General features: G+C 41.4%; 5 protein-coding genes across 7 annotated transcripts in view; 1 reads left to right on the top strand and 4 right to left on the bottom strand.

The window, feature by feature from the left end:
• Positions 1-31,090: 31,090 nt before the first annotated feature.
• tpk1 (thiamin pyrophosphokinase 1) lies at positions 31,091-113,168 on the top strand. 2 transcript variants are annotated; one of them, XM_034224933.1, is made up of 9 exons: positions 31,091-31,138; positions 33,598-33,688; positions 38,268-38,342; positions 48,228-48,297; positions 63,833-63,905; positions 67,648-67,743; positions 76,762-76,908; positions 84,493-84,601; positions 112,074-113,168. In XM_034224933.1, exons 2-9 carry the CDS (start codon positions 33,646-33,648, stop codon positions 112,217-112,219), a joined length of 759 nt encoding a protein of 252 aa, XP_034080824.1. In that variant the 5' UTR covers positions 31,091-31,138; positions 33,598-33,645; the 3' UTR covers positions 112,220-113,168. The 2 variants fall into 2 exon arrangements, with proteins under 2 accessions (XP_034080824.1, XP_034080825.1); XM_034224934.1 differs by lacking the exons at positions 31,091-31,138; positions 33,598-33,688; positions 38,268-38,342 and adding an exon at positions 43,329-43,375.
• On the bottom strand, positions 112,649-115,704 carry sec61g (SEC61 translocon subunit gamma). The gene is made up of 4 exons (XM_034224935.1): positions 115,561-115,704; positions 115,061-115,164; positions 114,022-114,124; positions 112,649-112,820 (listed from the first exon to the last, which is right to left on the bottom strand). The coding sequence occupies exons 2-4, from the start codon at positions 115,152-115,154 to the stop codon at positions 112,811-112,813; spliced, it is 207 nt and encodes a 68-aa protein (XP_034080826.1). The 5' UTR covers positions 115,155-115,164; positions 115,561-115,704; the 3' UTR covers positions 112,649-112,810.
• A 1,141-nt stretch (positions 115,705-116,845) lies between these two features.
• Positions 116,846-124,304, bottom strand: zgc:112332 (uncharacterized protein LOC553712 homolog). Of its 2 annotated transcripts, XM_034224954.1 has the most exons (7): positions 124,168-124,304; positions 123,428-123,543; positions 121,054-121,209; positions 120,776-120,880; positions 118,678-118,887; positions 117,753-117,945; positions 116,846-117,611 (listed from the first exon to the last, which is right to left on the bottom strand). In XM_034224954.1, exons 1-7 carry the CDS (start codon positions 124,176-124,178, stop codon positions 117,509-117,511), a joined length of 894 nt encoding a protein of 297 aa, XP_034080845.1. In that variant the 5' UTR covers positions 124,179-124,304; the 3' UTR covers positions 116,846-117,508. The 2 variants fall into 2 exon arrangements, with proteins under 2 accessions (XP_034080845.1, XP_034080846.1); XM_034224955.1 differs by lacking the exons at positions 123,428-123,543; positions 124,168-124,304 and adding an exon at positions 121,889-122,980.
• Positions 124,305-128,329: 4,025 nt separating this feature from the next.
• si:dkey-73n8.3 (uncharacterized protein LOC100150965 homolog) lies at positions 128,330-132,622 on the bottom strand. Its single transcript, XM_034224953.1, has 7 exons — positions 132,491-132,622; positions 132,003-132,118; positions 131,645-131,800; positions 131,460-131,564; positions 130,938-131,147; positions 130,217-130,409; positions 128,330-128,641 (listed from the first exon to the last, which is right to left on the bottom strand). The coding sequence occupies exons 1-7, from the start codon at positions 132,502-132,504 to the stop codon at positions 128,539-128,541; spliced, it is 897 nt and encodes a 298-aa protein (XP_034080844.1). The 5' UTR covers positions 132,505-132,622; the 3' UTR covers positions 128,330-128,538.
• Positions 132,623-134,493: 1,871 nt separating this feature from the next.
• The window catches only part of tnfrsf11a (tumor necrosis factor receptor superfamily, member 11a, NFKB activator), a 14,160-nt gene continuing 4,474 nt past the window's right edge, over positions 134,494-144,179 (bottom strand). Inside the window, exons 2-10 of the mRNA XM_034224951.1 lie at positions 143,510-143,597; positions 142,590-142,715; positions 142,058-142,204; positions 141,881-141,971; positions 141,202-141,278; positions 140,593-140,694; positions 140,444-140,493; positions 139,359-140,214; positions 134,494-136,070 (exon numbers count right to left, since the gene is read on the bottom strand). Coding sequence (XP_034080842.1) covers positions 135,793-136,070; positions 139,359-140,214; positions 140,444-140,493; positions 140,593-140,694; positions 141,202-141,278; positions 141,881-141,971; positions 142,058-142,204; positions 142,590-142,715; positions 143,510-143,597 — 1,815 coding nt within the window. The 3' untranslated portion in view covers positions 134,494-135,792. The remainder of the gene's footprint in view (positions 136,071-139,358; positions 140,215-140,443; positions 140,494-140,592; positions 140,695-141,201; positions 141,279-141,880; positions 141,972-142,057; positions 142,205-142,589; positions 142,716-143,509; positions 143,598-144,179) is intronic.

Raw genomic sequence — 144,179 nt, 5'->3', positions numbered from 1 at the left:
CTGGGCAAAAGTTTGTTGTTGTTTTGTGTCATTTTTACGTCGTTCACATTTTTCATCATCGTTCCACAATGTTTATCATCATGAAATTAATATCTATATATTTTATACTATACTTGCACTGCTTACCGTTTTCATACTTTATATATCTTAGCATATTCATACACACTGTTCATACTGCTCACTGCTCTAGTGTATTCATACCCCTCACTGTTTATTCATCATTCAATTCATTCTATATTTTATTCTGTAGATTGTCTACATTACTTTTCACTTTACTGCTTGTTGCACCTGATTAGAAGCTAAACTGCATTTCGTTGTCTCACCTGTAATATGCGCAATAACAATAACGTTGAATCTAATCTTGAGCAGGAACAAATGTATTTACTTAGTACATATCTGACATTAACGATTAAACACATGTGTGCATTCTTTATAAATGCAAACCGAGTCAAGCCGACTCCGGAGGTGGCGGTATGCACCTTAAAGTTGTTTGCAATCCGCCAAAAAACCGAGAGAAGAAGAAGATAAAGAAGCCGACTCCGAGCTGTCCGACTTCAGGCGAGCTTTTTGAGACCTCCCCCGGCTGTGATCGGCTATTCTCGTCTACTTTCGAGGCGAGCCGCAACGCGTCTCAAACAAGCCTGTTGTGTGTGTGTGAGGGGCTGCGCCGTCCGAGAGACATACGATTGTCCGCCACTGCTGTTTTGTTTTACCATTCTGTTTCCCTTATGTTGGTTTGTTATAGTTGTTCGTTTTGATGCTTTTGTTTACATTGTTGCTCCAATTCCTAATCTCCCAAGAGTATTAGTGTTTTTACTATCTCAATAAATTGTTGTTATTTTTACTGGTTAAAATATTGTTTGTAAATGTGTCTATTTGATAATAAATGTCAAACTCTGGGGGGAAATCCTTGTCTTAGGCCTTTTTGTTGACTGCCAACTGTATCGTGTTTCTTTCAAATTGAATCTGTGGAGTTTTTGTTGTTTGTTCAAGTTGAGTCAGAGGGAGAACAGCTAAAATTTAGTGGTTACATATACATATGCTATATTTACTTTTGCTTGACCAAAGATTATATTCAAAATGTGGGTCTTGTATTTCAAGACAGCATCTGATTGGTAACTAATTTCGAACATACTTAACGATTACCTTATATGATATAGGATAATGTAAAACATAACATACAGCCTTATGCATGTCATGATAATGAATGGATACATGTGCATATCTGTAGATGATTTATATATATATATTACACAAGATCAAGAGTATAATGTGTGAGATAATAAATCCGAGACTGTCTGTTTTTGCAGTACCAGTGACTTGAGGTGCCGTTGTTTTAATTTATTTCACTTTAATTCTGTTTTTTATTCAATCGATGTCAGTAATTCTGCACAAACTTCAATTCAGTCCTGTTTCACCAAGCTTAAAAGACAGAAACGCTCGGTTGAACTTCATGTCATGTGCGCTTGCTTAAATGAGCTAAATGGCAGACATGGCTAACAACCCCTCGCCCCTTTGCCCAAAAAGCGAGCAAGGTCAAGCTAATGAGTGCTCTTATTGGCCTGGGGTGATGGGTGGAGAGGGTTGGGGGGTGGATGGCTGCTGATTATTCAGCCTCTGTGATGAAAACAGCCTCTGGAAAGCGAGCTGAGCGAATCAGCAACGGGTGGGGTTCAAATGAAGATGGAAAAAAGCAGGGAATGGCTGTCAATGATATAGAAGGCCTCTTCTGGTCCACTGATGAAAGACTAATCATGATAAATGCTTCTTAAGTCTTGCTCATTTTGAACTGTAGACACACACATGCACACACACACTCACACAGACCCACAACACCATTTTACTAACCAGTACTTCAACTATTTTAGAGTAAAACCAAGTCATGCATAAAACATAAAAAAAGATGTGCATAAGAGGGATGAGAACAAGTTTTGAAAAATGCCCCCTCTGGGTGTTTTCATTCCACCCTGTATAGATATCAATTGTTGGTAATTCTGAAACTATCGGATAGATAAATGTGAAGGTGATGAAATACATGCATCAAAACAGAGGTTATGATGAACACAGGGACATAGATCTCGGTGTTCTGCAAGATGTTGTTTATGCAGCTGTTTTTCCTCCTTTAACTGCGAATCATGGAAAACAGATTTGAATATGAAAGCAAATGTTTTGGCATATATTGACATTTGCAGAGACGTTACCATCCCTATTTTTGTTTTTGAAAGACGTGGTAAAGCACTGTCGGTGTGCAGAAGGGTAGATGTTTTTCATGTGTATCCAACAGTAGGTGGTGCCATGCATATGTTGCCTTTGCAGAACAGATGAAATGAAACATCTGACATCACTCATCACTGACAGCATCTCAGTGCATCACCGCATAAACAAAATATAGCTCATGGCGTTTCAGGTTGGTGTCATGGATACAAATGAATGGCGCAAGAAGTCATCTCCTGCATCTTTTAAACGCACAGATTACATGCATTCTGTACACAGGGTTGTTTACACTACCTCACATAGAAACACACACCACCTCTTGCACCAGTACAGTTTTATTTCCTGCGTTGAGCTCAGTACAGTAAGTGAGTTGCATTCTCCTCCCATCTCTCCTTGTCTCTGCAGTTAACGATGTCTGCCTAATGTCTCCATAATGTCTGTTGAGAGCAATGAATGGCAGGTAGGACTGCAGGCCACATCACATTCCTACACGCTCTGCCCACAGTAATGATCAAAACACAGTGTAGAAATCCAGCACCAGTGTGTATGGGGCATTAGCTCTGGGGCTTTTATGTATGAGCGATTATTCAAATTCCTCTCTGCACTTTCCCGCGTGTGTGTACAGTATTTGTGGATTTGATTGAGCTCCTCTAGATTCAGGGGCAATATAAAAAGAACGAAAAACAATCGCCAGGAGGTTAGAATTAAAATCCGACACATTCTGCGAGTGTGTTTCGGGGAAGAGATCATTAATATGTGCTGTCAAATGAATTGATTTGAGAATTTTGACACATTATGTTGCTATTAAGCAAGTATATACCAGCTTTCCTGTTCATCATGAAAAGCACATAAAGAAAAATGTCTGAATAGCAACGCCTTATGTCTGTCGTGAATTTTATTGTCTTTTATATTTTCCCTATTTTCCTCTCAATTATTTATGGATTTTCAGGACTTCGGGAATTGTGATAAATGGCCCAATTCTGAACAAATACGGAAATCAAACGATTTTAAACTATAGGCTGTCAATTTGACTGATGGCACGGCAGACAAGGTATTATCAGCTCAGGGCTGTTGTCCTGGTTCTGCTGTTGTTAAGCTGAACTCACACTCGCCGTTTTACGGGAGGTTATGTGCCGGATCGGAGCAGGAGTGAGCCCTGCTGTTTGCCAGACCACTGCTCCTGTGCTGAAGCTTCATATGTTTGAGTATGGGCATGACAGTGGCATCAATCTTCTCATATAACTCTCAGAAAATAAGCGATTGAGCACATTTTCCTTTGTGCAGCAGTCAGCTGGCTATCAGTCGTATACTTCCTGCAATGTGTTGAAGAACCACTTTCAACACAATGCAAGGCAACATTTGAGAGCCTTTGGTGAAGCCAGAGAAGCACAAATCAATCTATAGGAGATGGCTGTTGAAAGATTGTTTGTGTGTGTCTTTATGATGTGAGTTCTGTATCAAATCACATTTAACCTCTGCATTCATGCAACCATCCACCCCCACTGATCCCGATAAACAGAGAGAGAAAGCACAAGTGAGTCAGCGTGGGTTATTCCCACATGATTTACCACACATATTAAAACTGGAATATTTTATATCCCAAATTCAATTTGAGTGGAGGATGGTGTCAGCATTCTGCCTGTCATCTCCAGCGATGGGATGGATGTGAATACTTTTTTAACTAATTCTCGTGTGGCATGAGTAGCAAGACACACACTCAGAAAAAAATACACACTTTGTGACTTGCAATGACAAGGGTGTTCTTAACCTAATCCTGGTTAACATTTGGGAAATAAGCTGTCCTTCAGCCTTTACTGCAAAGGGAAACAATTGCTTGAAGCGCTGAAGAGAATTTCTTTCCCATCTGACGATCCAGGACTTAACATTTCCGATTTTTTGAAAGAGCATTTCTGTCAAAACCTCCCTTTCAGTAACTCATGGTGTCTGCGTATTTGACTTAATATGATGTACATAAATATACACATACATCCTGCTTCATATGGATGACATGTACCGTGCATAAAATAAAGACCTTAATATATTCTGTGCATTTGGAGCACTCAAATAAGAATAAAAAAGGCTCGGGCTGATAAGAGATCAGATTCTGTCTGACACATCATGTGAGTCTTCAGTGTGAATGTAAATACGCCTGCCAGTCTGTCTGCCACTTACAAATTCACAAACGTTATGCAAAGAGAGCAACCACCAGCAGTGTGTGTGTGTGTGTGTTAGAGCAGGGGAGGGGCAGCCACATGAGGTCATGCTGTACTTATTGATACAACAAGGGCAGTACTGACAGAGTCTAGAAATACTAAAAGTAGTCAATAGAAAGAGGTCAAAGGAACACAACACCTGGTTCAAGACCAGGGTAAAGAACAGGATAATATTGGGATGGTATATTTTAGTTCATTTTTAGCTGAAAGAAAAAAAGAATGGGACGTCTGGGGTGAGGTTCAGCCTGGAGCTTATTATACAACAGATAAGGAGTGATTCTGCTGTCTCGCAGCTGACAGGAGGATCATTTCACCGCTGAGGACCCAGGAGGGGAACAGTCCAGACACAGCGCAGCGAGAGACCCTCGCCACAGGGAACAGCACCTATTAACTACAAAGTGCAGAGCTGGAATATAGGCTTGAACCATTGCCAGGAGGCAGGGGGTACAGTTCCTGTCGGATCCTTTATATTGTTGTCAGCACTGAGGTGACTTGGATGAATTTGGGAAGGCGGTCTGCGGTGTAATGGGTGAATTGCAGCGAACAGACAGAAGTCCACAGGGGGCTGAGACAACAGGGGTTCTACACAAGAAATGACTGGGTATTGGACACGGACTAGAGCTGAATCCCTGGTGAGATAAGGCTGGATTTGACAGATGTTGTAAATCTTCTGAATCGTGTCCTGGTAAAGTCAGGTTTAAAAGGTTTCTGGCAGTCTCACTGAGACGCTCAGCAGCGATGGGACTGGGGTCAGGGTTGGTGTTATTACTGAGGGTGTGGAGGTCTTGCAGATGATTGCAAAAAAACGACTCTTGAGCACGCTGAATCATCATTGTTCCAGACCCCTCGGCACCTAGCCAACTTAGTTTAGTGTTCAGGCTTCTTTAAAGGTCTTTAATAAATCAGTGTATATAAGGATTAGTTATACATTATAATGAAGAGCATTGAAGATTGAAATGTAAGCATTGAAAGTTACAAAATACCTTGACTCGACTACTGAAAGAGGCATGGAATCATCTTCATGTCTAAAGTGTTAACAGCTTAAAGGAGATAAATTAAACTCTGTAGCGTTGTTATATCAAAGAGTAAAAAGTCATAGAGTGTAGAAAGGCTGTTTGTATCCATAGATCGTTGGAGATTCACTTTGAGTACGTGTCTACTTGTGAACATTTCAATGGGACGTCCTTGGGTGCTGAAAGAGTGAGTTAAAGTCTGGATTTAGCCATGTCGGTAATTGCTTTTCACTGATGAGCATCTGTTTGCTGCACAAAGATGATGTCGCATCTGTCTCTGCCAGATTTCTGTCTGAATGGAGAAGTTTGAAGAGACTGAACTTTTTGGAACTGCTGAATGTTTTCGAGTTTCAGCCTCGCTTTAGTCCACGGGATCAATGCAATGCTTATGAGTAGGTGTGTGTATATGTGTGTGTGTCTGTCTGTCTGTATTTCGCAACAAATCGAAACAGATAGATAGAAGAACACTGAAACTATAGTGCCCTCTCGTTCAAAATCAAAACCTTTGTGAATTATAAGTCCCTGTTACTTACATTGTGAGATTAATGTGTGCTGTACTTTCGTCCCATGGTTCAAAATAGCCTCAAAGAAAGAAGGAGTATATGTGTCAGATTTAAAGTGGACCTATCATGCTATATTTGAATAATATATTGTAGGGCCATACCTATATAAAACATGTCTGTGAAGTTTTTTTTTTCAAAATACCAAACAGATCATGCATTTCAGCCATGCCTCATTTCGCTCTATTTGCTCTTTTCCAGCCCTGTTTTTGCAAGGGCTGATTCTGTGGCAAATGAGCTGCAGCTGACCACGCCCACCTGCAAAGGAGGGGGGCGAGGCACGAGCGTCATGTTACCATGCTGTTACCATGCCACGGCAACCCCCATTCCCCTGATAGGTGGAGAGTTGCCCATATAGGCGGAGCACCTTGTTTCTGACGTCAGAGATATTTCAAATCTGGATCAGTCTGTATCAGCTCCGTTGCAGCCCTGTCCCTGACACACCGGGGACACATATTCATGTATAAAAGACGTACAAAAGTGCATTTTGCATGATAGGTCCCCTTTAAGTTAATGTGGCAAAGCCAGAACGAGTGCTCAACCCCTCCAAATGTTCAACTACATTGAGAATTTCACGCAAAAACGACCCTCATTACATTCAGTTCAAACTCAATTTATCAACTAATTTCTACGCCTTAAAAACGAGGGTTCCCATTTAATTAAATATACAATTCTTCCCATGCATACTCGTTAGGCACATCCGGCGAGTCGGTTAATTCTCCTATTTCAAATGAGCAAACCTATTAAACAAACAGAGCAGCCGTGGCTCGATTTATTGCATCCGCTGCATTGCACAAGGCACTTAAGAGGGTGTGTATATTTAACCTTTAAAACCTTTGGGATATCAAATCGTACATTTACTGGACTTGAATGACAAATAGTTTAAATGTATTGACTAACAAGCTGGATGTGTCCTATTTAAAGTTTGCCAACAAAGTTCTTCAGCCCTCTACTTCCGCCACGACAACTTCTGATTTTAGATCTCAGGCGTGCCGATTGCCATTCGTTGAGGCGAGTCATACCTCTGCCTAAGAGCACTCAAAGAGGCTGAGGGAAGCAAATGGGATCATATATATGCAAAAGTTAAAGGTGTGAATAGCATGTAAATGACCAAATGCATCAGATTATGCTCTTGTAAACACAGCGAACACAGGTGGTTGCTAATAGAGAGAATGTGGTCAGCGCTGGGAGGAGGAGGAAGAGGAAGAGGAAGAGGAGGAGAAGAGGCAGAGAAGGTGCTAATCACAGCTCACAGGTCATGTTATCTGGCCGTGATGAGAAACACTCAGAATTCATTAATTCAAGCATGGCTGCAAAAATAAACATTTCATGATAAATGTTTGTTGAAAAAGCGTTGTGCATCTCCTCTGCGTTGGGAGGACAGGAGGCTCATTTTGATATAAAAACTAAAAACAAGTCCAACTTTAAGCCTTGGTTACTTCCACAAATGTATTTTTCATGAATTTCAAAAAAATGTCCACAACATTTTACTTAACGTCTGTGTAAATTGTTTATACAAATATGTGTTACTTATCTGTATTGGACATTTTATTTTTGAATACAATTGTAGTTTGATAAATATATATTTGTATTTATTTTTAATATATTGTGTTGCTTTGTCTTACTTTAAATTATTATGTTTAAATAAGTATTTTTAATTGTTATTTGTTCCTCAACATTTCCTCTCAAGAACATGTGAACATGTCCACCATGGATGCCACCCTCCCTTTCACTAATCCCTTTCTCAGTGGAAAAGCTCAGAGACCGCCGTGCTGTATGTAAACTTTCATTTCTTTTCGCTTTCCAATTCCCTCTTAATACTTTTTAATACCCTTTCCCTTTCCCTGTGGAGTGTTACATGCTGTGTCAGCAGAGGACAGACAATAGCAGCGAGGGACATGGAGAGAGATTCAGGGGCTTAGTGTCTATAGGAGGGTGACCCTATATTGTTCCAAATGCATAAGAGACTAAAATAAAACCCGTGGTTGAGGAGCCTTGGCTTAGCGCTTAATGCATAAAATGAATTTCTCACCCAAATCTATTCATTTGCCACTTATTCCCTCTTATTCTGCGCCTCCCTGCCCTCCTCCCATATCTCCCTCTCATTGCTTTTGGTTGCACAGCCAATTGATGTCATAGCAAGATCATATGTGCATGTGTGCATATGGAGGGGAGATACATTATAAATGATGTGGATCTGATAAGAAAGAAGGAGTCAGAGAGCAATGGAACGACGTCTAAGTGTAGAAAGAGATGGTATTAAAGGCAGGTACAGTCGCAGAACGCTGAGCGCAGTTAGCTTTTCTCTCGGTAATTGCTCCTCGCCGTAAATGCTAATTTAGTGTCATTACTGCTTGACTGAATCCCAGATGGGATTTTAAAAGTACCCAGCCTCTTTCTAATTTTATTCTGTTTAACCCGCCCATCCGCTGGCTCTTTGTGCATGGGTTTGTAATGGATGTGTATGTTGTCTGTGAGATTCAACCTAAAGCGTCTGTTCTGTTTGTGATTTAACGGTTTGTAAAATGCCTGCGGTCCCTCTTGGTGTTAAAAGCAATCGTTTGTTTCCCTTTAAAGCTGACATCCAGGGAGTCTAATCCATAAGGAAAAATGTAAATCAATATGAATCATAACCAAGCGGCAAACTCTGGGCCACTTCCGGGATGCAAATCAGGAAGTGCCTCAAACTGCAGTTCATCTAGTGGCCAGTAGGAGCAGTCTGCAGAAGGGAGCAATTTCCATAGACCCCAATGTTAAAATTCCCAACTTTACATTCCCCCTTCCTGTCTATGGATCCTGGAGTGAATTTTTTCTCAACTCATCTGTTTAATTAATATTCAGTCTTAAAGTTATGCATAAATTAGTGCGTGGTCACTTTGAGTGACAGGTACGAGCCTCACTGTCGGCTAACAGCAATTTGTCAGCTCTGTAGGCTCATAGGCTAGGCTTTGCTAGTTGTATTTACCGAACTTGATCCAACGGACGTGTCCGTGGATTTCGTGTCTTTTGTTAAGTATAAGACAATTAAAATGTCTTGTTGTGCGGTCCAAGAAGTCTCTTTTGCACTTTTTTCGGCGAGTATAATTGTAATATTTTATATATATATATATAAATATGTCCAACCCGTTAGCATTGATTAGCAGGTGTATTTGTCTAGCTTAGCTCGTTAAACAGCGAATTAGCCGCGGTTGGTAGAGCTATGGCTCCGGCAGTCGGTAGAGCTATGGCTCCGGCAGTCGGTAGGTCTACCGACTGCCGGAGCCATAGCTCTACCCATTTAGGACATATTCTAAAAGCGTGGAGGGGATAGAAACAACCCAATAACCACTATTAAAAGTATAAAGCAAATGTTAAACATCCATTTGTTTTGCCTGTTCTTAAAACATGTGCATGATTGATGTCATGTTGCTGCTCTGCCATTGAACGCCCCCAAGCAAAGCAATTTAAATGAGTTATAAGCTTGAGTTGAAAAGATAAATTGTGTTTTGCCATTACAGGGGATTAAAAGTGTTTAAAGTAACAACATTTACATCTGCAAAACACTGTTATTACGGCTTCACTTTGGGAGGATTATGTCTGTGTGAGCAGATGTGCAGAGTGGTGTGTGTCTGGGGGTTATTTCTTTCACTAAGCCATTATGGTCCTTTGATTTTGACTGTCAGTCTGATGGTTACGCTGCGTTTATCGACGTTTCTAAAAGTGTAAGCTTGTGTTCCTATGGATTTGTGTATATAGCCCTTCTCTAATTTGAGCACAGTTTCGCTGGCTGGTTTTTCACATCGGTGGATTTCTAAAAAGAGGAGCCTTACTGGTTTTCAAATGCATGCCTTTGTATGAATGGAAGGTGTCAAGCATTCTCCATGTGGATTAAGCTGTAAGAAAGTGAGCCTTCAACATGCCTCTGGCTCATAAACATCCTCTGCTCACATCTGTCAACGTAAAGGCAGATTAAAGACAACGTGTTCACAAGCAACGTGAATCTTTCATTGCATTAGATTTTGAACAGTCCGTTTGGGTGTTGGAGCTGCATTACAAAACATATTACAAAAAATGAACCTTCTGGCAAAATGTTGTTGAAATTATGTCTAAAACATTTCTGAAATCTGACAATCATTTAATGAAATATAAATGATTTTGGGTGAAACTGAGTAACTGTGTGCCCTCTTTTGATTGATGACACTTTGACATAAGATTAGTTTTCACAAAACGGCAAAACAAGAATTATATAAACCATTATTTAACCCAGAACTGGATGGTTTCAAATAAATCCAAGCATATTTCTAATGACTATTATATTGTATTGTGTTAAAAATCATTACAAAAATTAATCTTTCCCTGTAACAGATTGTTCAGGTACATCCAGGTGAAAGCTGTGATCCCCTGTCATTTCACCTGTTAAATCCACCTCAAGCTGTGTGGATGGGCTTAGAGATAAATTAAATGAGGATGTTCAAGTCTTACTCCCCAGACTCTGGATTGTGTGATTGAGAATGAACAAAATAAGATTGATGTGCCGTTGGGTATGACAGACATTTCCAGGCTGTGGTTTAACGGTGTGAGTTTGAGAACTGCAACACCGACGGGCTTTCTAAAGATTGATCCACCTCTCAGAGGACATGTGACTCACAGCAGGACTGTGGTCAAAATTGGCTCCTTAATGAAGAGGTTAAAGGAGGCTGACACACGGAGTAACAGACAGTTTTGTGCACAGTACACTTTTTTGAAAGCCCAGCTCAATAACTGCCCTGAAGGACCTGTAACAGGATGTTGCTGTACAAACAGGGTTTAGCAGCTGACAACAAGTTCAAACATTTTCAGAAACAGAAAGAAAACTATTATTTTAGAGCACTTTGGAAAGGATACTTGGGTTTTTAGAGTTAAAAAAAGATAGATAGACTAGGATGTAGCAAAAACAAAATATCCATCTCCATCTATCTATCTATCCATCTATCTATCTATCCATCTATCCATCTATCCATCCATCCATCTATCTATCCATCTATTCATCCATCCATCCATCTATCCATCTATCTATGTATCCATCTATCTATCTATCTATCCATCTATCCATCTATCCATCTATCTATCCATCTATCTATCTATCCATCCATCCATCTATCTATCCATCTATTCATCCATCCATCCATCTATCCATCTATCCATCTATCTATGTATCCATCTATCTATCTATCTATCCATCTATCCATCTATCCATCCATCTATCTATCTATCCATCCATCCATCTATCTATCCATCTATCTATCCATCCATCTATCCATCTATCTATCCATCTATCTATCTATATATCTATCTATCTATCTATCTATCTATCTATCTATCTATCTATCTATCCATCTATCTATCTATCCATCCATCCATCCATCTATCTATCTATCCATCTATCTATCTATCTATCTATCTATCCATCTATCCATCTATCTATCCATCCATCTATCCATCTATCCATCTATCCATCTGCAGAAAGCAATATCTCCTCTGCTTAGACACAAGTCCTTCTGAGTTATTCCTCTGCAGTGAAGGGCACTGGTTCAGATATATGGTATTCTCCAGGAGGGGTATCTTATTAAGATTGGCATTAGAGCTTTCCTGTGACATGATTTGTCTCCAGGGTGAAGGAACTGTACTCTCCGAGGGAGACTTCCCACATCAGCGGACACCATTATCCCCGGGATCACACACACGGTCTGCTGAATATCTCCATATCAAGACTCAGTTTTCCAGTTCTTACTTGCTTACTTTTTACCGTCTCTCCTTTGCATTTGATGAATGCAGATCTGGCACCAGTTATCACCTGAATGCTCTCAATATGCCGCGCATGTGTTATGGGGACCATTTTTAGATATAAGTGAAATCTTTCTCTGTGTGTGAAGCTTTGGAGAGAAGGGCATCAAAACGTCTGTCAATATGATATATTTATATTTATTTTTCTCAGAAGTTATGGAATTGTAGCATGGTATAAGTATAGCACTTCCTGACATGTGGCAATGCTTCGATCATGCTCAACAAATAGTACCTAAATAATGCATATTTTCCCTCCACACATGCATATTGCACATTTTTCTCGATATTACGGTGTTAGGAGAGAGCAATCTTTCATCTTCCAAACATTCTAATGATCTTCACTACTTTCCCACACGGGCAATGAATAATGATGATGATGCATATCAGGTTTAGAGCTTTACAGAGATGCGAAAAAATCCCAAGTAAATTCAGCGCCAGAGAAAAGATCGTTTGGCGTGTGAGTCTGCGGGGAGTCAATATCTCAGCAGTAGGCAATGAGCAAACGGCACAATCTCACGGAGGCTAAATTGATGTAGCCTCACACACAGGGGTATTGCTCTCTTGAATTGAACCCAAGCAATCTAACTGTCTCTTTTTCTGTATAATTCTCCCCCTCTCTACACTAAAACGAACAGATAAACATTCACTCTCTTTCACTTACTCGTATTAGTCAGTGCTGGTGCCTTGCTCCTCAACTGGAAATAATCAATAATGGCTGGCAGGCAGACTTACAGACGGGCGAGCCGAGGAATTCTGGGTGATAAGGCCACAGCTTTCCACTCGAAAAAGCCTTCAATAATCTTTATTGACCCCATGAGAGCAAGAAAGCAATGACTTGGCATAGTCATCCAGCAAAACCTCTATTCAATCCTCTCTTTCGCCCCAAAAAATTATTTTAAAACGGTCTTCTTTATGCCTCTGAATGCTGTCATGTTGATCGAAAGCCTCTCACTGGAAGGAGAGGTTGTGACTCTTGATATCCAGGTCTGTGGAAACACTATTTTTTTACTACGTTTGATCAATATGTTTCCTGTACTGATGAAGTGTCTGGACTGCCAGCTAGTCCGCTCGCAAACCAGCCATTCAATCATCCGGCCAGAACGACATGTCCAATAAGAAAATTCTATTATAGTTTTTACACCGAGCTCTTGACCCGCATCAGGTCAGCTGTCTTTGTAGATGAGTTGACCGTGTCCAGTGACCTGAGCTGATCATCCGTCTCAAGGTCAGACAAAGAGCTGCTGGAAAAGGGTCAGTGCAGATCAGGATGACAATAAACATTGTACTCTCCACTGGTCACTGTCACAACCTGCCATGTGCCCGGCAAACATTTCTCTGTCCTCCAATATAAATGTTCAGCTGCCTCTCTTCCAGCCGTCCGGAAATTCATTTTCAAACGTATTAAAGTGCAAAAAGGTGCTTATTTCCCCAAACACGATAGTAGTCTTCATTTGCATTCCAGAGTATGCCCCATAACCAACCATTTGGGAACTAAATTAATTTGTTAATAAAATTCCTTATCATTAAATTGAATAGGCAATGAGTCTTTAAACGTTATCACAGCTGAAGGTCCATCAGAGCACTGACGGATAAAAACACTTCGACCAGAGCCTCTGCGCAGAGCTGGTGGAAGGAAAAGGGAAATAGTTCAACAGAATATCATCTGACGCCTTACGGTCCTATCTAAAGGGATAGTCTGGGTATTTTTCAAGTAGGGTTGTATAACGTACCCATCTATAGCCTTGAATATAGAGAAACAGATAAGACTATAGCTAAGCCATTTACTACAGGGCAGCAGGGAAACGTCTCGTAGATGTGAAAAATCAATATGAGTTTAAATGATCGCTATATTTAGAACATCTTCTCCATTTTATCTTGCCATCACGCGGTCCTTTCTGCAGGGGATGTAAAGCCCTTATATCCATCATTGCTCAATACAAATCACTAAACTCCATTGAAAACCCCCCAGTAATTTTACCGTGCAGATGAGTTCTTTTAATTTAGTCTAGTCGCTTTGAAAAGGGCTATATAACAGCTTTAATTCCCATTAGGAGAGGGCTATCTAATGGCAAGGTAACGCTATTAAAATGTTCTAAATATAGCATACACTGCCATGATTTTTACTGCCTGTTTCTCCAAACTGGGGCCGTGCAGACTTCCATCTTCTTTATTTATACACTGACTATTGTTAGACTCATGGTATTGTGTCTGATCCTTGCAAAGTGCTTTTCTTTACTCTGCCTTCTTTCAGTACACATGTTTTACTACCCCTATCATGTATTTTGTTCAATTAATAGTTCAGATACAACAACGTTCGAGAGAAGAAGCAATCCATACTTGTGGAAATTGTCTAAAAGCTTCTTTTTATTTACACATCCTCAATGGCTATAGATTTTTTTTCTCCTGGTACAGAGCATTGTAATTCTTTAGCTGCGGGTGCTTCACCTCAGCGGTCAGCAGCCAGCGAGCGATGCAGGCTGTCAATCAAGCCAACAAACCCCGCCCCCTCCCTGGGAACCAGTGGCCGTTTCTCAATCGCGAGGAAACTGGCTTCCAAGCCAATATTTCAAGGATACTACGTCATCGAGTGCCGCCGAAGGACTGTTCCAATCTCCAGCATACTTGGAATTCCACCGAGACCGCGTCCTTGGTTTGGGGGTAATTTCGAGGCTGCACATGTGTAGACTTCGCGTCCTTCAAATCCCCACAATGCTTTGCGCACTGACCAATTTCCCCAAATCTGTGGCGGAAAATGTAAGGCTCTCATATGACGCACACCTGCACACTTGTTAGCCTGTTCCACTCTTCGTTTTCCGAATGCCAGGAAGGATGCTTGCCTAGCTTCTGAAGTAACTCGGAAGACATGTGCTACCAAGCAAGCATCCTCGTGATTGAGAAACGGCCACTCGGTCAGGATTCGGGAAAAGGTAGGACCCAAATGCAGTATAAAATAGACAAAAAGGTCAATGAACAAAAGGCGGGCTTTATTTAAAAAAAGCTGATGACAGAAAAAACAAGATAAAATAAACAGGTAGCACGAGGTAGCATCCAAACAAAAACTGACCGTGACCAACATGGAGGGAGACAGGAAACACAATGAACCGACACGGAGCACAGGGGAAGACAAGACTAAATACAAAGAAGGGTAATCACAGGACAAGAGGCAGAAACACAAGGGCAACAGGTGAACACAATCAGACAATCAGACACAGGAGGGAAACACAGTCCGAAGACAAGAGACAGGGAGAACAGAATTACAAAATAAAACACATGACAAGACAGACAAAACTAAAATTGTGACATACAACTAAGATCGTGACACAGTCAGTCGCTACAGCCTGAATTAAAGTAACAAACAGCCAGTCACTCAAACCTTCCCTCGCATCGTCTTTTTCCTAATTAATATATCAGACAGACGTAAACAAAAGCATCTGGTGTACAACCGGAGAGAAAACTCTAAGTGATTATTTCTGTGTCTCTGTATAATTTTTTCATAATCCTTCCTTGAGGGCAACATCATAAAACACATTAAAGTACCTTAAGTAAATTAAAGTACTGTTTCAGACGAATGTACACTTTTGACTGTTTGACTTATACTGCTAATAACTCTTAAGATGTTGTATATCAATCATTAGTTTTCTTAGATTTCTACAACGAGGACGTTTTGACACTGCAAATCCAAGTGGAAAAACACATAGGAGAAAAGGTCTTTGGAAGCGAAAAGGAAAATGTTTACTGACAAGAGGAGCCTTTGGTCATGTTTAATAATGGCCTCTGTTCTTATTACTTTATTGATCATCAACTTTGAAAAATACCAATCATTTTATGTGTGAGAAAGAAAGAAAGACTCTGTGTGCACGAGTGTGTGTTTTTGCATTTCTGCAATAGAAAGTATTCGAGAAAGAGAAGGGAAAAGATGGAGAGCAGACTGTGTGTGGTATGTTGTGCGGAGGAATACAAGAAGGTGCCCCAAGAGACTGCAAAGTGCACCACACACACACACACACACACACACACACACACACACACACACACACACACACACACACACACACACACACACACACACACACACACACACACACACACACACACACACACACACAGACATTCTCCAGGAAGATTGCTTGCAGGTTAAATCCAGCCCCAACAGCAGCTCTTGCAGGGTAATCTATTATACTCTGTGTCTGACAAAATAAATCTCTTTCTTTCCTACACGGTGGTTCCTTTCCTCAACTTCACTTCAGCTGCCTCCCTGCTTCCTTCAAGCATCTATTTTTGGAATTGAGTAAAGCACTGATTCTTAATATGAATGAGTAGACTGTGAAAAACACAATGAACCTTGAGACCACGCGTGGGCGGCTGTGGCTCAGTGAATAGAGTGCTGGACTTCAAATCAGGGGGTAGTAGCAAGTTCGAGTCCCACTGCAGTCAGCATGTCGTTGTGTCCCTGAGACACTTCACCCCAAATTGCTCCTGTGGGGATTGTCCACAGTACTGAATGTATGTAAGTCGCTTTGGATAAAAGCGTCTAACAAATGATATGTAATGTAATGTAACCGTCAGCTCCGATAAAAGATTATACAGCTGTCTGTAACTGTGTTTAAACGGGGCTAATCTCCCTGACCTGCTCCAATAAACGCCTCCAGGCACTGCATGGTGAAAGTTCACACATTAGCTTCAGTGGGAATGAAAATATAAAGCTGTATAAAGCCTAGTCCCAATGGAAATGGAAATAATTGATAAATGGGTGCTATTTCATTACTTACAGAGCCTGTTATCCAAAATAAATAAACGTACGTTGTATCTTATGCCCATCGCTCCAGAAAATACACACAAACCCAGCAATAAAGAGAACAGTTCCTAACTTTTTATTATGCAGACTGATGGCATAGAGCAGGGGTGTCAAACTCAAATACACAGTGGGCCAAAATAAAAAAAATGGGTACTAGTGGAGGGCCGGACTGGTTCAATATTTATTGCAAAACGTATTGAAATGAACTTATTGCACATATTAAACCTGGAACTAACAAAGCTTAAATTATTGCCTATTAAACATTAAACATTAAATAATCAGTTGCATTAATTTCTTATGGCTCTATCTGCAGCTTTTCCAGAGTCATTTCTTATGAGTACATTTCTCCACAGGCCAACAACAGCTTCAACAAAACTATTTCCCTCAAAGAACAAACCAAACATGCCCTGCTGTCGTGAGAGGAAAAGTGCAGAAGGAAACATCCATTAAACTCAGGGTGCTGCTCTGTGATGCTAGTTCAGATACTTGGCATCTCATCTTGGGTGCAAGGTCATCAATGTCTGGGCTCAGGCTCTGAGTTGAGGAGACCCTCAGGATGGAGTGAAGGTGTGCGTGCAATATACCGGCGGGCCAGATCTAATAGGATTTAGAAATTATCCTGCAGGCCGAAATTAAATCCACCACGGGCCTGATTTGGCCCCCGGGCCTTGAGTTTGACACATGTGGCATAGAGTCTTCCTAGTCCTGTCCTACTTTGGCAAAGACCCAGTTTTTTTACCCAAACCGATACACCTGTTGTTCCTGTACCTCATCACTCTTTGTATTTACAGATTTGGAATGGACTTCCAGCAGAAACCAGAAGAATATTACACCAAACCAAAAGCAAATGTCAATAACTTTCCCCCACTGACACATTCGAGAGTCTCTCGAGGTGAGTACACACACTGAACAAACATCACAAACACATTTACTAAACCCACATAATCCTCGGCTCGTTGTAATGATGTCATCACCGAGCGCTGCCTTAATCCACTGCTTGTGTTTATTAAGTGGAGGAAGCAATAACCTTATTATCCTTCTTAAACAACTGCAGATTTAACAAGTATGTGTTTGTGTGTGTGTGTGTTTAGAATAAATAGCAGAAAGACAAATGGCAACGAATTTGTTACGGTGTGCAGGAAGCAGGACCCAAATGCAGATTTAAGTGACACAAAATAATTCCTTTATTTCAAGGCTACAATATACAGAGACAGAACAGAACACTCACCGCAGACCAAGTCATAACACAAGACAACCCGACAAAGAGAGACAGAAAACCCAGAACTTAAATACACCCAGGACTAATCAAACAAACACGAGACAGGTGAGGAGGGAGGAGAAAACACAGAGGCACCAGGCGAACACAATCGGGTAATCAGGGAGGGAAACAGACAGAAAGCAACAGGCAGGAAACGGGGGTGAACACTTTACAAAATAACACAGGAAACCAAAGATAGAAAAAGACAAGACAAAACAACAACACAGACAGATCCTAACAGTACCCCCCCCCTCAAGGGACGGATCCCAGACGTCCCAAAACAAAACAAAAATCCAAAACCTCAAGCAGGGTGGATGGAGGGGGTCCGGAGGAGGGACGCATCACTAAGCCACCAGGGTGGGTGGAGGGGGTCAGGAGGACGGGACTGAACTGACCGCCCAGGGGCACGGCAGAGGACCAGGAAGGGGTCTCGGGCGGACGGCCCGGGGGCAAGGCAGAGTCCAAAAAGGGGGACTCGGGCGGACGGCCCGGGGGCAAGGCAGAGTCCAAAAAGGGGGACTCGGGCGGACGGCCCGGGGGCAAGACAGAGGACCAGGAAGGGGTCTCGGGCAGACGGCCCGGGGGCAAGGCAGAGTCCAAAAAGGGGGACTCGGGCGGACGGCCCGGGGGCAAGACAGAGTCCAAGGTGGGGACCATGGAGGTGCGAAGGCAGCGGCAGGAAGAGTCAGGGGGCCGGGCCCGAGGGCGAAGGCAACGGCAGGAAGAGTCAGTGAACCGGGCGCGAGGGCGAGGACCGCGGCACTCAGGGGGCCGGGCTCGAGGGCGAAGACCGCGGCTCTCAGAGGGCCGGGCTCTCAGAGGGCCGGGCTCGAGGGCGAAGACCGCGGCTCTCAGGGGGCCGGGCTCAAGAGCAAAGACCGCGGCTCTCAGGGGGCCGGGCTCGAGGGCGAAGACCGGACAGCTCCGGAGGCCGGGCAGGAGCCGGTGTCGACCGGACAGGATCCGGAGCCGGTGGGACAGGTGTCGGCAAGATTCCCCACGGAAGAGGACCAGGAGTTGGCAGGACCCTCGGCAGGAGGGCAGTCGGCGGGACCCCCAACGGGACAGGACATAGGGTCGGCAGGACCCCCGGCAGGAGCGCAGTCGGCGGGACCTCCAACGGGACAGGACATAGGGTTGGCAGGACCCCCGGCAGGAGGGCAGTCGGCGGGACCCCCAACGGGACAGGACATGGGGTTGGCAGGACCCCCGGCAGAAGAGCAGTCTGCGGGACCTCCAACGGGACAGGACATGGGGTTGGCAGGACCCCCGGCAGAAGAGCAGTCTGCGGGACCTCCAACGGGACAAGGCATGGAGTTGGCAGGACCCCCGGCAGAAGAGCAGTCTGCGGGACCTCCAACGGCACAGGACATGGGGTTGGCAGGACCCCCGGCAGGAGAGTAGTCGGCGGGGCCTCCAACGGGACAGGACAAAGGGTTGGCAGGACCCCCGGCAGGAGAGTAGTCGGCGGGGCCTCCAACGGGACAGGACAAAGGGTTGGCAGGACCCCCGGCAGGAGAGTAGACGGCGGGACCTCCAACGGGACAGGACAAAGGGTTGGCAGGACCCCCGGCAGGAGAGTAGACGGCGGGGCCTCCAACGGGACAGGACAAAGGGTTGGCAGGAGAGTAGTCGGCGGGGCCTCCAACGGCACAGGACAAAGTAGGGCTGTGCAATTAATCGTATTTTAATCGCGATTACGATTATGGCTTGTGACGATTATGAAAACAGCATAATTGACAAAATACGATTATTTTGCTGGGTGTGCTTTCGCCCCTCCCTAAAAGCCCACTCGGCCACGTGGGAGTGACATGTGTGACAGCACGAGCGAAGATGTCAGAACAAGAGCAGCAACTCGTTAAAAAGAATGGTCGCGGGGAGAATCCCAGTCGATCGCGAGATGTGTCTGAAAATAGAATAACAATATTCTGTTTTATCGTTAATGTCCTGTAACATAATCTTCCCGTGCCAGAATAATGCACTTGAACGCATCAAAGCTTTGTGATTGGCCGGCGTGGCTGGTGGGCAGTGGGCAGTGCAGTGACAGTCCGCACACACACAAGACCGCAATTACGGCAGAAGCAAAAAAGCCCAAAATATATAATTTTCACTCCGAGTGGGAGGATGATTATTTTTGTATCTATTCCAATTCAAAGTCCATCTGTCTCATCTGCAATGCGAGCGTGGCTTTATCGAAGAAGGGTAATTTAGGAGCGGCATTTCAAAACAGTGCACAAACGCTACGAGACAGAATTCCCTCCTGATTCTGCCCTACGCTCCAAAAGGGGAGGGGCCTGAAAGGACAGCTAAATGCACAGCAGTCCATTTTCACCAGGCCCAACAACAAGAGCAAGGCTGCTACCAAAGCATCTTATCGTGTCAGTCACGTTCTTGCGAAACACATGAAGTCTTTCAAAGATGGCGAAGTTGTGAAAGAAGCTTTCCTGGAGGCTGCCGACGCGCTTTTTGGGGACAGTAAAAATAACAGCAGCATTTCAACAGGTTTTTGATATAATAAAAACTCAAGTTAGATACCGTTATTAATCAGCTGTAAGTTTTTAGTTTGTTTGAACTTATTCATTATAATTATTGTACAAAATGGTATAAGAATGCAAACATTAAGATCTGTTCTGTTTAAATTGATTATAGTCTATTATCAATTCAGGTTAAGAAACTAGTGTTGCTTGCATCCTATTTTAAAGGCATTTATTTTTATACTCTAATAAAATGCAACCAAAAAAGGGTTTGATTCTATTAATTTTGTCTTTTTTATTGCACGTTGGCAGCAGATTCCTGTAGCTTCAGATCTGAGTTGTCTTATTAGTAAGCCTCATTTATACTTTTGTAGCAACACTATTTTTATATAATGGCAAAGAAAGGGTTCAGAGTCTTTTCTTTTTTTCCTGTGTCATATGTGGCAGCACTGCCACAAGTTCCTCTTCAGAGAGGGTCTTCAGTACAGGTGGCAATATCGTCACCTGCCTGTGCTCATCTCTGAAACCAGACCATGTCAACAGGCTGGTGTTTATTGCAAAAAATCTTTAAGAGATGACATGAGCAGCCCTACCAGCATTTGCCATGGTGCCAAACATTTTTTATTTGGTCTTAAATTGTAGTTCAACATTTATTTCCTGTTACTTCTGGACCATGACGGTTGGCCAGCCTTCAACGTTTAACTGAGTGGAATATGTTGAATATGTTTTACCAAAATGTTGGCTATATGTTAAGGAGTTTTCAGTAGGTGCAACATATTTGATTTAATTTATTTTGGTCTAATTTATTTTTATTTATCATATTAAAATATATTTAGTATGGTTTTGGAAGTGCGCTCCAACATATTTGTTGATCTTGTTTATTGGTAAAATATTATTTGTTTTAAAGTTCAATAAATGGTCAATGAATAATCGTCAAAATAATCGTGATATCAATTATTGACCCAAATAATCGTGATTATGATTTTTGCCATAATCGCACAGCCCTAGGACAAAGGGTTCGGCAGGACCCCCGGCAGGAGAGTAGTCGGCGGGACCTCCAACGGGACAGTACATGGAGTTGGCAGGACCCCCAGCGGAACCTCCAACGGACCAGGACATTGGGTAGGGACTTGAGACGGGACTCGAGAGGAGACTCGAGAGGGGAACCAAGGGGGAACTCGAGAGGGGACTCGAGAGGAGATTCGAGAGGAGAACTAGAGAAGAGACTAGAGGAGGGACTAGAGAAGGGAACTCGAGAGGGGACTCGCGAGAGGATCTAGAGAGGGGACTCGAAGAGGGACTAGAGAGGGGACTAGAGGAGGGACAAGTGGAGGGACTAGAGGAGGGAACTGGAGAGGGAACTGGAGAGGGAACTCGAGAGGGAACTGGAAATGGGACTAGAGAAGTGACCTGAGGAGCGACTAGGGAAAGGACTAGAGAAGGGAACTCGAGAGGGGACTCGAGAGGGGAACTAGAGGAGGGACTAGAGGAGGGAACTCGAGATGGGACTAGAGTTGGGATTTGAGATGGGACTAGAGAAGTGACTAAAGGAGGGACTGGAGATGGGACTAGAGAAGGGACTAGGGCAGCTGGGGCCAGAGTTGGGGCTGGAACCAAGGCTGCTGGGGCCGGGACTGGGGCCGGAATTGAAGCCAGAATCCTGGCTGTAAGGTCCGGTTCAGAAGCCGGAAACATGGCTGTAAGGTCCGGTTCTGAAGCCGGAAACATGGCTGTATGATCCAGTTCTGAGGCCGGAAACATGGCTGTATGATCCAGTTCTGAGGCCGGAAACATGGCTGTATGATCCAGTTCTGAGGCCGGAAACATGGCTGTATGATCCAGTTCTGAAGCCGGAAACATGGCTGCTGGGTCCGGCACTGGAGCCGGAACCATGGCTGTTGGGGCCAGAACTGGGTCCGTAACCATGGCTGCTGAGGGCTGAACTGGTTCTGGAACCCTGGCCCTTTGGGCTCGTGCTGCCAACCTGGCCTAGCGACTCCTTCCTTTAGGAGCCGTTTGGAGGCTCCGTGGACCTCCAAAGGCCAGACGAGTACCAGCGAATGGCTCCTGGACTGTAGCAAACACTGGGTGAGAAGCAGGAGCTGACGCCAGACGGACCACACCCATGCGTGTGGTATCAAAGCGGGAGTTGGGAGGCCTGGGACTGTCAGGCAGGGGATAACACACCGTGATAAAATCCAAAATCCTGCCCGATAAGAATTTAACCAAGCCTGGCTTCTCCATAGTAATCCGGCGTGCCTCTGCCAGAACAGCCTCTCGCTGCTGAACCCTGGACGCTCCCAACCATCGATACGAGCAGTCATCCAAAGCAAAGGAAAACTCCAATAGCTCCTGCTCATAAGGATCTGCTGGGCCCATATTTTAGGTCGGGTTGTAATGTTACGGTGTGCAGGAAACAGGACCCAAATGCAGATTTAAGTGACACAAAATAATTCCTTTATTTCAAGGCTACAATATACAATATACAATATACAATATACAGAGCCAGAACAGAACACTCACCGCAGACCAAGTCATAACACAAGACAACCCGACAAAGAGAGACAGAAAACCCAGAACTTAAATACCCAGGACTAATCAAACAAACACGAGACAGGTGAGGAGGGAGGAGAAAACACAGAGGCACCAGGTGAACACAATCGGGTAATCAGGGAGGGAAACAGACAGAAAGCAACAGGCAGGAAACGGGGGTGAACACTTTACAAAATAACACAGGAAACCAAAGATAGAAAAAGACAAGACAAAACAACAACACAGACAGATCCTAACAGAATTAACATAGAAAAAAAGATATCTTTATGTTTATTATAGTATACTACATTATATATAATGTTATTGTGAATGTGTGTGTGGATGGGTGATTGAGACTGACACTCGCAGTTATTTAATGAGTAACTTGCTGCCTGAATGCCAAACGAACTAAAATGTTGTCTGATAAAAACGTGCATTTTTTCTTTTGTCATCCTTACAAAGTACGCTGACGTTGTTTGTCTGAAAAACAATCCAAAAACAGCTGTTCCTTGTCTGCATCTTAAGTACTTCGCTCTGAATGACAGCCGACTTCCTTCACAAAAAAAGTCCCTCTTGCTCTTTTGCTCTTCTTTCTCTCGCAGTATTCTTTATTTCACAGTGAAGCCACATTCAATATATTTCTCATACAAAATGTATTTTCTGACAAAGTTGGGAGTGTTGGTACAAAGTAATTTAGAGAGGATGCAGATTTAAGGCAGCATATGGAAGCTGAAACTCAAACTGAATCCGAGGCGCCTCCTAAACTAAGCTAAAAAGTCTCTCTCATACCTTGCTGAGTTTAAAGCTCAAGCTGTGCGAGCACACACCGATCGGAGATTAAAGCCATGCCCCGAGGACATATTTTATGAAGAGCAAAGTTATTACATTGCTGTTCAGTCACAAGTTCTCCCTGGTGCTGAGGGAAGGGGATTTCACAGGTTCTCAATCTTTACCCTGAGACTCCACAGACATCTGGGCAGAACTAACCAGAATATTAGAGAGTCGAGCTCAGGACCAGAAGGTCAGTTGGAATCCCTGGACAAGCTGTGACAGAAGCATTTCTTCATCCCACATGTCATTAAAGAGTGGCCTCGGGCTATCCTCTTGACCCTCATCATCTGCACTCATGATCCAATAGTAAAGGTCTGATAGGTATTTAATAATAATAATAATAATAGATTAATTTTGTTAGCGCTTTTACAGGTGCTCAAAGACGCTTTACAGATATAGTGAAAAGAAAAGAAAGGAACAACAAATAAATATATAGTTAAAGTTAAAGTCAAATAATACAAAAACAATCACACATTCAAAATATTTGGACTTAGCAGCGTCTTGGTATGACTGGATAGAAAGAGAGAGTATCTGTATGCACCCGGAAATCCTTCCATCAGTGGGGCTTCAGTTAACAGACACACACAAATATGATCCTAACCTTGGCTCATTTGAAAATATTTCAATAACTTTTACTAAAAGTTTCCCAGAGTGCGACGATGACTTAAGGATTTGGATTTAGGGAAATGTGTTAGTTATAATGATGTATTTTGTCTTTCATTTCCTGTTTTATTTTGTACTTACCTCTTGTCTTTCATTTCAGGCCCTGTTTTCTTCCTCCCCTTGTGTGTTTTCCCGCCATCATCAGTGTCTGCCCCGCCCCTGGTTGTTTCCACCTGTCTCCACTCACCTCATGTTTAAATAGTCCTGTCTCTCCCCTGTCCTGTGTCAGTTCGTCTTGTTTGTTTCTCCGAATGGTCGTGCCAAGCCTCAGCTCAGAAAGGATCGCTTTCACTCATGTCAGGTTTTGTTTCTTTTGTTAATTTTGTAGGCTTAAGTTTTTCTTAAGTTCTCTTTTTGTTATGCCTAGTTTTTTCCTCCTTGTGAGCGCCTTTTGTTATTTCCAGTACCTACTCTGTCAAGAGGGATTACCTGATCTGTGAAATTAAAATTACATTTTTTTACATTCAAGACTTTGTCTCTGGGTCGTGCGTTTTGGGTTCATCAGTTTGTGTCGAGATCCTGACAAAATTGTACCGGTATGAAACAGAAAATCGGCTTGCTATTTGAATGAAAGCAATGTATCCCAGTTCCAAACCCGAATATAACAAATGTAGAATCGATATACAGAAGTTGATTTTTTTTAATTCCCTGAAAACTACAATAATAGGGATAATGGTAAAGGACTCTTATTGCCTTTTTCAAGCGATGTTTCCAATGTTTCAAATACTTTCATAAGAGATAGTTTATAAAGAAAGGAAAGACAAAACATTATGTAGTAGGGGTTCTGCAAATAGTCAGGAGGCATCTCGTTAATTTAACTGATTGATTAATTGTCAGAGTTCCTTGTGATCTGTGTGTTTAGACAACACCGAGCCCAAGAGACTGAACAGGAGAGGAAGATCAATGAATGGTGTTTTAAGGAAGAAAGAGAAATACCAGTGCAGTGTGAAATATCAAACTCATTGCCTTTTAATGAAATCCATCTCCATCTTCTCCCGCTTATCCGTGGTCGGGTCTCGGGGGTAGCAGTTCCAGCAGAGAGCCCCAAACGTTCTTTTCCCTGGCGACATCAACCAGCTCTGACTGGGGGATCCCAAGGCGCTCCCAGGCCAGCAAAGAGATATAATCCCTCCACCTGGTCCTAGGTCTACCCCTTGGTCTCTTCCCAGCTGGACGTGCCTGGAACACCTCCCTAGGGAGGCGCCCAGGTGGCATCCTAACTAGGTGCCCGAACCACCTCAACTGGCTCCTTTCGACGCAAAATATATTTTATGCCTCTATAGCGCTCTACGGGAAAGTTAGTAAGAGCTGGTTCATGTTATCTGGATGCACTTCAGTGTCCGAGGGCCTGGTTGAAACATACTGTGCCTTTTCCTCCCGTTATGAGTTCAATGATGTCAGTATTTTAATGAAATATAGTTGGTAAATCTGTAACAACTCTCATACCCACGTATACCCATATTAACAAGATATATCTTATTTATCTTTTCTCACATTTCAATTTATAATCAATTATCATCTAACACAAAGATTCACCAACAACATCCTGCTCCCCCTAGTTTAAATGTAAATGAAATCATTAATAGTCACAGGAAATCTGATTAAGTTGTCACACAATAAGTAGCATATTGAAGCATCCTTAATTGAGTCAATTGTTGAATCAAAACAAGATCAAATGCATTGATTCTGGTCATATTTCCATCTCTGACTCACTTTATTGCACACACAAACAAAAATGAAAGAAATAACCACAAACCTCAGAAGAAGCGCCAGAAGTCCACTCTGTCAGCAGAGGCTCACATGCAATGCAAATATTCTGACCTCTTTCCCCCCACTATATATACAGTATATTGCATTAGGTCTTAAACATATTGCCCCCATGACAATATCATTTCACCCTGAGGCATGCTGACATCATCTCTTTCAGCGCCTTTCTGTCAACTCATCTTCATCTTTAGCATAAAATACGAACTTGGCCTCGAAACAAAGAATTCAACAGAACATATTTGTCTTTTTTTTTATGTGAAGAAGCCTCATGATGCAACATTGTGAAACCATGCAACAATTTTGGGTTATTTTCCAAAATTACAGCCATCTGCGGGTTTGTTGACCTCTGAATGCGAGCCGCTGCCCTCCTGCCACCGGTGGTCTCAGCAAGCTGTTTAACTTTGGACAAACAGAATAACAAATGTTTTTTTCAGGTGTGAAAAATAACGTTTCATATTCAGGTAGCCCACTGTTGTATCTTGAACTATTCCCTTACAATGTTGACTCTTTTCCATGGTGTATTTCATCAACGTGTCAATGTGTTTTAAAAGTAGGCTTATGACTTTCATTCTTTATCCAGCTTATAGGCAGGTTGCCAGTCTGAAAGGTTACATCTGGATCATGAGTTGCGGTCCTGCCTGAGGCCCAATTCATTATTTTTTGCAGGCACCTGGAGGATACTTTTACACCCACCTTGATCAATCCTTTTATACACTTTCACATTATAATTTTTCGACATGTGGATTCTCTATGTGGTCATTTTATTATCTATTGTAAACTATACACATGACATTTATTGCACATCTGTCCATCCTGTAAGAGTTATCCCTCCTCTGTTGCTCACTCGTAGGTTTCCTCCATTTTTTTAGGGTCTAAGGACAGAGGGTGTCATTTGCAGTAAACACTATTAACCCCTCTGAGACAAATGTGATTTTGGGCTTTATAAATAACATTTGATTGATTGATTGAGGTTGTTGTGTTGACATCTAATGATTATCTGGGCTGTCTTGCTGACTTTAACACAGGCAAGTCCCTCTCTGTCTGCTAAAATAACCCATGCACACAGCACTGAGAGTTAGCCTCCATTCCCTCATGCCAAACACCCAGTTTCACCCAGTTCACCCAATTTCTGCTGGGAGCTCAGAAAGCTCCCCCCCTGTGGCATCACCAGGCACCATCTGCATCACCCCTCACAGCGGCTGGACGTCCCTCTCCCATCCCTCCCTGCAGCCGTTTCCAGATAGGTCAGTCCAGTCCATCTCTTATTTCCTCCAACCCTCAGTGATATAGAGTGTGCTCTTACTTTGTGATACCGGAAATCTGCCTCAGGGGTTGACCACACACAGGTGGACATTTCTCATGTGACAGACTTTTCCCACATACAATGGAAACCCTGCACACCTTCCACTAATGTATACCCCAGCAGGAGCCAGGCCCTCAGGCCAGATGTGTAGAATCAGAGGCATGAGTGACTGATTAATAACCCATAGAGCTCATTTTCGGCTTCATGTGGGAAAAAACAGCACATCCGCTGGCCTCCTGGACTGAGTCTACACTAAAGCTGCTGGAAGAGTGCCACCCTACGCTCAAGGTCAGTCTTTATCCTTGCTCCTGGACAGGCAGGTGAGAGCCCTTAGGCAGTGATAGCAACACCAAAAGGAAACCCTGAGTATGCCCTGTTTGTAAGACAGGAAGCCAGTATGGGTATTCAAAGTATAGCAAGGCAGCACCACAGGGAAGAGACCGCCACATGTTTGATAATCACCACCCTGCCTTGGATTTGTCCCGCTCCACTTTGACTTCTGTAATGAGCCCTCCTTGTTCCTAGTGACCCATTCCTCTGAGCTGAGGTGGAGTAAGCCCTGTCCTTTCACACTGAGGGCCATTTGTTAGCTGCGAGAGAGAACTCCCCTTCCAAGCAGCAGATTGCACTGTGTTGTTTGTACTCTATTTGACCATGGCAGGAAACTCTACCTCAAAAACAACTGAAACAGAGACAGTCCTCTGTTGATCTTGTTTTTTGTTCATTCCTAACTAAAATGGGTCATCATCGTTGGTGGATAAAAATGAAAAATGGCCTACTTAGCCCTAATTCAGCTACTCCCTGCACTATTTCCAACAGTAGCCAAACTGAGCAAAGCTGTAAGATCCCCTGAGTAACATGAACAGGCTCATTTTAGCACAAAAATCCTTATTAGGTGAAATAAAATGATACAAAACCCAAGAGTGTGATGGACAGACAGGTACAATGAGGTGAAGTAGAGCTGGAATCAAAGGAAGAGACAAAAGGGAGAGAGGAGTGGAAAAAAGCAGATAAAAAGGAATAGAGGAGAAAGTCAAAAACGCATTAGTGAGAGGAAAAAAGAATAGGTAAAAGAGAGATGCAGTTGAGGTAATAATAGGGAGTATAAAAGGAAGGAAATGGAGTGAGAGTCTGAATTAGCATGACAGTAAGTGTCTACTCTCTTTGTTTTATTATCTGTCACAGTAACAGGTGTATTCTGCCCGGGGTAAGCGGGGTAATCATTTGACCCGTGTATTCGCTGATAGGAGATATTAAATTGAATTGAAGACAAACACTCCCTTCACTGTGATATGACCTTGAGGAGATAAACCAAATCAAAATGTCCACAGCATCTCAATAAAAGCTCCTATACTGTAAGCAGGTGGTAATTCAAAAGCAAATAACCGAGCAGATCAAACAACTAACACTGTTGGTGTTTGTGACCTCACTGTTTATCGCAGGTGAGACATTGGAAACAACCCTCCCTGTTCAGATGTGCCAAGTTATGAATATAATAAGCTAAAACAGATATATTGCCAAATCCTAGAAACTAACCGCAGTGTTCTGCAAGGAGATCATTAAAAAGCAACTGGCAGGAGATTCAGTTTAAAGGAAGACAGCAAGTGAACGGCTGGCAGAGATTCTTGGGGATGTTTTTTTTCTTGGTTCAACCATCTGCCAGCGGAGAGAGTTTTCATGTTGTGCATTAAATGCGACTGAGACGTCTTTATTTTGATGACTTCAGTCTTGAACAGACATCATGGGCAGCTATGGAAAACATAGGCAGTTATTTTAATTGTTTTTACAGCTATTATGGTTTATTATTATGGGGGAAAGTAGCCTCATCTGTTTATAGTCTAAATACTTTTTAAATATTATGACAATTTGCAGTATGCTATTCCGCTGTACAGTATGTCAACTATCTTCTTAACCCTTCTTATTGTAGTTTAAATATTTCTGCATTTTACTTTCAGCATTGTGTCCTATGCACCTTTCTCTTGCACTATTTACATGTATTTTAATGTAAGTGTATTGTATGTTGCATTATTGGAGGAGCCTTGGCTTTTCACTGCGAAAACTTTGCTGTAGCTTTTCGGCAATTGACGATGAAGACTTTGAATCTAATGCAAATGTTTCCCAAACCAGGAGAACATAAAATAAACTTCAAAACACACCAAGGGTGGACAGATATGAAAGTGGTCTTCTCTCCAGAAGGCTAATATGCAAATGTCCCCAAATGACAAACTATTTTAGTTGATAGGTGTAAAGAAAGTCATGACATTTCTCTCTGACTGGTGGTATACAGTATATGACTTATATTTATCTTGTATGTGTGTTCAGACCCCTCATTGAAGCTTCATGATGTTTACGCTGAAGGACATGGGAGATATTTAGATGGATGTGGAGAGAAAAGAAGGATCAAACATTCAGGTGGCGTGGCCCTGTATTAAAATCCCTGCCAATGACGAACGCACTCAACCTCAAATTTATTCATAGGTGTATTTATAATGCATGCCCACAGAATGAATGATTCCCATGCATCTGAGCAGAGTATGTGTGTGTGTGTGTGTGTTCCAAATTATTGACAGAACATCGATTCAGGATTTTTTCATTTTTCGTCTATGCCATTGACATTTTATTTCCTCATGTTTTAAGTATCCTATTAATTAATCCATGAATTGATTAATTAAGTACTCAATTAATTACATTTCTGTTCCAGTGTGCGACTGAATAGCAGCAGTCACACTCATTGGCCATATTCATGTAACATAAAGAAACTAATTCACAAAGAATCTCTCCAATTACGTGATAATTTTAGCTTGGTTGTGTTTGATATGTTGGAACGGATATCATCTGACGACATACTTATAGCTTGTAATGATGAGAATATTACTGCAGTGTTGTGAAGTCAGATATTTCTGCAGCAGACTTTAATTGTTGCTTGCTGTTTCAAGAAATCTTATTAAAAAAATTGATAAGCCAGATTAATAGGAAAAGGCTTTGGTACCGTTTACTCTTTGTAGGACACTGATTCATAATATTTTTAATCAATGAGTTTGTGCCTTTGTACGTAATTGATGTCATGTTTTGTCTTCTCTTTTTCTGGATCCTTGTGTATCCGCCTTCCTGTATTAAAAACAAACAAAAATAGACCTCATTTTTCACTCTGTACAGGAGGGCTCAAATTGTCTGACTGTTGAAGCCCTATTTAATTCAATTAGAGTCAAGCAGTACAATAGTCTTCTTCTGATAAGTGTTAATGCATATAGCATCTGTTATTGTGGTTAATGAAACCACAAATAGGCTGTAACATCAGTAGGCCAGATGCCCCTGTTTTTTTATTTTTTTTACTCTGTATATGGTAAAAAATGTGGCTTCTTTATAATTCATTATGACTTTAATTGGACACCTGTTACTGGTCCAGTACACATGTTGTAATCGGACACGTACTGGTGTTAGATTGAAGAGGGGAAGCAGTGATTGCAAAAACCTAAGAGTGAAATTAAACTCTTTCTCAATTTGCTGGAGAACCCTAGAGTCTCTCCTGAAAACCTCTAGAGCTGCCTTTGAAAATACCTTCCTCTGAAAGCTATGAAAAAAAACCCGCATTTACACTTTCGTCCTCAAGGTGTCTCCCTCATATTCTTCCCCCTCTCTTCAGAGTGCATGTTCCGCTCTCTGCACTCTCCTCGACTGTGCACAACAACAATGGCGGAAGTCGCTTCTTTCCTGTGAGTTTTTAGTGAATATTTATTAAATAAAACAATGTCAGGTTAAACATGTGAAGTCGGATTGTTAGGAGTGAAGTATTGTGTCAGTGCGTGTGCTTTCCATATCACAAAAGTCCGTGTTTCTGTGTGAACACGAGGCACTGTGGCTCGCGCGTCTCGCCATTCATTTCATTTCATTTCATTCATTCACCATCAGTCCTCAAACATGTCAAAGTCCAGTTTGCACAGGAAGTGTTGAAATAAATGTCTGTTTATTTAGCTTATGATTCACTGGTTTAACGATATTGTTTTAACAGTGGAGTGTTGCATCACGAGCTGCTGCAAACATTAACATAGAACCTGCATATATTATTTCTACAATACACCAGTGGCTGTGTGATTGATTGATGAGGGCTGCTGATGCAAAACATAAGTATAATAAACAAGATTTAAAGTTTAAACCATTTTACTAACACGAAAACATATTTGAAAACAATAATAATTGGGTGCAGATATTACAGTTCATTCTTTACCCATGCCAGCAGATGTTTATAATTGACAACCTTTATCACATCACATAAATGATTTGTCAAATGCATACTATTACAGAGAGCAGTTCAATTAAAATAAGATAATATATAAATATACACGTTTCAGGGTTCTTCAATACATTATAATTAAATATGTATAAAAAAGATCACACACGTTTAAACAAGATGAGACTCCAAACATAGAAATGTGAAATAAGGGTCACACATAGAATACATTTTGGCAAGAATAGTAAAATAGAAAATATTGACCAATCATTTTCATGTAATTATGGGACAATATAATGTTGACACAATCCCTCTTTATGGCAGCTAGTGTTCAATACATCTGCCAAACATACATACATAGTTCAGTATGTGTAGGAATTAAGTTAATAATTGAAGGGGTTGATAATATTGAGGGTAGGTGCCAGGAGGTTGTAAACGGTTCAGCAGAGCTAAAGGTATTATTGTGACGGACGTATACACAGGGCTTTCTTCACTTTCTGAAACCTGGTATACTCTGGTTTCCTGCTGGATTGTAAATCTTAAAGGTGAGCGAAGGGAGGCCTGGCTGCAGCATTGATAAACTAAAGCCTTCTCATTATGCACTGAATGAATATATGATTGGTTGTTGCTTAATTATGCTTTAGGGCTGAAGCTAATGATACATTATTGAATTGTGACCTTTTGACCTGTGCTGGATTATGGTGATTTGTTATATATGAATGCACCTGCCCATTACCTGAGCAAGTTAGATGCTGCGTATCACAGTGCACTGAGATTTTTGACAAATTGTAAAGCACTTACGCATCACTGTTCCCTGTATACCAAGGCGGTTATGCCATCACTTACTGTACGGAGGCTCAGTCACTGGTACTTTTTCATTTACAAAGCCATGTTGGATAAACTACCATCTTATATCTGCTCCCTGATCTCTCTGCAAATTGAAAGCAGTTATTGCCTGAGATCGCATGCTGTGGTTTTATTAAATGTGCCAAGTGCTAGGACTGTCTTAGGGAAGAAAGCTTTTAGATGCGCAGCTCCACTAACATGTAACAGTCTGCAAAAAGAATGGAAAATTACCAAGCTAGTACCACTACATGTTTTTAAAGCTCGGTTGGATGCTACAAAAGCGGATGCTGTTGGTACCTGTACATGTGGTTAGATATGTAAATTGTAATCCCTGTACATTTTGCTGTATGATGTCCTTTTGTTGTTCTGTTGTTTATGTTTTTATGTCTTCTTGTGGAACCTACTGCTGCAGGTCTCCCTTGAAAAAGAGATCATTGATCTCAATGGGATTTTACCTGATAGATAAAGGTTTTGAATTGAATTGAATTGAATTGAATTATCTGCCAAAATCTATTTCTTGATTACAATTTTTGAATAATGCAGATTCTAATTTAAATAATCAAATGCCAAAGTGTTTCAGCATTCAACAGTGCTACAAATACAAATCTTACTATCTATGTTTTTAGAAATACCAACAGCTGGAACCAGCATGTGTTTTTCTTGGAAATTTGATAAAAGGATGATTTTATTAATCAATTAATAGAAAATAAATCTGCACTTCTTTTGATAACCGATTAATAATTCCAATCGTCCAATTTTTTAACTTTAATGTTATTAATAACGTAATATCTATTCAGACAGACAACAAATGAAATATAATGTGTCCCAAAGAATTTTTATTATACATTTTCATCAACATTTACATCTTCACATTCATTAATTATAACAATATATATATTTGTTGTGTCAATATTGTATCTTGGGTTACGCTGTGATCCAACCTCAGTCTTATTGTGCGCCTTTGTGCATGTTGTTGTCAGTCTGCTTGGCAATAATGAGCCCATAAGGCTGGGGATAAACTGGGATTAGGGACATGTTGGAAAAGTACAACATATCAAAACAAGAGCAGTAGTAACATGTCTGCGGTCCTCTCCTCAGTTCCAGTTGAGTGGACTGACTGAAGACGAGCGTCTGTAGAGGCTGGCCATGGATGAAGAGTTGACACCTTTGGACTGCCTGCTGCCTTCAGGTACCGCTTCTTTAAACACACACTCCCTCGGTGCAAAACACAATCAATCAAACACACAGGTCCGTGCACATACAGTGTGTTCACCCAGAAGCTACAAATCAGGATCCAAACACACACTCACTCTCATCACTGTCACACTCGTCTTCCACTCTCCGCTTCTCACAGTCACTCTGACTCACACACGCAGTCTTCTGGGAGTTAAAACTCAAAAACAAATCACATTCATGACAACAGCGTGTATATGTATGAGATGCACTTCTCTGTGTCTTTTTTGTTTGGATGCGTAAATAATGAATGAAAGATGTGTTTGCTTGTAATGTTATGAGAGAAAAACACTTTCAGGAGGTATTTTCACGAGTTAAATATTATCTTAATATAAATAATATCTCTCCTGAATAAATTCCCTGTCCTATAAATTCCTTCATTTTGAAAAACAGCCCTAGAAAACTAGATTTAATCTGACTGTGAAACCCCCTAGAAAGTGTATTCTCTCCACACGTTTGCAGCAAGGTTGATTTTTTCGAGACGTTCTGAATGTATTGATGCTGTATAATGATGATGGCCTAGAGGAGGAACATGGTCATGGCTGCCTTTAGCCGCTGCTCTCAGGTCAGCTCCCTGGTGCTACGAGTGTGGAGAAAGCTAAGCAGAAGCAGCCTTAAAGTTTTACCCAGAGCTGTAAAGGTCAAGGGGAACAGTTTGGCCTGTAGAGGAGACAGCAGCACATTTCATTCCTTCCCTCTGTTATGTCCGTCTTCTTTATACCTTGTATTTTTGGAGATCCATTACATAAAGAGCAAATAACTTGAACATGTTCTCTTGTGTACATTATGAAGGCTGCCATCGGTTGAGTAGCAACAGGTACACTCTGTCCACATTGTAGAGGAAACTTCTGTGTAGCATGCAATGGAGTCACCGACTCAGGAAGGAGACACGGGAAGAGTCGGAGCTTTGATGTCAAACCACTGTGATTTATTTGGAGTTGGTACCAGAGTATTCACATCACAAATCCAAGAGTCAGAGGTTCTGACTTCACGGTAGAGTTGCCACGTCAATTCTGGAGAGCCTCTCTCTTGCCAGCCCATCTAACTGGTTTCGCAGAGAGTAAACAACATATTTGAGAAGATAGCCTAAACAGTGTGGGAACACTGAGCTACTTGCGTCGGACACTTATGACCTCGAAGATTTCACCTTCGAGTCCACAAATACAAAGTATTGACCGGTCACAGAATGGGAACAATAACATTATTGGCTAAGCCGCCTGTGTCCTTAAAGGAGGTAAACAGACATCAAGGTTTGTCCTGTATGTTACAAATTGGCGTCTATGATAATTATTTCCATAACACACATGTAATAGTGTTTTCACTGGCTACTGTCCACACACAGAAATATATAAATAGACTTCCTAGGAGATTAAAATGAAGTTGTGTTCCCAGAAAGCTCAGCAGGGTCAGGGCTTTTGCCTCGCTCATCATCTTTGGATTGATCAAATAATAGATGAAGTGTAGGTGAATGACATTCCTGGGGTGATTTGACAAAGCAGTAATGCAGGTTTCTTTAACCTGGCACTGTTTGGACAGCTTTCATCAAGCTGAACATGATTTATCGTGCCTTGTCCTCTTTGTGAGCTCATCCATAGAGTGAAATGTGGAAAACACACCATCAAACCAGAACATTTACCAAGGTGCAATGCCAAGGTCTTTTTTATAGGTTTAGGTGATTTTACAAGAGCATGGAGTCCTCAAAAGTAAAAAGATAGAGATGAACACACTCCTGAACGAGTAGTTGTAACCTGTTCTAAAAAAGATTTAGTTTAACTGACAAAAAAAACACAGCAGAATTTGATATAAGAAGACCAACATTGAGAAAAAAAACAAGGTTCTTATTTGTAGATAGGCTAACTGCATGCTAATAGCCTTCCTATAAGTCCTCCCATCCAATACAAACATCATCTGTTTTTGTATACACATACAAACTCGAACATATGGCCATATATGATTAAGCAATCCACCAACAACAGGAAGCAGTCAGAGGAAGAGACATACTTGCACTTCAAAATAAAAGCATTTCTTGTGAAACGTACCTTTTAACTTATATCAAATAATCAAATGTTTTACTGCCTTAAATAAAACAAGTTACAACAACTTTTATAATCAATGTAAATGACTTTTTCTAGCAATAAAAACACAAACATTCTCCAGTTCTTGCTTTTCCAACTTAAGAGTTTCTGCCTTTCTTTGGGTTGTAGCTGTTAACTGAATATCTCAGTGATTTGGACTCTGGCTTGGACACAAATAGGCAATTTGTGATCTTGTAACGGACATATTTCACTATTCTCTCAGACATAAATGAACCAATTCATTGTAAAAGATAATCTGAGTGCTGCATTACAGTATGTACCACATCTGTACTGAAGGTTGTATCACACAGGTTGTGCGTGGCTCTCTTACTTCCTGCCTCTTTGTGTCTCTCTCTGTCTCCATTGATTGCTGTTTGAAGGTTATAATCCTCCTGTTGCACCACAAAGGCCGCTGTAATTGTGCTCCTGTAGGTGTACATATGTTTGTATATACTTGACATTTTTGCACGTGTGAGTGATTTGCACACAGCGGAAACACAGAATAGGTCTGGATTTTTTTAATGCTAAAAATCAATAGCACTCAAATGCCAACATCAGTCAGGAGACTCTAACTTCTGACGAGAAGCTTCCATTATTTACTCAAACATGTTAGCTTAGCATTACAGGCTACACACTGGAGTTTGTACAAAGGTATTCTACAGATTTCACAAGGTGTTCAATAACACCCAATCATTTTCTTGATAAATAGGTCACGTTTATCAAAGGTAAAATATGTGTTCCCCTGTATCACAGCTTGTAAAATCTTTCTCCTAACTGCAAAGCATAGTGAAGCCGTTTCCCCCCATTAGATACGTTTTCTAAGTATTTTCCGTGGCATCATCTTTTGCAGGAAATGCTTATCTAGACTCTCTGTGGAGAATATAAAAACAGCCCCTGGATGTCTGCATTTTAAAATTCCCTCGTGTGCAAAGTTAGCCTTTTTAAATGTACATTTTTAATTATAAATGCCTGTTCCTAGAATATCTACGTGCAGTGGATTACGTGTGTTGGTGATATTTATGCTGTCTGGCTCAGACTCAGAATCCCAAGGTGACATTTCTTTGAGCAGAGTGCACTAAAGGCCGTGCCACCTCTCTCTGTGTGTGTGTGTGTGTGTGTGTGTTTTTGCGCGGAGGTGAGTGCTTGTGCGACACAGGGTTATCTGAAAAGTCACGGCTGGTTGAGTTTGTCTTTTGTTCTCTGTACACCTCCAGCCAATTAAGAGACAAGACTGACAAATCTCCTCTTCCTCTCCCCCTCCTCGTGTCCTCCTTTCTTCTCCTCCGCCTCTTCATCCTCTCTTCTCTTTACCATACTCTGCTGAGGTTGACTTTGGTACTGGAAATGACCTTCCAGTGATGTAAACTTTTTAACAACATCAAGACTGCCTCTGTAACAAAGTCACAAACCTAAAGGACACATGTCTTTGTCCGCCAAGGCAAAATTCTCTCTACACTTCAGGGTATAAATCCTTAAAGGCTGTTTTTGATGACAAGGTGCATTTCTTTAAATATAAACTATAGTATATTCTTCTTTCTCTTCCTTCTTCACCATTGCTTTCTGTGGTCTCTTCTGCATGCATGATGTATGGCGTATTGGCAAATATACTAGCTTTATGAGATATGTAATGCATGCTTAAGAGAGAGTGATGAGGACATTGTAATCGCATTGTGTTGCTTAAAGCATGTATAGGACTGTTTTGGCGCGGCTACAAAAGGCAACAACCGTAAAAATAGATGAGAAATCATTCATAAGGCCAAACATGAGAGTGCAAGATCAATGAGCGTGCATTGAAATGGCTAAGTGTGAAGGCGAGGGGACGAGGTTGCGAGTCTTTTCTGTCGAACAGCTCGGTTTTTACTATCGCCTGCTGAGAAAAAGAAATGCCACTTCTGAAGTATTAGTCAGGGGATCTGCATTAGAAGCCTCTAAAAGCAGTATGGATTGGGGGTTAGGAGAGGAAATAGATGTATAACATGATGCACCCTGGGATAGAGACATGGAGAAAGATGCATGGAGGTAAACTGGGAAGAAAAACAGAAGCTCAGGTTATTTTATTTTGTTGTTTTGATGTTGTGTCAAATGTGCTGTAGTTGAGGAAAGTTGCGGCAAAATTGTGATAGACATTGTCTTAATAACTGTTATTACATTTAGTTTCTAAACCACTTGGATTGAGTTGGAATACTTTTACACCAAACTATGTTCAGGTTTCTGTTTTTTAATCTTCTCTTGTGTATCTGTCCTCATTATCACAGCATTGTTTTAGCTTTCTCCTTCATTTAGCACATTCAATGCCACAAACAACATCCTCCAGTCTGTAATTAAAAGGTATTTTAAAAGCAAATGCAAGTAGTGATGTGTCGTGTGTTATCTATGATCATCATTACGCTCCACAGCCTGTTGTTTCTCTATCTGTTCATACCTGTCCTTTTCCTCTCGCCTTCTTTTGTCTTTTTTTAGGCACGCGGAGGATCTGTTTGCTTATTCTGAACCAGCCTCTGGATAAGGAATACCTCCACATCTTATGGAATAAAGGTATATTTCACACATCACCAACACCCAAGCCCCCTTAACATCACTTAGACCCCATCCTCATTGGTTTGCACTGAGCATGTATTCCCCTGATGTTTTTCGTCAGACTGAGCCTGTGTGTTTTCCACTTTGCAAAATATTAATTAATATCATGTCATTGAAAATGCCCCCTCTCTGCCCTCTGCCAACATTCCCTGTGAGATGTGTTTTAATGAAGTTAAAATACCCAGCTTTTTTGGATAAAAATGTTTTTAATTGAATTCATTATTGTGTTTATTTGACTCTTGTGTCAAATGCAGTTTCATTGCATTCACAGCCTGAATAAGCACCCATTTGGTTTCCCCTCGAAAAACACTCACTTTCAGTATTATTATAACATAGAATAACTCGACACATTCACCTCAAATGTGTTTGATTAAATAAGAGCTTTATTTGTCTGTATAGATGTTACTCATCATTTCTAGGTCATCAGCTTTGTACTTATTCTTAACTGTTCAATCGATCTTATTCATTCCAACCTGCTCTTGTAGTCATTGTGCGGTGTGCAGGTAATGACCAGCGCACCTCCATTCAGACCCACTGAAGTGTGTATACATTTATTAAAGCTAATTGGTCGGTAAATAATGTGAACACAGGCCGTGGCACTAAGTGTCCACTCCACTCAGCGGGGGAATGACTGGGTCGATGAAAACAAAGCGACTAGACCCAGACCTCTGTATTCAGAACACAACCCCCCCCCCGCCCCCGCCGCTGCTGAGAGGCTGTTTCATCAGAAGGGAAATTGTCTGTTAGTGACATAAACTGACAGGAAATACATCTGCAAATTTGTGTCTCACTCTAAATATGTTCTCATTATTGTGCAATCATTGCTTGTAGAAAAAGGAAAAATAAAATGTTCTGTATCGAGGGCAGAACATGCAAAGCACACGGCAACAACAGTCACTGAACAGCTCCACTTTAGCAGTCATTCATAGGGTCTTTTCCATGTTTACTGCTCATGATAGGGCTGCAACAAACGACTCATTTGATAATCGATTAGTCTATCGATTAATTAAACGATTAATCGACTATTCAGACTATTATACCTTGCACAACTTCTCAAACGCTCTTATTTAGCCATCAACTTTTAGATGACAGAACTGTAAACAGAATAGCTGAAACTTTAACTAAATAAATAACTCAGTTACCTCTCATCATTAACCCATGTTTGTATCATTGTGTTAACTGCGTGTGTTGCTGACGTGGAAACGTTACTCGTGGATGGGGCTACAGAGCTGCTAGAAAGACAGTCGAACCCGGTGCATTCCTCCGTCTGAATGTGGAGCACTTTTGCTAAATGTTTAGACAAACTGCTCGTGTTACCGAAAATAGATCATAGATGCATTTTGTTTGTCTTTTTGCACATTAGAAACGAGTTGGCGACACTAAGACTGCGATATACTGTAATGTTTATGTAGCAATAACACATATGACATATCTTTTTTAAATGTCTCCAGTACCGATAACGTTTGAGCTTAACGGCGCGTAAAACACACGTGATGACGTCACCAACGAATCGACGACTGAATTAGTTGGCAACTAATTTGGTCATCGATTTTAATCGATTAAAGGTCACATGTCATGGCCATTTCCACTGATCATAATTCCATTGTTGAGGTCTACTAGAATAGATTTACATTGTGCAATGTTCCAAACTCACATTGGTTTCGCATACAGCATCTCTGTAAAGTATGTGTATTCAGCAGTATTCACTCTCTCCACTAAACGGCTCGTTGCAGCTCTTGCCCCCCCCTCCCTGTGAGCCCAGTGTGCTCCGATTGGTCGGGACCAGTCGGGACGTTGTGAATCGCGCTGAGCTCCGTGGAGGTGTTATTTCCTTGTTTAGCGATACACAGCGAAACACAGCCAAACTCACCCTGAGCACACACAAAGTCACAGCCGAAGTAAAAACAATAAGTGTGGCTTGATATTGAGTAAGAAAAAGGTTGATAAACGCTGTGAGAACGGGTCTGCAGAGAGAATGGGTCTGCAGAGAGAATGGGTCTGCAGAGAGAATGGGTCTGTAGAGAGAATGGGTCTGTAGAGAGAACGGGTCTGCAGAGAGAACGGGTCTGCAGAGAGAATGGGTCTGTAGAGAGAATGGGTCTGCAGAGAGAATGGGTCTGCAGAGAGAACGGGTCTGCAGAGAGAACGGGTCTGCAGAGAGAATGGGTCTGCAGAGAGAATGGGTCTGCAGAGAGAATGGGTCTGCAGAGAGAACGGGTCTGCAGAGAGAACGGGTCTGCAGAGAGAATGGGTCTGCAGAGAGAATGGGTCTGCAGAGAGAATGGGTCTGCAGAGAGAATGGGTCTGCAGAGAGAACGGGTCTGCAGAGAGAATTTCGCCGCGATCCCAACTGTCTGTTATCAGCCTGCAGCCAGGGAGGAGAGATCAGCTGCATGCACTGAGTGTGTGAGGAAGTCCGTGGATTGGTCAATTTGGACCAATCAGCGGGGCTTAACGTAACGGCTCCGCGGACGTAACGTAACGGCTCCACGGATTGGTCCATTTCGTTCCGGGGACGACATGACATCATGATGTCCCCGGAAGAATCAAATGGACAGTGACGTATCTCCAACGAGGCGTTTTGGGGAGGTATTTTCTGTTTTAAAGTTTTACTCGCTACATGGTGTACTTTGAGGGTTTTGACTCTGCTCTCCAACGAGGCGCTCTGCACACCGTTTACATGCATAACAACCTTCATAACACACAAGGGGACGGGTAATAACCGGAAAAGCATGACATGTCACCTTTAAGTCGATTAGTTGTTGCACCCCTAGCTCATGATGGGAGGACTGCAGTCTCTCATCAGCAACCTGCTGGTTACAAGTTGTTATGAATCCCCTCAATTTCTAACCATTTCTTTTTGTCGGGTAACTACAGAACGTGATTCGATTTCCTTCTGCTTGATGAATACTGATGTTGAGACCATGAAACAACAACAAAAGAACCACTCATTTAATAAAAATGTAACGTGCAGACTTATGCAATCAGGGAATTATTAGCTTAGTAAACAAAGTCACTTTGAAGATTAAAACCATATCAGATTGAATTTTAATGAACTCAGCTTTAATATTCTTATCAACTTTAAGAAAAAACAAAAAGACACCTGAGCTGGTATCTGGTTTTGGCTTTACACTAAAGGAGCTTCAGAAAATGTTAAATGGCTTTAGAGAAAGCAATTACATCACCCGATTTTACACCACATGTTGCCCGGAGACAGATTTGTTTTTCATGGAAAGGCACACAATATAATACATTCAAGACAACTAGTTGATTCGAGATAGATAACATGAAAGCCTACATTGAAGGTGTAAAGAGGGCCGTTTTCTGCACAATATTTTTGAGGTACTATTACGCTCCAGTTTACTAGTTTTTCATGATGTTGCAGTTGCTATGAGACTTCAACTCCTTTTGAGCACCCATTTGAAGTTATTTATTTTGGTTAAACAATATCTTAATAGAAAATATATACAGGAACAAGAATCCTTAGGGAAATCTATGCATCAAATCCTCAGACCACCCAGCTACGACTACTGTTAGATAGATGAACATTTAAGGTGACAGCATAACACAGCTTGATATTGTCATATGTCATTTTCTCCCTCTTAGATAAGTCTGCTCATCAACGTTTGGGAGAGATTTGGGGTGGTTTCTGAAGTGCCACGAGCAATGCTGTGGTGTGGATTTCAGAAATTGGGAGGCTTTCATGCTCCGTTTTGCTCTTGGCAGCAGTGCACATGGGACTTGAAGAAGTTTTGACAGGATGATGACAATGCATGAAGGGCACATCTCAGATCTGCCGCTGTGTGATGGTAAACACGCTTGCAGCAGGATTGTCGTTCCTATGCCATGTATTTTTAATGTTGTTTATGGGATAAGCAGATGTCAGTTTGGGAATGAGTGTGTCTCCAGATGGTTGTTCTTCTGGAGGCCTCGTAGCCAGGTCTCCACCCTTACAGACACACACATGCACACACACTCTCAGGTCTCTGATGTGTTGCCCCTGGGCCCCCTCTCACCTGTGGGAGAGGCAGAGCAGCAGGGAGCGAAGGAGAGATGGAGGCAACGCTGATCAAAGGGAAGCTCATGTACAGGTGCCTGGTGGGATGTTGTGAAGTGGGATCAAGCTGCTTATCTCGCTCACGCACCCTCTCACTTATCTGGTCCATCAGTCACATACCTGCTCATCCAGTCAGTCACCCACTCACTTTGAGTCACTCATTTACTTACCTTAAGATCCTTCACTTACTTCACTGAGAAACAACACAAACAAGCAAATCAATAAAGCAATCAGCGGAGGTAGCTCGATCTACAAGACGAAGCAACAGACCTGCGCCTGATTTCATCATCTGTTGATGTGGAGCAGCTTGAAGAGGTTGAAGTTTATGAACTTCCCCTTCAGCAGGTAGACTTTCAGCCTACAAACGAGGCCGGTTGGGTGATGCAGGGCGTTGACATCATGGATGTAAAAAGAGCACTGCGTTGGAGGCAGAGTTCCCGTTAGCCGGTAATTACCGGACTACGACCGGTAAAATATGCTGAAGACCGGCACATCTAAATCTCTCCGGTCAAAGTGTCCGTTCAAAATAATTTCCGTTTAGCGCAATACCACATCAGTTGCGCAACTTGCACCATTTATGTGACAGACAAAAGAGTATGTGACAGACAAGAATAGTCAATTCTAATGTCTAACACTTCATATGGAGAAAGAGATTTCCTGAATGGGTTGATTGTGCGTTGATCTGTTGGTAATGCCTCGGGGTTCCGGTGGGCATGTAAACAAATGCATAATGCTGCGCTATACTTTGTGGCCTCACCCGGTTGCATACATAGCGGCACTTATTGTTTAGGTGTCTTTTAATAAGCAGGTAGTCCTATCATTAGCTAGAACTAGCTGGATCTGATCGATATGGACATAAACGCGAGTGAAATCTGACGGGAGAGAGAGATCAGCTGCTGCTGACGAGTCGACACGCAGCTCTGCATGATCAGCGGTGAGCGAACAAAACACACACTTCAGGTTAGAATATAACACGTAGCTATTTTAATGACCTCTCAAACTACCTAAACTAGTTATAGATATGTTTAGTTTCACTGTCTGGTCACTCATTACTGATCCGCGAGCTGCATGATACTGACGGGCTGTCAGGAGAGGGAGAGAGCGCTCCGTTTATTATTCCCGTGTTATTGTAAATGACTGTTTACTTTTGAATAATGTAGTTAATCTACTATAATTAGTTTAATATTGAATCATATTAATTTGTTTTAAAGCTCAATAAATAACAAAGAAGACCTTTGACCGGCACTTTTCTCATTTTGTCCGGAAGATTTAAATTTAACGGACATGTTGACCGGCGAAAAAATATTCTAACGGGAACTCTGGTTGGAGGTGAGGTCCGGCTCATTCCTTTAAAAGTTGCTCAGTGACACATAATTCACTTAAACTACGCCTCAAAACATCTCAGTCACGTTTTAGTCAAATTAATGGAGGAAGAAAAATAACCCTGGATTCTGATTTAAGCGTGTTTTACAGCATGTATGCCTTAATTATTTAAATAGGGGCCATTAAAGTTGTCATCCTGGGAAATTAATGTACGTACAAAAAAAGGTATCCGCTCTATGTTAACAAACTAGAAAAAAGTATTTTTGGGTCAAATGACGTGGCACAATAGATGAAGTACGACTGACTCACTTCACACCCAAGTGAAGGTTGGTGGAAAGACATCACAAGAGAGCAAATTACTGTTAATGGAAACGAAAAGAGAATGACAGAAAGAGCTAGTGAAATGTTCGCATAAAGCAGAAGAGAAAATACACCACTACGAGTGGAGCTACAGGACAACAACATGACATATTTCAGGGAAATCAATCACATTTAAATCAGGGTTTAAAGAGCAGAGTGGAGACAGGTTGACAGGTAGAGGGGGAGAGGTGGACTCGTAGATAAAGAAGGGCATCATAATGGGCATAATAATCTTTTCACCGCTCTCTGTGACCTTTTGTCCTCTCCTGCACTGCGCTAAAGCCCCGACCTGGCAGGCGTGATCCTCCCCACTAACCTCATCAATACTGCCTGCTATAGAATACATCTCCAACAGTGTGTGAGTGCATGAAAGTGGGCATGCATCTTTCCTGCATCACACAGCATAGATGATTAAAGTTGTGTTTGGAGGCGCGTTATCTCCTGCCCACCATGTGTATCCGTCATCCTGCAGAGTGAGTGACAGCAGGAGTTGTGAGGCCTGCAGGGAGGGATTATTATGGCTAGTTAATTTAAAAGGTCATCTCCACTCTGCCTCCGCTATCAGAACCCATCAGGCAGCCCTGTGTGGGATTCTGTTTGTAAACTCATATGCTCTGAGGAGGAGGAGAGGATGGAGGTGGTTAGGCGGTTGCATTCACAATTGGTGAGTACTTCAAACAGCCTACAAGTCGTTGTTTTCAGCGGGAGAATGACAGTAATTGTATCTTGAACGCAGTGCATACGGAGTGATAATCTTACTCCCACTTTTGCCGTTAACTTTGACGGAGACAAATTGTATGAGAGAGATCTAAGATGGAGGTTCCCACAGGATGTTCCCTTAACTTTTGAAGCTTGACCTGCTTTATGTGGTGGGAAGTTGTCAAGAAGAGCGATCGAATAACTTCAGAAGAAGAACAGTTTTTAACGTGAAGACACATGAACAATTGAAGCTAGACACACACTGAAGGACATCAAGCTTAACAAAGGGAATAAAGTGCTTCACTGTTACACTGACAGCGACATTACATATAACATCAATTACTGATAAATACAAAGAACGAAAAGCTTTTAAATCAGGGTTTCTTTTTTTCGTAACCTTTGCTGTGTGATGTAGCCCGACGGATCATTTCCCACGTTTAAGCTAATTCAATTTATAAACTTGACATAATTTCTTCTGACAGAAATGGCGGCACCAAGAGGCGGGAGGCTTCAAACACTGCGGCAAACACTGACATAAAGACAGATTGGAATAATAAATGAACAGCAAAATATTGGAAATAACTCAATGACATTTATTACATTTGCTTTTATACAGCACTGGTAGGGGCTGTTTTGTTATTGAAAATAGCTTCCAGTCTCCATGATAACATGTTCCAGTTTGAGGTTGACTGACAGCTGTTTTTATTACACCATGGTCAGAATGCAGACTGAGATTGCTAGACGGATATAGGAAGAAAATATGGTTAAAAAATGCATATAATGGGAAATTATTGGAGTGGAAATAGTTTGGAAAGATTGTTATGATGTTTGTATTCGAGCGCCTCACATCACATCAAACCTCTCAGATTTACTGGAGCTGTGTATGTGTGTGTGTGTGTGTGTGTGTGTGTGTGTGTGTGTGTGTGTGTGTTTAATGGCATGCCATGCAAACAGAGCTAAGTAAATGATTGACAGTCAGAAGTAACTGTTCTAGAACCTTAAGTCTGAAAATGATGCTGTGAGTGCTTTACAGTCTGTCACCACCAGGCTTAAAGAAGAGTTTCTCTGTTTACCAAGTTTATCATTTGAAAAGTTCCTTAGCCTTTGCACTCTGTCAGAGATAATGAGCCATTTACATTCCCTTCATTTTCTTGATGTGAAATATTGACGGCAGGTAGTGCCCTCACCTCCTGCCGCTTGAATAAAGCACCGCTTTAGTGGAACTTAAGTGGTCTTATTTACATCAATTCAAATGCATTCTCCGTTTCTCTCATTTTAAGCACAGGATAGGAAAGTTAGATTGAAAAAGTGTGTGTGTGTGTGTGTGTGTGTGTGTGTGTGTGTCTTTACTGAGAAGCTCTCCTAAAACCAGCTTCGCACTGGAGTGGACACTGAGCTTCCTTTTGCTCTGAGCCATAAGCGTCATTTGCGTGCATCATCTCTTGGATTTGCCATTGCATTAAAGGCCCTGCACATCATTAGGTGTTTTCAGTCGGTTCATCAATGGCCCACCTTTGGTTCAGGCTTTACTGAGTTTAGAACCAGGTGCAATTTAGAAAACTACAGTTGAACTACTTGTGCACCACAAGCCCGAACAATAAAAAGGGCTCTAAAAAAATGCCTGTTCATCTGAATAAAATAGAAGCTATGAAAGCATTGATTTGAAAATCATTTGCATTGTAAGAATGGCAAATAACCACCTAATTTATCTGTTTTTAAATGGTAAAAAAGACAAGTGTTCTTTCTCTCTTCCCTTTAATAGAGCCCAATCAAATGTTCTCGCTTGTGTGGAGTCTCGTTTGTTACTTTGATCGAAGCAATGCCAAGGTTTTTCTTTAACAAAAGCATGGCTAATGTTATCCAAACTAGTGCTTTGTTGTGTTGCATATTGTAATCTGTCAGAACAAGAATCCAGTTAGTGTTGCATGGATAAAGTGCATTGCATTGTTCAGCGTGTCTGGTTCCTTTAAAGGTCCCATGTCATGCTTTTCCGGTTATTACCCGTCCCCTTAGCCGCTTTCACACCAAGTACTTTGCCGTACTTAGTGCCCCTGCAATTAATACCCCAGGGCACTAAGTACCAATCGCGTTCACACCGGAGTACTTTTCCCTGAGGGAAGATTATGCAAATGAGCCGCTGACGTCACTTCGTCTTCTTCTGCTTTGGGTTTACTGGCAGGCCGCAAACTACTTCACTGCCACCCGAAGTCCCCGGAGTTGGGGACTGGCTTCAGTAGAAGCTGCTGGGAGTCCCAGCAGCTTCTACTGAAGCCTTCCGAGTAAATCGCCAGAACGCCGACACCTCCTCATCTCCACCGCTCCCATGTTTTTTTTTGTGTTGCCATAAGTTATTCTCTTTCCGTTGGTGCACGGGCTAATGCTAATAATGCTAATGCCAGCAAATACAATGGCGGCTTCAAAAAACTTTTCAGAGTTTTACGGGCCGTGGTTTGCAATTCGCCCAACCAATAGAAATTGGTACTTTGTTGGTACCACCTGACGTAACGAAGTCCAAATGGACCAATCCGCGGAGCTCCGCACGCACGCACACACACACACACACACACACACACACACACACACACACACACACACACACACACACACACACACACACACACACACACACACACACACACACACACACACACACACACACACACACACACTTGGAGCTCAGGCTGTGAGTGTGTGTGTGCTCAGGCTGAGCTCCGTGGTGTCTCGCTGTCTCGCAGACCCCACGCAGCAACCAGGAAACGACACAAGTAATCCAGCTCACACTGTCCGTTCCTCGAGCCTCAAAGGGCGGAGCAGCGAGCCCCGCAACGTCCCGCCAACACGGCACCCAGACCCCACGCAGCATTCTCATCTGTTTGTCATTACTGGTGGTGTCATTTTCTGGTTGCTAACAAATGCCATTGTAACACATAAACACTGATCTTCAGCTGTAACGGTGGTTGACCAATCAGAGCACAGTGGGCTCATAGGGAGGGGGGGGGCAGGAGCTCCAACAAGGCGTTTAGGACAGAGAGTGAATACACATACTATACAGAGACGCTGTGTGAGAAACCAATGTGAGTTTGGAACATTGAACAATGTACATCTATTCTAGTCGACCTCAACAGTGGAATTATGATCAGTAGAAATGGCCATGACACGGGACCTTTAAGAAGCATATTTATTCATCATGGCAATTACACAAAAGATAATTGTCACATTATTGTTTGGATTAAAGAAGAATTAATTATGTTGGTCAGGGAAAAAAAGTTATTGCACATAAATGTAGATAGAACATTGGTTATGTTTGAAAAGTGTCTTCAGTGAATATAATGTGCACCATTCCTTTAAAAGTAATTGCCTTCACTTACACAGACTAAATCATCTTCCTGTTTTTTTCTCTGCAGCTCTCCTGAGGGCGTGTGCTGATGGAGCTGCCAATCGACTTTATGACGTTACAGATGGAGACAGAGACAGGTGAGTCTGCATTTTGTTCACATTTGTGTTTTATATCTTCCTCTAAGCGTGTGGTTATGTTTGAGAGAAAGATAATCCATTTGTGAGTGCACACTGTTTATTTATTAACATTGTTTTTGGGCAGCTGCAGTTACATATTGTGCATTCAGCGACTCTGTGTTTGTTTGCTGAGTGTTTGAGTGTTCTACTGTAGGTGAGAAAAATGTCCCATGTTTATATATTAGTGTGTTTCAGACAGAGGTGTGCTTTCTGCCACCACATTTTGTGTGTGTGGGTAATTGAGGTCAGGAGATGGATCTGGGGTCCTTTCTGTCCCTGAAGTGTTGATGTCACATTAACATCCCGAGTGTGAGCATGAGTGTATTTTGGCGAGGTGCTGGTGTGTGTGTCCGTCCGTGTTTGTGCATGCTTTTGCAAATCAATTATGGTACAATTTGTAGGTTGTATCTGAGGTGAGGACATAAAAAGGATGTCATTCAAACCTTTTCAGTGGAAGAACTTATCCTTGTCCTAGACGTTAGAACTTTTTGTGTTTTGAGTGAGAGGATTTTCAAGGAATCTTCAAAATAAAACCAGTCATGTATCTCTGTCACAGAGTGTGAGTTTGAGCATGCTTGGCCTGCTGACAGAGGCATCCCTCATACTTCTGCCTGTTTGTATAACGCAGCAGATTCATTTTCTGACCCAGTTGGAGCTCTGTCAGCAGTACAGTGGAGCTGACAGACAGGACTTCCTTTAACCCAAACAGTTTGAGTACTGAAAAGTTATTCATTACACAGAGAGGGTGGAGACAGACAGGGAATGTTTACCGGCGGGGATACGTAAATCAATCTCCAGAGAGTTAAGATGTATTTAACCTAACATTACCATAACTAATGGACTACAGAGAGGAAGAGGAGGGGAAGGAAGATGCAAATAATCAATCAAAGCCAGGCTTTATGAGCAGCAACACAGATAACAACAGCACAACGCAATCAAAAAGAGGGAGGTATAAGATGGGTGCCTGAAAACAAAAGATTAGCATAAACAACAAACAGATTGATAGATAAATATGATTTTGAAACCAAGATAACGACATACTAGATTGAGTTGTTTCTGCGTCTAGGTCTGTGTGTGACTTTTTTAGTATTAATAGAAGTATTTGTAGATATCTTTTTTTTTCTATCTATCCAATCCAACCTCCTTCTTATGCGGAAACCTATGTGTGAAATCTATAAAATAATCTCTAGTCCAAAAGTAATTGACTGTGCAAAAAAGTTATATGGGAACATCATTTCTATAGGATTTTTTTTATTTAACTTTTAATCTTTTATTATCCCTTAGGGAAACTGTGCCTGAGGTGGCGTTTTGAAGGACAAGCCAAAATGAAACTACACTGTCTTTAAAGGTGTCCCTTGAAATGTTAATGTTGGCTTTAAAAAAGAAATGGCCTTAATAAGTGAGGTGACCTATGGGTAGGGTTGGGAACCGAAACTCGGAAAATGCCGGGTACCCATACAAAATACACAATTTTGGTTCTGCTTAACGGTTCCTAAACGTGGTAGACCCTGTATTCCACCGCGTCCGTCTGCGCCGCGGTGGAATACAGCGTAACCAGGGGCGGACTGGCCATCTGTTCTGGAGAATCACAGAACAGCCGGACGTCAGCGGGCCGTTCACGGCCGGCTCGGTTCGCTGACGGCCGGCACCGCCCTTAATTTTTTTAAACGGCATCATGTAAGTTGCGCTGACAGGCGACAGAGGTCCACAGTTGCCCCGCAGCGAGGCTCCCGCCGCCCTCCCGTAGACAGTTCACAAGCTCAGTCACTTCATAACGCTCTAAATCAGGGGTCTCCAACCTTTCTTCATCTGAGAGCTACTTTGAAAAAATGAAAATGGCCAAGAGCTACTTGCATCACATCGCTTACATTTATTCACATAGCCCTCATCAGTTGAATTAAGCTATATTTGTGTACACGTGTGAAATTGCAATACCTAAAGCTTATCACAAATCTTAACTTCACATCAAGGTCCAAGAAAACGAAAATGTCTCACATATTATTATGGACCACATAGCAAGTAAGTCACTGAACATTCACATAAATGTCCTTAATCACCACCTTACAAGCATCGTGCACTTATGGTCAAATAAGTGCATTCACTCTTTTTTACAGTTAGTGAGATGAATGGTGCTGCATGGAGTCCACCATAGAGGACTCTGCGGGACCCACTTAGGTTCACTCTAATAGTCATTTAAATGTCCATCAGTCGGTCTTGTTCTGTATTTAGATTTCATGACATTCATGTCAGAAAAAGCTGCTTCACAAAGGTCTGTAGAACAGAACCAAATAAAGCAGACCTGTTCAGTGCTGCTTGGTGAATGTTCTTATAGTTTTCTGGGTCTACAAGGCTCCAGAAATGTCGTGAGTTTTGCTGAGACTTTATAACCTCCATCTCCACAGGATTGACACTGAACAGTTCAGCCATCTTTTTCATCTTCTTCTTCGTCTTGACATGAAATTATAAACCATAATAAATCAATTGTATAGGTCTAGCCTCCCTATATCTGTGTGAAATTGTTCCATCCTCACAAACAAAGAACTAATACTTCTGCAGTCTAGCTGCAGCTTCTAGCAACGGTCTTCTGTTAAAAAAAGGATACTGAATGTGGCATCACACACATGACTTGAGTCTGAACACAGCAGACAACAGCATTATAAAAACAAAAATAGTGCACACTCACATTCTCTGTCTTACTGTTACATAAATCCCATGAATGTATGAGACTAAGTTAGCTTCATCATATCTCAATCAGTGATTAAGTGAATAATAAAGTTTCTATCGGGTCACTATCAGCCATTCTTTTCAGGGAGGGGGCGGGGTTTGGAGGAACGGAGGAGACGGTGATCGCGGAAGCTTTCCTCCTGCCTTCACAAACTTTACCAGTAGCTCGCGATCGACGTGTTGGAGAGCCCTGCTCTGAAGTGAGGCTCTACTACACTAAAAAAGAAAAAGACAAGGCACAGAACAATGCCTGTGGCATGTTAATAGCTTGCGACAGGCATAGCTCAGTTAAAATAAAGCACAGCTATTGTGTAATACATTTGTATTGCATGTATATTCTTTATTTGTAAAAATGTCAGTTAAAGCTTAAAAGAATAAAGATATTTTTGTTATCTAAACGTTTGACCTCTTTCTTTTACATTTTTGGAATCGATAACAATCGGAATCGATACATTTCAGACGATACCCATCCCTACCCATGGGTTTGTATTATTCTCCCTGTGACTCTCTATTTCTATTACAAAATAACGAGGATAATAAAGTTCCCGTTTTGCCGTCCTCTCCCTCCTCCTGCTAGAGAACAGAGTGGGTGGACGGCCTCCTACGGTTAAAAGAAAGACGCCATGTCATTTTGTGTCAAAACATCCTTAATGGCAATCATCAAGGCTGAAGAGAGGAGGGGTGAAGTATTAAAATAACGTGTTGTAGCAGAAAGTTTAATACAGCGTATTTCTGGTATATTCATTTTTATGTCACCTGATATATAAGAAGTGTGTTGAATTATGTTATCACTAATATATGTGTGTTAAACTTGAATATTCCTAAAATAATGTCCCATTTTTAGTGGAAGTAGATTAGCGCAAATGGTCTTTTCTTCCACTTTTGTGTTATAATCAAAAGGTGTTTTTTTGGCTATTTGTGAGTAGGTAAGGTACAGTACAGCCTGTGATTTCTGCCTTGAGTAAAATGATTACCCGTTGATGAGTATTTTTCAGAAAGTCATTTTGGGCTTTCAGGGGCAGAACTCAGTAGGTTGTCTGTAACGGCCCGTCTACACTACAGGCATCAACAAATCTTGAAGCTGGGCGTGTCTGAAGCTTGGCGATTTTTTGCGACCAACAACCAATCACATGAATCTCCCGCCCCCGACATACAAAGCAATAGCAATGTTAAAACGAAGTAAACTGGATATAAACTCCCCAAACAGGCGAAAACCTACCAGTTTCACCCACTGTCTCTGCCACCTCCCTCCATGCCTGGTTCCTCCGGTTTGTATCCCGGTAAATAGTTCTGGTCGTAAAGAACCGGGTGATTTGCTACCGTAATTTCTCGTTTGGAATATGAGGAAATGAACTGCGGTCTGGCTCTCCCAGCTTGCACGCGGTTTGATTGGCTAGCGCTTGTACTGGCGGGATTTGCATAAACGGGATTTGATTGGCTGATACCAGCTTCGAAAGCATCGGGAGCATCAAAAGTTGAACATTGCTCAACTTTTGATGCTCACGATGCTTGCAAAGCCATGCTCCGCTCCCCACAATGCAGTTCGGCGAAGATTCAAAATCTTCTACGTCACCCCATTCAAGTGAATGGGCGAAACGTTGAAAGCATTTTTCGATGCATGTAGTCAGGGCCGCCCCTGGCCAACTTGGGGCCCCAAGCGACATTGTGAGATGAGGCCCCCCCCCCCAACCGACAGGAGTGAAACAATTTTTTTTGGAAACAAAGTAGGTTACTTTGCAAATATAATTCCTGTTTATTATTATTATTATCAACGGTTACTTTTTTATACAGTGAGGTAAATGGTAAATGTGCATGTATGTCGTTCAGTATGCGTTTACAGGTGAATTTTGCATTTCCTGCCAAATACTAGCTTCAAAAAGATTAACATATAATTAATGCAAATAAACTATTTCTACTAATAATGATAATCATAATCAATTCAATAATAAAAATACTATATTGTTTTATTATAATATAGTTGTAATATAGTCAAGACAAAACATGCTTATGACATGCTCAAAAACTGATATTTCTTAAATCTGTATTCTAGTTCCCTCTGTCAGCAATGTATCAACAACTACACACACATTGCTATCAGTATTTGTCTGTGTTGTGGTTGACATGATGATGACTGTAGGAGTTAAGGGCAGAGGCTGAGCATCACCATGAAATGTGCAAATTGACATAAAAATGAATAAAAGGGGGAAAAAATGCTCCATTTTTTTTAGGCTGTAAACTTTAACTATTATGTAAGCCAACTAGACAGACAGTGTATCTCTCTTCCTCCTGTACATTAGCAGATAAAAGGCATCACATACTTGAATGAATGGTAAATAAGGAATGCTGGAAATAACTGCATCTCCATTAGCCTATATGCTATGCAGAGACTGCCTTCTTCATGTCGTGAATTGCAGCTGATGTTTTAATATGGCAATTTGACTTATACAACATTCACAAGTTGTACATTTGACTCATACAATAACCCACCTTCGAGTGATGCTCTAGTTTCTTCATGTTTTGTTTTTTGCGCCGGACTGAAACTGTCTTTTCACCGACATCTCTTCACCTGCACTAGTGGCCGTATCAAAGCCGTGATTGGTCAGATGTCGATTCATTGCAACGGTGTCGGGTTACAGACGTGCTCCTCTTGTCACCTCTCACTCTCGCGGGGGATGCGCGGAGAACTGAGCGGAGAACTGCGCACAGCAGCTGAGGCCCTCTGGGCGGGGCCCCCTGCGCTAGGCGGGGCCCCATGCAGCCTGCGTGATTGGCCTGTAGGGAGGGGCGGCCCTGCCTGTAGTGTAGACGGGCCGTAAGAGTTTTCTGTATGATCTGGAAGCTTAAATTAATAGAAGGAGGAAATATTATGTCAATTCTTGGACCGTCTCAATATAAACTATACTTTGATTACAGTTTCCAGATATTAGAAGAGGCCATGGGATGTTGGTGTGTTTCTGAATTGGGTCACACACAGACAATGGTCCTTCTGATTGATCAATAGATGTATTCATTCTTAGTGAGCTGACTTCGGGGTGGAAGGAAGTTCAGAGAAGGCCTTAGGGTATAAGAACAGTTAACCTTTGTTAGTTAACTAATCCTATGGATGTCATAAGACAAGGACGTTTAAAACATATACAAGTATAGCTTTCAGAGGGAAAACATGTGACATTTGTGTGGTGGGCTGCATGATGAAATTAGTGTGCGTTCTGTCAAAGAGTCCTCTGTCTGTAAGATTATTCTACTCCAAAGCATGCTGTGGGACTGCCTGAGGGCAGAGGGACATGGACACACACACACTGTCAGGAGATGGGGCGAAACAGATGGAGTCAACAACTGCTGACTCATTGCCTAGGGTCTCGCCCAGAAGTGAAACTGGCCAATGGAGAACTGCCAACTCACTGGCTAGCTCACCCAGAAGTGAAATCGCCAATAACAAATAGCTAGGGAGGAGCAACCGACACAACTCCTCCCACAGAATTTGTATGTAAGCTGTAACATTCTTACATTCGGCGCTCTTTTCCTGACTGACTGTCGTGGTACGTATATCACACGGTGGTAGGAATTGAGCCCGGAGTACTCTGTATTTTGTACTATTGCAGAGTGCTCTGTATTGTGTATTGTTGTTTTTTGCCATTAAAACAGATTATTGTTTAACCTTTATTCTGGTGCTTTGAGTTCCTTATTTTATAATTTGACTAGCTCATCAGTCATCAAGGGATGCGCGGAGCAAAGGTGAACCTTCCACCACCGCCATTGGGTGGTGCTCCAACAGGGGGCACGTCAGGTAAAAGCTTTCTACTTCTTATGATGAGTCAAGTTACAAGAATCTGACTTCACTGTATGGACTGTTAAAAGACAAATAGTATATATTTATATCGCCACACAAAATCAATCATGAATCTGAAGACCATGCATGAAATTCATAAATTGGTTAATAAGGGTTGCTCTTTTTTAGATTGAATCTGTTGCTCCTCTGCTTTACATATGTGTTTCTTATCTGCTACTTATTGCGCAATCATATACAGTATACACATAATGCACATCTAATAATATAACTACCTGGAAAATGCAAGAGCAAATATCCTTATTCACATAGTCCTAATACTTCAGGCCCACCAACAGAACCACGGAGCAACCGTCAGCAATTTCAAGGCTTTCACCTTACACAGTTATTTAGTCAATTATAATTATACACCAAATTGCTTTGATAAGGGCTGCAGCTCTTTCTTCATGCTGAGACCCCGTGGCTCTCCTAACTCTATCCCCTGTTTCCTCCCAATTTCTAAATCACAATAGCATTTGGTCTAATTTGTGCATCTAATCAAATCCTGTGAGGGGCTAAGAAGAAGTCAAGAGAGGGAGGGAGGACGTGGGAGGAGGTAATTGTACAAAGGCAGAGTTTGTTAAATATATTTGCAGCTGTGTGTGTGTGTGTGTGTAGGGATGAAAGATGGGGATGGGAGTCTATCCGGATTTGACTTAGCATTTCTATATGTGGAGGAGATTTTCCCGAGCATAGTTGTGTCAGCGTACGATTGTGCATGCATTTTGGTTTTGGAGGAGATAATGCTGTCAGCCTCAGAAAATGAAATTGTCAAGCGCATGAGTTCTTATTTGATATGACTTAGTGGCAAAGAGACATCAGCGACAGTCACTCTTCTTATTTTTTATTTCATTTTTCATACCTTATCCTCACCATATAGGCCACAGCTCTGTGTTGTTATTTAAACGTTTTAAATCATTTCCCTATTAGCCTTGTGGTCAGGACCCCATGTGAGTTTACTTACAGTATGCAGACAGGCGTCAGCAGATATACAGTTGCAAGAAAAAGTATGTGAACCCTTTGGATTCTCCACACATAGCGTTGTGTGTTCCTTCCAAACAACTGCCAGTAGTGCTGTGGAACATCCAGGTGCTCTTTTGCAAACTTCAAACGTGCAGCAATGTTTTTTCTGGACAGCAGTGGCTTCCTCCGTGGTGTCCTCCCATGAACTCCATTCTTGTTCAGTGTTTTACGTATCGTAGATTCGTCAACAGAGATGTTAGCATGTGCCAGAGGTTTCTTTAAGTCTCTAGCTGACACTCTAGGATTCTTCTTCACCTCATTGAGCATTCTGCGCTGTGCTCTTGAGTAATCTTTACAGGACGGCCACTCCTAGGGAGAGTAGCAACAGTGCTGAACTTTCTCCATGTATAGACAATGTGTCTTACCGTGGACTGATGAACATCAAGGCTTTCAGAGATACTTTTGTAACCCTTTCCAGCTTTATGCAAGTCAACAATTCTTAATCGTAGGTCTTCTGAGAGCTCTTTTATGCGAGGCATGGTTCACATCTGGCAATGCTTCTTAAGAATAGCTAATTCAAAACTGGTGTGTGTTTTTTATAGGGCAGGGCAGCTTTAACCAACACCTCCAATCCAGGTTGGCTGACTCCTGACTCCAAGTAGCTCTTGAAGAAGTCTTTAGCCTATAGGGTCCACCCTGCACTGTGAATGCTTACATGGTGTGTTCAATAAAAACATGAAAACATATCATTGTTTGTGTGGTATTAGTTTAAGCAGACTGTGTTTGTCTATTGTTGTGACTTAGATGAAGATCAGAACACATTTTATGACCAACTTGTGCACAAATCCAGGTCATTCCAAAGGGTTCACATACTTTTTCTTGCAACTGTATATCTTCTATCTATGTGTCATTCTCATTATATAATCCTTTTTAAGCTGTAGTCGAATTCGCACAGCTTTGGGACTGTTGGAGTATCAACATTGCGTGACCTGAAATAAGGTCACAGGCCAACAATTAAGAGGATTACACGGCCAATGAGACGGGGCTTTTTGAGACTCATTGACCAGCTGATGACTCTTCCTCATAATTACTTTCCGTGCTTTTGGAAATTAGAGTTGTATTAATTTCACACCAAACATGGCAATATACTGAGTCATTCAACAACAGTAGTTTGTTTAGTTGGGATTTCTTTGTTGCATTTTATTGGGTTTAATTTGCTTGATATCTAACGGCCCGTCTACACTACAGGCGTCAAAAAATGCTTTCAACGCGTCGTCCATTCATTTGAATGGGATGACGTAGGATATTTTCAAACTTCGCCGAACTGCATTGTGGGTAGCATGGCAAGGCGTTGCAAGCATCGCGAGCGTCTATCGGCGTCAAAAGTTGAACAATGTTCAACTTTTGAGGCTCGATGCTTGCTCGAAGCTGGCATCAGCCAATCAAATCCCGTTTATGCAATTCCCGCCAGTACAAGCGCTAGCCAATCAAACCGCGTGCAAGCAGGGAGAGCCAGACCGCAGTTCATTTCCTCATATTCCAAACGAGAAATTACGGTAGCAAATCACCCGGTTCTTTCCGACCAGAACTATTTACCGGGATACAAACCGGAGGAACCAGGCATGGAGGGCGGTGGCAGAGACAGTGGGTGAAACTGGTAGGTTTTCGCCTGTTTGGGGATTTTATATCCAGTTTACTTCGTTTTAACATTGCTATTGCTTTGTATGTCGGGGGCGGGAGATTCATGTGATTGGTTGTTGGTCGCGTTGCTCGCAAAAAATCGCCAAGCTTCAGACACGCCCAGCTTCAAGCTTTTTCGACGCCTGTAGTGTAGACGGGCCGTAACTTTACTAGCATAACTTCAATTCTGCAGCAGTGACCTATTTTACTGGTTTCTTTATTTTCAGATGTCCATCTAGTTGCTATGCTTTACTCGAAGTCTATTGTTGACTAAAAGGTCCCGTCAGTGTTCATTTCTCAATGTTGGATATTGATTTGCAGACTTGATGAGCTTTGAGATCTGGCCCTTACCTCTCAGTGTGAGAGCTTTGACATTTAGTTTGAACGTAATGTGTGTTGCTCTCATTAGTGTTTGTTAACTTTATCATATTAGAATTGTAACAATCAGGGTTAATTAAAATGAAAATGATCTTTCACTCTTCTCTCTAGTATACCTAAAGGGCCTGAGAGTAATTCTGAGTGTTAATAACCTGAGTGTGTTTTGGGGATAAGGAGTGAGTGGAATTATGACTAGCTGGTTATTAGTCTACCAGCCCACGGGCATCTCGCTGATTGATTTGGGATTAGACACTGTTGGAGATGAACACAACCAGGTACTACAGACACATGTTCACTCATACATACAACAGTTTTTGAACTTCAACAACTGCACCTCCTCTGTCTCAGAGCTTTCTCTATTGTTTGGTGCCTGGTCTTCTTCGAGTAATCCTTCACTTGCTACCATCAATGCAATCAAGGCCTTCCTTTCCAATGCTATGCCGATCACATCCAACTATACATTTCCACTACATCCATCAACACTGCAACTCACTCCACTCTGACCAACTGCTCACTGAAATTAAAGGTGGGGTAGGTACGTTTGAGAAACCAGCTCGAGTGCGCTAGAATTTAAAAATACACAACCGGAAATAATCTGCCACTTCCTTACAGAGCCCCTCCTCCAACACACACACACGTGCACATGACCAATGAGGGCACGAGATAAGTGTGTGCCCAGATGGAAGGCTGACAGGCAGGTAGGCCATCCAGTTACTTTAGCCGGGCCGGCTCAGATGATTGGTCGTGCTTTTTACAGTACTACGGCTTCCACTGATGACATTTTTTAATGGATTTTTTGTCAAAGCACTTCAGATATTCATTGCTATCGGGATGTTAAGAGCATTCCATGGAATATAAACAACAAGTGTATCTCGATCCGGTTTCTCAAACTTTCCTACCCCACCTTTAAATCAAGGATGCAAGCCAACTTCCGACCTGATCTTCATTGGTCCAAAACCCCTCAACTTCGATAACTTCACTCTGTCTCCCTCGGCAAACTCTGAGTTATTTTCAACAGCAACCTCTCCTAGAACACCATGTCAATCACAACACTAGGGCTTCCTTTTCTACCGGTCTCCTCCCATCACTCTCCTTCTCTGCTGCATCTAGAATTGACTCCTGCCACTGCATTTGTTATGGCACATCATCCAAAGTCCTGAATAAAAACAAGTACATCCAGAACTCTGCAGCTAGTTTACTCATCCACACCTAATCCCAGGATCACCCCCGTGCCTTTCTGCCCCACAACGGATCCAATTTAAAGTCACATTCCCAAAGCCCTCCATAACCAGGACCCTCCTACATCACATCCCTACACTGATCTTATGCCGCTTCCGGTCTCCACCAATCACAGAGATACAAATCTGTCCCCTCACCAAACACATCCGACACTGCACCAATCTGTCCATGTTCAGATCACAGATACACCTTTGAAGGCAAGGCAAGGCCCGTTTATTTATACAACACCTTTCAACACAAGGCAATTCAAAGGGCTTTACAAAAATGAAAGACATTAAGAAACATATTATGAAATGGCATTTAAAAAGACTAATTTAAAAGCAAAGAAAATAAAACATGAATAACAAAGGTACATGAATTAAAGTTACAGTGAGTGTGAGATACACACATATGAAATGTTTAGCTCTGACTCTCAATCATTGCTCACTTTTCAGCAGGAATAGTTTTCTTTGACCTCACTTTCTTTCTACTTTCTTTTCCTTTAGTTATTTTAAGTGTTTCATGTTAAACGAACCCCTCTTTGGAATGCTATAATCTGAACCCATGGGACCTTTTAGTTTTCGCCGAAACTATTAATCTTTTTTAAAGACCTGCTTTCAATGTATGATTAATGCTGTGTTTCAATACAGATTACCATTAGCATGTAGAAGACGTGTACATCAGCATGCCAGAAAAATCCAGATTTTGTGTGGGAATCTGTGCCTTACAGTTCGTATCGTCAATGTCACGCACAATAATTTCTCCCCCCTTTTACTGGCTCTCCTCTGATTTGGAGAGGCGAAGGAACGGGAGGAATAATCAGAGCTGCATATCCTCAAGTGATGAAAAGACGAGAGAAAGCGAGAAGAGTGTTTGTCGTGCTTTGTTTCAGGAGATGATGAAAGAAATTAGGCAGCTAGAGAATATCAACTAAACATTTAGTTGTAATTAAGTGGCCATATGGAAGGGTGGTGCCTGCCGGAAACAGAGACGAAAGAAAGTATAAGATAGTGGACGAGATTTTGCTATTTAAAACTTAATGAAGTGGTTTGATTGACGGAAATTGCCTCAGTTACAAAGAAAAGTAAGTATTGCGGAAATGAGACGAGATTGGAAGAAGGTGTATAGGCAGCATGGAGAGGGGGGAAAGGGATGCAGAGAGAGGCACACACAAGCAGGCGGATGGAAAACACACACACACAAACACAGGCAAAGGTCACACAGCCACCCCGCCACCCGGTGCTCAGACAAACTGGCGGTAAAATGCTCTATTTCCCATCCAAATTAAAGTGTCAGTTAATATTAATGTGGAAGTGAAAACTGTCACACAAACACACACACAAAAGGCGCTCACGCACAAAGACACACATACAGAATTTAAAATCTCGCCTGGTCAATTACTGTGAGCCGACGGAGTCATGCACACGGGTCACAATGGGGTGTGTGTTTGTGTGTGTGTTTATAGCTCTGATCGGGCCCAGTGTCACGCCTCTTCCCATCTGTCACATGAAGGTTATTTCTGAATGGAGATGCAATCGTCCTGTATTATAAGGAGGGGGATTGTGTGTGTGTGTGTGTGTGTGTGTGTGTGTGTGTGTGTGTGTGTGTGTGTGTGTGTGTGTGTGTGTGTGTGTGTGTGTGTGTGTGTGTGTGTGTGTGGTGTGTGTGTGTGTGTGTGTGTGTGTGTGTGTGTGTGTGTGTGTGTGTGTGTGTGTGTGTGTGTGTGGTGTGTGTGTGTGTGTGTGTGTGTGTGTGTGTGTGTGTGTGTGTGTGTGTGTGTGTGTGTGTGTGTGTGTGTGTGTGTGTACTTTCCAGTGAATGTATTTGTGAGGAACAGGAACGTTTTTACCTGGATCACATTGTTTGTCCAGGGAGGGGACGGGTTGTGTGTGTGTGTGTGTGTGTGTGTGTGTGTGTGTGTGTGTGTGTGTGTGTGTGTGTGTGTGTGTGTGTGTGTGTGTGTGTGTGTGTGTGTGTGTGTGTGTGTGTGTGTGTGTGTGTGTCAGTAGATTGCATACATTCACTGTTGTGTTTGTCTTGCTGTATCTTGTTGGTGTAAATGGGAACACAGAGGAGAGAGGAGAATAATCTCTCTGTATCTCTTTCTTCAACCGACTGGAACATCGCTCTCGCCTCTTGCTGGCGAGCACACACAAACACACACACACATACAATACACACACTCATGCACACACACACGCAAACAAGCACACCACCCAACCAACCATGAAATCGTAATGTCAGACCTGTTAATGCCTCTAGATAGGGGAAACTGCATCCCTGCGTGGTCCTCTCTCTCACACACACACACACACACACACACACACACACACACACACACACACACACACACACACACACACACACACACACACACACACACACACACACACATGGAATAAACAGGGACGATATTATTCTCCTCAGTTGTGGCTCGCTGGTAGATTTTGGTTGTTTTCTCTGATATCTGCTACAGACCATGTTAATTCCCACACCCTGGGGATGCAGCCTGCCTTAGTTGTATTTGGATGAAGTTCATATGGAAATTTGAATTCACAATGCAACGCCTACATGCACGTTTATTCCCAAACCTCGTGCCCAGCTACATTTTGTGGTTGTAATCCTCTTAATTGCATGTATTAACACAGTATGTCTGCCTGGTTTGTGTAGTTAACTAATGTTTTTAATGTATTCTAGGATTATTGAGCCTGTTTTCTGAGAGGCAATTCTGGGTTCTGTGAGTCATAAACTGGTCACTGTTGTTGATACATTTCTGATGTTTTAATTTGGTATACAAAAGTTATGCCTGTACATTGGCCGTATATAAGCAAACAGCAAGCTTTTAAAACGTACAGTTCAGGTTGATTTCCTCCTCCAGAACAACTAAATGCATATTTTAACTCAGAAATAGTTTGACTTATGGACACTTTATGAAATTGGCTTACAGTATTTGAGGTGAGTTGTCGTACTGTTTAGTATCACCATATTCTGCTTCTGACAATAACTCGCATTTAAAACATTTAAATAAAAATAATGTGGATTTTTTGATTACTAGTTCATCGGTTTGCCTTTTGCACTTTCCACTAGCAATTATTATTAATAGATTCTCTCTCCATCCATCCATCCATCCATCTTCTCCCGCTTATCCGTGGTCGGGTCGCGGGGGTAGCAGTTCCAGCAGAGAGCCCCAAACTTTCTTTTCCCTGGCGACATCAACCAGCTCTGACTGGGGGATCCCAAGGCGCTCCCAGGCCAGCGAAGAGATATAATCCCTCCACCTGGTCCTAGGTCTACCCCTTGGTCTCTTCCCAGCTGGACGTGCCTGGAACACCTCCCTAGGGAGGCGCCCAGGTTGGCATCCTAACTAGGTGCCCGAACCACCTCAACTGGCTCCTTTCGACGCGAAGGAGGAGCGGCTCAACTCCGAGTCCCTCCCGGATGACCGAACTTCTCACCTTATCCCTAAGGGAGACACCAGCCACCCTGCGGAGAAAACCCATCTCGGCCGCTTGTATCCGCGATCTCGTTCTTTCGGTCATGACCCATCCTCCATGACCATAGGTGAGGGTAGGAACGAAAATGGCCCGGTAGACAGAGAGCTTTGCCTTCTGGCTCAGCTCCCTTTTCGTCACAACGGTGCGGTAAAGCGACTGCAGTACCGCTCCCGCTGCTCCGATTCTCCGGCCCATCTCACGCTCCATTGTTCCCTCACTCGAGAACAAGACCCCGAGATACTTGAACTCCTTCACTTGGGGTAAGGACTCATTCCCTACTTGGAGTTGACAGTCCATCGGTTTCCTGCTGAGAACCATGGCCTCAGATTTGGAGGTGCTGATCCTCATCCCAGCCGCTTCACACTCGGTTGCGAACCGATCCAGTGAGTGCTCTCTCCATCTCAGTATTTTTACATGCAATTATATTCCAAAATGCACAACAACAAGGTTAAAGATTAATTTGAATAATAGCATTAATTATTTTTTCAAATGTTCCAGAAAGTATTGCCATCATATTGTTTTTGTGACACACGTGTGAGTTAATTAATTAAATCCATTACTAAAACATGTTATCTATACGACCATATTTCAGCATTTACTCTTACAGGATTCTGCATTTATCGGGTGTGTTTTAAAAACATCACATTTTAGTTTGACCTGTAGTAATCACACAGATACTCGGCTCTAATGGAGAATGTAGTCACTCGGTGTAATGGAAAAGTACGATATCTGACGAACACCGGGAACATCCTGCTCTGTTTATTTGTGTGTGTGTGTGAGATTGGTTGTGCATATGTGTGTGTGCCTTCACATCACTCTATGTATCTCTGCAGTCAGCTGTGTGTGTGTGTGTGTGTGTGTGTGTGTGTGGTGTGTGTGTGTGTGTGTGTGTGTGTGTGTGTGTGTGTGTGTGTGTGTGTGTGTGTGTGTGTGTGTGTGTGTGTGTGTGTGTGTGTGTGTGTGTGTGTGTGTGTGTGTGTGTGTGTGTGTGTGTGTGTGTGTGTGTGTCACAGAGTGCCACCCTGTCAGTCTCCATGTCTCTCCGTCGCTCCCCCGGCTCCCCCTCTCCCTCGCTGCACAGATCAGAGAGCTGACACATGCCCTGATGTCCTCTCCCCCCTTCTCTTTTCTATCTCTGCTTCACTCTCTCTGTCTTTCTTGCGATCGTAACCCTCTCCCTCTGTCACTCACCCTCTCTTTCTATCCTCACATCCAGCTTCCTCCCCGACTATATCAGTGGGGATTTTGATTCCATTACTGCCGAGGTCAAAGCCTTCTATGCAGACAAGGTGAGTGGCACACAACCTCTCATGCCTACAGGTGTACACACACACAGAGACAAACAAAAAGTAATAGGACTGAATAACTCTTCTATCTTCAGCCTGACTTCACTCCTAACCCACCTTGACGTGTAAGTAACTTGTAAGAAGTTGACTTTTTAAAAATGCATTGAGGATTTGCGCTATACTCCACAAAGGTGAAGACTTTTCTGTTTCATGGTTTATCCACTAAACATCAAACACACCTGAACCACGCCTGTATCTACCTGTAGCTCATTATAGGATGCTTATTTCCAGGAAAAAAACATTTCTTGAAACCTGACAAGATGGACTTTTGTGTGATCTCGCTAGAAACTGTCTGCCATTCAACGACAAAAATCCCCATCTGATGCAAACTTCGAGTGACAATGAGTACAAAGACGTTTTCTTGCAGTGCAGTACTGGAAAGCAGTATAATTGACTGGAGCCTGGCTTTGTTTTCAGTATGCTGCTGCCTTAAAGTTAACAATGATATACAAGTGAAGGTGATTTAGTTGTAAAAGTTACTTGTCAGTAAGGAAACGCATTCTCTCCTCCATTTCTGAATAATCGTGGCATATGCTTGATTATTTAATGGGCTGATTAAATACAAGTATTGTCTGAGTATATATGGGTCAGTTATTTAAAAGGCCAGGTTGCAACGTAGGAAGTTCAGTTGAAATTGTTTGAACTTTTTTGTCCAGATTGATTAGGATTATTTCCATTTGGAATGTCGCAGGGTTTCGGTGCTGACATCAGGCTGCCTGAGTGGATAAGTGACTATACAGAGTTAACTGGGGTTTAATGGCTCGTGTGCTTGAAGCTCTCCAGGAGTTCCACCTGCAGCGGCAAGAACATGCAGACTGAAGGATGAAAGTAGGAACCGGTGCTCAGTATGACATGGCTTCAACTGTTAGTGCACTCAAGTTGCATTTAGACCCAGTCCTCAAAAGGTAGCTCTGGAGGTGGTCCGAGTCGCAGCTTACAGGTATAATTCACCCCCTGCTGAAACAGGAACAGGCTAACTTTAACCTGAACAAATAATATATATTAATCCCATCATGTGCAAAGACCAATTCCCTTTTGAGCTTTCAACTTCATCAATCCTCTTACATTTGAGCACAAATGTAATAGTGGAGCTTGTTAGGAGTGGTAACACAGGCAGGAGGCGCCGCTTCACCTTTAACTACAACTACAGATCAATGCAGTTGTTAGATGTTGGAGGTACAGTATCAGAGATGCCAATGTCTACGATTTGGCCGTGGCAACTACGATTTTTAACCTAGACTACGCTTCTACGATTTTTCAATGTTTTGCTACGATTTTTTTACACAAGATATTATGTCTGAGAAAATAAAGTGGCGCCACCTATCGAATGCATTTGAACGAACATCTTTGATCCCGAAAGTCCGGGTTTCACTTCCGGCGCCCCATGCGATTAACCCGTAGCATTCATATAGCTATAGTAAGCTTAATGATACCGGATCCGGATATCCGTGTTTAATGAGACTAAACCCCGGACAGGCAGGCGCGGGTGAATAGAACACGATCGAGTCGATGAGTGTCACGAGAATCTTATAAAATCGGTTTAAATCCGCGAAAAATTGTCCCCAATGCGATGGCAGCACCACCCGCTAAAAAGCAGAGGACTAACGACCAACGATTTCTGCCAGAATACTCTGTTGTGTGGCCTGTGATTCATAGGTCAAAACTCGACGAGTTTCATGCGTACTGCACGCTGTGTAGCTGCGATGTCAGCATTCGACATGGCGGGAAGAGTGATGTCGAGCGACATACAAAAACGTTGAGATTGTATATAAACATTGAGATTGTATAAAAACATGCACTTTAACCAGTGCCATAGATTAGTACTAGGATATTCATGTATATATAGTTGAGTGTGATGTGGTAGTAACATAGTTATTGATGTGCAAGGAGTCGAAAAATGCCATCAAGAAATAAGATCCAGGTAGTTTAATCTTATTTTCCTTTTTTTTAAGGTTAATTTAAGGGAATGATAGTACATATATATAGCTGAGTCATTGCATTAAGATTATGGATGAACATGTGTTGGGGTGGGGGCAATGTTGGGTACACTATATCTGACCTACATAAAATAATATATGGGAAATGGTCTCCTTGAATAACTTTACTATGAGTACACTTAAACTTAAAGTAATATCAGTTGTACATATATATTATATTGCATGTTTGTGAGCAATTTATTACTATGGATTATGATATGACTGATCAACATGAAGAAAATAGAAACTGAAGCTCTATGGTTGGTTTAATAAAATGACAAAGGTTGCAGTGCTCACTCTCTATTTATTGTGTTCATTTAATGTTTATATAATTAGCTGCATTGTTTTCAATAGCATTTAAGGAAACATTGGATAGATAAACATTAAAATAGGTCAGGGATCCCGGATGAATTTTTTTTGCATCTGTCCACTATTTCACCAAAAGGTTCTGCTTGAAAACAACACCTGATGAGAAATAATAGCAGCTCACAGAGCCCCTGAGAGCCTTTAATATAAAAAAAAATCTCGGGGGCTTACAGCGCCCCCCGAACCCCCAACTGGTTCTTTGCTCGCTTCGCTCGCAAATGCTACTCTTTTTACATATTCAATGTTGGCATCTCTGCAGTATTAACCTTTCCCTCAGATCATTTTATAAGATAATACAAAAATAATCAGATTTACAGTGCAAGACTATGGTTATTTAGCAACCTTTTTATCTGGTTTTTGCCTCTTTTTTCGTACCTTTTACAGCAATTTTCTGAGACTGAAATACTTTTGAACATAAGATGTTAATGTATTTTATCTGAAGTATACCTCAACAATCTAGAGTTTTCCTATGACATCTAGTTTTCCTATGACATCTCACCATTGTCCAAGGTCATGACCATAAAATGTTAATTGTTCTATGAAGTGGACGAGATGAGGCTCTATTCAATTCACCTAAGGAAGAGGAAATAAAATCTAGCTTCTGTATGTTCTCCTTGTTGCTTTACTGTGATCAGCCTTGCTTTAAAACCCAATGCATACAGTTTAAAATGCGGATCCTATACTTCACCATGCACACACTAGCACACACACGACGTACATACAAACAGAGATATGGGTGGCCTTCATCGAGGCACCTTTTGTTCCACTCTCACCGTTCCCCGCTTTCTCTGTAGCCATCTGTAATAAAAGTATCTTTTCACAAATGAAAACAGGTTGTCTTAAAAAAAAAGAGCAATACCTTTTTTCCGTGAGGGAACAGACTTTTATGGTAATGCTTAAGGCGCAGAACAATGTGAACGTTTGAGGCGGTCCTTCAGAGATTTGTCGGAAACGGTGAATAATTCTGCATAAATGGGAGAGAGAGAAACGGAAAACATCGGCAAGGGAAGGCGAGAGAGGAGGGGAGGCAGGGATGGAGGAAGAGAGTGGGTGTGTAATTGTAAAGTTGATGTGTTTCAGGAGAGAAGTGACAGTATATGGAGAGGGAAGGAGACAGAGGCAGAGCATGGTTGTTTACCTGCATGCTGTAGTTTAGGGCCAGTGACTGGAACCTCTACATTATTCAGCGACACAGCGTCAGGCAGCAAGACTAAAACACTGATTTATACCTCCGTCCATCCCCTATCCCTTATCTCTGCCTGGGTTTTGTTATCTACGTATATGTACATCCATCTGATTTGTGTTTTGTTGATGCCTGTGTTTCCATTTTTCTTTGTGTGCAGGGGTGCAAGCTGATAGAAACAGCTGACCAGGATCTAACAGACTTCACCAAGTGTCTCGCAATCATGGTGGAGGAAATTCAGAGACGACAGTTGCAGGTAAACTTTACAAACTCATATATTCATACATAGGCGATTCATTCCTGTCTGACATTAGATTTGAGTAAATGCACCTATTTGTTTCCCCTTTGACGGTAAATGACAAAGTGAATATGACTCGGATTTCCGTTGTATGTATCAAGTCAAAATCAGGAAACTGTTCATGCTAACTTATCTTAGCATAAAGACTTAAAGCAGGGGGAGGCCTGGCTCTGTCTGAAGGTAAGACAAGCAACTCTAAAGCTCATACATTTACACATTATATATTGTTTATTTAATGTAATTCCTGTATTATGTTTCAACCAAAAGCAGTGAATTCCTAGGATATCGATATCAAAATCCTGTCTTTTAGAAAAGCTGTGTTACTATGGTTGAAATGTATATATTATTAAAAGGACTTGCTGTAGCAAAATGAATATATATAAATAACTCCTCTGCACTCAGTCCTCAGGGTGTGTGTGTGTGTGTGTGTGTGTGTGTGTGTGTGTGTGTGTGTGTGTGTGTGTGTGTGTGTGTGTGTGTGTGTGTGTGTGTGTGTGGTGTGTGTGTGTGTGTGTGTGTGTGTGTGTGTGTGTGGTGTGTGTGTGTGTGTGTGTGTGTGTGTGTGTGTGTGTGTGTGTGTGTGTGTGTGTGTGTGTGTGTGTGTGTGTGGTGTGTGTGTGTGTGTGTGGGCGTATTGACATGAAGCAGCGTGCTTCTGCGAAAGAACATGCATGCTCACTCTACATTCCCTGAAGAAATAAGTGTTGAGAACAACCATCGCAGCCACATTTACACCTCAGTGTAAGAAAAAGTTTTTAGAGAGTACTTGTCCACAAGTGAGTTTGGCAATGTACTTGTCCGTATACATATTTCACTTGTCCATAGCTATACTTTGTGCATGCTGCACCTATTTTAAATATGATTAAATATCAACATAAAGCATACAAGAATCTGGGTGACTGTAACTAAGATAACATTTTATTGTTTATTTTAAAACAAAACAAAATAAAAAGCACTTATACACTAACACAGGTCTGGCTTATCTAAAGCCTGTTGAGTAGCACTTGAAATGTTTGGCTCTATGAAACCTGACTTATATGATTCTGTTTTCTTCAAGTTTGTATCTTCTTGGTCGAACGCACTTATTGTAAGTCGCTTTGGATAAAAGCGCCAGCTAAATGTAATGTAATGTAATTTGTTCATATTTGGCAAGAAACATGCTATATAAGAATCTTCCTCTTGGGGCCACTGGAATCTTCTTCTTCGGCATCATATTTTACATTTTCCCACGGTTTTACGACACCGCGAGTGGTAAGATTTTACTGCATCACACATAGGGATGGGTGTCGTTTTAACGGTACTACTACTTTTATCGATACCGCTTATCGATCCGGTCCTTTAACGGTACTCTTATCGGTTCTTTTGAGAGAAAAAAAAGGCAAATTAACTAAACAAATTGTAAATAATGTGAGCTTACAGAACTGTAAAAAACAAATAAAAACAAGTATTTACTGCACAAATACAGAGCAACACAGTTGGGGCATACAAAGGTATGCTGCAAAAGGCTGATTGAGGTTGTGGTGGAACATTACGGGACATAATGTGTTGTTGTTTACGCAAATTGCTTTTTCGCACACTGCACCTACACAGAAAATGTAGATTTGGGTTCGCCCGGATCTAAAATGACATACTTTAATCTGGTTGTGATCTTCTCCAAGTGTAAAGCATTTCCTATCAAAAGGATATCCGAAACTCTGAAATGATCCACCGGAGTGAAGCCCCGTGCCCAGCCATCTGCTCGAGAGCCACACACACTGATCTGAACAGAGATCCACTCCATTCACGCTCCCAAAATGTCAGCAGAAAAGAACAGAATGTATCACATGAGGGACAACATGCAATATAACAAACAATACATCTCTACTTTCCATAAATGCAACAAACGTAATTGTTAGTGTCGCACAGGAAATAGTTTTAATCCGTGCCTGTATTTCCCCCCTCTCTCGCTCTTTCTCTTTCTAAATGTCTCTATTTTCCTCATTTTTTAAATGTGTAAGCGGCCTGCTGAGTGTTGCTCCAAGCACTTGCGAGAGGCCCAATCACTTCACCTCTTAAAGTTGATGAAAGACCGCGGGAAGTGTCTTGCAGACACACAAAAAAACACTTCATCTCACACACAATGCGCCCGTGTTGCCACATTGTGCATTTAGTTTTTCCGCGTCAGGCTTTAAGAGAGGATATACTTTTTGACCTTCTCGTTTATGGACCTTCTTTATTTTGTCCGCGGCCCGGCTAATATTTACTCTGCCTTTGAACAGACGCTGAGTGTTTGTCCGTCCTTCTGCTTGCGAGAGATAGCAGCTTGGCAGTCTTTTTCAGGTTCTATAAGAGTTGCTGATGATGGCTTTTTTGTTTGTTTACCAGGATTTGTTTGTTACAAACCATTTGCACTTTTCATCCGTTCAACACTTTGTGAATATACATACAAGCAGAACTTTTGGAATAATTGTATTCCTCCTTTTCTCTTTCGCTCACCTTCACTAATTGCCACCCACTTAGCCTCTTTAAGTGAATTAAACACATGGATGAAATAATAACAGGGTGATTTGCAGATTACTGAGCATTGTGCTTCTGTTTGAGCTGTTTAAGATTCAACATATTAGCTGGAGGTTTTCCTCCACACAGCTTAGCGCTCAATTTAGAGAATTTATCTCGTTTCGTGCTGGGTGAAACCCAAAACAATGGTATCAGAGGATTATGTTGGGTGGATGATGAGTATGTGTTTGTTTGTGTGTACATATATATATATATATCTGTGTGTGTGAGGATTCGGAACCTGTTTACATCTGCTTGTGAATGTACGTGTTGAAGTGTGTATGAATGAGTGTGTATTAGTCAAGTTTCCAGCTCATAGAGTCCTGTTTTGAACCCAGAAATGTTGAGTACACAAAAGTTTTATGATAGAAATGTATAATAGAGACATAGAGACTGCCGGATGCTAACTTGAATATGTTGCGTTAATTAGCATTTATTACCAACATAGCCTATGGGGACAATAGTCAAACAGTGGCTTGGCTGATTTGGACAATTTTGGAGTTGTTCACACTGCTGGCAACTAGAGTCTATCCTAAGGTGTGTGTGTGTTTGTTTGTGTGTGTGTCTTCTGTGTACCAGTTAGCGTCTCTCCTTTTGCTTCACTGTTTCAGGCATTAGCTGTACTACGTTTATCTTTTTCTTTTATGGTTATCTGTGTATCACCCTTAAAAATATGGATATGAGTTTATTGTCAGGAGGCAGTACGGCCTGGATCTGTTGAGCCAGCGAGTTGGATTCTCTTCATTCAGCCGTGAGATTCCCCTTGCCCTGCTTGTTTTAGTTTTTTAGCGAACAAACATGAAATAGGAACACATACAAATTCAAACAGTTATATATGGAGTTGTATATGCGTGGCGGACACATATTTGGTAATTTGTATTAATGACATGTCGATTCTTTGACTGGAAGATAGTTATATTTAACTTCTTAACCTCACTGTCTGTCAAACTCTCGCGCAGTGTGTTTACCAAGTGTTGTTGTTTACACTTTAGGTGAAGCCTCTGCATGTGGGGGCGTCAGCCAGATGTTGAAATAACCTCAATCTTTCAGCACTTAGTTTTCTTTTAACCCCATCGCTTGAGGCAGGAAGTTAGCTACGATGCATTCAGTTAGGGAATACCCACTACGTACAGTAAAGATAGTTAGATAGATCATTATATACTTATTTATATAAAGAGCCTAAGTACAAGTTTAATCCGAGCACCTGCTGGATGATGTACAATACATTGAGATAACGGTAGGTTGTTGTTGTTGTTGTAAAGAGGAAATTAAAATGCATTTAAGAATTGCTAATTGATTCTGTTTCCTGTGCTTTAATTAAAAATAAACATGTAATGCATGCTCACACACAGAAACATTTCTGTTACAGTAACAAATAAATATAGCCAATATAATATGGCTTATTAGTAGCTTTTGTGGTAAAAGCTGAACATTTTCAAATTTAAGAAAACAACAAAAAAGTAATACATAGTGAATTTACCTCTTAAATTGTGTGTTATTGTTTTTGTATTTGCAGTTTTTGGTCGACGTGAAAACCTTGAAGTGTAGTGAGTGATGGTATTTGTTTGTTTTCCTGTGACAGCGCCTCTGCCCTGCGACTCTGTCAGCTTTCAGCCTGTCAGCAGGGCCACTGACTGCTCCGGGACTTTGTATTAGGGAATAACTGCGGAGAGCTGTACATGTTGTATCTTAAGAAGACAGCTGGCCCAAAAATGAAAACCTTATTTTAACTCTGGTTGCAGGAAATGGCATTAGTTGGCATCAGTAACTTATTCACCTCTATAATTCAAGACACTGCTTGTTACCCTCATTTTAATGGCCTAAATGCAGTGTATGACTCAGCACTAATTGTTTATCTGTCCTCCCTCAGATTTGTTCTAAAGCTCTTTGTCCTTGTTGTTTCTTTCTATTCATGGATTCCTATCCCAATGGCATTAGTGGTGCTTTTGTTTCTTTGTGAATAAAAGGCTGGGAATGTTCTATATTTTTGCTATTGTCAACAAATCCCATAAAAAGATCCTTATAGTAATCTGTATCTCATTGTCTTCTGATTTCCCCAGCCTCTATGTGGCACTCAAACTCCTTAGTTCATACTCAAGATTTAACAGGGTTAGGCTTATCTAAATTATTAGTTATATGTATCTTAAATATAAACGACAGTACTTTACAAGGTATAAATGAATAAGTAAATGAATGTGACTGCTGTGTTGTACTTCTACATGTCACAACAAATAATCTTGCGTCTCACCTGATTTACTCACCAATGATCTTGTGTTTTCTGTCTCATTTTTTGGTTTGTTTGTTAGTTAGCAAGATAGGATTAGCTTCTGGTGCATAGCGCTTATATTTATAAAGCTCTTAAGCTGCTTTATTCACTCATATCTGCAAAACATACCCTCACCAATGTGACATCCATCCTCACCAAATGTCACAATAACATTTGTATGTGCATGAAAACGAGCTGCACCATTCTCCATTACTACAAATAATATGGAAGATATTCTAGTGAAAGTCTATTTCACATTTTATAGCATGAGTATAGCTTTTCTCATAAAGTTGTATTCATTTATTTTTTTATCAATATGTTTATTGATTTTCAGCTTACAAAAAATCACATACATAGGACGAAGACATAGAGCCAAAAGCAATACATATATACACAGGACAACTACTTTACTTTAAAGAAAAGTAGCAACACTAAATTAAATTGGTACATACCGCAAGGGCACTCTAATACATCGGCAACCATCCAGTTTTCCAGCAATAGGACCGTATTTCTACAGAGGATATCACAGTCATTTACATTTTACCATATTATAGCATATTATAGAATTATCGCATTATCCTGCCCCAGTTTCGTTCAGAAATTGAGATAGGTCGTTGTTCTTGGTGTACTCTATAAAGCGTCCCCAGACCTTCTGGAACAGTTCTTGTTTGTCTTTGAGAATGTAAGTGATTTTTTCTAAAGGCAGACATAGAGAAAGTTCCCTAAACCACTGTGCAATATAGGTTTGCCCAACTTTTTCCATGTTAAGGCAATCACTCTCTTTGCTTGTAATAAACACATATCTATAAAAACTTGTTTATAACGTTGTATGTTATGTCCATCCGGATATAGGCCAAGTAGGAACATTTTTGGTTCCAGCTTTAAGCTGATCGCTAAAATATTCTGTACTGTTACCCTAACCTCTTCCCAGAATTCCTTTATTCTTGGACATAACCATAGACAATGGAACAGTGTGCCTTTTCCTTCCCCACATCTGGTGCACGTGTCTGGGATATTAGCGTTACATTTATTCAGTTTTTCTGGTGTAATATACACTCTCATTAGCCACTTGTATTGCAGAAGCTTTAGACCCGTCTGTGTTTGGGCCGCCTTACAAGCTGTGCTCCAATGTTAGATTTTCCTGTTAGTCATTTTTCCAGGCATTGAGTCTAGAGTTCGAGGATTCTGAGGAGAACGCCAGCAGGAGATCATAGAGTTCAGATATGATGCCCTTCCCAAAGGGGTTTTTAATTAAAACTTTCTCCAATATGGACAGAGGAGGGGCCAGCATGAGTCGGTCCTGGTTCGCTCCTACAAAGCTCCTGAGTTGCAAATATTTAAAAAAATGTTTACGAGGGATTTCGTATTTACTGACAAGTTCCTCAAATGATAAAAACTTCCCATTATCACTTCCAAACAAGTCTTTTAACTGTCCCACCCCCTTTTCAGCCCTAGTCTAAAACCTCCATCGGCATTCCCTGGCGCAAAAAGAGTATTTCCCCAGATCGGGCTGAACCAGGAGAGAGAAGAAGGTTCGTTCATATATTTTTTAACCTCCTGCCAAACACCAATCATATTTTTAACTATAGGGTTAGTTGTAGTTTTTTTAAGGTTTTTAGGGTCGTCAGAATATAGATAAGTGGGAAGTGGGAGCTTTAAGGAGCAAGACTCAACATCCCTCCACACCGGAGGCCTCTCCTCTGTGTAGTAACACATCAATGTTCTCAGCTGAGCTGCCCAGTAGTACCACAACATGTTAGGGAACTGTAATCCTCCTCTATCATAAGGCAAGTACAAGAGAGACAAACGGAGCCTGGGGCGTCTGTTATTCCATATAAAATTACTAAACATTTTCTTCATTCTAGGAAAAAAATCTGGTGGGGGTGGCAGGGGGATGTTTTGAAATAAATATAACAGCTTGGGGAGAACATTCATCTTGAGTATATTAATTCTACCCATTAGAGAGATCGGAAGGTTTGACCATCTGTCAACTGATTTGGAAATAGACGCTATAGTCGAATTATAGTTAGAGTTCACAATATCCTCCAATTTGGGAACAATCTGAATACCCAAGTAAGTGAAAGTATTTACTGTTCTAAAATGACCAGCATGTTTGGGTGGGTTAGACCTTTCCTCCGAGTTAAGGAGCATGATGGAGGATTTTGAATTATTTACTTTGTAACCCGATATTTGGCTGAACCCTTTAATCAGATCCATAAGAGCCGGTATAGAATTCTCCAGATTGCTAAGGAAGAGAATCACGTCATCAGCATAAAGAGCTATTCGATGGTCAAACCCTCTCACATGTATGCCTGAAATCATTGTGTGCTCTCTCACAGCAATAGCAAATGGTTCAATTGCGATTAAGAAAAGAAGGGGGGATAGAGGACAACCTTGTCTACAGCCCCCACCGATCCTTATCGGCTTTGATATGATATTATTGGTAATTATTTCTGCATACGGGTCGTTGTATAAAAGTTGTACCCAATTACAAAAATTCTCCCCAAAGCCAAAGCGGACAAGAAGTTCAAACAAATAGGACCATTCCACCCTGTCAAAAGCTTTTTCAGCATCTAATGCCAAGAGAGCTGTATCCGGCGACCCCCTTTGGTCATGTAGAATGTTCAAAACCCGTCTCACATTGTGAAATCCCTGACGGCCAACCATGAACCCATTTTGATCCTCTTTTATAATTTCCGGCAGCAGGCCTTCCAGTCTTCTTGCCAAGATCTTACAAAGTATCTTCAAGTCTGAGTTTAGGAGGATTTCCCAGGTTTTGGCAGAAGTGTGATCAGCGCCCCTCTCAGGGTGGGAGGAAGTATTCCATTTTGAATAGATTCAATAAACATTTCCAAAAGGGCTGCCTTTAATTTCGCTTCAAATTTTTTATAGATATCAATGGGCAGGCCATCCGGTCCTGCTGCTTTCCCCGATTTCATGCTCTTCACTGCCTCGGAGATCTCCTCCAAAGACAATACATTCTCTAATTTCAAACTTTCCTCATCCGATAATTTGGGAATCGTGAGGCTATCTAAGAATGGACTCTGTAGCATTGTCCCCTCGTCTATTTCAGAGCTGTATAATCTTTCATAATAATCCCTGAAAGCCCCATTTATTGCCACAAGGTCTGCAACGGGCTCCCCCTTGTTGTTTTTCAGCACAGTGATAGTTCTTTCAATTTGAAGTTGTTTTATACGCCATGCCAGGATTTTACCTGACTTTTCCCCTTGATCAAAGATGGATTGTTTAAGCTTCAGTAAGTTAGCTGCTGCTTTAGAGGCTGACATTTCATTATATTGTGCTCTTAATAGTAACAATTCTTGGTGTAATTTAGGACAGGGATTTCTAAAATAGGTGTTTTCCATGGCTTTAATTTTGGACTCTAATAATAGTATTTTTTGTTTGGCTTTTTAGATTTGGAGCTCGTAAAGTTAATAATCTGACCCCTAATATAAGCCTTAAACGCTTCCCACTTAGTACTTGCAGAAGTTTCAGAGGTGTTAAGCGTAAAATATAGATCAATTTGTTTTCCCAGAAAGGCTATTAGGTCTGAGTCCTGTAACCATTTGTGCTGGAATTTCCATTTGGGGGGATCCCTCAACAGCCCTGGGTCTACATACACAATACTATTCGGGGCATGATCCGAAATCAGAATGCTGTCATACATACAATCCTTAACTTTGCATACCAAACTTGCAGAAACTAAAAAGTAATCAATTCGGGAATATGTTTTATGAGTATTAGAAAAAGAGGAATACATTGATAATCCAGGGTATCTGTCCCTCCATATGTCCCTCAAATTTAGCTCTTTAACTGGTGAATAATTTTCCTACTTTTGTTATGAGTCTTGTCTATATGTGAAGCTCTATCCTTACCGGGGTCTAGAGTACAGTTAAAGTCTCCAGCTATAATGTATTGACCTTCGAGAGATGCCAAGATAAAGAACAAGTCATTGAAAAAATGTGTGTCGTCCTTATTTGGTGCATAAATATTAACCAGATTGAGACGTTCTGTATACAGAGTACCCTGAAGTTGTATTTATTTAACATTTTCGGGCATATTCTTAGTTTTTCTGCTGTCATTTTTCTATATGGAAACACACAAGAGCATTCTGTCAGTCCAGATTATCAAACCCTGGCCTGTTGTGTCTCGTTAAATTCAGTTTCTCTCTCTAGGTGGATGCCATAGTGACACTGGGAGGTCTGGCTGGCAGATTCGACCAGATAATGGCCTGTGTGGAGACCCTGCACCACGCTCTGTCCATGACTCCACTCCCCCTGCTGATCATCCAGGGGACCAGCCTGGCATCCCTCCTCAGACCCGTGAGTACTCATACACACACATTACTCAACCTGAGCATGCACAGAGAAAACAGTGTGCAGACATTATGTCCTGTCCGTCAGTAACATTACCCTCTTCTTTGAGCTACTAAGTGGCAATTCTTTCAACAGCTGTAGAGAAATAGAACTGAAAAGTCTTTATATATTTGTATAGGAGCCCTAGGATTAGCATTAGCATGAGTATTGGCTATTCTTCCTTGGGTCCACACAATATAAGTACACACATGTATACACTATAGCAGGGGCTAACCTTCTATGGGGGGGTCCGGGTGCTTGCTCCCCCGGGATTTTTTTTTTTTTAATGTTGAAGTTAAAAGCATCAATCTGCTGCACTTTGAGAGCAACATTAGGAGATCTATGGACACATCTCTCAACACCCAGATGAAACAGAACTGTAAGCAGATTTATTTTTCTTTATGGATATTTTACAAATCACTCCCCTTTCAAACTGTATTCTTGTTTATTAATAACAACTTTTTTTTACTGTCATATAGTATTTTATACCGGTTTACTTTATTCTCTTGTTTTTTTTTTAACTATAATGATCATATAAAGATGTGCCCACTGCCTTTACCTCACTGGTTGGAGAAAAAGCTTCTTATATTTGTTAGCATAGCAAGCTAACCAGATGCTAATAACAACACAGTTATTGACTGAATGATCAGTATGACAGATGAGCAGATCGCCTCTGGGCTTTCAACTAAAGACACAGCCACGCAAAAACTGCGGCATGTGTACGGCTCCTTATGGGTACCGCAATTTCTGAAGTGCCGGACCGGCGTTCTGGTGCTCTCCGTCAGAACTGCAACCCTGTCAGACACCACGTGATGACACGTTAGGCTCGTTCAAGGACCCTGCCCTTGGCCAGGAAAAACAGGCACTCACTTGTTTAATTCTTTTGCGGTCTAGATTTCTTTAATTTTTTTATTTTTTGCGTGTGTTTATAAATTACCTCGTATACGACCCAGGGGCCGGAGGTTCCCCACCCCTGCACTATAGCCTCATCAACAACAATTCGTCTCATATAATTTACAATCAGGGATTAAAAATCCTTCAAACAATTCCTCAAATATGAATATCACACTTACTACCAATAAAATAATTTATGAGAAACACAAGTACTTGTCTGAAAAGACCTTTAATTGTATATGTATCTAACCTTTGCTTACAGATACGTCAATATATATATTTTAATTAATTAATATAAATACAATTCTCAGCCAAGGGAGATTAAAGTAAAATTATAACACTTGCTGGTTGCTGCATCTATCCTTGAATTTGAAGTATCCCCAATATTTCACATTACATACATGACTTATTATAGCTGTCTGAATCAAATGTAAAAACTACACACACAGAGATTGTATTTCCACCACTAATGTTTCTGCATCTCCTTGCCTTTGTAATCACCCACTCTCCCTGTCCTTGTCTTCATTTTCTGTACTTTCTCAAAACACTTATTTTCCTTCTTCTGTTTCCACCTTGATTGGAGTGCAGAACACTTTGTTTCATTGTTAAGTAATCACTTCAAGAACAGCACCCCCTCAACACCCACACACACTTCTCTGCTCTTATGGCGCCCCAATTTGCTGTTGTGCATGATAGAGAGAGTTTCTTTTGATGCTCCCAAATTGTTTTTCCTCGATGCCAGCCACTCTCTCATGCTCCTCAGTTGATTGAGTTTACAAGTGGGCTGAGCCGACGCCATTTGAAACTCACACTGTTTTTTTTCTTTCTTGCCTTTGTTGTTTATTTGCAGGATCTTCCGGACAAATAACTAACAGTCACACTCAGGCCCGCCTTAACCTGCCATCAGGCCCTGGGGCTGATTTTGTAGGCCCCCCTATTTAAACAACAAATCAAAGTCATTTATAGCCTCGGCAGGCTCTGTGATCGCACTTCTCCACTCTGCTCTACGCACGCCTGGTCCTCTCCTCCAGATGAGTGACGTATCGGACCTCCCTCGTGTATTTGTCTGGTTGCCGTTGGCTCCCCTCCACGTAGCAAGTCCTCGTCGTCCTCTCCATCTCCTCCAACATCCCTCCTGTCTGTTTTTCCTCTCCCGCTACTCCAGCTACTCCATCGCTATCAGAACCAGACGGCCTACTTGGCTCTGAGGCCCCACGGCCGGCACCGCTACTGCTCGGTACAGAACTCATCTGTCCTCCTTCCTCCTCATCCTGGCCTACAGGTTTAAAACAACCTGTAAGCTTCGGCATTTTTTGTAATAGCTGCTTGTCTCGAAACTCCTTTTCCCTCAACAATTTCCTTTCCCGAGCGCCACTCTCAAACTTTTTCTTCTCAAACTTTTTCTCCTAAACAACCTTCATCTGTCACTCAATCACTCGCAATTTGAATAAGTCACATGTGAAACATATTCTCATTCTGATTGGCTGTGAAGTGGTGCCCACTGACAGTTACGGAGTCATCATTTTTGAGAAAAATCTCTGGAATCCATAGATCTGATTGATTAGCGGAGCAAATGATCAAAATACTACGGAGGGAAGATATTTTCGTTTGGATTACTGGTCTGGGGGAAGCTCACGTGTGTGTGTATACGTGTGTGTTTGTGTATTTTTGCGTTTGTGTGTATTGTGTTTGTTTCCCGGGGAAAACACTCACGAGAAACACCGGCTGTTGTTATGCCTGCTGTGACGTCAAGTTACTCCGTTCTCCGCTTGTAATTATGCCGAAGCTTCAACGTTGTATTTATCATCTGAATTTGCCGAAACAAGTTTAATATTCTGAAAGCCAAGACTTTGTTTATTTGAAACCAGATGAAAACAAACTGTAACGGACCCTGCCGTGTTATCTATGATTACTATACCCCTTACATTCATAATTTCAGCCGGAGGGAGGGGGAGTGAGGGCTGTCATCTTCCCTTTACAAGCTTCAAAAATGTATTTATCGTCTGATTTTGGAAATAAAAGTTTCATATTCTGAAAGCCAAGACTTTGTTTATTTAAATGTTTTTTAAAAACATCCGAAATAAAAAACTTTTTTTTCTTTTATTTACATTTTTTTTTAAACTTTGTTATTGGCTCATGATAGGCCCCTGGTCTCCGTAGGCCCCTGGGATTCAGCCCAGGTCAGCCCGTGCATTAAGGCGGCCCTGGTCACACTTCCTGATGACACCTTGTAGCATGTTAAGTAAACCTGTCTCTCATGCACTCACCCCCCCCCCCCCCCTACTGCTTGTCATTATTCCAAAGGCGCGTTGTCATTTGCTGCTTCATACCTCGACACCTCCAATTAATCTTACTTCAGTGAGGGTGAATTAAGCTCGTTTGTCAACGCAGCTCCGATTTGCCAGCGACTGATGAACGCAGATGCCTGTACATGAAGGTGAACGCAACCTTGGAAAGACCTGGTGCTATTTGTTCACGTTACATCTGTAATGGAAGTGTTTACAACTTTTGCCAAATATCTTCACCACCCGTATTTCATGCAATCACGACTTTGTTACGTGCTTAGCTTCGGGATGTGGAGTACCAATGGAAACATACACAGCGTACAAGTTCAGTACACATAAACACACACAATACATTAAGACCAGGTATATGCATTTTTGCAAATCTGACAAATTATTTTACCTGAAAGTTTTGCTTATGGCCTAAAAGCTACTTATAAAACCAATATGTTGTTGTTTTGCATATTTAAGTTAAAGACATGATTTTGATTTAATCAGTGTTGTGTCTTTGTTTTTTGGCTCCTGTTTCTCAGAGGTGTCACAGTGTTATTATGCTCTCTTGGGGAAATATGCATAAATCTTGTGTTTCCTATAGCTGGCTCAGGGCATTGCATAATTCTCGTGTCTTATATTAAATGATATGCGGTGATACTGCGAGGGCTTGTTTATTCTGCGTCCCTACACGACAAGGAGATGTTTTAATCAGTCGAGGTCTCAAGGTGATGCTAAATTTACCTTGATTTAAATATAAAAGAAAATAAATAAGTTGCTCCGGGTTAATCTGTAGTGTTTGTTTTTCTCTTGGTGGCTCTGACTGCTTTATTGAGTCTCTGTCGCGGGGGCCAAGCAGACTGCGCATTCACACCGCAGTACTTTTCCCACAAAGGTTCATGAGAACGTAGTTCATGAGAACTCTTTAGTTCTCATGAACTAAGTACAGATCGCGTTCACACCGGAATAATGGCGCGTTTCCACTGCAGCGGGGTAGCCCCGTTTAAGCGTCCCTAAGCGTCCTCGCTCTGGCCTCGGGCTGCCTCGCTGGCCGGCCCAGGCCGTGGCGCATTTTCATTACAGTTTAGGACCTGGGGTAGCAACGCAGTGTAGGCGGGGCGATCGGCTTTGTTTTTGTTCACATTTCGAGTTGTTCCGTCGAGCTCCCGCTGGATTTTATCATCCCCAATGAGATGAAGGAACGTCGTCACCTCCTCGGTCGACCACGGTGTGCTTTTCTTAGAAGTAGCCATTTTTGTAGCTCCACGTTTACAAAATGCTGTGTATAAAAATGCTGCAAGCTTGCTTCTAGATATATATGCGACGCTAGGGATGAACTCGCGCGCAATCTTGTGACGATTCTCTCTGACCAATCAGCAGTCGAGAGTGTTGACGTCACTAGTTCAGCCCTGGCCCTGGTCTGAGGGAACCACGATTTTATGGGGCCGGAAAAAGAGGGAAAAAGTACCCGCTGGCCGGTACTAGGCTATATGGAAACGCCACCAAAAACCGGCCTGGCCGCTTGAGGACGGTTAAGGACGCTTAAACGGGGCTACCCGCTGCAGTGGAAACGCGCCATAAGTCCCTGGGGGTGGATTAGGCAAATGAAGCCGCTGACGTCACTTGTTCTTCTTCTGCTTTGGGTTTACTGGCAGGCCGCAAACCACTTCACGGCGTATACTGCCGCCCAAAGTCCCCGGCCGGAAGTCCCCGGAGTTGGGGACTGGCTTCAGTAGAAGCTGCTGGGACTCCCAGCAGCTTCTACTGAAGCCTTCCGAGTAAATCGCCAGAACGCCGACACCTCCTCATCTCCCATGTTTTATTTTGTGTTGCCATAAATTAGTCTCTCTGCGTTTCTGCGCTGGGCTAATGCTAATAATGCTAATGCGAGGATAATAAAATGGCGGCTTCACAAAACTTTTTGGGAGTTTTACGGGGCGTGGTTTGCAATCCGCCCAGCCAATCAGAAATATAGCTCTTTTCTCACAAAAGAGCCGCACGAAAGTCCCTGCTCTCTAGCAGGGACTTTCGAGGGGGTAAAAAGGTTCTCATGAACTAATTTTAGTACCGGCTCTTTTTGGTGTGAACGCGATAAAAGAGTTCTCATGAACCTTTGTGGGAAAAGTACCGCGGTGTGAATGCGCCTATTGGCTGAAGTTGGTATCGGAGCCCCTGAAGATACCTGAGATAGCTCCCTGTGCGGTGGGACACTCACAGCGCTGTGTCAGGCCAATCTGTGCCGTAAATCACTCTCTAAGCACAAACGCACCAGCTTGTTTACCCGATGCCCTTTTGAGGAGTGAAACTTGTCAGGGCAGGAGCTGATTTAAATGATAAAGTGTGATACCTGAGCTGTGGTGACTCATCCCAAGTTAGCACCGATGTGGTATTTGAATAAAAAAAAAAAATATATGAGCTGAAGAACTGACCCTGGACTGTTCTGGACCGATATGAATATTTAAGTGTAATAAATGCATGACAACAAAGTAGAAGTCTCAACTTTGCCTATAAACAACTTTGCAAGAAACTTGAAGAATATTATTGAAATATTCTTAATTTAAATTTTCCAAACCAAGTAATGACATGTTTTCTAATGTTGCTCTCGGAGAGTGAGGATGAAGAATATATTTAGAAACCCAAGGACAGGTTCAATAGTGCCTCTAAAATGACACCAAGTGATAATCCTGACTTTTAGGTAAAGATTTGTATTTATTTATTGTAAGATGTCAAGAAAAAGTAACACTTGTTTGGATATGTTTAACTGGGTTATTTAATACATCATGTATCTCATTAAACTAGATAAGAACATTACACAAACAAGATTAAACCCCTTTTCACATTTAGCATTGTCGTCGTGAGCGTTTTAGCACGACAACATTAGCATTTGGCCAAAAGCATCTGTGCTGAAGAGCAGCATCAGCACAGATGTTTTATGTTTCTTATTCCTACATGTCTTTCATTACCATGAACATAAGCCTGTTGGTGCATATCACACCACCTACACAAGTTTTATTGCATTTTTATAAATATTTTACAGCAATTATTTAAATTGGAACTTAAATCTTCCACAATAATGTCTTATGCCTTAACACACAAAGGAAATATTGTGTGTGTGTGTGGGTGTGTGGGTGTGTGTGTGTGTGTGTGTGTGTGTTTGTTTTCCCTTCTCCCTGTACATCACACACTCTCACTCTGACACATTTACACAAAGAGGCTGTGTTTATGTATAGAAAACAACCTCAGGGATGTTTCCAGAACAACAAACGCTCCGACGCTTACATGTTTTCCCATTATTCCTTCCCTCTGGCTCTGCAGCTCTATGAAGCCGAGCTAAGGGAACTCTTTAAACATGTCTCACTTTCAACATTTCAAACTCTTAATTGAGTGTGCCTGTCTGCGCGGTCTTTGTGTGTCTGTCTGATGCTTTTAGTTGACTGATCTAAGCTCTGGCTGTCAAAGTTTGTTGTCTTTGTAATTGTGTGTGTGGTTCTTTGAGCATACATGACATTTGTAGCCTGCAGAAATTCAAAGCACTGAATAATATGAATGTGCTGTAATAACATTCGGCGTTTCTTTATATATTTTTCTGTATACTTTGAATGAACTGTTCTTACATTCAGCATCAGTAATTCAGAGCAAAATCATTATTCAGCCGCAGTACTGACACTATACCTGGCACCTACACTCTGTGTGTTTTTTCTGTACGCCGCTCTAGTTTCTCAAAGGAGTACTGTGTGACTTTTGAAATGTTGTTCCTATTTATTTTCCTTTGTAGAACACTTCTTAAAAAGCCTTCACTGTACCTCAAACACATTTCATCACCTGTGACTCACACACGATCGAAAGCGACATCTTGATATTGTCAAGCATCCTTCCCATCGTCATTGCTTATGTAATATAATAAAATACCCTTCAGTATAAACGTATAGAAAAGTATAAATGTCCCTTTTATGATTCATAACTGTACAACTGATTTTCGAGTATAACAGTTATGTGTTCATGCAAAAGTATTTTCCCTCCATACAACACACAGTAAAATAGACTCTAATTCAAAATGGCAAGGTATTCTTTTTAAGTGTGTGCACTGCAGGAAGTGAAAATGGGTTGCAGCGCTGACATGAGCAATCATTTATTTTAATGAGTCTCTGTCCCTGGGCGGATAAGCTTGCTTTCTCATTTGGGTCCTGGAAAGTTTAAGAAGTCTTCCTCCACATTTGTTTTTGTCTTTTAATTTTCTTCTATCGTATTGCTTCCACCTGTCAGAGACTCTCTCTCACACTCTCTCTCACACACACACACACACACACACACACACACACACACACACACACACACACACACACACACACACACACACACATTGATGTTCATGCTGTGTTGGCAGGGCAGCCACAGACTGGAGGTGAACACCGGCCTGGAGGGGGACTGGTGCAGCCTCATTCCAGTCGGAGGACCCTGCCAAACCACCACTACTGGGCTGAAATGGAACCTGAGTGAGTATTTTTTTAAGCATTCAAATGATGGTCCATTGCCAGTAATTTGTCTCAAAGTTTTCTCATTCCACATACAGATTCATAATCTAGCAACCATACATTTGTGTTCAGAGTGAAAACAACTTCAGCCTTTTTTTTCAACATGTGTATTGATTAGATTAGATTACTTTATTGTCATAATGCAAGCAGAGTGTAACGAAATTAAGAGGGTCTAACCAGAGTGCAAACGGTCAGTTATATACACATATAACAGCAGTCTGTACAGCAGGGTTTCCCCTACCATTGTCTTGGAGGGGTGCTGCTCCCCGCCAATGGAGCCCCGCACCCCCCTGAAATTTAAGGTGTTTTTAATTTTTTTAAATAATTTTTCCTTTATATATATATAGCACCAAATTGCAACTAATCTATATCTACTGTCACTTTCCACATTGAACATGTGCTCTTTTATTAAATAAACTAAACGCTTTCATTTTAAGTTGTGAGTTTAGTGTTTTTGACCCTAAGAAACACTGATGCATTAATCAATAACAATAGCCACATAGCTCCTCTCCTTGCTCCAGAAAAAATATCCCAATGCCCCCCCCCCCCGCTCAGACAGCACCCCCCAAAGCAGTAAACCTAGGGGAAACACTGTAATATAGTTATTAGCGTGCTCGTTTCCTTTTATTTTAAAGTCTTTATGCTAAGCTAATCTAACAGGTCATAGGATGTACTAACTTTCACAAGAGAGCGATAAGGTTGAACCATTACTTTAATAAAACAACTAACACTCTTCTACAGTCGTGTTGAAACACAGCTCCACAGCTCCTACTCTATACAGCAACCCCGTATCAGTACTTTAATAACCATAGACATTATTTTATGTTACTCGAGAATCCTTTCATTGTGCTGGTCAGACAATGTCATATAGGTGCAGGATGTTGAGGAATGTCAAGAGAGAAATTAATTTGAAGTTGTGAGTTTAGTGTTATTGACCCTAAGAAACACTGATGCATTAATCAATAACAGTAATTCACAGCTCCTCTCTCTGCTCCAGAGGATGTAAAAAATATATATCCCAAAGCAACCCCCCCCAAAGCAGTAAACCTAGGGGAAACACTGTACAGTATTGACATCTGCAAAGGAAATTCAGAGCAATTGACTCTAAATAATGAAGATGCAAGAGAACTCTGATGTCTTACAAACTGAAGGTTTTATTTTAAAGGCTTGCCCAAGCAAAAAAGAACATTAACAACACAAGCGATAACACATAGTCATGTTGAAGGCCATCTTCAGCATAGCCTTTCTCTGTCTCAAATGTATCCTAACCAGAGCAAGGTATACACTTAATTCCTATTACTCGACAAGTCCTAGTCATAACGATGTGTATCGTCACTACATGTCTATATCCTCAACCTTGTTAACTCTGTTCAGACAGCTCTGCACATTTATGTGACTATATTTTGAAAAGATATGTATAAAGTTTAAGGTGTGAATATATTTAAATATATGCATATACTTAAAGATAGAAAATAGCTAAGTAAATACAACATCCAGGAAAGTACAGATGCTTCTGTCAAGGGAAGCTGCAGTTTAGAAGAGTTTCATATATTAAAGACACATGTAACAATGAACTTGGAAATTCAATTAGACACCCAACTGAAGACCGCTGTGGTCTCAACCCCCCCCCCCCCTTATGGCCAGCTGTGTTCTTAATGAGTTGGCACGCCATCAGTACGGGGGAACCTGCTGTCAGCGGGGCGCATAATGTGTCTGCATCTCGCTGGGTGTCCACTCTCTGTGTGTGTGTGTGTGTGTGTGTGTGGTGTGTGTGTGTGTGTGTGGTGTGTGTGTGTGTGTGTGTGTGTGTGTGTGTGTGTGTGTGTGTGTGTGTGTGTGTGTGTGTGTGTGTGTGTGTGTGTGTGTGTGTGTGTGTGTGTGTGTGTGTGTGTGTGTGTGTTGTGTGTGTGTGTGTGGTGTGTGTGTGTGTGTGTGGGGGTGGGGGTGGGGGTGGTGGTGGGTGTCTGTATACTTGAGAGAGCACGGCTGTGTGTGTGTGTGTGTGTGTGTGTGTGTGTGTGTGTGTGTGTGTGTGGTGTGTGTGGTGTGTGTGTGTGTGTGTGTGTGTGTGTGTGTGTGTGTGTGTGTGTGTGTGTGTGTGTGTGTGGTGTGTGTGTGTGTGTGTGTGTGTGTGTGTGTGTGTGTGTGTGTGTGTGTGTCTGTCTGGGTGTCTGTACACTTGAGAGAGCACGGCTGGGTGTCCGTGCTTGTTTGAACATATCTGTATGCGTGTTTGAGTATGCAAGCATGTGTGTGTGCGAGACTCCAGCTCTGTTTATTAACTTGTTTTTTTTTTATCAGCCACTGTGTGTTGTATATTTACTCAGCCCACCTGTGAGATGGCCTTGCTTGAGAGGGACTTTATACATGAGAGTCCTATGCAGATTAGCCAGTGATAACAAGATGCATAATTAATCATATGCATATTTGGAAGGCTGAAATTAATGATTTCCCGTTGGGATTGTGAGGAAGCACCAGAATATGAAACAACATTTAGGAGAAGGACTTTTTTCTTTGTTCCCCTTATGTGCTGGACTTCTGTATAATAGTTCATATAGCAACAGTCCATGTTGAGATACAGACTCTTTTATCCAAAGTCCATACAATGAGTACCTTCAACCATTAAGAAACAAACTGAAAAAAGCAAGAATCCTGCAGCTATATTATCTTTTTTAAAAGCCAAACTAATGTAAGTGCTTCTGCATTTGCTTAAAATAAAAATAAGACAAGCCAAGTGCTACTTATAGAAGTAAGTGTTTTTGTATTTTCTTATTTGCTACAGTATGGTGCAGTCGAAACAGCTGGGCTTTCAGTCTGCTATGTAAGATGTGTCGAGTTCGTCCTTATATTAAAGGGAAGCTCTTCCAGGATAGCAAACAGGCGTCTTTTTGTTGAGGGAAACTTGATTGATTTGTAAATGTGTTATAACTAAGGGTTTTTCCTTAATGTATCGATATTTACTCAAACCTTTTCTAATGATGGTAAGGCAGGAGTTTTGTTGGGTAAATAGTTGACTTTAAGAGGCAAGATATTATGCCTTTCAGGCGTTGCTTGGCTATTTAAAAAATGTTGTGTAAGATTCTATGGCTATTTATCAGTGGTCTGCAATTCTTTAGCTCCACCTTTTTGTTCGAATCAGGGTATACCAAAAAAGGTACCAGGTAAAAGGGACGTTCTACAACTTTTATCAATTGAAAACCAAAAAAGTATGACTCAAGTTGAGCGGAGCCTTACCAAGCAGTGGAAGCGCTGCGTTAGACTCTCCAGAAGGCCATTGAAATGGTCCCTCATGCTTGGGTTCAAAGCCTTCCTGTGATGAAATATATTTGATATTTCTCTAAAGAAAGAGTTCGAGCTGTCAGCCATTACAGCCTTGCCCCAAAGGCTTGTTTTAACTTTTGCTTTAAAGAATAAAATGTTGAACTGATTCATGTTGTTTTGATCCAGTGTGGAAAGAAGTGAGTCATTGAGCAAACTCTCCTCTGCTTGTTGTTCTCCAGGTGATTTTGAAGGATGATCTGAAATACTGTGGCTCAAGTTAATTATATCCTGTGTTCCTGTTGGTAAATCAATCATTTATATTGTTGTGATTTAAGATCAGAAACAGTACACACATGTACGCTTACAGAGCTGAGCTTCCTCTCAGTCAGAGGACACAGTTTTTATCTTGTTGATTTTCTGTCAAAGTTTGTCTTGAGTATCTATCTATCATTTATAATAACTCTATGAAAGTGTGAAATGCTTGGTTTATCAATAAGATGGCAACGTATTGAACATAGGTACTCATTTACAATTATAAAAGGCCTTTTTCAAACTAAAACATCTGAAATCTGTACAGCAATCATATTCCACAATGCTAGAGTTAGTGCAAGCTAAATAACATCACTACATATGCCAACAAAGTATTTGCATTAAGTCCGATAGTAGACACAGCTGATCTGGGGTTGCAGGTAGGCGTATGTATTTGCAAGCGTTTATTAATATATTTTAAAACATGATTGTTTAATTAGATGTATTAATGAGAATTGAACAGTTGCTGTCTTAGAGCTACAATCACACTTGAAATATTACCCTTTTGACTTCACCATTGTCAAGTTTTTATATAAAACTGTTGTGAGATACATTATTTAGTCTTTCACCTAGCATCGTACTAGAGGCTGATTGCACGGAGCCTCTGGTTTGTTGGGCAGGGACTGAGAAATGCAGGGAGTGGATCTGCAACATTACGAGTTGATGGAGAAAGTGTTGGATGGCAGGTGCTTCAGAGAGGCTTTGTTGAGACTGCCGTCGAATCAAAGCACTGCACTGCGGTAATGATACTAAAGGAAGGGAGTGTACTACTAAATAATGAAGTGACTGCAGTGTAGTAAAGGTATCAATGTAGGAGGGGTGTGTACAAGTGTATAATGAAGCAACTGCTACGTGCTAATAGCAGGAGGGGAGTGAATGACTTGAATGTAATGTGGTGACGGATTGACATAAATATTACCCACGCATTAAGCTGTTAATTCACTTTCTCTAGTTTCCTTCTGTTATTTCCTTTTTATTCTTCCCTTTAGCTTCCAATTTGCTCTCCTTCTTATCTGTCTCCCTCCTGCTATCTTCGCTCTCATTATTACTGAGACAGCTGAGCTACTTATCACCTTCTTTATGTTACATTCATTTTCAATCCTCAGTTTTTTAATTCCCCCGAGCACACTGTCAGTAAATACTGGCATTGAATGTGCGAACAATGCATTTGTCGCTTGTGGCTAAGTGTCCACATATGAGCATATGTGTGTATTTTTAAGATGGGCTGTGGGATTTGGACAGTAGCTCAGGGCGATTTTCCAATTATCTATTCCATTCATGTTAATAGTGTCATATTAATAATAGTGGGCACATGCACACACATTATTACAGACCAACCCTTCCAGTTATGTGATAACGAGACATGGTCGTTTCCAGAATATCTTTATAATTGTGTCATCATAGAAGACAGAAACACACAGTATTCATATTATAGTAATACATTTGATTTACATTGCGCTTTGTAAGGTACACTTTAAAGATACTGAAATGTGTTAAAATGACTAAATATATCATAAAACAAACACACTTTAAATATAAAACACAACGTTTATAATGCAAAACATTTAAGGCAACCAAAAATATATATTCATGTGATAATTGTTAATACTTTTCACAGCATGTCTTCTTGGTGGGTATTTGGAATATTTGCACTCGTTGCATAATGAACATGAAGTGAGAACATGATAGATTTAGCTAATTATACCGATTCATTCAAAAATAGGTTTTGGATATTAACATCTTTAATCAGTAAAAGCCCCGAGTTGAACATGTCTTACTTTTACTTTTAAAACACTTGAATAGCGTATATTTCCAAATAACACACTCATGCCCTTTAATTTGTTCTTATACATGTGCAAAAGTGTTAGGTGAGGTGAAGAGGGGGAGTAACAGAGACAGAGGGAGAGGTTGACAGGGAGACATGAAATAAGAAATGCAAGAAGAGAAAATAAGGATTTTGGAAAATATGTGAGAGTAGAGTGAAAAGAAAGAGGTTATGATGACATGTGAGAGAGACTTAGCAGGTGTCTCATTCATTTGATGTTGGATGCTGACACACAGCAGGAAATGGAGGATTATGGAAGGTGTGTTGGTGCTTCTAGCAGGAGTTTGTATGCTCGCACACATACGTACACACACACACACACACACACACACACAACTATATAGAAACTTGGCTGTAATGTAGTCAATTTATAACGAGTATTTTGCCTTCACTTTTTGTAAAACAACTACTTATTCCCTCGTCTAATCCGTGTCTTCTGCGCTCAGTACTTTTATTGTTCCAATTATTCGATATCAGGTTACAGGAGATATCACAGTTGACGTGTTTTTGCAGTCGAGTGAGTTTCACAGCTGGAAGGGATTCTCTTTCTCTCTCCAGGACGATTCACAACCGCTGATGCTTGCCAGCACATCGGCCAATAAATCAGCTTCCTCCCGCTTATTTATTTGATCTTCTGTCAGATGCCCCCAACATCCCAGTATTTACTACTTACTTTCTCTCTTGACATTCCTCAACATCCTGCACCTATATTACATTGTCTGACCAGCACAATGAAAGGATTCTCGAGTAACATAAAATAATGTCTATGGTTATTAAAGTACTGATACGGGGTTGCTGTATAGAGTAGGAGCTGTGGAGCTGTGTTTCAACACGACTGTAGAAGAGTGTTAGTTGTTTTATTAAAGTAATGGTTCAACCTTATCGCTCTCTTGTGAAAGTTAGTACATCCTATGACCTGTTAGATTAGCTTAGCATAAAGACTTTAAAATAAATGGAAACGAGCACGCTAATAACTATATTACAGTGTTTCCCCTAGGTTTACTGCTTTGGGGGGTGCTGTCTGAGCGGGGGGGGGGGCATTGGGATATTTTTTCTGGAGCAAGGAGAGGAGCTATGTGGCTATTGTTATTGATTAATGCATCAGTGTTTCTTAGCGTCAAAAACACTAAACTCACAACTTAAAATGAAAGCGTTTAGTTTATTTAATAAAAGAGCACATGTTCAATGTGAAAAGTGATAGTGGATAAAAATGTGTTGCAATTTGGTGAAAAAAAATATATATATATAATTTTTTTTGTTTAAACACCTTGAATTTCAGGGGGGGCTCCGTTGGGAGGGCTCCGTTGGGAGGGCTCCGTTGGCGGGGCTCCGTTGGGAGGGCTCCGTTGGCGGGGCTCCGTTGGGAGGGCTCCGTTGGCGGGGCTCCGTTGGGAGGGCTCCGTTGGGAGGGCTCCGTTGGGAGGGCTCCGTTGGGAGGGCTCCGTTGGCGGGGCTCCGTTGGCGGGGCTCCGTTGGGAGGGCTCCGTTGGGAGGGCTCCGTTGGAGGGGCTCCGTTGGCGGGGCTCCGTTGGGAGGGCTCCGTTGGGAGGGCTCCGTTGGGAGGGCTCCGTTGAGGGGGCTCCGTTGCGGGGCTCCGTTGGCGGGGCTCCGTTGGGAGGGCTTCCGTTGGGAGGGCTCCGTTGGGAGGGCTCCGTTGAGAGGGCTCCGTTGGCGGGGGCTCCGTTGGAGGGCTCCGTTGGGAGGGCTCCGTTGGGAGGGCTCCGTTGGGAGGGCTCCGTTGGGAGGGCTCCGTTGGGAGGGCTCCGTTGGCGGGGCTCCGTTGGGAGGGCTCCGTTGGAGGGGCTCCGTTGGCGGGGCTCCGTTGGAGGGCTCCGTTGGGAGGGCTCCGTTGGGAGGGCTCCGTTGGGAGGGCTCCGTTGAGAGGGCTCGTTGGCGGGCTCGTTGGCGGGGCTCCGTTGGGAGGGCTCCGTTGGGAGGGCTCCGTTGGGAGGGGCTCCGTTGGCGGGGCTCCGTTGGCGGGGCTCCGTTGGGAGGGCTCCGTTGGCGGGGGCTCCGTTGGGAGGGCTCCGTTGGGAGGGCTTCCGTTGGGAGGGCTCCGTTGGGGGGGCTCCGTTGGGGGGGCTCCGTTGGCGGGGCTTCCGTTGGGAGGCTCCGTTGGGAGGGCTCCGTTGGGAGGGCTCCGTTGGGAGGGCTCCGTTGGGAGGGCTCCGTTGGCGGGGCGCAGCTTTGAATTATTTTAATAAAATAAGTGTTTTGTCCAAATTGTCAAACCACACAAAGCCAATCCGGCCAATGGCAGTGATCAACAGTTCATAATAATAATAATAGATGAAATGTGTATAGCGCCTTTCAAGGGACCCAAGGCCGCTTTACATGGTGAGCAAACAAAACAAACAAAATGAGCAAATAATTAAGTAAAACATTAAATAAATAGCTGGAGGAGTGGAAGCAGGGGGACTGTTAAAGGCAACACATCAAGAAACAAACAAATGCATCAGTAAAGTCAGGGGAAAAGAAGACTGCAGGCTAGTAAACATGGATGTAAACATTGCAGGTTGAAAGAAAATCTGGTTGTTTTTACGAGAAAGTAAATGCATTAATTTGTTCCTCAGTGATGAACAGTTTAGTGTTGTTTTTGAGATTAAGACTGGATGTGAACAGAGACTTTGTTTACAGGAAACCTCCACAGGCTAGCTTTATGTTGTAGTGTGTTGATAACAAAACATAATTGTATAGCGTTACTCGCTCTTCCTGCACAGTCATGTTGGAACGATACCAGGCTTCCCTTTCCTTTAAACTGAGATGAATTAAGACGAATGAGATGATTTCTTGTGGTCAGGCATGATTTCTCCTCGATGCTGCTCCTCCTGCTGCTCCTCCTGCCCTGGCCTCACTGTGGCAGCAGTTTTCCTGCGGCTGGTGGCATCTGCCTGAGAGGGACATGCTTCAGAGTTTCTGTTTCTGGCTCCAATGACTTTGCTTTGGAGCCCTGATCCAATAATGTCAACCTGGAGGGGGGAGTGAAGCGCTCTGCCCTCTTACACTGATGGCTGCTTCTCTACTGAAGAAGGGATTATTCTTTTGTCTTGTGTTTTCAGATAGGAAATATGCAAATCATAGTTCAGACTGGACATGGCAGTAGACAGCTTGATGGATTGGCAACTGATAGCCCTGGGAATGTGTGTTGTAGGGATGTGTTATGAATTACCTCTTCTTTAATCATCACTTTATGTAAATGTGGTTGATTCTTCTTCTCCATCTGCGTCTCCGATAGAAAAGGGATTTCCAGCTTTTCTTTAAACTCATCCTCCTTTGTTAATTGTATGCCCTCTGAACTGCTGCTTTGCTGCAATATTGTTTATTCTCCCTAGAAGTTGTGCGTGCTCAAATCGCCCTTATTCTAAATGTCAGACCGTACATCTGTTCCAGTCTTGGACCAAATAATGCAGCGACCATCTGTGGGACATTTCCTGATGTTGTTTTTAGCTTCACGTGTTTGTCCTGCACATTCAGCCATAAGATGTATTAACATAATTGCAAATACATGACGTGTGTAGTGAGGCGCTTAAAGTCACACGACACATTGAAATTCAGATCTCAGGATGAACCACTCACTGACTTTGTTTGGCTTTATCGTTAAATATATGCACACAAACATTTAAAACACTTAAAAGGAAAAGCTTCCCAGCTATTTTGCATTAACCGTCAGGCTTTTACTACAGGCTGTTTGCAGTGTTTGAGTTATAGATGCAGATGTGAAAGTGCAACTCATTACTGCTCTTGGGATAAGGATAAAGTGAGGGTCAGTAATGGTCAACGTACTGTATACCTCATATTCAATATTTTGTACCAAAAAAGACCGGCAGCATTTAAGCATAGCAAAAGCAAGGGCAGACTCAGGCATACCGTTTTCTTCTCATACCTTCTACTGTAGTTGCTGATACCGATGATTATGCAGAATAAGGGTGAGTTCCCTTGATTGGTGTTTCTGGGGAACATAAACAGGCTCTTGTTGGCCAGGCGCTGCTTGGTGATTGATTGGTGATGTCTGCAGAAACACTTTAAGACGCCAATTTATTTGCATTAAGTAGCCTTAACCTCTGTTTTACCCCGCTCATTTCCTCTGCTGTTGTGCATCCCATTGCCCTTGCTCTGCCCTGTGGAAAATAAGTGGCAGTGGACCGCCTACAGCCAATAACCAGTGTGACATTAATCTGACGTAAAGGGATGTCTTTGAGTCTCAAACTGCCATAAAATAGGAGTTACCTGATGAAACCACTGACATGCTCCGCTCTCTGCACAGTAACCTTCAAGTCACACTGTGTGTGTGTGTGTGTGTGTGTGTGTGTGTGTGTGTGTGTGTGTGTGTGTGTGTGTGTGTGTGTGTGTGTGTGTGGTGTGTGTGTGTTGTGTGTGTGTGTGTGTGTGTGTGTGTGTGTGTGTGTGTGTGTGTGTGTGTGTGTGTGTGTGTCCTCGCGTTACTCTCCTTGTGGGGACCTACATCTGTTTACACAGTCACGTGTGGGGACTCGCCTCCCTTATGGGGACAAAATGGAGGTCCCCATTTTAGGGTGAATACTTGGTTAGGTTTAGGTTAAGGGTTAGGGTTAGGCATGTGTTGGTTATGGTTAAGGTTATGATAAGTCTCCAGGAAATGCATGTAAGTCAATGTAGTGTCCCCTGAAGTGATGTATGCATGGTGTGTGTGTGTGTGTGTGTGTGTGTGTGTGTGTGTGTGTGTGTGTGTGTGTGTGTGTGTGTGTGTGTGTGTGTGTGTGTGTGTGTGTGTGTGTGTGTGTGTGTGTGTGTGTGTGTGTGTGTGTGTGTGTGTGTGTGTGTGTGTGTGTGTGTGTGTGTGTGTGTGTGTGTGTGTGTGAGAGATGGGGGGCTGCTCTCTCCCTCTCTAGCATTATGGATTTATTCACACTGATTATAATGTTCAGCAGTGTTTGGCAGTACTTTCTGCAGAGCTGGAGAAAAAAATTCAGCTCAGCAATTCCCACACAGATATCACTTATTGAAGTCACGCAGTACTATATCTGGGATGTTAATGACCTGTATTATTTTATTTTTCATCTCTGGTTATCAACGACTGTGACAAACCAATGAAGTCAAGGTCATTATCCTTTTCCATACACACACCTACAGCTAAATGCTTTCTTCCCTTCAAGTGTGTGTATCTATGGGGGCCAAACACAGGGTGCAATAAGCATGCAGCAAAGCCCCAAAGCTATATCTTTAACTCGACAAAGCTCATTGTTATTTAGAGTTCAATATATTCAGTATTCTAATTAAGCCAGTTGTATTTAACCAAATAACAACTTAATGTATCTCTGAGAGGTTAAATGTCCTGTAATGTGTATGCTAAGGTTTCATCAACCGTTATGAGTGTATGTTAGAAAAACTATTTATTTTTCTGAGAAGCAGATGAAAAGGTTGAATGGTTGGAAACACTATAAGCCTGCTCAGTCATTTTGACACTTTTTGTATCCTTTTATTCAGACCTTTTACTTTCAAATGTCCCAAATATTTTAAAAGCCTGGGCTCGGTTATAGCTTAGTATTTTAATGTTCCCCTCTATCATTTGCTTTTATGGATATTGCTTTTGTAGAGTTGATCAGTGCTGGTACATTACTACTTTATGAAAACTACTTTTGAGACATTAAATGTTCCGAGGCAGTCATTAAAAGGACTTGTAAAAAGTGTATATATTCATTAACAAAATAGCTCAAACTAAGCAGACATGCACTGAGAGCTGAAGATCGGAAAAAGACTGGCTGGCTTTGATAAGATCCCTGGCTGGTTTAAGTCTTACACATTGTAAACACTCAGTTTGAATAGCTGATGCATTAAGTCTGTTAGCTCTGGCTTCAAGTGAAGTATTTAGAGTTGGCTTACTTCCAAAGCGTTTAGGACCTGTGTGAGTTTAACTTAAAATCATTCATTTATTTATTCAGTGTGATTATCTTTAACAGTTCAATCAATATAACTGCCCTCTCTTAGGACTTCAAACAAGAAGACGAGACCTTAAGTCATGGTTTTAGTTTCATTACAGTGCTACTTAAATAGGTTTAAATATCTAGTCTAAAGAAACCCTTGCTCTTGTTATGCACTTTTTAAGCTATTTTTCCAACTTCATTCTCGTCAAGACTTTCTAATATTCTAGGGTTTTGAATGATATCTTATATATTATCTTATATTATATTTTGATTGATGAGCTCAGCTTTTCTCCTGAGTAAAGTTCAGAAGTCTCTGCTGATGCTTTCCTGACGGCAACTTGCTGGACTTTGAAATAAACAAATAATAATCTAGACTCTTACACACAGCGCTCCAGTGGTGCAGAAATCAAATGTGGAGCTCAGTCACCGACCATGGCAGCCACAGTTTAAATGACCAGGAGGCTTTATGCTTTCTCTTTGAACACTCATTTCCTGTTATGTCTCGTACTGCCATCCATTATGTTCTCTTAAGAAGTAAAGAGCTATTGTGGATGAATAAAATTCCTCCAAGGCTGCTTTTAAAAGGACTTTAAATCACCACAGAACTTTATTCCAACAAGTAAGAAGCAATTGACGATTATTGCTGTGAAGGTCAGCGAGACAATATGTCTCCATCTGTGACTGACAGGAGTTCTATCCTGCGTGTGTGTCCGAGTGTGTGTGTTATGTGCTGGGGTGCAGAAAAACCTCCTTAGTAATTTCTTTGTGACTCAGCCCTCCCCTGTACGACAGCTTCATATTAAAAAGCCTTCATCCTGCAGCAACACAGGCTGAAATATGGCCTCTTGCACGGTGTGTGTGAGATTGCGGGTGTTAAAACCTGCTTCGTCATGATGTTTTCGGCTTAACATGGATCATAATGAACAACACATTTGAATTGCTGTCATCTACAAACCAACTCCTCCCTGCATAGCGTGTGTGTAAGTGTGTGTGGGTAATGGTATAAATGTCTTCTTTTATTCACTTGCTTTGTTTTGTAACTGTGCAACTCTGTGTGTGCACTTGTTTCAATGTGCTTTTCTTACGTGTGTGTGTGTGTGTGTGTGTGTGTGTGTGTGTGTGTGTGTGTGTGTGTGTGTGTGTGTGTGTGTGTGTGTGTGTGTGTGTGTGTGTGTGTGTGTGTGTGTGTGTGTGTGTGTGTGTGTGTGTGTGTGTGTGTGTGTGTGTGTGTGTGTGTGTGTGTGTGTGTGTGTGTGTGGCCCATGTGAAAGAAAATGAGAGAAATGTGTGTGCAGCATGAACAATGGCTGTCAGTATCATCAGGACCATGCACTAACAAGCACCTGACACTTACACACACACAAAAGCACAAACTGAAACATGCACATACGCCTTAGTTGGGCGATATTTAAAGACTTGAAGTCCTTGTTGATTTGTATTAAAATGCACGTTTATTGAAAACAGGATACAGAAAAGGTGCCAGAGCATGACTTGCATTGCATGTTTAATAATAAGATAGATACAGATCAGGGCACATCCGCATCAGTGGGCTTAAAGGATGCATCCAGTCCTGTTGTTTTAATAAAGAAGACACTCAATCTCATGGACAGTTGTCATATATTGTTTTACTAAGCATTTGAACGACCTCTTGTCCACATTGCTTTAAAAGTTTATTCCTGACATTGTAAGAAGCAACAAACTAGATTTTGATCATATCCCATGATGATCATTTGCACCATTAGTCATCCTACCTCAATTAGTTTAATGTCCATATCAAGGTATTTGTTTGAAATATTGCAATATTTGAGTTTTTCCTAATCACAGCTGATTATTTCTGTAAGCCATAGCGATCTTTAGAAAAGTTACTATACTATATCTCCACTGTGGTCTGTAATGCAGTATACCATGATAGAAGATTGTATCACTATTGCACAATATAAAAACATACAAGCGTACACACATAGGGGCAAAACACACACTATCTATTGTAGAGGAAACTTCTGTGTAGCTATGCAGTGGGAGTCACCGACTCAGGAAGGAGACACGGTAGGAGCAGTAGCTTTGATGTCAAACACATGATGGTTTATTTGGAGTTTACGGCCGGAGGATTCACATCACAAGTCCAAGAGTCAGAGGTTCTGACTTCACGGTAGAGTTGCCACGTCAATTCTGGAGAGCCTCTCTCTTGCCAGCCCATCTAACTGGTTTCGCAGAGAGTAAACAACATATTTGAGAAGATAGCCTAAACAGTGTGGGAACACTGAGTTACTTGCGTCGGACACTTATGACCTCGAAGATTTCACCTTGGAGTCCACAAATACAGAGAAGGAAGTATCCCAGTGTACCCACAACACAGACCATCTGTGACCCAGTATTGACCGGTCACAGAATGGGAACAATAACATTATTGGCTAAGCCGCCTGTGTCCTTAAAGAAGGTAAACAGACATCAAGGTTTGTCCTGTATGTTACAAATTGGCGTCTATGATAATTATTTCGATAACATCTATCATGTGTATTATTTCCTTTTACCTCTTTCTACCTTTAGCTACAGATAGGAAAAATGCTACGGACAAGCTACTCTCACATACATGCTATTAAAAACACCATGTTTCAAAGACGTCAGATAAAATGGTAAAAAAACATTCAACGACCAGATGGGGTTACTTAACTTATTTCCCCAAGATTCTTATAACACATGAAGTAGTGCAATAAGGCTGCACAGACACACTCATCCAACACAAACAGCTGCTGATTTGGACAGATGGATTTCGGCGGCAAAGTCTCACAGAGAGCCGAAGCCATTGAGAAATCTTAATTAAAAGTAAACTTTGGGCAAGATTAGGAACATGTCCTCACTGTTAATGAGAACGTTCTGTTTCTGAAATGCAAGCCTCACAAACACATCGGCATGCAAATGAGACAGTGTTTTTATTAAGGACTTCACTGCATGTTCCATATTTCTAGCAACACTCTGAACGTGAAGTGTGAGAGGAAACTGGTAGAGTGCACGTTGGCATATAAGCATGTTTACTCATTGTTGAAGTTGATAAGCTCATGTAAAAGTACATTTTAGAGAGGTTGTTGTGATGGGATGATGTCTGGTTCTCTGCAAAAACACAGCGTAATAGGAAAAAGAGAAGAGGGATTTTGTTCCCATTCTTAGTTGTGATACTGCAAACATTACCTATTTTGATGTGAATTTAGAAACCGTAAATCTCTAAGAATATGTTAAGACATTTAAAGATGCATCCTCAGCCCTCAGCAGTACAGGCAGTCTGAGAACTCAAGGCATCCTGTACACTGGAAACAATTGTTTTCACAGGTAAAGCACTGTAACTGATCTTGTAGTCAAACAGATAGATGGTTAGGTAGGTTCAGTGAGGTCTTTCCCTGCCAGAGCAAGACATCTTTACTGTAAGATCTCTCCTCCTGTTCCAACCCTGACCTTCTCCTCTTTCCATATCTCTTTTTCCCTGGCGATGTTATTCTGTCCGTACTCTCGCCTAGTGTATCCTTTTTTCCGGGGTTCAGTCTAAAGAAATTCATCTATTCTTCCTTTATCTCCCAGTCTCGCTTTTTCTTTCATATCCCTTTCTATACATGTTCTCTCTCCCTGCTACACCTCTCTACATAATAACACCTCACTTCTCTGCCCCCTTCCCTTTTATTTCCACCCTCTCTCATTCGCTTCCGCTCTTCAAGGTCCTGGAGAAGGGGAAATTAAAAGTGTATGTATTCTGTAGCGGTGCTGTGGGAGGGAAAACTGCTGTTTTATGCTTTTATTTATGGATCTGTAGATTTCCAGCACTGTGCACATCACACAGGGGGGGTGGTGTGAACTACTGCTAGTACCCCCAGTGGAGCTGCAGACTTGCAAGAGGAGGTGTGCAAACATTTACATACTTTGGACCAAACCTGCATTAGCCTCAGAGTTGGGTATAACAATATTACTTTTGTCGGTAACGGAGTAGTGTAACGCGCTACTTTTATAATTCAGTAATCACAGTTACTAACTGTTACTAAGTTACTAACATTGCCCCGACACGCGTTACTTCGTTACTTACTAAAAATCAGTCATAATCAAAACTTAACAAACACCTGCAAAGAACACATGCTAAGGTGAAGCTAACGCACAGCTATTTGTTGATATCACGTAGCCTGTTCTTCTTCTCTGTTTTCCGGTTGTTGCCTGTTTTGAATGACGAATACACACTACCGCCGCCTGCTGGTAAGGATAGTTATTGCCACTCACGCATGCGCAGTTCGTACGTGCTCGGCTGAAGTCTTTGCGGTGTGCTCCAGTCTGGTTCCAGTGCAACACATGGCCAACACGCAGGCGAACACACCGACGCAACAACGTGAGCAGAGATAGACTGCAATATACAGATATCAGGAGACAGAGGACAGCCACGGTCAGATAGGAAAACATTCAGGATCTGGATCAGTCTTATGCGACAACTGAACTAAAGAGAACATTTGAAACTTTAGCAGTCTGGGTGATCTGCCTGCAGGGAGGGGCGGGCCGGCCCTGCGAGTAAAGTAACGAGTAAAGTAACGAGTTACTTTATGTAGAGAGTAACGAAGTAGTGTAATATATTACTTTTTTAAAAAGTAATATGTAATATATTACTTTTTTTTAGTAACGACCCCATCTCTGATTAGCATAATGTTTAGAAAAGTGAACTCCAGGATTCATTACAGGATATTAATGTATGACACTACTAGCTAATCACCTCATCCATCAAAAAACACATGACATCGCCACAATCACGGCAAAGTATGTTATTTCCTCTCCTGTCTGTTTGTTTATGTCTCTTGCCTGACTCATACCAAGCAGAGATGAGTTTTCTTATCTGAAGGTCAACTTTAGCCAGCGTTTGTCACCTCACACTCTTAGTCAAACCCAGCAGCGCTATCATAAACATTTAATAGAAGCGGCTATCATCACACAGCAGATGGTGCTAACACTGCTAGCGCTCGCCTTGGCTCTTGTCAGCGCCAATAAATAGCCTCCAATATAAGCAGACAGTCAGAAAGTGAAGGACATGTATATAAATCACAAGGTGGATATCATATAATAGAACAGGCAGCGTTCTCCGCTCAGTGATTCCAAACTATTCTTGGTTTTAGTTCTTTACCACAAATTGGAAGCACTTGTACATTTTATATAATACGTGTGAGGTTTTTTTTCTGTCATGGAGTACCATCAATGCTCGCTCTCCAAAAGGATTTGAATCAACTATGCAAACAAAACCCTAAGATCACATCATCACATCACCCCGGTCCTCAAAGAACTCCACTGGCTCCCCGTTTCACACCGCATCCATTACAAACTCCTGGTCCTCACTTTCAAAGCCCTCCACCATCTGCCCCCCCCCCCCCCCCCCCTACCTCCTGGTCCTCTACCAACCACCCCGGTCCCTCAGATCCACCTCAGCCGGTTTGCTTTCCATCCCCAAGGCCAAACTCCGGAGCTTCGGGGACAGAGCCTTCTCTGAGTCCCTCACCCTGTTCCAGTCCCGCCTCAAAACCCACCTCTTCAACTCTGTATCCATAACCCCCCCCCCCCCTCAACCAACTTCCTCCTGACTGCTTTTCTGTTTTGTTTCTTTGTTTCTTTTCGGTTTTTGTTTTGTTTGTCTACCCTCCCTCCCAAATGTAAAGCGTCTTTGGGTTCAAGAAAAGCGCTATAGAAATACAATTTATTATTATTATTAAGAGGCGCTTATGTTGTTTTGCATCTGAATGGTAAACCCAGCACAAATCTTCTGTTAGAGTAAGATATAGCTCGGCTGAATACTGAAAAGTATGCATTAACTAAAGTCTTTGCCTCATCTGTATTCAAACTGCAGAACTGTGAGCTCAAGTCATTCATTTCAGCTTTTAAAATGATGAATAGTATGGTTTTTCAATGAAAACAGTATATTCCTGAGAAATATTTGGTGGGTTTAACTTTAAAAAATAGACTGAGCAGACTCAGATTCTGTTCAGTCTATTTATTGCAATGATGTACGGAGTCTTTCTGAAGGTGCGGTAGAATTTGTGCAAAACACATTCACCTCATTTTAGTAATTGGACAGCTCAGTATTGAACAAACATGATTTATAGAAAATGATTGTCTCTCTCGGACTGTGAAGCGCGATGCAATTTGATATCGCGCTAGTCTGAAGGAGTGGAGGATCTGACTGAATGAGTTCAATTTGCCTCTCGGTGACAAGTCATGTTGAAAAGGGTTTCGCGCTAAACACAATCCGATGTAATGTGAAGGGAGAATGATGCGCCTGTTTGTGTTGGAGTATATGGGATCACAGTCAATAGATCAATGTTATTTTAAAGGTGTGATGTGTCAAATATTCCCGGCAATATCATCGTTTAAATATACATACTTTAAAGCAGATTTTACTCGTCGACTACCAACTACTAGCAAATATTTTAACATAATTTCTTCGACTATTTAAAAAAAAAAAAAATCATATTTTGTTTGCCTTTTTCATATTTTTTTAATATGCTATAGTATTATTTGTTTATATTTGTCAGCATATTATACTATGACTTTTTCTTATATATTTGTAAATGTCTTCATGCTATTCTTTAATTTATTTCCACATACCTCACTGTGTCTGGTAGCTTCATATAAAGACCAATTACATTATATTTATTACATTTTGCTTAAAAACTGAATTGTGGTAGTATATGTTCTTCACTAATATATCACTGATAATTTGACACATTTTTCTATGCTTGAAATGCTTCATGGTGCAACCTTTATCATCTCTTCTAGAACCTGTTTACAAAAATAACCACTGAGAGGCAGAAATAGAGGGGCTCCTACCTCTCATAATGCCCCTCTCTACCTGTCCACTGCAGTGTGAGAGTGTGTGAGTGTGTGTGAGGCGCTCTGCTCGCCGACCCTCTCTCCTGGGTAATTTGTTGTGTAAATACGGTCTACTTACTGCTGACGGGCCCTTTTGGCTGTGACGCTGGAAATGCAATTACAGGCAGCAAACATCTCCATTGTTATCACTGGAGGGTGCGACGCTCATTTCGCTCCCCTCTGTAACGGGCCGCTATTGATCGGCATCAGCTTTGAGGAGGGGATTACTAATGAAGCCATCTAAAGCCTTTTGTACGTTAAAGAGTTTGCGGGTGTGTGTGTGTGTGTGTGTGTGTGTGTGTGTGTGTGTGTGTGGTGTGTGTGTGTGTGTGTGTGTGTGTGTGTGTGGTGTGTGTGTGTGTGTGTGTGTGGTGTGTGTGTGTGTGTGTGTGTGTGTGTGTGTGTGTTGTGTGTGTGTGTGTGTGTGGTGGTGTGTGTGTGTGTGTGTGTGTGGTGTGTGTGTGTGTGTGTGTGTGTGTGTGTGAGACAGAAGAGATAATGTGTTTTTGTGAATGTAGGCGCCACTATGCCATCCTGTTGACTCCTAATGTTTCCTGCTGTGGTGCTCTGCTGCCTCTGGTGGTAGTTTGGTGACACCACACATCTTCTCTCAGATTGTGATACGATCACAGTGAGCGCACTGATTGGGAAGCAATGCAGCAATGGTCGCCTGCTGAGTAACATAATATCTGTGACAATTGGTGTCTTTGAAGAAGCTATACTTTTTTCAATCATAGTTTAATATTATTATCATCATGACTAAATTATTGGGAGCCATGCCAGACACTCTACACCAGAGGTGCCCAGTACGTCGACCCGCGGGCGACCGGTCGACCGCGGGGGCAATGCTGGTAGATCGCGAGTCATTCATAAAAAAAAAAATCCTGTTCCGTTAAAATAGACAAAACAGGTTTTGATCCCTCCTCCCTTGGCCTCCCTGCCACTTAATTGAGGAGTTTACTTGATTGACAGAAAAAGCGACCCTATCGCTTTCCAGTCTGTTAACCCAGAATGCAAGCGATACAAAATCAGTCAAGTGCCGGGAAAACTCAAATTAAGTTAAAGAGACAAGAGACAAACAAACAAAATGAGTGCGGGACCGAGCAAGAAGCTAAAACATACCACTTCCACCCAAATGGGAGGAAGAATATTTGTTGTGATGTCACATTCAAAGGTTATTTGCCTTATTTGTAAAGCAAGCGTCGCTCTGCCAAAGAAAGGTAACGTGGAGAGGCATTATCGGAGTGTTCACAAGGCATATGACCAGTGGCGACTGGTCATTAGGGGCAGGTGGGGCACAGCCCCACCTAGTGTCAGCAGAAAGTATTAAACATTTTTTTAAATATATATAACATATATTTTAAGATCATGTTTAATCATCTGATTCGTCTGTACATTGCTGTTTTAGTCAGTGTTCTTCTAATTAGTGTCTACAGTGTGTGCCTATTGAGCTGTTTAGAGCCGTGTGGGACAAAACCCGATCCTGCCCCTCTCTCTCCCTGTTTAAGTCAATGGTGACTTGTAAAAACTACACTGCGCATGCTCAGAATATTTTCCTATTTAATGTGTTGTGGCAAAAAAATAATGACCCATAGGGGCATAGAGCTGCCATCCCCACCATACGTCATCTCACATCATTCAGAGCTGATTGGCTGTAAGTACGTGTGCCGCGAAAAGTGTGGTGGTGTGTGAAGAGGAGACGAGAGAGCTGCAGTGACGCGTCCTAAACCCGGAAGTAAACTGCGCATGGCTTCCCTCGACAAAAAAGCAATGATATTTCTCCATAGGATTTTAGAAAATAGCTCAAAATAAGATCTGTGGGAAACAAACCTGTTAGATAAATGCACGTTTTGTTCAGCCGGATAATATCCACATGTCTACCATACTTTTATAATTTTTGAATCATAAATATATCGATTAGATTTATGATAGACTTTTGAAACTACATATAAGATATATATATATAAGATATATATAAGATAAGGAGGACTTTTACAAAAAAGTAATAGAGATTTTTTGTTCAGAAGGATAGGCAAATGGACTTCATCTTCAAGTCAAGGTAAGACCGCAATTTTATTGAAAATGGGATCTTACTAAGAGAGAACAATTCAATATTTAAATGATAAAATTACATCTTTTGGGTATCCTTTTGTTGAACTGTCTGTTTAATAAATTAATTGAAGCATCAGATTAAAAAAGCTTTGAAAATAATATTATATTTTGATTTAGGTCAAAATATAATATTTTGTAAACCTGAAGAGTCAGTGCCAGTGCCTCACCAGCCATGAACCTCATTGCAGAAGCTTATATATAGACATCTACGTTTTTTGTGCCCCACCACTTTTGTACATATAAAAACGCCACTGCATATGACAGCGACTTCCCTCCGAGGAGCGAGTTGAGAATCTTAGTGTCGCCAACTCGTTTCTAACATGCAAAAAGACAAACAAATGTCGGTGTATTTTCGATCTTTCCAATCGAGACGAGATCTCTCTCCCCCGTCTGTGCGCGAGGGGGCGGGGCAGTTTACACACACGCGGCTGCTACAAGCAGCCAACACACGGAGGAGATGGCGGAGAGAAGCGCTCCAAGGGTGTGGTTAAATGTTACCCGTCTTGAGGTGGACCAATGCTCGTTGCCAAGAGAGTTCAGCATGTGAGGGCGGGTAACACGAGCAATGTGTCTAACATTTAGCAAAAGTGCTCCACATCCAGACGGAGGAATGCACCGGGTTCGACTGTCTTTCTAGTAGCTCTGTAGCCCCATCCACGAGTAACGTTTCCACGTCAGGTGTTATGTATGCTAGCAGCAACACACGGAGTTAACACAATTATACAAACATGGGTTAATGATTAGAGGAAACTGAGTTACTCTTTATTTATGTTAAAGTTTCAGCTATTCTGTTCACAGTTCTGTCATCAGATTATTTAATACGATTTGTTAAAACATTGTTGTTTCTTTTGATGTGAAATATTATTTATTTAATTTAAATAAAAAGCAATGTTAGTTTTGTTCACAATTTGTTAATGTAATAATATATGTATTTTTGAATCAAGTATTAATCTTTATTGTCTTCATTGTTAGTTTCCACATGCCTAAAACAACCTCAAGCTACAATCTAAAAGTTGATGGCTTAAACAAGAACGTTTGAGAAATTTGTGCAAGGGCATACAGTAATAGTCTGAATAGTCGATTAGTCGTTTCATTAATCGATAGATTAATCGATTATCAAATTAGTCGTTGTTGCAGCCCTATTATCCCATGTATAATAAAAACCTGTTATTCAGCAACCCTTGCAATTTGGGATTTTATTTTTGGTTGGTAGACCTCGGTGAGCTGGTCATTTCAAAAGTAGCTCACCAGCCCAAAAAGTGTGGGCACCCCCTTGTTCTACACCAATGAGAAGAGTACAGAAACCAAAACGGAAATGTAGATTGTTTAAGTAACATACAATTGAAATGCTGCTTGTAGCATTTGGCTTTGATTGATTGATTGATTGAAAAAGTTTATTAACAGCTTGTATATTGGGTACAGTACAGTACAGCTCAAAACATACAATTGTTAAGGGGATGCAGACCAGAGAAAGACTTTCGTCTTGTTTACATCAGGGTCCCCCATTTCCAATTCATCATGTCATTTAAGACATATAAGACATATTTGACATACAGATGGCTTATTTACAATTTTCATTTTAGATTTCGTTTCTAATACATCCCTAACCGGACATTTAAGACATACCAAGTCTACAGATATACAGTTAGTAACAGAGTCTAAAATGCGAGTATATACATAGATGGGGGGGAAGCTGTCCATTGTACGACAGGTTGAGATTTGTACCATTACCGGGTCCGGGCCAGTTTTGCAATGCTCTCCCCCGAAGTGTGCTCTTTAAGAGAGGTGTTGAAGGTAAGTATAGTTTTACTTTCCTTACAGTTGTGGGAAGAGCGTTCCACCTTGATGTGGCATAATTGCGAAACGTGTATTCCCCCTTTTTTGTGCAAATCTGGGTTTCACATGATTTGTGGAGCTCCCTCTGGTGTTATGATCATGGTATTCCTTGACCTTTGGGAAGAATTTTGACATGTACATGGGTACCATAGAGGTGTAGTGGATCTTGTAGACCAGGCCCATTGCAAGTAGCTGTACTCTGTCGTCTACTCTAAGCCATCCTAGGTTGTCAAAGTGGGCAGAGGTGAGGTGGGTTCTAGATGAAAGGTCAAGCAGTAGTCTGACCAGTTTATTTTGCGATGTTTGAAGTTTTATTTTTAGCGCCTTGGAGGTGCTATGGTACCATGACGTGCAAGCATAGTCATAGTACCCTTGAATGAGTGCTCCTGCCAGAGTTTTCAGGGTGTTTTTGTTTACCAGAGAGGAGATCCGGTATAGGAATCTAGTTCTTTGATTGACTTTTTTTATTACATTTTTTATTAATTGGCTCACATTAAAGGTGGGGGTAGGTACGTTTGAGAAACCGGCTCGAGATACATTTTTTGTTATATTCCATGGAATGCTCTTAACATCCCGATAGCAATGAATATCTGAAGTGCTTTGACAACAAATCCATAAAAGAACTTCATCTGTGGAAGCCGTAATACTGTAAAAAGTACAACCAATCCGTTTAGCCGGATTGCCGCCCTGTCTGTCAGCCTTCCATTTCGTGCACGCACAAATGTATCTCGTGCCGTCATTGGGCGTGCCGTCATTGGGCGTGCATTGCAGCAGTACTTCAATGACTCGCCAGCAACAGGCGGCCACTTTCACCAGTGAAAGTGGCCGCCTGACGTCATGTGTGTTCATGTGTGTTGGAGGAGGTGCTCTGTAAGGAAGTCTGAAGGAAGGGGCGGATTCTTTTCGGCTGTGTACTTTCAAATTGTAGTGCACTCGAGCCGGTTTCTGAAACTTACCTACCCCACCTTTAAGCAACCTTTTGATCACATACTGTTCATCTTTCCAAACTTTACAGCACATCCCCCTGCTGAGTGAGAACCTCAGGCAGGCACTTCAACACAGTCAGAGACCTTATTCTCATACACGCTGTGACTCTGGGTTCACTCAATTATTAAGTAACCTCACATTCAGCTTACTCTCCTCTTTGTTTTAAGTCAAGCTGGTCTAATGCTTATGGGGCGGCCTTTGAAGCAAAAAAGCTTTTTTCTTTGTCGCTGTTTGATGTGCGTGCAGCGCCTGCGGACAAATCATTAGCTTCATTCTCTCCTCTCTTTGTGAAGTGATTGCACAACTATTTTTGTACAATCATAAACTCGCTTACTTTTGTCTCTTCTGAGGATGTTGCAACAATGCAGTTGTCAGGTGTTGATTTGGGTTAAAGAGGACTGGACATTACGATGTTTGAGGCGTTGCGTGTGTATCGTTAATTAGTCTCTGTATTGTTGTATTGTTGGGGGGCTGTGGCGCAGTGGTTAGTGCGCTAGTGGTGTTCGGATCAGGGGAGCACAGGCTCAAACCCAATCCACTCCACTTTATTTATATAGCACAGTTTAAAAACAGAGGGTTTGCCAAAGTGCTTCACAATGAACATAACATTATAATAAAATATAATATTACACGAATAGATAAAAAGCACACATAAGAAAAGATAAAAAAGCACACGTAAGAATAAATACAAGGCACATAAAGGCTATGGACAGACAGTAAAAGCATACAAATAGGTATGACATAGACTGACTGGTAAGCGAGGGAAAAGAGGTGGGTTTTATGCGGGACTTAAAAGCTTCAAGAGTGGGCGACAATTTAACATGAGGGGGCAGGTCGTTCCAATTATATTCACTTACATGACATTACATGTTACTTGCCAAACCCCACTGCAGTCAGCATGTCGTTGTGTCCCTGAGACACTTCACCCCAAACTGCTCCTGTGGGGATCGTCCACAGTATTGAGAATGTAAGTCGCTTTGGATAAAAGCGTCTAACAAGTAACATGTAATGTCATGTAAGTGAATATAATTTGTACTTCTTGGAAATGAATCTAATGTAGAAAATCTACCCAGAAATAAATGGCATTTTATCTAAATATGCAGATTGAAAAGGAACTTGGACTAATTTAAGATATTGTTATACTAATGATGTTCCACAGTTGTCTTGATTCCCAATGTTCTGAGACCGGAGGAACATGGTTCCTTAAATACTCCCGACTTGCAGTTTAATGATTCACACTTTTGTTAAAGCAATGCCTTTAATGGATGAGGAACATTTTATTAAAACTAACTCTACTTTATGTACACTTCATACTCATATTATAAAAGATCTAAGTATGTAGGACTGAACTGCATTCTTTTACAACTATTTAGTATAGTGACCTCTGGTGAAATCAGTTAGGTTTTAATTATCTCGTTATTTTGTCCCTCTGTATTACATTACTTTTCTTAATAATATGTTACATGAACCCTTAACTACACAAAAAGAGTGCAGTCATGGAAGATAATGTATTCTCTGTTATCTATGAAAGTGCGAATAGTTACAAATGAGTGCCTTTTAAGGTCCTCCATCTGGGAACTATATATTCAGAAGAGCAGATTGGAATGAAAGTAAAAGAGAGTAATGAATGGGATGATTGACATGAAGAGGAGTCCATGTGGTCCGCCTAGTTAGAGCTAATCCCCCTCACTTTCAGACACTTCACTAGGGATGGGAATTTGAAAGCAAATGAATATTCGACCCCCAAAAAAACGGTTAACCGAAATGTACATATCCTATAAAAAAAATGTTGACAACAAAATAAATACATGTTCAAAAAAGTATAGAAACCAAGTCGAGTTTGTCAAATGTATTGAACTGGTGATCACAGTTTGAAAGGTTGACAGCTACAGGCCTACAGCTTTCATGCTTAAAACATAACTTGGTTTTTAATTGAAAGAGGGATCAAACACATAACGGGTTAGGGTAACGTAACCCATGACAACAGAGATCAACAACCTGTAACAGGGCCTATCACAGAATGCAGATATTCAATACTCATTCTTGTTTCAGAATATGAGCATGTCTACTCAGGGGAGAGGCGGGTGCGGAGGCGATTCACAACCAGGCCAGCTGTAGAGAAGACCCTCTCAGCTGGAATGTGGGCATAAGATGAGGTTTGAGTCTGCGTGATCTGCGTGTAGGGAGGGGCAGCAGCCATATCATTAGCTAGAGCTAGATCTGATGGACTTGGACATAAACGCGAGTGAAGTAGAACCGGACAGAGAGAGAGAGAGATCAGCACCTGCAGCTCTGCCCGCTGTGAGGGACCGGTGAGCGGAGCAAAACACACCTTTAGACACATTTAGCTATGGCACTGTCGTATGCATTGAATTATTCCATTTACTTATAAAATTCTCATATTCGAATACCTGAATAATTTTGAATATTCGATGAATCGTTCCCATCCCTACTCTACACTGACTACAAGCAAACCAGATAATAAGATAAAGATGGCTAACAACTATATTCACTGTTCATAGCAGCTAGAGTTGAGAGTGCTGTGCTCAAGAGACTACAAATAAACAAGGCTGCCGCGTGTCTCTGTTTATGACGGCGCCGCTGAGACATAAACAGGTGAACACTTTCCCAAAAGAGATAAAAGTAAAGCAGTGTCTTCTCTGTGAAGTATGACAAACTGTGAACTCAATAAAAGCCACATGTCCTGACCCGTAGGGGAGAAATGTTTTACTGTTTAATTTGCTGTAGATTGCGAGAACACAGTGACAGATAATAGCGAATGAATAATAGAGAGCCCCAGGTGTAAATCTCCTGAGGCGAGTTCGCCCTTTTATATTAGACACGATCCAACAGCTCCACTCTCAGGGTACAACAAGCTTATTCCCAGTCAACGATGCATAAATAAATGTAACTGTTAATGGGAAAACTGACACGCACAGCCCTGCCATTTAGACCTGTTGAAGCTCACCCAATGGTTTTGTTACTTTCCTTTCCTAAATTCCTCAAACCAAACTTCCATATAATATATTAGACATAAGCATTTAAGGTATTTATTTGTGACATTATGTTTATCTTTACCAGTCTAACATTACAATGCAATAAGTGAAAAATGATTACTTATTTAGGGGTCTGGTGATAAATATTGAACACTGATTGTCTCATGGGTAAAGTGAATGCCCCTCGTTAGATATTCTACTGAACTTCCTGGTCAGACCACTTGATGTCAGTGTTGGCTAAGTATGATTTCAGCAAGTGAATCCCTTTCAGTTCCAAGAGAGCACAAAGAAATAGCATTATATAATTGAAGCATATGTCTCACCAACTATGATTTAACCTTTAAATAATAATATCTTAAAAGGGCAAATATCCTGGGCTACATAGATCGATTCTGCCGGGTCAATGGGCGCTAGAAGAACAACGTATGTTGAAAATACCAGAGAAAATCTAGAAGGCATAGTATAGTATCTAAAATATCAGAAAACATGGGATTATGTCGACAATATCTGGAAGAAACACTCTAGTATAATAATAATAATTCCTTACATTTATTATAGCGCTTTTCCAGATGCTCAAAGCGCTTTACAAATACACATTACACATATCATACATGCAATGGTCACCACTGTGTATGTCGAAAATATGATTATAAACAGCATAGTATAGTACATCGAAATAGTCGGAAAGTGTGTTGAATTTGTTTTGACTTTTTCAACATATACTATATATATTACTACGCAATTTCATCTGATTTTTTCGTCACCTTTTTCGACATACGATATTATGCTTTTTATGACAAGATATCATGCCTTATTTCGACAATGTGCTATGTCGTTTTTTTTACTTTTTTCGACATAGTATATTATGTTGTTTTTGTCATTTTTAAGGACATACTACTACGCCTGGTTTCTACACTATACTGCGCCTTATTTCTTCATAAAATACCATGTTTTTTCTTTCTGCATTTTTTCAACATGGTATACTTACCTTTCGGTCATTTAAGGGAGGGATGACCCTTATCTTCATATGATATCATGCCCTAGTTTGACATACTATACTATGTCTTATTTCGACATGTCTTATGTCGTCCTTTTTTGAATTTGAGTTATTTGGCTGGGAACGGCTTGGCCTCTGAATACCAGACATGAATAAATGCTCATGATCTTGATATAAAGTGTCTTAATTAATGTTCAAATACCCGGCGGTGTGCATTACAAAGTTAACTAGTGACACCAGAACCAAATATCTAATTCTACCCACTCAATAATTTACCGAAGCAGCCACTAACACCCTCATTAATGCAGAATCCAATCATGTGTCTCCTCTCTAGATGACCAGGTCCTGCAGTTTGGGAAGCTGGTGAGCACCTCCAACACCTACGAACCTGTTGCCCCTGGAAACCCCAGGAAGCCTGTAACCGTGACAACAGACCAGCCTCTGCTCTGGAGTATGGGTATATGTAAGGAGGAGGAATGACAACAGACAGGAAATATCCTAACTCTCAAAGAATGAAGGAAAAAGTTGAAACGCTACTATGTGGCCAAAAACCTGTTGATTGATATCTGGTTAGCTTTGTTGGTTTATAAGAACATTCCAAACTAACCAAAGAAAGATTTTTTAATACCGTGTCTGCCATCTCTGCCAAGGATATTTAATATTTTAACTGGTTTTATGCAACACATGGCTATGATTTTCACTGTGCAGGCTGAAATTCAAAAGCCTAAAGAATGTGCCTTTTTAAATAAGTGCCACTGTTCCCACTTGTCTGCTATGAAAAATACTGTGTGCCTTGTGATGACGATTCAATTGTATTTCTGAATGTCAGGCAAGGTTCAAACCAAACTGGTGTAAACATGCTGTAGTGATATCAAGGCTATTGAAAAAAGACTGTTGGAAAGCATTCAGTTGTGGTTTCCATATTTTTTATTTACACATTGAAATATAAATGTCGTGCACCGAATGTAAAAATGTCATCCCTTCAGTCCCCGATCACACACTAACACCTTGCATTGCATCGCCATCTTCTGTCCCCAGGAGTTGAAGTTTGAGTTTGTTCTTGTCCAGGATTTAACCTCCACTAGAGGGGAAACAAGAGAAAGGGTGTTAGTGATGAGAGAAAGCTACAGGTACACAAACAAACATGTCACTGTAATATTCAGTTTGAAAGAGCAATGAATAAATAACAACTGCTCTGAGAAAGACAATCAATGCAAGTCTTGTGTACATGAGCAGACCCACCTTGATTCATCGCTGCACTAACTATTTCCTTTCAAAAACAGACAATCCTACTTCTCGTATGATATTGTAGAGACTTTTACAAGCCTTAATTAATGTTTTAACATACTGCACAAAATAAAATCACGTGAGTTTTTCCCTTTGTGTTGGTTGGTCTATTATGCAATAAAACAAAGTGTTTGTTCAAAAAGAAAATTCCAATCTGAATTTAAAAAATACACAATGTTGATCGTACTAATGAGTTCGCCACTTGAACAGTGGTTCGAAATAATGTCAGCATTTCCAGCTCTGGAATAAAAGTGATATTTAAAGTGTATTTATTTATACACAATGAATACAGTGTTACTATGAAAAAAACAGTATTCTTCTTTCATGCCACCATGGTGAATATAGAAAATAAAAAACTCAGAAGTCTTGATGAAGTAAAGTAGTAACTTGACTACAGCAGATCTTGCTTCATACCACTTGGAGTATACTTGGAGTCTAATTGAACCGAGTCAGTAGCAAACACAAGTGTGAGATTGTTAAGATAGTTAGGTTTTAGCAAATGAGACATGGGGTACAATCTAAATATAGCGCCCCGTGTCTTTTCCTAACCTTTGTCCTTGACCTCTATGAAAAAACATAACCACATAAACCCTTATTCATCAAGACTCCCTTGCTGTTTGATTCTAGTCTAAAACCAGTTCATAATTGTAAAAGATAGGACATAAAATAAACATGCTTTACTATATGAGGGCTGGACAGACATTTAAAAGCCTTTTCGTTAATTCTTCCAATGCTAATTTGACTGATTTAAACATTTTCAGTGAGTAGATAGAGAATAAGCATGTCATCAAACGCTAAGGAGGTAGTGTCATCACAAAGTCCCTCTCTCTCTAAAGGGCCATCTCTGATATCACAGGGATCAAGTGTTTGGAAAAAGCTTCCCTGAACCACAATCTTTCATCAAGGCAAATGCATTTCTGTTGGAACATCAGTCAAAATACCCACTAATATAAAAAGATGACCGTCCATATAAGTAAAGTGTTACTGTTACTTACACAATGATGTTGTTGATGGGGATGTGGATGAGTTTGACGAAGAAACCAATGAAGCCCATGATGGCGAACCCAATCGCTGTGGCCATGGCAATCTTCTGGAATTCTGAAGGAAGCACAATTCACAGACGTAAGACAAAGAGCTTTTAATAACAATGGAAATCAAACGTAACTCATAAGAATCCACGGTGACACAAATGTTACATGACAGTTCAATGTTCTGGAAAGTTCCTTATACAGCTTCAGCCTTTATTTGATCTCATGAAGTCCATAAGTGACACACATTGAACAGTCTGGTGGGTCATGTGACTTTGTGTTCCCATAACAACATGTCCATGTGACAGAGCTTGTTTTTTGTCCCTAAAGGTAAGAGTGTAACACATGACCGTCAATGTGACACATATGTCACTTTTCAGATCTCTGACACTAGGGGGGGGGGGGTTACTTGTCAGAAATGTGTTCTATATGGTCTATTAAGTCTAGATGATGTGAGACCGGGTTGTTATGGGTTAAAATAATACAATTAAAAGGAAAAACATACAGTAATCATATTAAAAGTATGGCAAAAAGCATAGTATGTAGATTAGATCTGAGGTTATAGTGTGTACATAATGTTTCAACGTATAGTATAAACGTTTTAAAAAAGTCGTATACTATGTAGAAGTAGTAATAGTATTGTTAGTGGGGAAAAAGTATGTACTGATCACATAGTACAAGTATGTGAGAAAAAGCTATGGTGTGTTAAATCAGAACAATCGTAGGAAACTAAGTTATAGTGTAGTATTGCAAGATATTTCAAAGTATTGCATGTTACAAAACAAAGCGATAGCATGTCGGGAAAGTAATGGTATAGTATGTGAAAAAGGCATATTATACGTCAGAAATCATAGTATAGTATGTAGAAAAGTGAGAGTCAAGTATGTTAAAATGTCTTCAGCTAAGGATGATGTGGATCAACTGAAGCTCAATTGATAACGTTTCGACAGAGATGCCAACACAACAGAGACTGGGCCAAATGGATTTAAACCAAATATGATCTTACCTTTTCTATCGGGTTTCGTGCATCTCTTTACGAGCCTTATGGAGTCTTTGACGAACTGCCGGCTGGGCTCCACAAACTGCATAACCTGATCCATGATGTTCAAGCTGCAGACAGAATGAAACCTGATTTAGTGTCAAATCTCGGACTGCTGCTCTGAGTGATGACGTTGACTTCAGAAGCCTGCGTCTATCATGACTCCCACAACGGACTTACTGTAAAACACAATACTGCAAATGTCTTTTTAAGCGTCAAATATCAACCACTATGTTGACAATGGTGTGTTCTTGTCGTTAAAAACATATTTTGAAGTCAGTAAGCTAACCGTCAGCTGTGTTAGGTAACATGCTAGCTAACGTTAACGTAAGAAAAGCTAACCTGTCGACGTTACGCTAGTTTAGCTGGAAATACAATACAAAAACGAATACAAGTCGAAATAAATACCAAACCAGTATTTTAAGTAAAATATATAGTAATAGTTGATAGAATATCGCTCAGTTTACCGGTCTGTGAGGTCGTGTTAGAGGAGAAGACAGTCGGAGGAATGAGGACACGTAGCTTCTGGGAAGCTTGAGATTAGTGAAGGGCTGACGTAGCCTTTACATGCGCGCATGCGCGGTATCTTCCCTCGTCATCACTGCCGGTTCTTTTGGGCTTGAGTTTCTGACCATACAGCCACCTATAGGCCGGGAGGTTTACATACACAATAAAGCAGCATGGGTTAAAATATTTGTCTTACCGTCGTACAGTGGTGGAAAGTAACTAGGTACATTTACTAGAGTACTCTTCTAAGTACAATTTTTAGGGACTTGTAATATTTTTTATATTTTGATTGTATGCAACTTTGTAATTGTACTCCACTACATGTATGTATTACCTTTAGTTACTTACAATATGATCAGCATCAAGTGTACTGAAGTGGAAAAGTTCATGACATAAAATAAATAACCCATTTCAGAATAATATGTATCTCTGGATATAAGATGCACCTTTATTGATCCTTATCAGGGAAGTTCAGTTGTTGCATGACAACTCCAAAAAGAAATACACATGGCCAATGTAACAGAAGCCAATAATAGGAGGTACATAAACTAGAATAAAAGCAGAAAACGTTACAATTTTAAAGATATGACATGGAAGAGAGGACAGCTTGTTGTTTAGTTAGCGTGATTGTATCTAAATCAGAATATTCACATTGCTCTGAGGGAGCATTGGTCCTAGACTCCTGCTATTAACTCCACTAGCTCATGTCACATTCCTTAAGTCTTAACTACTCTGTCATGTGATTTGGATTAAGATACTGTTTCTAAATACAATTGATCTTTGGATTTTTTATTCTATGTAACAAGTCCTACATTTGCAGACACAGTATCTTTGTGACCCTTCGACTGCAGGATTCCAACAAATTTACATGTGTCCTTGAAATGAGTCATATTGAAATGTAGTCATCTGTTTGAGTGACATCGCTCAGACTTTAAGACCCTTCGTTCCCTCCTCATTATTAATACAGTGAATTTACCAAATCTCTCTGAACTCTCTCCTCCAGTGTCACGTTACGTTTTACCTAACAGCTTGGAAAATGTTAACATTAATACATTCACTCTGAACTCAAGCACACTTACTTAAACATATGGATTTATGCTCTGCATGTACAATACATGAGAAAACATGCCTTTTACATAAAATGCACACACTTTGAATCCTGTTAAGTGTCAATGGTTTAAAAATGTTCTAAATTGAACATATTGTCACACGCTCAGCTAAAAGGAAGGCATCTGAAACAGCAGATAATGTGATACACAGCTGTTTAATGAAACAGTTAAATGAACAATTTTAGATCAATGGATTGTATTTGACTGATTAATAAATATACTTCAGAAACAACAGAACCCAGTTATTATTAAAGGTCACGAATTGCTTTAAAGATTAACCACAACATCTTTTCAATAAAATGTATTTTTTAAAAGAAGGAAGCCAACATGTGTTTTGATTCATATTTAGAACATGGGGTAGTTTTCCACCTCCACCTCTTCTTGGTGAAATTAGTATAACAACAACAAACACACACAAATGATCCTAAGAATAACCAGAACTTTGTTTCTCACTTGCAAATATAAAGACATTTCCATCCAAAGAAAGATCATGCACTTCTTTTAAAGAAGCTTTACAGGAAATAACGCCATCTGCACTCAAAAGTGACTTTGCAAAGAACGCCCATGAGGAATGTTGAATAATTACAACATGACTAAAATGTCCGTTTAATTTTTAGATATCTTACAAATAAAGGAACTCTTGGAAGTGACTAAACGACTTTTGGACGGTTCTGTACTTTGAGTCATAAAATAACCCTGTTTCACAACAGTAAGATTAATATCTCTATAAAAAAGTGTGTAAAAGTGTTCTTTAAAATATGATGTATAGCACACACTGGCACAGTTAATATGCTCCTGTTCACTGCCAGGTGATGCCGAGCAGGTTGCAGCTTATCTCCCACAGTTTCTGGGCCGTCTCATCATCAGAAGCCGCTCTAGAGCACCTTGCCGGAGCGCAGTCACTGTCAGGAGCAGAAAATGAACATTACACACAAAATAAAGTAGACCCTCAGCTGCCTACATGATTACTTTCCAGTTAGTCAGCAGGTAGTAATACTAAGCCGCATGAGGCACTCTGAAAGCTCTTGTATAACCAATAGTACCTGAAGTAGCCTCCACTCTGGCTCTCCAGGCCCGACTCCACAGCGCAGAAGATGGTGGTCTGCGCCCCCTCCAGGGTTGTTTTTGTGAAAATACTGAAGATCTTCACTGCCACCTGGATGCACTGGTGCTGGTGCCTCCACAGGTCAGACTGCACCACCCCCGGGTGCAGAGAGAACACGCTCACCCCTGTACCTGCAACACGAGAACCAGCACCCACACAGTCACCTACACACATACAGCACTGTACTATTTATACATACAAAACTCTAACATCTTGATATTCTGCTATGATTTTCATACAACTAACACATGTCTGTGCAGAATATGCATCTTTTTAACAGTTGTATCAATGACTGAGCAATGTAATATGTATTTTATTTGTAATGTTCTTTCTTTTAAATGGCTTTTTGTTTTAAATCCAAATGGTCTTGTGTGACAGCTTTCTTCCAGATGTAGACAGTTACAATTAGCCTGCAGTGTTGTCACAAGACGGTATTTTCTTTTAGTTCTTGACCATTTATCAAAAAGGAAAAATGAACAGACGGAGGCAACGTGATGGCTCATTTAAAATGAAAGACAGATTTTCATATAATTTAATTGCTGGACTTTCCAAGAGAAAAGATAAAGTAGAACGAACACTTTGGCAAGCGTTCTAATCCAGAAGTAAGGGCAAGTTTGGACATGCTTACATAAGTCTATTGTTCAGTATGAGTGAATAAAAAGCTTTTTTGATATGCCTTTCTTAGCAACTACAAAGGCTATGATTATCTAAGTGCACTATAAAATACATTCATCCTTCAAGACCAGACATTAATACTTGAACCTCCTTAATGCGATCACATAATCCTGTGTATCCTTATATCATGGCTACAGCATAAATGTGTGAATCATATGTTCTTACTGATGTGCATCATCTCACCTCACCTTGTAACTGTTTGGCAAGCGAGCGTGCAAACATGACGTTAGCCAGCTTGCTCTGCCCGTAGGCCTTCATGGTGTCGTAACTCCTCTCGCTGTTAATGTCATCGAGTCGCAGCCCGGTCCAGGTGTGGGCGACCGACGCCACGACCACGATGCGGGCGGCGGCTGAGCGCTTGATGAGGTCCAGCAGCAGGTAAGTCAACAGGAAGTGACCTGGGTAAAGCCATGAGACACATGCATTCAGGCTATTGTCTCACGTTGTATAAATCCTTACAACAAACTGTGATGGATTTCACTATCACGATGAAACGCTCTGATCCGGTACACTTTATTTTACTGGGAAACGCAGGGATATCAATGAGAGATTGAAGGGTTTAAGATCGTAAACACAACCTAAGGTGTTGCAGATTTACCATGCCGCATTCAGCTCGGAAAATCCACCTCATTAATTCCCCGGTGCCTTTCATCCCCTCAACAAACGAGGTTTTTTGTTCTCATGTTCAAAAATAATGCAATTATATTTGGTTTTTAGTGGTTTTAAATGTGAGTGCTGTAGTCCTCTTTAACATGTTTTTATCATTCCAACTCGAGCATGCTTTTCCGGACCAGCATCTCCTCGTCTATTGTTTACAGAGGCTCCTGTGATTTCTTTCATAGCAAAATGCATTGAACTCAAATGTTGCTGTTGGCTTAACTAGGTTCTTTTTAAATCACACAATAACACCATTTCACTTACAACACAGTCAAACAACTGCATTGAATGAAGTACAGTACATATGGTCTGTCCAAATTCTGCTGCAACAGTTCAAATTATTCAATGTACTCGGGGCAAAAAACGTATGAAGTTTCACAATGGTATTCCAGATCACAGATGTTCCCAGAGGAATGAATGAACTTCCAGTTGACCTGCATATGTATACAAAGCTATGTGGAAACAAGGCATTCTTGTTCTGTTTTAAAATGGTGATGTGTGCCTTGTTAAAGCACTGTGAGCTGCTTTACTGTACACACATAGCTTTATTATTATATCGCTGGTGCGTCCCTTGTGCAAAAAAATAGTTTTGAGGTTTACAATGTTCTTTATGCATATGTTTTTTTTATACATCTTCAATATTCTTTATGCATTACACTGCACTGATGTTCAGGTTTACAGAACTTTTGCTATCATGATATTGAGGACCATGTCTCTTTCTTCCTCTCTGGGGATCTTTGTCTCTCCTTGTGCATCTCTCTTTATTTCAACCTCTTACAATCACAACCCCCTATGAAGTGCTAACACAATGGTGGCATTGCTGCAGTGGTTGCTTGTCATAGTAAACATAAAGTACGTTGTTCATAATAAGGTCATGATTCTAGTTTATGGACCACACTTGGATACCCTAACGTCAAGTTGACGTCATCCCAGGTACATTTAATGTGGCCAACAATGAACTGTATGCAAACGGAAATACAAAGGAATATTTGCAAAAGCTGTCCTTCTGTTCAGGATGCACATACACAATACTGATGCCCTGAGTGTGCTCATTTGAACTCTGTATAGGAAACGTAAAGGTCCTGTGGGATGTGGTTTTTGCTTTCCTGACTATTGTCCTGATGTCTGTTTCCTGTTTTACGTTGACCTAAGGCAGAGTTTATCGTTATTTCAAAAATGTGAATGTATAGGTATGTGTTTTTCTCTCTGTGTGCGTGTGTGTGTGTGTGTGTGTGTGTGTGTGTGTGTGTGTGTGTGTGTGTTTTGCATATGTGTGTGGGTGATCATATTCGAGCACAGACTGTTCTTCACCATCTCAGGCTGTGACAAAAATACCACGGTGGATAGGATACTTTGGAGGGAAGCCATGGTTCAAAACGGGAAAGAAACACTGACAGCTTGAAGATAACAGTGACTGGTTCAGTTTCCTGGCTGACATGTTGGACAGCTTGGTTTTACATGTGTACACCAACTATTATGTAATACAATATTTGTACCATCTTCAAAAAGGAAAATCCAGCCTGTGATCTTATTATGAAATCCCTCAAACACATGCCACATGTTGTTGTCATGTGCATTAGCATGACATTTATATTCCAGGTAGATGCCACCATTTCTAGAATGACTTACCCAAATGATTGACGCCTAACTGCATTTCGAACCCGTCAGCAGTCTTGGAGTAGGGACACATCATGACGCCTGCATTATTTATCAGGATATTCACTTGTTTCTCCTCTGAAAAGATCATCCCACACAAACACAATAATATAAGGAGTTATTCGGCAAAAAAGAGGCAGAAATCCAATAAATGGACTGCATTTATAGCACTTTTACATATGGACAGGAGAAAGTAGGGATTGAACCACAAACTGTTCGATATATGAAGACATTAATGTTAAGTGTCATACCTTTGTTGATGATTTCAGCAAACGCTCGGATGGACTTGGTGTCAGAGAGATCCAGTTTTCTGATGACCACATTCTCATTCCCCGTGTCTTCCATGATGTCCGTCCTGGCCTCCTCTGCCCTCTCTAGGTCCCTGCAAGCCATGACGATACGTGCACCTAAAAAAACAGGGGCCAAAGGTCATAACCTACAGTATGATAATAATATCAAGTTCTCTCCAGCCCATGCCATCAACATCCCACAGTCTGAATAAACACAGCTCAGGTTAACGAGGAACTTTAAAATTCCCAGAGCTACAACTTGTTTATTTGTGCATCAGCGCTCACATGTTCTTGTAGAAAACCCACATTTAGAAAGTGCAATGATGGGTAGAGCATTTCAATATGAACTCTGGCCTTACTCGAGGCTTTCTCTTTGTGCTGCATATCTTATACCTCAGGAAAAACCCCAAGACAGAGTACAAATACTAATTGCTGAATATAAACTTTACAGTGCTATATTAAGGCTCCAAAGTTTCCATTCTCATTGGCAGGCACACACAGCTACCTACGTCAATCAAGGAGGAAGTGGGTAAATCTCTCGGTGTACTTCCGATCATCCCCTACTGTTCTCTAACCTCTCATTTAGCATCTCATTTAGCCGCATAAACACAAGAGCCTCTCAACTGTGACATTCTCATTCGCCTCTGACGCAGATTATTATGCATCCTCTTAATGAGCCCAAAATAGGGACACAGACACACACTCTCTCTAACACACAAACGTGCACACACAAACTAGCAAATAGATAGACAACTACCCCCACAACACACACACACAAAATAGATGCTATGCCCACCAATTACGGAATAGGAGAGCCATTAATCAGTTGGAGCGTAGCGTCTGCATCCCATCAGAGTCTCTTTGTTTCCCCGCCGCTGTTCCCATGTGGGAAAATAACAATCGTTCCCACATTTCCCGGTAGCCAAGTTCACTCAATTAAATAAAATAGGGAATAAACAGAGATAATGGAAGGTTATGCTGAGTCAAGTTAAAGACCCTCCAACAGATGCATGCATAAATAATGTCAGTATGTAAATAAGGACAAGAGGAAAATCATATTTAAATCTGATCATGCTCTGCATATTCAGATTCCACACTACTTAACTTTGTCAACATTGTAAATTAATGTTATACCGAACCAATACATTATTAAAAAAAGGTTAAGTTTCAGTTTGGTTGCCCTGATACGTCGCCCACAGGAACCGCCTTCTGTTATGAATCACTGCAAATCGAATCATTTTGGCATCGTGTCATTACATAATCACATTTACTGAAATGGGAGACTGTTATTCGACAGGAGAATTCTCCAGAAGCGAGACCAGAGTGTTATTGTTTTCCTCTGGTGGTAATGATTCTTTTTGTCCTGTCTTTCCTTTGTCACCATTCATTTATCATGTTGCTCTGCAAATATACTCATTTCTATTAATCTATAAGATAGATTAATGGACAGAATCATGATTTCTAGTTGCCCTTTTGATCTACAAAACACCCACATGCATGCACTTCAAGGTAGATGCCATGCTGAGACTCATTTAAAGTTCACCCTCCAATCTCTCTCTGTTTCCTGTCTGGCTCAGAGGGCAGCAGACCCTCACAATGCTCCCTCTGTCTCCTTGATGCATCATCTGCCTTCCATCACTGCCAGTGGTCTTTCACTTGGATTGGTGTTAAGCAAAAAGCTCTCTTTTGGCATCTCCTTTTCTTCTGCCCTGTGTTTTCGTCTCAGAATGAGTCAAAGGTAACCCGAGGCTTCTGAGAGTCCGACCAAAACGTATTCAGCATGAGCACATTGCACAGGAACACAAGTGGGATTACGCTTCTATAGTGTAGTCAGGACAAAAGATCACAATGTGTAGCTAAGACCACCCAAAGCATTAGAGGTGCTTATCTCCAGGGAACAAAAGTGGAATGTGTAGGCCGAGTCACAGTTTGAAAGTTAGAGAAGAGGCTGCAGGTTGAGGCTGCAGGTACACACACACACCACACACACACACACACACACACACACACACACACACACACACACACACACACACACACACACACACACACACACACACACACACACACACACACACACACACACACACACACACACACACACACACACACACACACACACACACACACACACACACACACACACACACACACACACACACACACACACACACACACACACACACACACACACACACACACACACACACACACACACACACACACACACACACACACACACACACACACACACACACACACACACACACACACACACACACACACACACACACACACACACACACACACACACACACTTTTCAGCAGGGAGTACCTCTTCTGGCCAGGTCCCTCGCCGTTTCCTTTCCAATGCCAGTGTTGGCTCCGGTGATGATGGCGGTTTTCCCATCTAACCTCTCTTCAGAGGACCAGCGGTAACAGCACTCATGTCTGGACCAATCATAGGACAACACACATCAATCAAAACAGTTGCTCCCTTCAAGATTAGTATTTAAATGTGCAATCCCCCCCTGTTTTTGCTGACTGTAATATGCTTTGTTTATTTACACACATTCATTCAGAAACAAGATTCTTTGAGGAATTATTTTTAGAGAAGAATCAACTTTGCAAAACAGAAATCATCAATGTGGGATACACATCGATGATTTCAGTGACTTTTAAACACATGTTGACATTTCTGTTACATGTAAGCACTTGTATTTAGGCATGTTTGCTGTATCCTGTAATAGGTCCTGTATTATTATCTTCTTTGTATGTGATAATGACATGCACCTGGCTATTTTCGGTAAGAATAACAGAAATTCTTTAGTTTGTATCAACAATCAAAAACAATCAGAGTGGTTCATTCAACGGATCATTTACCAAATAAATGAAGTCGTACATATGATTAACAAGCAAAGAAAAACGGTCTGGATCGACGCAGAATACACATTTGAACACAGGTCTCTTTACTGCTGGCACGGTGCAACGTAATCTCCCTAAAATTACTAACAGTCCCGTTAATAATAGAGCCACCGTTTTACCGTGTGTTACCGGCTGTGTGTATTTTCCTACCTGCATTTCATTGTTCCTCCGGAGCAACAGATTCACCTCAGGAAACCACTTTATCCAGACTGAACCACCTCCTCTAGTGCTCCCACACTTCGTGCCTGCCATCCCCACCCCGCCGCGGTTTGTTTCGTGACATTCCGCGGCTGGCCAATCAGGAGCGAGCTGACGCATAATTGATCCACAAATTGCTCCACAGCCGGAGAAACTCAAGTTACACAGCGAGCTGACCCCAAAACAGTGATGGCCAGGGCCGTTTCTAGCTTTTTGGGGACCCTATGTAAGATGCTGTTTGGGGGCCCTAGTTTTGACAGTTTTTTAACTACAATGGGGGGATTCCGAAGCCTTTAAGATGATCTGTGGAGATGCATCAATCTGTTACACTTTAATAGGAAAACAGGCTAATTTCACGAAAACCAAGCAATTGAAAATTACAAAAAATGATATTAGAAAGGTAAACAATAAGGCTCCTCTATGTCAATAAATGCAAGAGATGCAGCATTTTCTCAACAATGTTTAATTTACATTTTTCATCTTCCTCAGACATCTGTTAGCCCAACAATGATTTGGACTTTATTATCCCAAAAACCCAAGCCACAGCTTTGCTATCATTGCAGTTTAGTCGTGTTTATATCCTACATTGGATTTGTAAGCATATAATGCTTCACCGAACACCACCGATGGACTGTCCACTTCAAGTAGGGAATGAGTCCTTACCCCAAGTGAAGGAGTTCAAGTATCTCGGGGTCTTGTTCTCGAGTGAGGGAACAATGGAGCGTGAGATGGGCCGGAGAATCGGAGCAGCGGGAGCGGTACTGCAGTCGCTTTACCGCACCGTTGTGACGAAAAGGGAGCTGAGCCAGAAGGCAAAGCTCTCTGTCTACCGGGCCATTTTCGTTCCTACCCTCACCTATGGTCATGAAGGATGGGTCATGACCGAAAGATCGCGGATACAAGCAGCCGAGATGGGTTTTCTCCGCAGGGTGGCTGGTGTCTCCCTTAGGGATAAGGTGAGAAGTTCGGTCATCAGGGAGGGACTCGGAGTTGAGCCGCTCCTCCTTCGCGTCGAAAGGAGCCAGTTGAGGTGGTTCGGGCACCTAGTTAGGATGCCACCTGGGCGCCTCCCTAGGGAGGTGTTCCAGGCACGTCCAGCTGGGAAGAGACCAAGGGGTAGACCTAGGACCAGGTGGAGGGATTATATCTCTTCGCTGGCCTGGGAGCGCCTTGGGACCCCCCAGTCAGAGCTGGTTGATGTCGCCAGGGAAAAGAAAGTTTGGGGCTCTCTGCTGGAACTGCTACCCCCGCGACCCGACCACGGATAAGCGGGAGAAGATGGATGGATGGATGGATGGATAATGCTTCACCGAACACACAGTGGCGAATGGTCATTAGGGGCAGGTGGGCCCCCACCAGTGTCAGCAGAAAGTATTACAAATAATGATTACCAAAAAATGCTAAAAATAAATAACAAAATATATAAAATATATTTTAAGATCATGGTTAATCATCTGATTCGTCTGTACATTGCTGTTTTAGTCTGTGTTCTTCTAATTAGTGTCTACAGTGTGTGCCTATTGAGCTGTTTAGAGCCATGTGGGACAAAACCTGATCCTGCCCCTCCCTCTCACTGTCTAAGTGAACAGTGACTATAAAAACTACCCTGCGCATGCTCAGAGTATTTTCCTATTTAATGTGTGTGGCAAAAAAATAATGACCACTGAGCTGCCATCCCCACCATACGTCATCTCACATAATTCAGAGCTGATTGGCTGTAAGTACGTGTGCCGCGAAAAGTGTGGTGTGTGAAGAGGAGGAGAGAGACGCGTCCTAAAACCCGGAAATAAACTGCGCATGGCGTCCCTCCACAAAAAAGCAATGATATTTCTCCATGGGATTTTAGAAAATAGCTCAAAATAAGATCTGTGGGAAACGTACCTGTTAGATAAATGCACGTTTTGTTCAGCCGGATAATATCCACATGTCTACCCTACTTTTATAATTTTCTAATCATAAATCTATCGATTAGATTTATGATAGACTTTTGAAACTACAAGAAGATAAGGAGGACTTTTACAAAAAAGTAATAGAGATTTTTGTCCAGAAGGATAGGCAGATGGACTTCATCTTCAGTGTTTCCCCTAGGTTTACTGCCTTGGCAGGGTGCTGCTCGGGTACCCCCCCAATTTTTTTTTTTTTAATGTTTTTTATCCTCTGGAGCAGAGAGAGGAGCTGTGGATTATTGTTATTGATATTGTACAGTAACAAAGTATTTGTACATTAGAAAGTAATAAAGTACAGTGTTACACTGTACTGTATTACTTTTAGTTTATTAAACTGTATTCCCTTCTTATCATGTAGCCTAAACTTCTTCCTTTCATTGATACATTTAAATCACCTGACTACAGCATATATCATACCTGCTGCAACCCTGTGCTGCTGCTGCTTCTCTCTTCCTCATCCTCTATTGCTGGAGGCAGCTCCACCTCATCTGATCTCTGATATGAAAGCAATCGTGTTATGATCATATTGAGCTATTGGTGTGAGTCTAACATTAAACAAGCAGTCTGCTTGTCATACATTGTTGACGATACATTTTAAGTGGCAATTTGTTGAGTCACTGCCGCTAAATGCCGGTAGCATCAAGCTAGCAAATCCTGCATTAGCCTCACATCAACAGGTGTAGACAGAACATCCAATTATCCTGAGAGAATTCACTGAATAAACCAACTCACATCTCCTGTCTTTTTTTTCACCCAACTCATTAGACTATTCTTCTGCTGGCATTTCATTGTTGTTTTCTGTCAAATTAAATAATTAAATAATGCAGATTTGTTTGACTTTTTTACACTTTGTTATTCTCCTCCTTTCCTCCGCTCTTGTCTCTGATTGTGAGTGTGTGCATTCGTGTGTGTGTGGGGGGGAGCACCGCCTCAGAAACAGAGAATGTGAATACGCAAAGCAGTGGACACTGAAACATGCACATACATTGGATAAATAACATAGGCGTTTAGTTTATTTAATAAAAGAGCAAATGTTCATGTGAAAAGTGACCGTAGATAGATAACTTCAGTTGCAATTTGGTGCTATATACATTTTTTTTTTTAATAAAAAAAACACCTTGAATTTCAGGCAGGGCGCGGGGCTCCGTTGGCAGGGCGCAGCGCTGCCAATCTATTAAAATGTGTTGAGATAGTACAGCTTAAAACAGTACTGATTATGCACAACATTTTCCATAAGAAAATGCCTAATAACATTCAAAAGCAGTTCCAAACCAGAGCGTGAACATATGAATGTAAAATAAGTCACTTGAAAATAAGTGTTCACAATGTTTATATGCAATTATGCATATATTATTATTATTATTATTATTATTATTATTCATTTGCCAAGTACAATACCTATGTACCTATGTATATATTTATATATAGTATTTTAATTTCCAAAAAAAGATAGTTGAAACTGCTATTGACATGTGCAGAAAATGATCCTATATCTAGTTTTCGTATATCTATATGCATTTATTGTTTTCCTGCCCTAACTTTTATTGAATTTTTTCTCCTGTTTTCTTTATTTCTTTGTACTCCTTCATTTCTATACGTTTTTTACGCAATAATGCCGCTGTATTAGGAAGATGCACGGGAGGGCTACTTTCCACAAGCTATGCTTCAGCCCTCCCGCTTCTACTAATTTTGTTCATCTTTGTGTGTATGAATTAAACTTTTTTTGTTTTTCGGATGAAAAAAAAAAATATATAACTTTCAGTTTGGGGGCCCCCTAGTGGCCCTATGCCCCCGCATAGTCCGCCTATAGGAAGAAACGGCCCTGGTGATGGAAAATCTATACTGTCAATATAATCGATTTGTTTTTTTGCTGTGTGTGACAGGCCAAGACAACCCTCATGAATAACTCACTTAAAGTGATATTGTAGCAGGATCCGGCTTCCTAGAGGTTTATCTCGAGGTTCTCAAATATTAAATTAGACCAGTTTGTCAATACCTAATCCCAGTCTTGGGAGTGTAGGCCTATACTGTAACAAAAACATATTATTGGTAATTATCAAATAAGATATTCAGAACAATCGTTATTAAAACAACAGTGAACATTTAGAATATGATGCTTAATGCTGACATCTGATTTACCACACAACAAAAGATGAGTACATTGGCCGTTTGGAATACCAGTGATAGTGTTTATTAGCAACAGCTATTGATCATTGCTTTCCCCAACATTTGATCATCTCAGCAATCATTACCTGACTATGGCCCATCCCCTATCACATGTTCAGAATTCACTATCAGCATAATATCTGTTAATATTAAGGATATATTTATGTGCTTGTATACAGTGCTTCAAAGCCTGTAGGAGAGGAATATGAGTTTATCTCCAGCGGATGCCTAGCATGTGGCAGCTCACAGCCCACAGCTTCAAAGCGGTGCCATCATCCTGTCCGGCCCGGGAGCTCTCTGCACAGGCACAGTCCCTAATGAGAGGAAACACACACAGTATTACCTTTCAACATGCATTATTCAAGGTTTCAAGGCTTTTATTGTCATGTGAGCATATAGCTGTAGTTATGACAATGCAAATCTAAGTTCACAGGCTCCTCCAACAGTGCAACACAATAAAACAGATAAAATTGTACGTAGGTAAATCAAATATAATATAATAGAAAGCGTGAAGAATAGTCTACAGTAATTGGAATATTGATATATATGAGTTGCAAACAGATGAATGCTTGTATTTTAGAGTTTTAAACATTTTTGTAATTTAATCCTTCTCCATTGTGAGATAAAACTAAATCAATGATGCATGATAGCTTCTAGAATCTAGATCCATTCATGTGTGTCTCATGAATAAAGTGTGCATTCAGTGCCTTATTAGCTGCTGTAAAGGCTTTTAGTCTATGTAGCTGATTAACATGTTTTTGCATCTTTTAATGAAGACTGTGTGTGGTGTGTGCAACTCTCCTGCTGACACACAAATCATAGGCAAGTCCTTTCTATCTCTTCTTCAATTGGGACTAAATGTGTTAAAGGTCCCATGTCATGCTTTTTTCGTTATTACAAAAGTGGAATGTGTAGGCCAACACACAGTTTGAAAGTTAGATAAAATGAAAGAGGCAGCAGGTTCACATTTATGTCACAGAGATGCACACACACACACACACACACACACACACACACACACACACACACACACACACACACACACACACACACACACACACACACACGGTTGGCTGGTTTAGAGGGGTTTTGGTCAGGCTGGCTGGCTAAATTGCCAATACCAGTGTTGGCTCCGTTCATTCATCTGTACTGGTTATTACCCGTCCCCTTGTGTGTTATGAAGGTTTTTCTGCATGTAAACGGTCTGCAGAGTCACAAACCCTCAAAGTACACCCTGTAGCGAGTAAAACTCTAACACAGAAAAGACCTGTCTGTGCTGCCCCAGAACGCCTCGTTGGAGATTTCTCTTTTTCCATTGTTTTCTTCTTGGGTATGGTGACGTATTTGGGTATAGTGGTTACGTCCGCGGAGCCGTTACGTTAAGTCCTCACACACACACACACTCAATCTTTTCTCAGTTGCAGCCCTTCCGATTTCTCAGACGGCGGGACGCGGCGAGGCTGTGAGTTTGTGTGTGTTTGTTCGGGCTGGGTTTCGCTTTGTCTCACTGTCTCGCAGACGGCCACTGGGCTCACAGGGAGGGGGGGGGGGGGGGGGAGGCAGGAGCTCCAACAAGCCGTTTAGGACAGAGAGTGAATACAGAGATGCTGTATGAGAAACCAATGTGAGTTTGGAAAATTGCACAATGTAAATCTATTTTAGTAGACCTCAACAATGGAATTATGGTCAGTAGAAATGGCCATGACATGGGACCTTTAAGCACAACTACAATTACCAACATTATGCACTATGAAACATCAGGTTCTTTAAATGTGTGTAATGATGCTACCCGACATCGGATTTGACCTCTTAGGAGGCTTGTTGGTTTTGCTGATTTAAATTGATGTAACTTAAGTATTGCTGCAGCTGTGTTTTCATTGCAGACTGACTTGTAGTATCCTCCAGTGAGCAGCTGGCTCTCAGGAGTGACGGTGCAGTAGATGCTGGTGTAGGCTCCCTCTGCCGGGGTCTTCATCAGGAAACTGATGGTCTTGGTTATGGCCACAAGAGGGCGCCCCAGGTGCCTCGTTATTTCAGTGCTCACCACGCCAGGGTCCACAGAGTAAGCCATCACACCTAGAGCTGAGGCAAAAGAAGGTTTTTAGATACAGGATTTGTTTAAAATGAGTTGATGCCAATGGCAAACCCACAAAACACACCGTGCTATTCAATCAAAAAAGTGTTTTGGTCAACCTGAAATGAAGGAAACCCTTACGACAACCCATTAAAAGTTAAACACAAATGACAAATGTGAAGTATTTAAAGATAAATATCAGAATCTTGGTAAATAAATGCTCGGCAAAATATTTAAAAAAGCCATCCTTCCTTGAAAGCATCTCAGTATACTAATGATTAGATTATAAGTGAGACTGAGAAACAAGGTGTTATCTGTGGAGCGATGAAAGCTAGTTTTATTTTTACAAACAAGTTTCTCCATGCTATGTTTTTGGCCCGGAGCCGTTGTGGTTGAGGCATGAGACTCTCACACTGGAGAAAGATGCAGATCAATTTTTTACGCACAGGGAAGAAGACAGAGAGGCACAGAACAGACATTAAGTCAGGCATACATGTGCATAGTGCTGTCCTCTCTTACAGAAGCACACAGCCTACCCTCAGTCCTTTTGGCCAGCTCGCTGGTGAACAGCACGTTGGCCAGCTTGCTCTGAGCGTAGGCCCTGGCCGGGTGGTAGGCTCTGTCTCCGCTCAGGTCATCAAACTGGATCTTGCCCATGTTGTGAGCTAATGAGGACACATTGATGACCCGGGATGGGGCCGAGTGCTTCAGAAGGTCCAGTAACAGGAAGGTCAGGAAGAAATGACCTGAGGAGGGGGATCGTGGGTAGAAGTAGAGAGGAAGAAGAAGAAATGAGACACAGAGAAGTCAAAACGAAGCAATTGAATATGCAACTTTTAAATAAATACACAAAGGCTTTAGAGACACAAAAGGAACTTGTTCGTTAGCTATGGTTAGAATGCTAATTGTTTATTTCTAAAATGAAAATTAGAGTGGCTACTGTCAGGGACCTATTATACAATTTTTGTTAGATTTTTTTTATGATTGAGAAGCTCATAGAATGTATCAAACATCCCCAGCATTCACTAAACAAAAGGACATCTCTAAAAAACTCCTACCTAGGTGATTGACTCCAAACTGCATCTCATACCCATCCACTGTGGTGGCGAACGGGCACATGGCCACGCCTGCATTGTTGATCAGGAAGTGAAGAGTCTTCTCATCTGGATCACAAAAGTTACCTGATTACTTTATGAAAAATGTATGCAGTATTCTGGAGTTCATGTGTGTGCATGCCACCTACTGTTGTAGATATTCTCAGCGAACAGGCAGATGGATTTGGTGTCGGCCAGGTCCAGATGCCTGGCCACGACCTTTGCCCCCTTCACCTCCCTCATGATGTCCCGAGCCGCCTGCTCCCCCCTCGCCATGTCTCTGCACGCCAAAATCACCCGCGCACCTGCAGAGATGAACTCCCAGTATTCGTTCCATTAGAAAGTTAGGTTTATTTATATAATTTAATTTGGACCTTGGAGCCACCTCATTATGTTTGATAATCTTGCATGATATTTTGCACACAGAAAATCTAAATTGCACAGCCAAGATATGAATACAAACTGCCTATAAATCATCATGGTATTCATTATATTTTGTTTACTTGCCTCTGCCAGCCAGGTCTTTGGCCGTCTCTTTGCCTATTCCAACGTTGGCCCCCGTCACTATAGCTGTCTTCCCTTCTAGACGCACATCGGAAGACCACTGAGGGATTAAATGAGACCTGAGGAGGGAGGAAATGAAGTAAACAAGATTAGAGAAATATTAAGGGAGATCTTGACATCAAGCATCCGTTTAAATCCAACTTGTACTGTCAATCGAATAAAAAAAGGCTAGTGGAGGGAATAAATGATTGTTTATGTGACATAGTTTACAGTAACTTAATTACAAGGTGCCTGAGGTTTACCATTTGAGGCTAAACAGTGAATGCCAGACACAACAGTCATCATATCAAATTAAGTTAAAGGTCACTTTGCAATTTCCTTTGACATTTCAGCGTCTGTCTAAACTGACCAAAGTCATCTCCAACCATCTTTTACCCAAATCCTGGTAAATACCTTTAATTTGTGAATGTTCTAAATGATCATTTTCATACCTGAGTGCCTGCATTTTAGAAGTTGATGAGGAGAAATGGAAAAATCTCCTAAAAAAGTGGGTCCTTGCTTTGAGGGTGTTGTCTCACGACTCCGGTCCAAGATGTGAAAGAGACTTTTAACTTCAGAGTGCGTTGGTGAATCAATACAAATCCTGCTCTGTTAAAAGTCTGTTAATGTAACCAATCAATTTGGCAGGATTTCAAATACTGATATACCGTTACTGGTGAGAGGTCACAAGGCCCAGGCTATATTTCATTAAACCAAAGTAACAGAGAACTGGTTGTATATTTCGTGACATTTATAATGCTTACTATTAATACTGTAGAATGACCCTGACGGACCCTGATTGGTGTAATGTGTGATCTTTTTTTCTATTCCCCATTCTGCACATAAACACATCTATTGAATGTCTCATTGGTGTGTCAGTGAAATTGCTTTTTAATTCTCTCTGGTGGTTGGGTTTTACCCATTTAAGCTCCTCTTATTTCCTGCATGCAAAATCAGCATCTGTGAAGTAACCAGAAACTGTATTCCCTGAAGAAGAAAAAACACCACTTGGGAAATAAAACGAATATTTTTTAAGTGTGCAGAAGAGTTCCTGCTGGTGAAATTGAAAACCTCGATCCACAGGTGAACCGACTGTGATTTCAGCATTTCACCACTGTGGATTTTCTGGTGCTTTCCACAGGACGCTCTAAGCTATCACCTGGGTGTAAGTGAGGCTTTTAGCCTAATTTCTGATTGGGAATGACCATCATCACTCTTAATCTGATCCTCAAAAATTAGATCCTTCCACCCATTCTTCAGGTTTTTTTTATTTCATCAGCATTTATTTATTTAGCGTTTAAAGTTGTGTGGAAAATGTTTTGTATTGTTGTACAAGTATATTTCAATCGGACCACAAACCACGGGAGTAGGTTTCATTTTAACAAGGGGGGGGGGGTTAAGATTGGGGGTTTTCTTTAGGGACATTTTGTACAATCTAGCATTTCATTTTTTTGCATCCTCTGGATTTTTTGTGGTCGAATTCAAGCCTATTTTTGCCTCAATAAAGAGTGGAAAGGTCTTTAACGCTTTAAAATAAATAATTTTGTTTGACCGTTTTGGGCATAATTGATTCCTTTTTGGTGGGAGGGGGGATCACATTCACATTTGAGCTTATCAGACTATAATTAGTCAATACATGACCTGCTTTCAAACATGTGACAAGCTGAGCATGCCTTGTTTACTCCTGACAAACAGTTGCCAGTAGGTGGCGTTGTATAGCAGCATGCAGAGGTTCAGGACTGCCTGCCTGTCTTCAGTGCAATGAGGGACTGTTTTCTCTCACAGGGAAGGGGGGCTGAAATCATTCTGTGTTGGCCTGGCATCTAGGTCTCATGTAAACCATGTGAAAGCCAGTCATAACTTCCTGTTTTCACAAACAAGCATAAAATAAGCCCACACACACACACACACACACACCACACACACACACACACACACACACCACACCACACACACACACACACACACACACACACACACACACACACACCACACACACACACACACACACACACACACACACACACACACACACACACACACACACACACACACACACACACACACACACACACACACACACACACACACACACACACACACACACACACACACACACACACACACACACACACACACACACACACACACACACACACACTTCTGCTGACCCAAACCAGGCCTAAACGAGTGCTGCCGGCCTCTCATGTGGTCTCAGTGTGACGCTGCCTCTCTGACTCGGTTTCCCCTCACAGCTGCTCACCATCCAGCGCCTAATGAAAGGCCGTCTGTCTGTCAGTCGACTCAACACGGGACAAAGAGAGGCCGTGCCACATGTGTAATTAGCTTTGCTTTAAGAAGATTATAGATCGTCATGAGGAGACGAACGACTCAGTGTAATTTGTTAACCCAGAATAGGAAAGTTGACGGAGAGAAACCACAGAATGTAGGATAGCAGCCATCCCTGAAAGGATTAGATGCAAAACATATTTAATTTCAAACAAAAATATTCTTTCAGTCATTCATTGCAAAATGTTTGATTGATTTGTACATGATTATTTGAAGACTGCATACATTTGGCGAGGTTGTAATTGAACAGTCCCTTGAAACTCCTACAGAGTGTGTTCTGCATGCTGTTCATGGCTCCACGGAAACAAATCATTCACACCTCAAATCAAAGAGGAAGCACAAAGAGAATTTCATTCTTGTTTCACAAACCCTTCTTTTGAGATATTTACAGACATTGATCACATATGCATTTGCTGAAATAATACATAAACAATCATCTTTGTGAAATGAATTAAAAATATAAAACAGACATTTTACTTTTCTTCATTAAGGCTTGCACATTAAAACATATTGAAACAAAAAGAACCAGTAATAAAATAGCTTATCAAATGCATAGCATTTTTTTTCTTAGACACACACTGCACTTGTGGTGCAATAAGAACAGAATAAAACACATCTCTACATTTGGGATAAACAAGCGTCGTACCAGAACTGGCTGTGTCTTTACTGTTAATTAGCTTTTGCCAAACCCTGCAAAGCAGAAAAGAGAAACATTCACTCAGTGAAAAGCACCTTCTTAATGTAGCATGTAGATTGAATTTCATTGCATACTAATATTGACTTTTACGGGATGATTTTGTGAGTGCAGAGACAATCATTTCCACATGGTGGATATTTTGTATGCAAAGGAAACTCTTGAAATCATCCAAATGTCAAATTAGGAGCAATAGCAGAATTCTACAGACTTCAACCTGGGCGAGAAAAGGATGGAAGGTGGGAAATAAAAACTCCTTTAAATCAACAGCCAGCTGCAATTTCCATACAACAATAAGAAAACATGACGTTCTTCCAGTCTGAAGTTTCACATCCAACTTCCAATAAAAATTCCCGTCTGGAAGGGAGGGGGTTTCCATTTGAAAAGGCACAAAGCCTTCCAAAGAGAAAAGTACTAAAAGATTTAGTGACTTATGTTTCAAACTGGTCAAATGATAGAATATTACAGTCTAAACTAATTATGTGGGCATAGACCGATAGCTTCACATCAACATTTTAATTGAAAGCCTTCCTGTCCTTGTTTAAAGCTGGTATGGTGGGCACATTGTGTTTTTTATTCACTAGTTGTTGAAATGTAATTTGGAAGCGAACATATTTAAGGTGCAGTAACCAACAAAACGTGTCATTTTTGAAAGTCTAACTGATTGAGATGATCACTGTACTGAAGAAAGAAACAGCCATTGGTCTCTTTTCACTTTCCCAGCGGCCGCTCCTCCACCACTTCCTGGACTGGCAGTGTCTCTTCCTGCCAGGTGTTCTGGGAAATGGAGTCTCCTTGTGACCTCAGGCTGCTCTGGAAGAACAGAGCCGTCTCATTGGCCTCTTCCTGGACGGGGCTCCCGAAGGAATTGCCCTGCCCGTCGCTGCCCAGAGACGTCTGGCTGACATACACCACGATGACCTCCCCGCTGAAGTTCATCACCTGACCGCTGGAGATGAAGGTGGTGTTGTTGTTCCCAGACACCTGACCTGTAGGGAACATGTGGGAGGGAGGGAGAAATATTAGAGATTGTGAGAAGTAGAAAATAGACGTAAACGAGAGGTAAAAGAGTGAGACACTTTTGATGGAAAGTAGAAATAGTCACTGTGCCATCACCCATTGGTTTAGGGACTATTGTTTTGTAACCTAGACTTTGTCATTTTGTATTTAACCAGACTTGAAAAAGGGGTTGAGAGTACAAACATGTCAGGAAAATGTGTACTAGTAATTTTTTCATAGACTTCTATAAAATCAACAACTTGAAACAATGCAGGTTTAGAGCATTATCGCACTTTTCAGATCAGGAGGTTTTCTTTCTGCCATTCACACTTTAAAAGGAAAAGCAGTAGGCTAGTGTATCGACCACATGACCTGGTGTCTTGGTTTCATGAAAAATAAACATTTCCCAATCTCACTGATATAGAAAATGACGACTGTAGTGACATCTTATTGGGAAATGTGTGGAAATATGTATATATATATATATATATATATATATATATGGTACAGTTGTGTAAGACACTGCTTTCCAGTACCCCCGCTCACACACACAAACGTAGGCAGATAGAGCTTCCCCTATTCACGTTGTCTGTCAAGAAGGGACTCCATCTTGGCTAACCTTAGATGACAAATGCACAGTGGGTGTAATGACCACGCAGGATGACCACAGCTACTTAGACCGCCATATCACATTCTTTCGGCCTTATTCGAGTCCAGCGCTTTTTAGCGTGAGAAACCCAAGACCTCTGAAAACAAGTCATTTGTCAAAATTTCTGGTTTTACAGACAAGGCTGAATAAATTCAAAAATGTGCTGTTCAACTCTGTCCAACTCTTATTTCTGTCCAAAACTGTAGCGGATTTCTCCAGAAATAACTTTCCATGATTTATCTCCACTTTAAACCTACAATGTGATACTTGCCACACAATTATTGTACAAACTTGATATTCTGATGTCCTTGTACTGTGCAAAAACGGATTCCAGCCAAACCAGGTGAATTAGGAAATACATGTCTGTATTGTTTTGTAAGCCATCTTTCATCACCTTAAGCCTCTGGTTCCTATTTGATCAGCCTCCTGTCTGAGTTTACAAGCCGACCCTCTGTGACTCACACTCATGCTTCGTGCACACACACTTACAAACAATCACAGTCACAGTTAATGTAAGCAAACAGCCTTTGGTAGACACACCTAAACACACCATAAAGCACATATAGGCCTTTAAAGTGGCAAAGACAGACATAAACAAACACGCACTCGGAAAGTGTGTCTCTCTCCGTGTTCCCAATCTGACAGCCTTTCCTGAAATACCAGTCTGAGAGGTCTAGCTTGAAGATATGTTTCACCACAACTTGGAAAACAAAGCTCTAAAGAATCTGCTTGGGTTCTTCTGTTTATGCTTTCTTAATAGAAAGCTGATTTTTCTGGATGCCCAACCAATGTAACAATACAGTCTACTAAGGACTAGAGTTTAACCCCCCTCTTGTTCAATCTTAACCACAATTGTGTACAGTTCTTCCCAAAATCTGGACCATTTTGCATGGACAGCTGCAGTGCTCAACTGCAGCTAAATGCTCAACCAGTAAAATATATATCTGGGTCATTACTACTACTGAGGTGTCCTTCAACAATGACCCCTAAACATGCAAGACAAATAGGAATAGTCCGGTAAAAGTCCATTTAATTACCAGGTATTACTGCATGATGGGAAATGGTGTTGATGTCAGGCCAGCTGGAGTGTAATTAAAGGATCTAGTCACCAGTGAGAGTAAAAAAACTCTTCAAATGTTTGTGTGTGTTTTGTTGAGTGGGCAGGGTTATAAAAGTATTACTCAAGCTTCGCACATCTTGCTTCAATTAAAGCTGCGGTCACTTTGCGCAACCCAATGGAACTCTGGGTAAACAGGAGCTTTGTAGATGGCATAGTACACACACACACACACACACACACACACACACACACACACACACACACACACACACACACACACACACACACACACACACACACACACACACACACACACACACACACACACACACACACACACACACACACACACACACACACACACACACACACACACACACACACACACACACACACACACACACACACACACACACACACACACACACACACACACACACACACACACACACACACACACACACACACACACACACACACACTGCGGTTCTGGTGGTTCACTAGCTCATCAAACACTCACATATCTTAGTTCTGCTTCATGTGTGGTCCCCCAAAAGTTGAGGTCCGACTGTCAAAGCTGGCTTTAATAAAACATATTTCTTGGAAACAATCACAAACGTCTCGTCTTATGAAACCAATCCTCTGTTATAAGTTGCGTTCAGCTTGGTCACCTAATAATACCCGATCAGTTCTGATAATACTGATTTTGTACTAACCATAACCCCTAAGTGTTTGAGCCACAATCCGTTTCCCGGAGATGTTTCTCCTTGGCAGTGTCTAAAGGTTTCTGTGAGAACAATACAAGCTCAACAATGGGGCTGTAAAACTTTCCATTTAAACCAACATGAAATTCACTTTGTTGTTGTTGGTCAGTCGTCCCACCCTCTCTGCGGACAGAGAGCGCTGCTATGAAGTCAATTAAATCCTGAATGGGTATGATCCTGTGGCAAGACAGTGGTGAGTGCCTGCATCAACAAGACCAATGGCAACGTTGCTTAAATAATGGGGTGGTCATAGGAAGAAATACCCAGGATATATGTAGCTCCTTAGGGTCTTTGTGTCCCCAAAAACGAGGCTAACAATAGTTTGTTTGACTTTTAGGGGATAAACACACAGTTGTATAACAGCCCATTGGCGCCATGGGTAAAAAGGAGGGAGGTTCCATAAAAAAGGAACAAACTAAAACATTTGGTGATGATCAAAAGTGAAAATAATTTACTGATGACTTAATCTCTATTATGAAACTGACTTTCAAAGTCAAGCTTCTTCAATAATAAAGTCAGACTATCTTTTGAATGTAGAAAAGAAAGTACACCAATAATGTGACTTTTTGACTACAATACAATATTAAGTTCAAGCATGCTTTATTAAAATAGCAATAGATAGCAAGACTAGTTATTTAAGGTTAAAGAGTGATCATTATTTTATTATACATTATAGATAATTATCTCATAGTGTTTCACCTTTAGTATTTTTATTTTAGTAGTCCCTATTAGTTTTTGTGTTTCTGTAGAGGCCTTTCTGATGCAGGAGGAGACTAACCTCTTTGAGCTTTACATTCACACCCACCTGAGGTAGGAGTTGGGTCAGCCAGCTGACTGTGGAGGCTCTCAGGTGAGCACTCCAGCTCCGACCCCCCCGAGGAGAGCTTGTTTCCCCTGCTGACCCCCCATTGCTCCGGGCTGGAGGTCTCAGGGTCCAGGTAGAGATCTCCAACAGAGGAGGAAGTCAGCAATGGGCTGACCGAAGTGTCTGTTAAACTGGAGTCTGTACTTTTCAGTCTGTATAAGTCCTCCTGTTTGACCAGCAATCTGTCAGTGAGGTGAGGTTTAAACTCTGGCCTCACCTGAGCCTGAGACAACGGCAGGCAGAGCTCAGGTGTGGAGGGAAAGACATCAGAGGAGGTGCGGAGGGGTGGAGGAGAAAGAGAGACAAGAGATGCAACACCAGGGGACAAAACCATCTTTTCTTGATTTGCATCCCCACTTTTCTCCTCTCTCCCGCTCTCCCAGTCTCCGTCCAGCCCTCCACAGGAGCAGGTTCCTGGGGTCCCGGGGTTCACCGCCTGACTGCAGTCCTCGTTCTCCCCGACTTCCAGTGGCTCGCTGACGGGAATGACACACACACACAAGCCCGCCAGGAGAGGAGACGCAACCACGATCCCCTCATCTTCTGACACCTCCTCGGGCTCTCCAGACCCTTTGCTCTGATCCTCCATCACCGTCGTCTCCTTGGTCCCTTTTTCCTCCGTCATTTCCCCCGTGAAGGGCAGGGAGACCTTGACCTCGGGGACAGAGGTGGGGAAGGTGCACTGGAGTTCATTGGCGGGGCTGTGGGGCGCTTGGCAGACGAGTTTAGTCATCTCACATGGAGTAGATTTGTGGCCTCCTCCTGCTACACTGTGGTAAAGAGGGGCCAAGGTCTCCTAGAACAACAGAAACAAACAAAGGTAAACAACTGCTTTTCTGTGCATGAACAGTGAACAAATATGTGATTCTCCAAACCCTACACCATTAAGGAATAGACACAATATATGTCTTTGATCCGAATTGTCTCATTTGATCATATATTTCATTCATAATCTAATAAGTAGGTGGGATGACTTTGAAAAACTGTCCATTTCCATCGTCTTTTAAACTGAAATCCAACTTTACCTGTTGAATCCTAGTCCTCTTCAGATTCTGGACACATGATCGCAGGTTTACTAAAAAGAAAAAGAAACAGATTAATGTAAATTGAAATAGAACTGAATAAAATAAAACATGTTCAGAGAAGAACTGTATAATGAATGGCTGTGACGTACCTGAGAGTAACTTCAGTTTGTCCTTGTAGCAGAAGAGGAGCAGGACGAGGAGACACAGCACCGTGATGACTGACAGAACAGAAACGATAACCCAGGAGGGGGCTGCACCGGAAAAAAGAGGAGGGCAGAGCTTGTCTTTATACTATACATTTACTGCCAATCATACAGAAGACCTGAGAAAAAAAATCTATTTTCTAAGTTTGATTTCAAAAGATTTGCAGATAGTTGTAGAATTATTTCATCAATGAATGAAACAGCTTTCCTACAGTTATACAGTAGTGTTACTTAACCCGCTAACACACAGTATAATGTACCTTACATTAAGTGTGAATGGAGAGATTAAAACTCACCTGAAAGAAAATATAACTGCTTTTAATTTTAGAATATGGGGTAGTGGTGCAGTTCAGCCTCTTGTGGCCAAAATAAGTATTACAACAAGAATCACAACACAATGAACACACAACAAATGAAGGAGAAATATTTCATCATTTGCCCCTCTGGTTTCAGTAAGTAAATTAAGCAAAAACAAATACAATAAACAAGACATTTGTTCTGCTTGTAATTGTCTCTGCATGTTGACAGTCAGCAGTGAATGTGTCCATGTCTTACCAGAGACAGGGTGTCCACACACTGCATCTGCCTGGGCGCTGCCGGGCTGCATCTCACTCCTGCCCTCCGCATTACAACTGGAAGAGAAATCACAAAAAGAGAGTTACAACTTGACATACACTTGTTCTATTCTATTCCCTCTACATTGTACACGCCAACCTGCCAGCCTTTACGGTTGTATCTGTAATGACGTAGGAGAGAAAGAGAAACAGATGGAGAGAATAACAACATCTTCTCTCTATCCTTCGTCATCATCATCATTAAGAATCCGGCTGGCAGTGGAGGCTGGTGGTTGGTCAGGGGTTTCAGGGGAAGTGGTGTGAGTGTTACTCATAACAGCTGGCTGCTGGTGAGGCGGAAAACAGCCACCTAAGTGCATTCTCCCTTCACAACCCTAAAGTATTTGAGGCTAAAAAGTGCCCAGCACCTCAAGGAAGTCCTTCAGGACTGTTGGAAAGCTGTCATCAAGGCAACATTTGGGGCTGATTTGAAGAATCTAAAATATATCATATTCTGGATTTTTTACCACCTTTTTTGTTTACTAGATAATTCCACATGTGTTCTTTTATAGTTTTGATGTATTCAGTATCGATCTACAATGTAGAAAATAATTCAAATAAATAAAAACCTTTGAATGAGAAGGTGTGTCAAACTTTTGACTGGTACTGTATACACTTACCTAGTCCATTGTTTGCATTGTTCGGCACTGTTGTCAGCAGAGAAGAAGCCTTTCTGACACGGAACACACGTCTTCATCTCATCAGAAGACTCTGGAAATAATGGCAGACGTTTCAGTAAATCGCTAAGTGACATTGCTGTAATTGTTTGAGGTGTGTGTTGTGTCCGTGTGTCTCACCGGGGTCCACCTCCAGTCCATACCCAGCGCCACAGGTGGGTATCTTCTCACAGAACTCACAGTTGATGGGACTGCACTGGCGGCCGGAGCGGCAGCTGCACGGCTCTTCCGCCATCACGTTCTCAAGCCGCTTCTTGAAACCCTTATCTGGTGTTCAAAAGAAGAGCGTATTTTAGTACAAAGATATGTCTAAATCGTTCAGAGGTATTATCATGGTATAAATCTCTACTAATGAAACAAATTACAAACTAACTCTTCATCTTAACTTTTGTTGAGATCTAATGAAAGGTGTTGCAATAGAATCTTAGTAATGATGCATTGTTGTACTGGTCACATAGTATTTATATTACAGTTTGCACAATCATCATCAGTTTGGTACAGTGATCCATCTTTTTATTTTATTCCAGTATAATTACACAAAACTCCCTCCCAAAACACAACAGAAGCCCCCGGACAAAAAACAATTAAATAAAAAAGAATATGTTTGACAAAAATAATCAAATCTCAAATCTTTGAGACTGCAGGTACTGACGTTCGTCGCAGATCTTCTGCTGAAGACAGTGGTTCTCATCGGTCCATCCGGGCTGGTATTCACCGCTGTTACATCTTCTACATATAGTGTCGTCGGAATCAGTGCAGTCGGAAAACACATGGAAGCCTAAAAAAAGTGAGCAAGAGAGAGACAGAGGGAGGAAGAAAACGGATGGAGTTAACAAACCGTACATAACCACTATGGAAGGAGGAAACCTAGTCCTTTTCCTTTTTAAATAACTTGGTACAAAAGTGCTTCTCAAAGTGTGGTCCGCGGACCACTGGTGGTCCATGAGCGCCCCCTAGCGGTGCGTGAGTATATTGGTAAAATTTCACATTTGAAATAAATAAATTTATTGAAGTTTTTCGCACTCTCGCGGCAATATCTCCGCAATGGAACGAGCTTAAGTTTCACTTTCGATTGCATGATATAGCCCAGATAAGCACCTTCATCACACATATTGCCACTTGTTTGTACAATTTCCAGACGATTTGTAAAAAACGATGTGTTTTTTGGATATTTGTGGAGTTAGGTGGTCCGCAAGTGTTTTTTTTATTGGTTAAGTGGTCCTTGGTATAAAAAAGTTTGAGAAACACTGGGTCAAATGTCAACATAAATTGAGAGTGTGTGTGTGTGTCAAAACATGTGCAAGTCTGAGATATTTTAAGCCAATATGTTCCGTTTTTAAACATCCTTCCTCTTTTGATCCAGAACCTTTGTGAATGGAAATCTATTTTTATTTCATGCTTCTTCCATTGAGTAAACAATATGTGCAATGTACTACCCTTTCTTCCTCACTTTGATAATAATAATACATTACATTTATATAGCGCTTTTCCTGGTGCTCAAAGCACTGATCCGTGCGTGCGTGCGTGTGTGCGTGCGTGTGTGCGTGCGTGTGTGTGTGTGTGTGTCATTACCTGGTGGACACTTCTTGCAGCATTTGGAGGAGCCTTTTAAATAATATCTTTCATCTTCACACTGGTTGATAGATTTTGAGGCCCCATTCTAAAAAAATATCAAGACATAGAGTTAGTTTTGTTATCATGTAAAGAAAACAAACAAACATTCATTTCCCTTTAAGACACCATTCCTCTTCAGTTCATCTTTCAAATCCACACTTGATATTTTGAGATGGCGGTGAGTAATGAGAGGAAGAGGATGGTTAAAACATTTCCAAGATGTGCCCAGGAATTCTTTCCACCCTCTCAGAAGCACCTGACCACAGCATGCACATCCTCCAAACCATCAGCCCTGACTCCAGAAAGGCTACATAAGAAGAACCAAATGCAACTTAATGCATCAACTCAAGTTGGCTCGAATTAATAAACCCTTGGCTGCATCCCAACTAGTCAATCAACATGTTTTTGGCACGCTTGGTAAGATTACCCACATGAAATAAGTGTTGAGAATATAAACAAAACTTGAGCCAGCTGTTAATGGTGAGTTCATTTTATTTTAAGTTGTTATAATGCTAAATATCGTGCTATAATTCAACAGTAAGATACAGCATGGAGTCATTGCTGCATTGGAGATTAAAGTTAACAGTTAAACAGGAACAGGCTCAGGCTCAAATCAAGTTTTATTTAT

The sequence above is a fragment of the Gymnodraco acuticeps genome, unplaced genomic scaffold (assembly GCF_902827175.1).
Source record: "Gymnodraco acuticeps unplaced genomic scaffold, fGymAcu1.1, whole genome shotgun sequence".
NCBI classification, from domain to species: Eukaryota; Metazoa; Chordata; class Actinopteri; order Perciformes; family Bathydraconidae; genus Gymnodraco; species Gymnodraco acuticeps.
This window is presented reverse-complemented; position numbering and strand designations above follow the sequence as displayed.

Excerpts from the sequence above, each read along its gene's own strand:
- tpk1 (XM_034224933.1), top strand. The coding sequence starts at position 33,646 with ATGGATGAAGAGTTGACACCTTTGGACTGCCTGCTGCCTTCAG. Across the intron at positions 38,343-48,227 it reads CCACATCTTATGGAATAAAG|CTCTCCTGAGGGCGTGTGCT; the intron begins GTATATTTCACA and ends TTTTCTCTGCAG. Across the intron at positions 63,906-67,647 it reads AAGCCTTCTATGCAGACAAG|GGGTGCAAGCTGATAGAAAC; the intron begins GTGAGTGGCACA and ends CTTTGTGTGCAG.
- sec61g (XM_034224935.1), bottom strand. The coding sequence starts at position 115,154 with ATGGATCAGGTTATGCAGTTTGTGGAGCCCAGCCGGCAGTTCGTCAAA. Across the intron at positions 114,125-115,060 it reads CACGAAACCCGATAGAAAAG|AATTCCAGAAGATTGCCATG; the intron begins GTAAGATCATAT and ends TGCTTCCTTCAG.
- zgc:112332 (XM_034224954.1), bottom strand. Across the intron at positions 118,888-120,775 it reads GTTAGGCGTCAATCATTTGG|GTCACTTCCTGTTGACTTAC; the intron begins GTAAGTCATTCT and ends GGCTTTACCCAG. Across the intron at positions 117,612-117,752 it reads CAGAGTGGAGGCTACTTCAG|TGACTGCGCTCCGGCAAGGT; the intron begins GTACTATTGGTT and ends TGCTCCTGACAG.
- si:dkey-73n8.3 (XM_034224953.1), bottom strand. Across the intron at positions 131,148-131,459 it reads GTTTGGAGTCAATCACCTAG|GTCATTTCTTCCTGACCTTC; the intron begins GTAGGAGTTTTT and ends CCCCCTCCTCAG. Across the intron at positions 128,642-130,216 it reads CTCACTGGAGGATACTACAA|GGACTGTGCCTGTGCAGAGA; the intron begins GTCAGTCTGCAA and ends TCCTCTCATTAG.